General features: G+C 47.4%; 6 protein-coding genes, 1 long non-coding RNA gene and 1 pseudogene across 10 annotated transcripts in view; 5 read left to right on the top strand and 3 right to left on the bottom strand.

Moving 5' to 3' along the window:
- Positions 1-51,310: 51,310 nt before the first annotated feature.
- On the top strand, positions 51,311-53,332 carry LOC136548799 (uncharacterized). Its single transcript, XM_066540191.1, has 3 exons — positions 51,311-51,530; positions 52,083-52,118; positions 52,233-53,332. The coding sequence occupies exons 1-3, from the start codon at positions 51,311-51,313 to the stop codon at positions 53,330-53,332; spliced, it is 1,356 nt and encodes a 451-aa protein (XP_066396288.1).
- Positions 53,333-61,901: 8,569 nt separating this feature from the next.
- LOC136552076 (UDP-glucuronate 4-epimerase 6-like) lies at positions 61,902-63,878 on the top strand. The gene is given in 2 exon segments (XM_066543621.1): positions 61,902-62,602; positions 62,604-63,878. Coding segments are annotated over 2 exon segments (1,476 nt in total). The 5' UTR covers positions 61,902-62,032; the 3' UTR covers positions 63,510-63,878.
- Positions 63,879-70,040: 6,162 nt separating this feature from the next.
- LOC136548798 (uncharacterized) lies at positions 70,041-71,039 on the bottom strand (annotated as a pseudogene).
- Positions 71,040-73,343: 2,304 nt separating this feature from the next.
- On the bottom strand, positions 73,344-83,782 carry LOC136549973 (chloroplast envelope quinone oxidoreductase homolog). 2 transcript variants are annotated; one of them, XM_066541405.1, is made up of 5 exons: positions 82,546-83,782; positions 82,184-82,271; positions 81,948-82,089; positions 74,340-74,428; positions 73,344-74,238 (listed from the first exon to the last, which is right to left on the bottom strand). In XM_066541405.1, the coding sequence occupies exons 2-5, from the start codon at positions 82,253-82,255 to the stop codon at positions 73,516-73,518; spliced, it is 1,026 nt and encodes a 341-aa protein (XP_066397502.1). In that variant the 5' UTR covers positions 82,256-82,271; positions 82,546-83,782; the 3' UTR covers positions 73,344-73,515. The 2 variants fall into 2 exon arrangements, with proteins under 2 accessions (XP_066397502.1, XP_066397501.1); XM_066541404.1 differs by having other exon boundaries at positions 82,184-83,782.
- Positions 83,783-85,427: 1,645 nt separating this feature from the next.
- LOC136548797 (tetraspanin-8-like) lies at positions 85,428-85,871 on the top strand. The gene is made up of 2 exons (XM_066540190.1): positions 85,428-85,518; positions 85,603-85,871. The coding sequence occupies exons 1-2, from the start codon at positions 85,428-85,430 to the stop codon at positions 85,869-85,871; spliced, it is 360 nt and encodes a 119-aa protein (XP_066396287.1).
- Positions 85,872-99,108: 13,237 nt separating this feature from the next.
- On the bottom strand, positions 99,109-105,307 carry LOC136552075 (uncharacterized). 3 transcript variants are annotated; one of them, XR_010782743.1, is made up of 10 exons: positions 104,408-105,307; positions 103,064-103,147; positions 102,920-102,957; positions 102,720-102,790; positions 100,107-100,266; positions 99,848-99,970; positions 99,659-99,765; positions 99,517-99,592; positions 99,333-99,428; positions 99,109-99,232 (listed from the first exon to the last, which is right to left on the bottom strand). It is a non-coding gene; the product is annotated as an uncharacterized lncRNA (long non-coding RNA). The 3 variants fall into 3 exon arrangements; XR_010782744.1 differs by adding an exon at positions 103,430-103,481 and having other exon boundaries at positions 99,148-99,428; XR_010782742.1 differs by having other exon boundaries at positions 99,148-99,428.
- A 29,981-nt stretch (positions 105,308-135,288) lies between these two features.
- Positions 135,289-139,228, top strand: LOC136552074 (probable glucan endo-1,3-beta-glucosidase A6). Its single transcript, XM_066543619.1, has 3 exons — positions 135,289-135,442; positions 135,589-136,917; positions 138,957-139,228. Exons 1-3 carry the CDS (start codon positions 135,364-135,366, stop codon positions 138,995-138,997), a joined length of 1,449 nt encoding a protein of 482 aa, XP_066399716.1. The 5' UTR covers positions 135,289-135,363; the 3' UTR covers positions 138,998-139,228.
- A 3,066-nt stretch (positions 139,229-142,294) lies between these two features.
- LOC136552072 (probable GPI-anchored adhesin-like protein PGA55) overlaps positions 142,295-144,179 on the top strand; it is a 7,100-nt gene continuing 5,215 nt past the window's right edge. The window contains exons 1-2 of the mRNA XM_066543618.1: positions 142,295-142,588; positions 143,969-144,053. Coding sequence (XP_066399715.1) covers positions 142,412-142,588; positions 143,969-144,053 — 262 coding nt within the window. The 5' untranslated portion in view covers positions 142,295-142,411. The remainder of the gene's footprint in view (positions 142,589-143,968; positions 144,054-144,179) is intronic.

Genomic DNA, 144,179 nt, shown 5'->3' with positions numbered 1-144,179 from the left:
CCCTGCCAGCGCCTAGTGCTTTCAGACCCAGCGTCCGATCAGTTGACCGACGCCAGCGTCTTCGTGATCAATTCATTTTCACTTCTAACTTTTCCACCCTTGCTCCAATGTGCTAACCACAAGAATTTGCATCCGGCGCAATAGAAAAATAGGCATTCCATTTTCCTGAAAGCGCCGAATCCGGACCCATACCCATCTCAACCCTGCAAACACCACCTTCTTTGTAAATGTGCCAACACCACCAAGTGTACACCACCATGTGTATGTGTGTTAGCTTTTCACAATCATTTCCCAAAGGATGTTAGCCACTCAACTTGCCACGCCACTCGATCCTAGCGATGATGCAAAGTTAGATCACTCGAGTGGTACTAGATGACCGATATGCAAACAAGTTTATCTCTCTTGATAGTACAGCCATCTATCCTAAACCCAGTCATAAACTTCTCTACACACCTATGACCGGTGAAATGAAATGCCCTAGGTTATACCTTTGCCTTGCGCATTCCATTCCATCTCCTCCAAATGTCGATGCAACATATGTACCAACATGATCAACAATGATATGATCCACTTCGTATCATCACGTGATCATATTGGTTCATCGATCTTGACTTTACTTGCTCTTCACCATTGCCATCGTCCATCGGCGCCAAGTCTTGCTCAAGCTTCACCGCCACGTGGTCCATCACTCTAAAGCCTTCGACTTGCCCGTCACGCTTGCAACTAGTCCATCAAGCCAAGTCTTGTCTTGATCTTCTCCACCTTGATCACATGACTCAATGTCATGTCTCATGTGCATTTAAGCTCCTTCATCATCACATGTGTGAGTTTTGCAACATTTCCAAGACATTTTCACCTTCATGGCATATGTTGCTCACACACATGTACCTGTGGACTAATCACCTGTGTATCTCACATAAACATAATTAGTCCACCTAAGTTGTCACTCAATTACCAAAACAAAACAAGGACCTTTTAATCTCCTCCTTTTTGGTAATTGGTGACAACTCTACAAAGATATGGAAATTAAGCACTTTTGGATTCATGTTGCTTGCCCAAGCAATTTTACCATGTGAAAATGATTTTGGACAAGTACCACAAACCCGAAATGGTAGTATTAGCTCCCCCTACATATGTGCTAGAGTATTTAATTTGAAGCTTGCACATATGCATAGATTGAAATTGTGGGAGAGTAATTACTACCGAATGATGCTAAGGTGTATAGAATAAACCTTTGAAGTGTGATACCAATTGGAGTTGCACCTTTAACTTTATCCTTAGCACCATGGTTAGCTAGATGTCACTTGGAAATAAAATCACTAGATACCTTGTGAGATCAACATTAAAAACAAGGTACTAGCATTACTTTGAAAAACATACCAAGTGTCTAGCTATCATCCTATGCATGCTAGTTATCAAATCATCATTCAAGTTCTATAACTAGCATACACCACACAAACATGCATATTGAATTTGAAAACTTATGCAATGCAAGCAAGCACATGAATATGCACATATCAAATGCAATCAATCAAAGTTCATGAGCTTGCTCCCCCTACTTGTGTGCTTCTCTTGTCTAAGAATTTTGATCATTTTCTTTTCTTCAATGTTGCTCCCTCTTTGTCCATGTCCATGTCCTATCTCTTCCCTTTATACAATCTTCTCCCCCATATCTATCATATCTTTGTACAACTTCTCCCCCTTTGTCATCAATTTCCATAAAAGGTGTGCTTCTTATTGATGCAAAGGTATGCACTTTGGGGTAGATAGTTGAGACTTGCATTTTTGATGGACATTACTTGAATATTGGAATGACACCACATGTAGATACCATTTAGAATTTGCAACTTGTACTACTTGTATCTTATCATTCTTATGCATGGGTTATCCATTTTATACACTTAAGTTCTTGTAGGTGAGGGATGCATTCTTTATTTTATGATCACTTAAAGTTGATGATCACTTGTGGAACCATCGTGTTTTATGATTGATACCAATTGTAGGATACCAATTGAAGGTGTGATATCTTTTTAAAGAAATTTCTAGTATGGAACCACTTGTTGGATTTATCAAATTTTAATCATTTTCTTGAACATTTGTTATCTTTATGAGTACCACTTATAGGATATCACTAGTGGGTTGATCTAGACATTACTTATGAATTCTTGATGAAATACTTAAGTCTAGATACCACTTAAACCATACAAATTAGATATCCATTTGCATCGTTGTCTTGTGCTTGTACTCTTATCATTATCATGAGCTTTTTATGTGACTTGAACTAAATTGATTTGCTTAAGCTTTCAAGTCCGGTTTGAACCAATGACAAGCTTCTTCACACCTCTTGCAAGGGTTATCTTGCCAATGTTGTACTTGTCACTTGTTAGCAATCCAAATTGAGTCAAGTACTTGGGTTTGCTAGCTCATGAACAAATTCATATACTAACCACTAGATCAAGTAATCATTCAAATAATAGTAGTAGGCTATGAATTTAAACATTTCATTTGTTATGCATGATCTTATGAAGCATGTACTATATGCACTAACCGCATACTAGTAAGGGATGAAATGATCATGCACATTACAATGATACATTTGCTATGTTGGAGTAGAGGATAGTCATATAGATTCCAATTCGTTACTCCAATAGCAATGTGAAGTCCAATTATAAGCTTGGTGAAGACCAATAGATACCATATTGAATTTTATTCTTCACCCATATGAAATGAATACCACTTATGATCAAGTGCACTTTCTTGTTGTGGTTGACTTGCTTTATCTTTTGATCTTTGCTTGCATGAGAGTATTAACTTGAGAATACCACTTGAAATATTATGACTAGCTCTCTTTTGGGTGTTACTTGCTTTTCTTAATCAACCCTTTTGATTGCTTCAACTAAGCATCTCAAATGTTCCTCGGATCACTACTTCCATGTTAGCCTTCCAAGTACCATACTTGGTTCACCTACACATAGGTGGTAAGCCCCTACACTAGAGAGAAGTGACCTCTCTCCAAGAACCATTGTTGACACTCACTTGAAATAACTTAATTGATTGATCAATTGATGGACTTAACTTGATGAGTAACATTGATTCCTTCTTTAAGTCCTTTTCTTTCTTCTTGTTTAAATTCTTTTCTTTCTACCAAATGATTTCCATTCATATCTAGAACTTAAATTTCATCTTCAACTTGAGTTTGATCTTGATCTTCCAATTTGAGTACCAAATATGTGCAAAATACACTCCACAATCAAAATAGCCTTGTACTCATATCTTGTCATGCTTGGAGATCATCTCAAAACCAAACTTAGGTACCTCAAATACTTGTAAACATGTTTCTAACTTGAGGACCTTTCAATCAAAGTGACTCTTGATCAATCCAACATTTGTCACTTTTCTGACAGATTTTGTACCCTTCAAAGAAATGAGCATATTCTCCAAAGTACAAATCCAAATACCACGGAATGTGGTGGAGATGTTCTTTACTAAATTATCTAGCAGCTGTTAAAAATTTGAGCTTGATTTGACTTCTAGATTGCTGCCATATATCAATTCTTCCACCACTGCTACATGCTGAAAATTGCTGCACTATAGCTGACAAAACTACTCCAAAACCGAAGCTTTTCTTATCCATTTTTTATGAAATTTCTACAGCATCTTATACCATAAGTCTAGAGCATGTACACCAATTTTCATTACTCAAACATGGCTAAGATCACAGCTAGCTCAGATTCTCAATTATAGGACAGATTTCAACAATTGAGCTATACTTCATCATGTATGAATCAAACTTGAAACTAACTTGTTTGAATACTTTCATAATACATATATCCATTCAAATCACTTACTAAATGTCATCTTATGAATTCATCCAACACAAATCAATCCAAACTTGATTACTAAGCAATTATCCATTCAATCAACTTATAGCAAGCAACATTGCATATATTTATCCAATTCAATCAACTCATATGCACCCAAATGAAATGATACACAAAAGATATACCTTGGTTGGCTCGTGATCATCCAATTAGCAAGCTTTCAACTCAAATATTTGCAAGCCATCAAATAATCCAATAAATCACCACAACTTGAATATGACACTTGTATGTTGTAGCACTTGGACTTCATTCAACTTATCATGGCATTGGGTTAGGATATGCACTAGGCTTCTTATCTTCATTCAACATTTGATGATCAATATGAAAATAATTACATCAAGCCTCTAATGCCAATGGTACCTACACATATTCATCCACTTTTTGATGGTACCCAAACAATTTTGGGTCCTCTCAAGTTAGGAGCAACATACTTAGGCAACGCCTTAGTATGAGTAGCGTGATGTTTTGCAATAGCAACCATAGAGGTACTATTACCATCCTTTCTAAGCACATCATAATTATCAATTGAAATGGGCTTAGAAGTATTACCTAGGGAACATGAATGTGCCATGTGTCCCCTTTCCCGACATGAGTAGCACTTCCTTTTTGATTGAGCCTTTTCTTCCTTGCTCATGTTGTGCTTCTCATTTCCTTGCCTCTCATGGATTTCTTGAGCCTTCTTCTCAAGCTTGGTAGGACACTTAGAGGCAAAGTGTCCTATATTTCCACACTTGAAGCACTTGATGTGAGCATAGACTTTCTTCTCATCTTCATTCTTGCTCATCATCTTGGCATCTTGGTTTTGCATTTGATGCCTTGCTTTTCCACCCCTTCTTGTTTTCTTCCACTTCTTCATCAAGTCACCACCTTCATGGTTGATCTTGATTTATTCTTGAGGTGTCTTCTCTTGCTCAACTTGTGGCTTTGGTTGAGGCTTCACTTGTTGCTTCACTAATTGCTTGGTTGGGCACATTGAGGTAAGATGACCCCAAGTGCGGCACTTGAAGCACTTGACATGCTTAAGCCTTTCTTCTTCTTTTAGCTTCTTGAGCTTCTCGATGTTAGGACAACCATTTGCAAAGTGTCCCACTTCATAACACCAGTAGCATATGGTGTGAGAGAGCTTTCTTTGATGTAGCTTCTTCATCTTTCTTTCTCTCTTTCTTTCGCTCTTTGTCATCTTCTTTTCGAAGCCAAGGCCACACTTGTCACCATAGTTTCTTTGAGTTTTCAACATATGCTCAAAGGTGACTTTTGAGTTGTAGCACCTCTCTAACTTGTTGCTCAATTTCTTCACTTCATTTTTGAGCTCATTGTTCTCCTTCAAAAGGTTAGTCTCACAAGACATAGAAGTAGAACAAGCATCTATATGTGAAGAGCATGACATATCTAATAAATCATCACAAGAGGTGGATACATGCTTCTTGCCTACATCACAAGGGTTAGCAACAATTTGTGATTTATCATTTGACCCATATGATGAGCTCATTATTTTTGAGTTTCTTTGTAAACACTTTAATGAGAGAGGCATACTTTTCTAATAAATCATCATGAGATGCAAGTAGTGTCTCATGATTCTCATTTAGCTCATCAAGTGAAGATTTATACGCATTAAGTAGCTTCTTATGTTCTTCACAAGAGTTCTTTAGAAATGAGTTTTTATTTTCTAATTTCAATGTTTTATCTTTCTCATTTTCTAAAGACATGGTCATGCTAGCAAGTCTACTAACAAGCTCATCATATGAATCAACATGATCAACCACATTACCATTTGATACCTTAGTGTCACCTTGTGACATGAAGCAATGTGGTGTAGTAGATGGGCTTGTAGTAGCATTATCATCATGACTTGAGCATGAGCCATCATCACCATCAAGTGTGCATGGGGTAGCATCATTACTTGCAACACTTGTGGCGTCATCATCAACCTTGTCAAGTGAGCTTGTAGTGGATTGATCATCATCATCCTCACTTGACAACGAGGTGGAGCAATCTTCCACAATCACCAAATTGTTGTTATGCTCAACACACTCATGCACCTCCTTTTTGGGCTCATCCTCCTTCTTGAATTTTCCATCATCCCATGTGGAGGAATCACCGAAGGTGTGCTTGATGGAGTCCCATATCTCATGAGCGGTCCCCTTGTAGTTTACTTGCTTCATCAAATCAAAATGTAAAGCATCTAATAGAAAACAACAAGCATGTGTATCAAATTCATAGAGGACTCTTTGAGCTTTGGTTAGAGTTCTATGATCCAAGATATGGGTGAGACCACTAGTGACAACCCACCAAAATTTAGGTCCCTTTGCACGAAAATGATCAAGCATATGATTTTTCCAAAGTGCAAAGTTTGTGCCATAAAAAATGTGATTCTCACAAACATCTAGCCCATTAGACGCCATCCTCTCGGGTCGGTAAAGACCACAAATGAGAGATCGGGCTCTGATACCACTTGTAAGGTCAAGATGACGACTAGAGGGGGGGTGAATAGTCTTTTCTAAAACTTAATCACGTCGGCTAACCGATACAAGTGCGGAATTAAAACTATCGGTCTAGCCAAGACTATACCCTACTATATATGTTTAATAGCACCTTGCAAAGATAACAATTATGCAACAAAGGTGCCGAGCTTGTTAGAGCTCCTAAACAATTCTAGGAGCAAGGTTACACAAACCTATGCCACTAGTATTTTAAGCAATAAGAGAGCTCCTACACATGCTAGTAAGCAAAAGCACAAAGCTAACAAAGCTCACTAGCAATGCTCAATAATAAGGCAACCAATGCCTAATTAGAGAGCGCAAATACTTAGCTACACAAACTAAGCAATGTGACTAACAAGGTTACTAAAACCAAATTAGCCACGCAAGGGAGCTACTTCTATGCTACACAAGCAAGAAGATAATTAGCAAGCTACACAAGCTATCTAATTACAAGAGCAACTACACAAGCTTAATATGTATAAAAGTAATTGCAAGCTTGTGTAATGGGGATGCAAACTAACAGGAAGAACAAGGTTGACATGATGTTTTTTCTCCCGAGGTTCACGTGTTTGCCAACACGCTAGTCCCCATTGTGTCGACCGCTCACTTGGTGGTTCGACGGCTAATTAGCATCACCCGCTAAGCCCGCACGTCGGGCACCGCAAGAACCTACCCCTTGAGTGAGGGTAGCTCAATGACACGCTTTACTAGAGTTGCTCTTCGTGGCTCCCACGGGGCGAGCACAATGCCCTCATAAGCACTTCTCTGGAGCGCTGCACAAGCTTCTTGCGCGCTTCGACGGAGACCACCACCAAGCCATCTAGGAGGTGGCAACCTCCAAGAGTAACAAGCACCACTGGCTTACAACTCGATCACCTAGTGCCACTCGATGCAACCTCACGATGCAATCGCACTAGAATCGCTCACTCACATAATCGAATAATCACTAACAAGTATATGTGTGATGGAGGGCTCCCAAGCACTCACAAGCATGGACACTAAGTCCCCTTATGTGCTCCGCTCCAGCCAAGGCTGAAGGCCACTTCTATTTATAGCCCCAAGGGCTAAACTAGCCGTTACCCCTTCACTAGACAAAAATCGGGCCGACCGGACGCTCCGGTCGTGTTGACCGGACGCTGGACCGCAGCGTTTGGTCGCCCGCAGACGGCCACGTGTCCCAATTCCAACGGTCACTTGACCTGACCGAACGCAACAGCTTCAACTGACCGGACGCTGGAACCCAGCGTCCGGTCATTTCCAGTAAGGTACCAGACATGACCGGACGCGTCTGATCGCACGTGATCGGACGCAGCCAGCGTCCGGTCACACTCCAGCTTCTGCATCACCGTACGTCAGCCTGACCGAACGCACCCTGCCAGCGTCTGGTGCTTTTAGACCCAGCGTCCGGTCAATTGACCGACGCCAGCGTCTTCGCGATCAACTCATTTTCACTTCTAACTTTTTCACCCTTGCTCCAATGTGCTAACCACAAGAATTTGCATCCGGCGTAATAGAAAAATAGGCATTCCATTTTCCCAAAAGCGCTGAATCCGGACCCAAACCCATCTCAACCCTGCAAACACCACCTCCTTTGTAAATGTGCCAACACCACCAAGTGTACACCACCATGTGTATGTGTGTTAGCTTTTCACAATCATTTCCCAAAGGATGTTAGCCACTCAACTTGCCACGCCACTCGATCCTAGCGAAGATGCAAAGTTAGATCACTCGAGTGGCACTAGATGACCGATATGCAAACAAGTTTGCTCCTCTTGATAGTACGGCCATCTATCCTAAACCCGGTCATAAACTTCTCTACACACCTATGACCGGTGAAATGAAATGTCCTAGGTTATACCTTTGCCTTGCACATTCCATTCCATCTCCTCCAAATGTCGATGCAACACATGCACCAACATGATCAACAATGATATGATGCACCTCATATCATCACATGATCATATTGGTTCATCGATCTTGACTTTACTTGCTCTTCACCATTGCCATCGTCCATCGGCGCCAAATCTTGCTCAAGCTTCACTGCCACGCAGTCCATCACTCCAAAGCCTTTGACTTGCCCTTCACGCTTGCAACTAGTCCATCAAGCCAAGTCTTGTCTTGATCTTCTCCACCTTGATCACATGACTTAATGTCATGTCTCATGTGCATTTAAGCTCCTTCATCATCACATGTGTGAGTTTTGCAACATTTCCAAGCCATTTTCACCTTCATGGCATATGTTGCTCACACACATGTACCTGTGGACTAATCACCTGTGTATCTCACATAAACACAATTAGTCCACCTAAGTTGTCACTCAATTACCAAAACAAAACAAGGACCTTTCAATGCTTAATGAAGTGATTAAGCTAAATCAGGTGCAAACTGGATACTACTGATAAACTTAATGCGAAGCTAAAACATTGAAAGTAAGGATCCACTTATAGTAAACTTTTCTGTAAATGTTATTCTTGTTTCTACATCACCTTTAAGTCTGCATTCCCATTGAGTTTTTCTTTTAGTCGGGTAAGACTTATTGAGTACCCTCAAGTACTCAGGGTTTGTTAACTCCTCTTGCAGGTTCTAACTTGTGCTGCTAGCGGAAGTCATGTCAATAGGCTCGACATGATCTGGCCGTCTCTCCTACCTTAGATGCTTCATCTCAAATGCTTCTAAAGTTCTACTCATCTTTTGGAACTTAAGTTAAGTTTGACTTGAACATGCTTTGTAATCTAATATTGTAATTCCTCCCCGATATAAGTTATTTTTGCATCAAATGTTGTAATGTTGTGTCAACTCCATGTTGATCATGTATGAGTTGTAAAACATGGATGATTCGAGGTTCTTCGAGGACACCCAACAGACTACCAGAATTATCTAGCTCTCATGTGCAACAGTCAGAGGTCCTTAGGACAATGACAAGTACATGTGGGTCATATAATTTGGGTGGTTCTGCCACACTAGCGGCCCAGCCCAACAACCACAGCCTACAGGCCACTCAGCACTCCCACCCGCACGCCAAACCTATCCTGCGTAGCGCTGCAGCGGCGGTGGCGGCGCGCGAAACATCACGGCGAACGGTGAAGCGAGCAGGAGCATGGAGTGGCGCCCACAACCCTAGCTGTGCCCGACAGTGCGAGCACGAAGCAGAGCGCCACAGCGGCGGCCCGCTCGAGCGCGGTGGCAGTGGCACATGTGAGCGCGAGCAGGGAGTGCCAGCGGCCAGCGCGTGGGGCAGACGACAGATTCGGTTTTTTCGGTTTAAACCAAAAAAACAAAGTAAAAAATCGACACCGAAGTTGTCGGTTTCTAGTTTGAGGTAAACCGATCGGTTGCTGTCTCTTGGAAAACTGAATTTTTCAGAACGGAAAAACCGAACCGAACTCTCAGTTAAAACCGAATGCTCGGGCTGACCCCATGGCCGGTGTACGTGTACATATGGCATATCATTGCCGGTGTCGTACGCGCCTTCCTCGTGAATCTCTTTTGATACATGCACGGTGTCACTGCCACAAAGCCCCTTGTGTACTAGTGCCAGTAGGGCATAAATTATGGGTGCAGTAGCCCAATCATAGTGCGTTTGAAAAGGATCCGTCGTCGGATCGTATGTTGGTTGACAGTTTGACACTAGATCTGGGTATTCTTGCATTAGACCACCGTTGCACATTTATGCCCTATTCGTTTGGATTTGTTTGGCTGATAAGCCATGACTGAAAGTACTGTTAATTGATTTGGTATGAGAAAAAAATATTGTTCGTTGACTGAAAAAACATGGCTTATAAGCCAAACAAACCCAAATGAACGAGGCATTATAACACTGAAAATGGAGTCCAGTCGCTTGCGATTGCTGCGTTTCTTTTAGTTCAGTTTAGCGATAAAATAGTATAGTAATCTTGTTTTACCTTGCTTATTATTAATCGTGACCTGTTTTAACTACTCGTGCCTACTGTAGCATCACTTCTCTTCCTGGAAAGGCAGGCGTTAGGGCTGTGGCAACAGAACCAACCAATGTCAAGGAGCTGCAATAAGTAAAAAATCAGAGTTCTAAGTTCAATCTCATGATGGATGGGGCATGGCGGTTGTGAGGATCATCCATGTCGAAGGATGTTTGGCGGGTTTCTCATCGATTCTCACGGCTAACGATAGATAATTTGGTTATAAGAGGGCCATTTGGAGAGTTTGTGTCTTTGAACGGATTTGTCGGCGTTTCGGACCGGGGGTCCTCAACCGACTAGTGAATTTGTTCTGCGTGCTCCCGATTCCGGATGGTGATGCAAAGAGACACAAGGTTTATACTGGTTCAGGCAATCGGCGCCCTATGTCCAGTCTGAGGGATAGAACTTGTATTCCTTGCACCGAAGTGCTCGTAGTAGAGGGTTACAAGCTAAGGGAGAGAGGGAACTTGTCCCAGGTCTCGGCAGGGTGTCGTGGGGCCGTCTGAGACGTTGCTCTCAAGCGGCTAGAAGGTGTGTGTGTGTGTGTTCTCCGGGCCTCCCCTCTAAGTGGCCCAAGTCCTCTCCTTTTATAGTTGAAGGGGGGACAAGGGCAGTACATGTATTACTATGCGGCGTCGTGCCACCAGGGACGGCATGTCCAAGCCCTGTGGCCTGTTCCTATGGCGGCATGGTCGTCGGAGTGGCCCATCCTTGGAGTACTGGGATGGCGTGGTCGTCCCATCAGATCCTGTGCGTCGTGGGAGCCCCAGGAATGCCTCGGAGTGGACGTGGCGGCGACCATAAGCCGCTGGGGACGAACTATGCACGAGGCTGAAACTTGGTCGGGGCCGAGGCTGGTACTGCGGTGGGGGGTCTCGGTAGGCGCGGACCCCAATATTGCCGAGGCCCTGATGTACAGTGCTGAGGCCTTGGTGTACAACGCCGAGGCCTTGAGCGGGCGGCTGATCGTGGACACAGTGGTAGGACACAGTGGCCAGTAACCCCCGCCATATCCTGTCCCAGGCGCTGACGGCGGCTGATCGTGGTCACAGTGTTTGGACACAGTGGCCGGTAATCCCCGCCGTGCCCTGTCCTGGCCGGTATGGTGCTGATGCGACTTCGGGTCGCGTCGGTCTTTCTATGACGTTGAGCCGCTGTCCGGCTGAGATCACGGGGGTGGTTGAAAGCATTAATGGGATGTGACCGGCTGTCAGGAGGGTCGGCCGAGGCGGGGGCGATGGACCGTGGGCGAGCCGGCCTCGAGCGACACGGAGAATGGGGCCTCACGCGAGACGGGGATCAGGCTCCTTGCCGAGGCTTCGCACGAGAGGCCTCGCGCGATACAGAGAACACGCCTCCTGCCGAGGCCTTCTGTGGAGAGCCTCGGGCGAGGCGGAGACGGCGTTCCCTGCCGAAGCCTTCCCTGGGGAGCCTCGCTAGGATGTCGAGACCTCCTTCTCGGGGCTCGAGGCGAGGAGGAGGAGGACCTAGTGGGCCTGGTCGCGACGGGGAGGGGCCCACGACTTACCTTTTTGCTTTTATCATCGTTATTTTTTAGATGGGACTGGGGCAACCCATTTGATGTTTTGCTTGGGGTACCCCATTCTAAGGTACCCGACAGTAGCCCCTGAGCCTTGGGGGGAGTGCGCGCACTCCCCCTGAGAGTTTGCCGAGGCTTGGTTCATACCTGCCCTGTAGGAATTGGGGCTTGTTTTTTGAGGTTCTGGTGGGTGCGCGTGAGCGCACCCGCCGGGTATAGCCCCCGAGCCCCTAGGGGAGTGGAGTTACTCCTCTAGGGGCTTTCTTCATTTCCGTGTCTGAACGAGTAGTTCTTATTGCATTTGCCAAGCCCCCAAGCACAAGTTCGGGTTACGGGGGTCTCGGCAAGGCTGCAGGGAAAAAGGCCTCTAGCCTCTGCGTGGAGCAAGAGGTTCGTCAGGGGCCCCCTGACTTTGGGTATGATCCTCACGCTTCCTTTCGCTCGGAAGGAGGGGTGGAACGTGCCATGCTACCCTCGATGGGCACGAGCGTGGACACTTCCGGTGAGCTGTTAGCGGGTAGTCCGAGTGGAGGCCCGAGCCCCGTTCGCTGGGGGACGGCTAGTGGTCTAGGGACGCACTCCAAGAGTACCAGGGGGTTTCTCTAGTGGGTGCCAAGGCCGTTCGCGGGCCTCGGTGGCTCGGTGCCTCCCTACGGTGGGATCCCATTCGGATACTTCCTCGCCGGTCTCGGACACGACTTAGGACGCCCCGAGCGACCGTTCGCTCAGGTCTAGGCCATTCGTAGGCTCGCCCCGATGTCGTCCCTGACTCTGTTGCCCTAGGGCGGCTGTCGAAACCTTTTGGAGGCCCAGCCTTCGAACCCCTGGACCGTAATGGGCTCGGCGCCCTTTTATCGTGTTTGTAGCGAAACCTCTAGCGCGGTTTTGGACTGTTTGTCTTTGCCTTGGGTGTTCTGGCCCTTTTATCTGGTCTTCACATGTCCTTTTCATTTGGACGGAGGGTTAGTTTGCCGAGCCCATTCTAGTCTCGGCAAGGTTGCAGGAAGAGCCCCTAGCCTCTGCGTGGGAGGGCCGTCGGGAGTTCTCCTGACTTTTTATACGCCCCTCGCGCGTGAGGGTTTGTTTGCCGAGGCCCCTTTGGGCGTGAGCCCGGGTCGTGAGGTCTCGGCATATTTATAGGAGGAGCCCCCTAGCCTCCGCATAGGGCGAGAAGGCTGTCAGGGGTTTCCCTGACTTTTTATGCGACCCTCGTGCTTCCTTTTCGCTCGGAAGGAGGGGTGGAACATGCCTCGCTACCCTCGATGGGCACGAGCGGTGGCACTTCCGGTGAGCTGTTATCGGGTAGTCCGAGTGGAGGTCCGAACCCCGTTCGTTAGGGGACGGCTAGCGGTCCAGAGACACACTCCAAGAGTACCAGAGGATTTCTCTAGTGGGTGCCGAGGCCGTTCGTTGGGCCTCGGTGGCTCGGTGCCTCCCTACGGTGGGATCCCATTCGGATACTTTCCTGCTGGTCTCGGACACAATTTTGGGCGTCCCAGGCATTTCGCTCGCTTGGGTCTCAGCCCCGTATAGGCTCGCCCACAGTTGCCCCTGACTCTGTTATCCTGGGGCGGCTGTCGAAACCCTTTGGGGTCCAGCCTTCGAACCCTTGGATCGTAACGGGCTCAGAGCCCGATTCCTTCCTATGAAAGGAACAGGCCGCGGGATATGTCCTCCCTATTGGCTCGGCTGCAGGTGGCGCGCCTTTTGAGGCAGTTTCACGGGGATGTGAAACGACGCCCGCTGCCATAGTGGGCGAGCGCGACGTGATGGACAGGACGTAACTGTTCACGCATTTAACGCGGGAGACATGGGCGCATGGGCCGCCGAAATCGGCTCATGGTTAACCGCGCCGGACGGGGAAAACCTCCCTGATTTCATCGCCCGTTCGTTTCACCTCCTCCCTGCATAAATACCCGAAGAGTCTCGCCCCTCCTTATCTTACCTTGCCTACCACCTCCGTCGAGCCGTCGCCAGAGCAGCGGGTGCCGGGAAGAAGAAGAGAGAAGAGCGAGTCTAGGGAGAAAGCGAGAAAAAAGCGAGAGCGTGGAGGGGGAGAGAAAAACTCACCGCCGCGCCCGATTCCTCCATCGCATTCATGGCCGGCAACGTCGTCGTTGTCGAGGCGGACCCCTGGGATCCGTCAGATGTCACTGAGGAGATGCTCCAGTCGCTTGTCGACGGTGGACTCCTCCGCCCGATGACAGACCCTAGCAGGCCAGAGTGGATTGCTCCATATGGTGAGCTGGAGCCGAGGCCCCGCGATGGCTACGTCGTGAGCTTCGTCTCCTTCCACGAGTGCGGCCTCGGCATTCCGGCGGACCGGTTCATGCGGGCGCTCCCGCATTACTATGGAGTGGAGCTCCACAATTTTAATCCCAACTCCATCGCTCAGGCGGCTATCTTTGTGGCCGTCTGCGAGGGGTATTTGGGGATCGCTCCCCATTGGGATTTGTGGCTCCACCTGTTCCGGGCGGGGCATACTACCAAGCCGACGGGCATGTCGGGCAAGAGGAAGGCATCGAGGGCCGGAGGCTGCACTCTCCAAGTGCGTCAGGACCGCCTGCACCTCTACATCCCGGCCCAACTCGCGTCCTCCAACCGCCGGTGGTACACGAGTTGGTTCTACCTCCGCAACGATGACGGGGGACTTCCCCCTTATACTGGGTGGATTGTGGGGAGTTGCCCGGAGAAATGGAAATGGGGCGTCCCGAAGGTCGACCAGCCCAAGCTGGAGCCGCTCCTAGAGGGGCTGGTGAGGCTGCGGAACCATGGCCTCACTGTCGCTGTGGTCGTGGCCGCCTTCCACCGCCGGAGGGTGCTGCCGCTGATGGCTCGGCGGCGGCGGCTGTTCGAGATGAGGCCGGGTGAGCCCGTCGAAGGCACCCGGATGTCTTCCTCCGCCCTCTCCGACGAGGAAATTCACCGTCAGGTGGGGGAGACGGTAGATGTGAAGTTGAGGGGCGGCAACCTGACCCCCTTCGCGATGCGACCGTCGCGGGGGTTTCTTTCGCTGGTAAGTCGAGTGCCGCTGCAGCCTCTGAGCCTCCTCAATCTCCCTTTATCCCTTGTTTCCTTATGTGCGTTTGTGGTTTGTTCAGGGGATGAGGGACGTGCGCTCCTCCCCGCCGCCCGTTCCTGAGGACGCGGGGCAGCGGGCGATTAACCGCGCTCACGCCGACGCGTAGAAGAAGCGGAAGGATGCTAAGGCGGTGAAGCGCACGAAGCACATCCTTGCGCGTGAGGCGTTGGATAAGTGCCGCCGTCAGCAATGGAAGGAAGGTCTCCCGTTGGAGGAGTCCCCGTCGATGTTGTTGTCGATGGAGGCCTCGGACGGGAATGACAAGGGCGAGGTGGGGCGAGGCCCCCTAGACCACCTTCCGGACGTCGAGGAGGTGGCGCCCAGGGCGTCGGTAAGCAGCCCGGCACCCCCGAGAAGGGGAGAGGAAGCGGACTTGGGGCCGGCAGTGGCCCCCTCCAGGGCCGTGGCCGACACGCTCGAGGCGCGGGTGTTTGGCAAACGCGCCGTCAGCCCGGTAAGCTCGGCGGTCACGGCGGAGCCGGTGGCGGTGGAGGCGACGCCACCGGCCCTGCAGAGGATCGAAGGGGCGCCGGGGTCCGCCGAGGACCGACCAACGCCGGTGGATACGGATGCGACGCCACTGCCGCCGCCTCCACCGTTGCGGAGGAGGTTTGCTGTGGCAAAGCTGGGGCTGCCCCGTTCAAAGTAAGTGTGTTTTTGGCGGGGTTATGGTGTCTTCCATTCGCTTTTTTGGTCTCGTGCTGACCCTGTAGGTTGATTTTCTTTAGTCAGAAGCGGCCTGCGGACGACCTCCCCTTGGCGCCCCTTAAAGCGCTTAAGGCAAGCCCGGCTCCTCTGCCCACTGGGTGGCGGAGGCACAAGCCGCCATCCAGCGCGGTGCGGCGTCGGCGAGGGTCGACCCATAGGAACCGGCTGCCCAAGGAAGGGTTACCGAGGTGGCCCCTACACGGTCGGATGGGGCCGTTGTGTCCTTTGTTGCCGAGGCTCCCAGGGCCTCCGGGGCTTAGGCGATGGGGGCCCCGGCGCCCATGACCGCCGAGACCGCAGTGTCCGCGGCCGGCGCTTCTGCGTCTGCCGAGGCCATAATGACGGAGGCCGGAGCCCCCGAGGCCACCGAGGCCGTGACTGCAGAGGCCAGAGCCCCCGAGGTCACCACGGCCGTCGTGATGGCAGTGAGGCCGTCTGTGCAGGAGGTGGAGATGTCGGCGGCGGAGGCCTCGGCCGTGCCCTTGGCTCAGGGCCCGCCGTTGTTGCGGGAGAGTGCCCGGGAGACGGAGGTCTATCCGATCTCCTCCGACGATACCTCCCAGGCATGGGAGGTGGTTGGCGTCGAGGAGACCGACACCGTGGAGCAGCCAGCGCCGCTCTTAGACGAGGGAAGCTCGGCCCTTGTGCGGGTACGACCCGAGCCCCGCGGGTGGGATCACCCGTGGGTACTGTGGCAGAGCCGGGATGACCCTGAGGGGGAGCCTTTGTTCGCCCTCGAGGACACGGCCGAGGGCGGGTGCTAGAGTACCTTCGAGCAGTACCGTGAGCTGGCGGAATGGTCGCTACGGACGGTGCTGTCCGTGGTGGCCGACGAACTGCCCGGAGTCGCTCGGGTTCGTATTTTCCTTTCTCGCGCGACGTTGTTCTTTCCTTGGTTTTGTCGCAATCGACGACCTCTGCTCTGCCTCCTCAGGAGCTCGAGACCCGGTCCCTCGGGAAGTCGGTCTTCCTCCGGCAGGAGAGGGGAATCTAGGACCAGCTTCAGAGGCAGAGGGGCCTTCTTGCCGATGCTAACGAGCTTTTGTCGGCCTGAAGTGCAGAGGTGGAGGACCTCCGCCTTCGCTGTGCCGACGCGAAGGTCGAGGTGGCCATGGCCCAGACGTAGCTCGCCCCCTTGGCGGCGTGGATCAAGGAGCTGGAGGAGGAGCTTACCCACGTCGTCAGCGACCGGGATTCCTTCAGGTCCCGGGCTGAAGAAGCGATGACCTCGGGCAAGGCCCTCGCCGGGCAGCTGGGGGCAGAGGAGAGTGCGCACCGGCTGACCAAAGGCGCTCTGAACGAGGCCCTTGCTGCGGCTGAGGCCTCGCAAATCGAGGCTGTGGTTTTGAGGGGGACGGTCGAGGGTGAGTTCAAGTCCCCTTGTTTTGTTTTCTTCCCCTTATGTTCGCTTCCTAACTTCCTCGTATGACACAGAGCTGGGGAGTGAAGCCTCCAGGGTGGCCGAGGCCTCTCGAGTCGAGGCCCAGCGGTTGAAGGCGAAAGCCGAGGCCTGCCAGGCCGAGGCCTGACGCTGGGAGCTGAAGGCCAAGGGTGAGCTCCGTGGGCTCCCGTCCCTAACTTAGGTTGTTTTTTCTCTGGCTCGACCTTATTTCATTTTCCATGGTGCAGAGTCAGAGGCGGAGGTCGTTCGGGCCGCCGAGGCTTCCAGCGCGGTGCAGACGGTGCTCGAGACCGAGATCAGGGAGCACGAGGCGCTAAAGCATGCTGCCCTTTCCGCCTGCGAGGCCCTAGAAGTCGAGGGGGTTCAGTCGGGCAACTCCCTAGGGAGCCGCTTGATTGCGCTGAGCAGCCAGATGCGCGAGTGGCTCCGAGGGGCGCTGCACACGGGTGTCAAGCGGGCGATGGCCGTCATCTCCTCTCACTACCTTGGCGTCGACCTCCCAGCCATCAGTGATGGCTATGTTCTGCCTGATGATGACGAGGAGGCCCACGCGGTGGTCGCGAAGCTACTGGAGGCGGCGGAAGGCCCTGGCACGGTGCTGGCGACGCTCTTTGAAGATGAAGTGGTTCCTCCCCTACCCTCTGCTGGTGCTGGGGGCCCTGAGCCTTAATCTGGGCCCCGAGGGCTATGTAAAGATAGAATAGGGGTTATTTTTGTATCACAACGTTTGTGGCCGTTGAGGCTTTTATTTCTGACGTATCTGTGTTTCTTAGTTGTTTTTCTCATGTTTCCGAGCCTTTGCCCTCTGTTGCTCCTGATCCGATTTTGTTTGCGAAACACCCCTTTGGGGCCTAAGCTGTCCCTTGAGTGAGAGGTAGTGAGGGAGTGCCGTAGCCCAGAGGCGTTGGCCGTCTCGTGACTCAGCCGGCCTCTTGCTTAGGAAACAGACCTTGGTCCGAGGAGTCTTCACAAATGATTCGTCAGAGCCTGCTAGAGACTTGGCGTAGGAATTTTTTCGAAAAGCAACTAAAAAAATGGTGCGTGGGACCTAGGGGAAGTCCCCCATCTAGCCCCCGAGGGAGGCTTGGTTCTGCCAAGGCAGAGCCGAGTCTCCCTTATTGTGTTTATTGTACTGCCGAGACCTACTGTGGGCTCGGGGGGTTTCTCGAAAAGTAAAGACCAACTAAAGAGCGCTTTTTAATTGCATTTCGAGAAACGATATATACAATGCTTGGAAATTTAGGGATAAAAGCGACATAGATGTTCTATGTTCCAAGCGTTGGTGAAGATTTCGCCCTTCTCGTTGGCTAGCTTGTAGGTCCCGGGCTTCAGGACTTGGGCAATGATGTACGGTCCTTCCCATGGCGGGGTCAGCTTGTGGCGACCCTTGTTGCTCTGTGCTAGCCTCCGCACTAGGTCGCCTACCTTTAGGTCTCGGCCTCGGACGCGTCGGGCCTGATAGCGCCGCAGGCTCTGCTGATACTTGGCCGAGTGTAGTAGCGCGATGTCTCGGGCTTCCTCCAGCTGATCGAGGGCGTCCTCTCGGGTTGTGCGGTTGCTTTGTTCGTTATAGGCTTGCAGCCTCGGGGAACCATATTCTAGGTCGGTGGGGAGGATGGCCTCGGCCCCATAGACTAGGAAGAAAGGCGTGAACCCCGTGGCTCGGCTCGGAGTGTTCCTCAGGCTCCAGATGACCGATGGGAGCTCGGCGAGCCATTTCTTGCCATACTTTTTCAACCGGTTGTGGATTCTTGGCTTAAGGCCTTGTCGGATCATGCCGTTGGCACGCTCTACTTGGCCGTTGGTCCTTGGGTGTCCTACGGCCGACCAGGCCACACGGATGTGGTGGTCATCGCAAAACGTCAGAAACTTTTTGCCGGTGAACTATGTCCTGTTGTCGGTGATGATGGTGTTGAGGACCCCGAACCGGTGGATAATGTCAGTGAAGAACAGCACTGCCTGCTCGGATTTGATTCGATTGATCGGACGGGCCTCGATCCATTTGGAGAACTTGTCGATTGATACCAGTAGATGGGTGTAGCCCCCGGGGGCCTTTTGTAGAGGCCCGATCATGTCGAGCCCCCACACGGCGAACGACCATGTGATGGGGATGGTTTGCAAGGCTAGGGCCAGGAGATGTGTCTGCCGAGCGTAGTACTGGCATCCTTTGCAGGAGCGTATTAGCTTGGTAGCGTCGGCGACCGCCGTCGGCTAGTAGAACCCTTGGCGGAAAGCGTTCCCTACGAGCGTCCGAGGCGCCGCATGGTGCCCGCAGGCGCCTGCGTGTAAGTCCCAAAGCAGGGCTTGGCCCGCCTCGGAACTGATGCATCGTTGAAGGACGCCTGAGGGACTTCGCCTGTATAATTCGCCATTGTAGAGGACGTAGGTCTTGGCTCGGCGCGCAAGCCGTCGTGCTTCAGTTCGGTCGTCGAGAAGCTCCCCCCGGTCAAGCCAATCGAGGAACGGGACTCGCCAATCCGCATCCTGATCATTCTGTGGAGGCTCGGCGTTGACTTCCATGACCTCAGGCTTGGTCGAGGGGGTCTCAGCAGTAGAGGGGGTGTTTGGCTTTGCCATGGGTTCCCTAGGTGGGCCCTCCTCTGTTGTCGAGGTGTAGCCGATGGACGGTTTGTGGAGGTCTCTGGCGAAGACGTTCGGGGGGACCGGGGCCCGTGCTGAGGCCATCTTTGCCAGCTCGTCGGCGGTCTCGTTGTACTTTCGCATGACGTGATTTAGTTTGAGACCGTCGAACTTGTTTTCAAGGCGTCGCACCATCTTGTAGTAAGCCTCCATTTTAGGGTCGAGGCAGTTTGACTCCTTCATCACTTAGTCTATGACGAGCCGCGAGTCGCCTCGGACGTCGAGGCGCCGTGCCCCAAGCTCGATGGCGACTTGTAAGCCATTGATGAGGGCCTCGTATTCGGCCACGTTGTTGGAGGCGGCGAAGTGGAGCTGCACCATGTAGCGCATGTGCACTCCGAGGGGCGAAATGAAGAGTAGACCCGCGCCTGCCCCGGTCTTCATCAGGGATCCGTCGAAGTACAGGGTCCAGCACTCCATCTGAATCTGAGCAGGTGGCAACTGAGTATCTGTCCATTCAGCCATGAAATCGGCCAAGACCTGAGACTTGATCGCTTTTCGACGCGCAAAGGTCAAGGTTTCCCCCATAAGCTCGACAGCCCACTTGGCTATCCTGCCCGAGGCCTCCCGGTTATGAACTATCTCGCCCAGGGGGAAGGATGATACCACAGTCATTGGGTGCGACTCGAAGTAGTGGCACAGTTTGCGCCGGGCTAGGACCACGGCGTAGACTAGCTTCTGAATGTGGGGGTAGCGCGCTTTGGTCTCGGAGAGCACCTCGCTGATGAAATAGACCGGTCGCTGGGTAGGCAGAGTATGCCCTTCTTCCTGCCTCTCCACTACTACGGCGGCGCTGACCACTTGGGTTGTTGCGGCGACGTAGAGTAAGAGGGCCTCGTCCAAGGTCAGGGGTATCAGAACGGGAGGATTGGTGAGCAGCCTCTTGAGTCTGTCGAGGGCTTCCTCGGCCTTGGGGGTCTAGGAAAAACGCTCGGACTTTCTCAAGAGTCGGTACAGAGGCAAACCTTTTTCGCCGAGGCACGAGATGAAGCGGCTCAGGGCCGCAAGGCATCCCATGACCCTCTGTACTCCCTTGAGGTCTCTGATTGGTCCCATGCTGGTTATAGCCGAGACCTTCTTTGGGTTGGCCTCAATGCCGCGTTCCGAGACTATGAATCCCAAGAGCATGCCTCGGGGGACCCCGAACACACACTTCTCGGGGTTGAGCTTGATGCCCTTCTCTCTAAGGCATTTGAAGGTCACCCTCAAGTCATTCACAAGATTTTCAGCCATTCTGGTTTTGACCACGATGTCGTCTACGTAGGCCTCGACGGTCTGCTCGATGTTGTCGCCAAAGACCTAGGTCATGCACCGCTGGTACGTGGCACCTGCGTTTCTGAGGCCGAAGGGCATCGTGACGTAGCAGTACATGCCAAACGGTGTGATGAAAGAAGTCGCGAGCTGGTCAGACTCTTTCATCTTGATCTGATGGTAGCCAGAGTATGCATCGAGGAAAGACAGGGTCTCGCACCCTGCGGTGGAATCAACGATTTGATCGATTCGAGGTAATGGGAAGGGGACCTTTGGACATGCTTTATTCAGACCGGTGTAGTCTACACACATCCTCCATTTCCCGTTTTTCTTCTTGACTAAAACGGGGTTAGCCAACCACTCTGGGTGGGATACTTCCTTGATGAACCCGGCCGCCAAGAGTTTCTGTACCTCCTCTCCGATGGCCCTGCGCTTTTCTTCGTTGAAGCGGCGCAGGCGTTGCCTCGCCGGTCTAGATCCAGCCCGGATGTCTAGGGCGTGCTCGGCGACTTCCCTTGGTATGCCCGGCATGTCCGAGGGACTCCATGTGAATATGTCAGCGTTTGCACGGAGAAAGTCGATGAGCACGGCTTCCTATTTGGTGTCGAGGGTGGCGCTGATCCTCAACGCTCGGTCGTCGGGGCATGCGGGGTCGACCGGGATGAGTTTGATGGTTTCAGCGGGCTCGAACGCCCCCGCGCGACGCTTGGAGTCAGGCACCTCGCCACTGAGTTGGTCAAGGTGGGCGATGAGGGTCTCGGCCTCCACAAGAGCCTCGGCGTACTCGATGCACTCGACGTCGCAGTCGTATGCATGTTCGTACGTGGACTTGATTGTGATGACACCATTAGGGCCTGGCATCTTGAGCTTGAGGTAGGTATAGTTGGGCACTGCCATGAACTTGGCGTAGCACGGTCGCCCCAGAATGGCGTGGTAGGCTCCCCCAAACCCGACTACCTCGAAGGTGAGGACTTCCTTGCGGTAGTTGGAAGGGGTGCCGAAGCAGACAGGAAGGTCGATGCGCCCGAGGGGTCGCGTGCGCTTCCCTGGCATGATGCCGTGGAAGGGTGCGACGTCGCCTCGTAGCCTCGACCGGTCGATCTCCAAGAGCTCCAGGGTGTTGGCGTAGAGGATGTTGAGGCCGCTGCCTCCGTCCATCAACACCTTGGAGAGTCGGGTGTTGCCGATGATCGGGTCGACGACCAGTGGGTACTGCCCGGGATTCGGAATACGGTCGGGGTGGTCACCTCGATCGAAGGTGATCACCTCTCGAGACCAGTCGAGGTACTAGGGGGGTGGCCACCTTGATCGAGAAGACTTCTCGGCGTTCCCTCTTGCGCTGCCGCACCGTAAGACATGCCGAGGGCCCACCGAAGATCATGAAAGCGTTGCGTACCTCGGGGAACCCATCGTCCTTGTCTTCATCCCGACCGCCGATGCCTTTCTGCTTGGCATCGTCGTCAGGGAGCCCGAGCCTGGTGTAGTAGCACCGCAGCATGGTGCAATCCTCGAGAGCGTGCCTGACCGGGCCCTGGTGGTAAGGGCAGGGTTTCTTAAGCATGTCGTCGAAGGGCCTAGGGCCTTTGGGGCCTCAGGGATTCTTGCGCTCTGTGGTCGCGACCAGATCAGCCTCCAGGACCTCCTGCCTCCCCAGGCGCCCCTTTTTCATTTTCTTAGGGAGGTGGGAGGCTGAGGCCTCGGGGGCCTCTTCCCTCCGCTTACCCTTGGTATCGGCGTCGGGGAAGATGGCTCCGACAGCCTCTTCTCCCGAGGCAAAGCTAGTGGCGATGTCGAGGAGCGCGGCAGCAGAGCGCGGGACATTGCGACCTAACTCTCAGACCAAGTCCTGACAAGTGGTGCCGGAGAGGAAAGCCTGGACGATCTCCGAGTCGCCGACGCTGGGTAGCTCGGTGCATTGTTTGGAGAAGCGCCGAATGAAGTCTCGGAGAGACTCGTCCGGCTTCTGGCGACAGCTCTTAAGATCCCAGGAATTCCCAGGGCGCACGTACGTGCCCTGGAAGTTCCCGACGAAGATCCTAACCAAATCTCGCCAGTCGTGGAATTTACGAGGGAGGGAGATGCTCGAGCCAGGCTCGTGCCGAGTCCGACAAGAGCAAAGGGAGATTGCGGATGATGAGCAGGTCATCATCCGCGCCACCTAGCTGGCAGGCTAGGCGGTAATCAGTGAGCCAGAGCTCCAGGTTGGCCTCGCCGCTGTACTTCATGAGATTGGTCGGCTGTCGGAACCGGGCGGGGAAAGGAGCAGCACGGATGGCCCTGCTAAAGACCCGAGGGCCTGGCGGCTTAGGGGAAGGACTGCAGTCCCCACCGCTGTCGTAGCGACCGCCTCGGTGTGGGTGGTAGCCCCGAGCGGGCCCCTCATTGTCGTGGCGTCGTCGCCTGCTGACCACCTCATGGTCTCCCTCGCACCTCGCGTCGACTGCCGAGGCGGTCCAGAAGCATGGAGACCCTGTGGGCTATCGGCGCTCGGTCAGGGTCAGGACGAGCCGGGGCTTCCCTGTCCTACCGAGGCGGTGCCGTGAGAAGGTTCGAGGTGCCCCCGCGCCATCGGGAGGTGGAACTCTCGGCCTGCTGAACCGCAGTGGTCTCTAGGAGATCGCGGAGCTCGCCGCGGACCCGCCGCCCCTCTGTGGTAGAAGGCTCGGGCATTGCGTGAACCAGCATTGCTGTAGCCACAACATTCTGGCTGGTGCGATTGAAGACTGGGGGTTGCTCGCTCCCTTCGTCGTCATGGATGCGGTGATACACATCGTGAGCTCTTCGTCGGGCTCCCCCACCTTCGCTGCGGTCCTCGCTATTCCTGTTCGAGAGAGTCTCGAAGCTGCTGCAGAAGGAGTTGGTCTTGCTCGACCTTGGCCTGGAGCTCACGGAGTTGCTCTAGGTCTGGGCGCTGAGGTCGTGCAAGAGCAACGTTCTCATTTCATGCGGTCGGCAGGGCATTGCGTGGGGGCGTGACGGCGCCCACCCCTGGACGAAGTGGGGAGCGGCTACCTGCCCCCTCATCCTCTTCGCTTGCCCTCGGCATCCCGAGCCCGACGTGAAAACACTCACGAGTGGGGTCGTAAGTGCCTTCGTCGTCGGAGTCAGAGTAACCGAAGCAGTAGTCGCTTGCGGCCAAGAACTGGCGCAAAGTCCCAGGGTCATGGAGCCCAGAGAAATCCACTCTGGGCCATGCCTCGTCCTCATCCGAGGAGTCAGCGTGGGTGCTTAGGTCGAGACCGAAGCGCTGGTAGCGTTCTGAGGGACCCTCACGAGCAGCAGCGTATGCGTAGGTGTAAGAAGCGGCGGCATTTTTCAACCCAAAGGGGTATGGGGATGATGTCGTTGCCAGATTCTGCTCCACCGGGGTCGGTTCTTCAGGGAGTGGTGGAGCGGAGCTTGACGACTGGGCATCACCGCGAGCCACCGGCGATTTCCCTTTGTCCAAGCTCAGGCCAGACAGGTCCCCTAGCTAGGGACCCCGTACCAACAGCTGGTCGTAGGATATCGGCGGGGAGTGGCGTGCCGCCCCGGGTTCACGTAGCGTCGGGGTGGTCTTGCTCGTGTCGTGCCTGGCGAGCGTGGCGAGAGCGGCCGCCCGGGCGCCGCCTGCGCCTGGGTACTGCGGTGCGTAACTTCATCGTCGGGCGGTGGGGCTCGAGGAGCGAGGAGTACCATGTCGTACTCATGCCCTAGAGACATGAACTCTAGGCTCCCGAACCAAACTACGGTGCCAAGACGCAATGGTCGCACGAGGTCTGCCATCCGGAACCTGCTGGGATGACAAAACTGACACGCAGACCTCCCCTACCTGGCGCGCCAACTGTCGGCGTTTTGGACCGGGGGGTCCTCAACCGACTAGTGAATTTGTTCTGCGTGCTCCCGATTCCGGATGGTGATGCAAAGAGACACAAGGTTTATACTGGTTCAGGCAATCGGCGCCCTACATCCAGTCTGAGGGATAGAACTTGTATTCCTTGCACCGAAGTGCTCGTAGTAGGGGGTTACAAGCTAAGGGAGAGAGGGAACTTGTCCCAGGTCTCGGCAGGGTGTCGTGGGGCCGTCTGAGACGTTGCTCTCAAGCGGCTGGAAGGTGTGCGTGTGTGTGTGTGTTCTCCAGGCCTCCCCTCTAAGTGGCCCAAGTCCTCTCCTTTTATAGTTGAAGGGGGGACAAGGGCAGTACATGTATTACTATGCGGCGTCGTGCCGCCAGGGATGGCATGTCCAAGCCCTGTGGCCTGTTCCTGTGGCGGCGTGGTCGTCGGAGTGGCCCATCCTTGGAGTACTGGGACGGCGTGGTCGTCCCATCAGATCCTGTGCGTCGTGGGAGCCCCAGGAATGCCTCGGAGTGGACGTGGCGGCGACCATAAGCCGCTGGGGACGGACTATGCACGAGGCCAAAACTTGGTCGGGGCCGAGGCTGGTACTGCGGTGGGGGGTCTCGGCAGGCGCGGACCCCAATATTGCCGAGGCCCTGATGTACAGTGCCGAGGCCTTGGTGTACAGCGCCGAGGCCTTGAGCGGGCGGCTGATCGTGGACACAGTGGTAGGACACAGTGGCCAGTAACCCCCGCCATATCCTGTCCCAGGCGCTGACGGCGGCTGATCGTGGTCACAGTGTTTGGACACAGTGGCCGGTAATCCCCGCCGTGCCCTGTCCTGGCCGGTATGGTGCTGATGCGACTTCGGGTCGCGTCGGTCTTTCTGTGACGTTGAGCCGCTGTCCGGCTGAGATCACGGGGGTGGTTGAAAGCATTAATGGGACGTGACCGGCTGTCGGGAGGGTCGGCCGAGGCGGGGGGCGACGGACCGCGGGCGAGCCGGCCTCGAGCGACACGGAGAATGGGGCCTCGCGCGAGACGGGGATCAGGCTCCTTGCTGAGGCTTCGCGCGAGAGGCCTCGCGCGATACGGAGAACGCGCCTCCTGCCGAGGCCTTCTGTGGAGAGCCTCAGGCGAGGCGGAGGCGGCGTTCCCTGCCGAAGCCTTCCCTGGGGAGCCTCGCCAGGATGTCGAGACCTCCTTCTCGGGGCTTGAGGCGAGGAGGAGGAGGAGGACCCAGTGGGCCTGGTCGCGATGGGGAGGGGCCCACGACTTACCTTTTTGCTTTTATCATCGTTATTTTTTAGATGGGACTGGGGCAACCCATTTGATGTTTTGCTTGGGGTACCCCATTCTAAGGTACCCGACAGGATTATGTGAAACTCTACTAAATAGTTAGAACACAACTGGAACCATTATACCAGAGAATCAAGAAGTAGAGCTCTACCAAACCGGACTTAAGACCCCGTACATACCGAGTATAGTTCAAGTCTATTTAATTTGATCCCATGGGCTAACAGTTAGTAGTTACAGATTAGCACTAGTTCTTCCAAATAGGAAGGCTAATCTATATACTATTTTTTAGTCAAACCCTTGGCTAGTTGTTAATCCATTGTCAAGCACAATACGTTAACAAGGGCTAATAGTTCATTACTATGGATGTATACACCTATTAGCCAAGATCCAAACATACAGGGCTTAATAAAATATATTTTTGAAAAGTCAAACAGTTTGAACTTCGATTAAATATATATAAAAATATACTAACATTTATGATACAAAATAAGTACTACTAAATTTGTTATAGAATATATTTTCATAATAAATTTATTTGGAGATATAAATACTAATACTATTTATTATAAATCTAATCAAACATGAGCTAGTTTGACTAGTTTGATCAAACATGGATTCTAACCATCAATTAGCTCTTATTAGCCTAGTAGCCTATATTTAAGCTTTCTAATTGGTATTAAAAAACATAGGTTAATTATTAGCTCCCTAGTCCAAACACCCCCCTAAAGCGCATCATTGTTTCCGCAGTTGATGGTCTGATGGATGCTGTACAAATCCAGCTAGTATGTGACACGGGTGTGTGTACTGATTCGGCCCTGCCTCTCTTTTCGTATCGCCGCAGGATGAAGTATACAGTGCACATTAACTTTTGCGCCGATCGACAAGCTGCGACCAGAACCCACGCAACACAAACGGAATCGTTCTGGTCCTGCAGGGCGCGGATGCTTTGTAGCTTTTGGGCACAAAGGCTAGGATACTTTCAGTGTTACTCAACGGTCCCCTGCTGGCTCATGCTCCAGCAGCAAACGCCCATGCATGCTCGCTTCTGATCTTTTGTCATGTAATAAAGTGACATGCAGGCACAGGAGAAATGGAGAATAATGACATGCATGGAGATATTAGTTGATTTTTCGTTCAAGAAAGTTATATTGATTATTTGACGGTCATGACAAAGACATAAAAAGAACGGAGAGGCTCTATTGGTGTAGAAACATGTCAGTTTACACTCGAACTAGAGGGCCGGGCCACGAAATTGCACGGCAAGAATATATTTAAGCGTGCTATATATCATTGTATGGTTTTATCACTGTGATAAATTTCTTCAATGTACCATACCTTCACTCTATTTGTGTATTGAGCGTGTAGCTCAATTGGTTAGTATTCTTATGGTGAAACATATATATTCATTTGGATTTAAATCTTGACTTAGCTCGGATGCTCGTATTTTTAGGCAAAATTTGCTAGCGGATATTGAAAGTGGAGGTCGTTTCGTGGCGGACACCTAAAATGGAGCCATTTGCTGGAAGACACTACAGTTGCTGACAATTATGCTACCGGACACCGCGTCCTTTATTTTATTTATTTCCACCGGTTGAGAAGAGTGGAAGGTGGGCAAATGTCATTCTTACCCTGACTCTTTCTTCTCCCTTTTTTTTTTCCTGTGTGGCGTCGCGAGCAGGCAGGGTGGCTCCAGCAGACAGTTCTGGCCGCGTGGGGGCGTGCCGGCGGCGGGGCTTCTCCGGAGGGACACGCAGTGCTGGGCCCGGCCACACCAGAGGGACACGAGATGCTCAACATGTTCCGGATAGGAAATCACAGGGGTTCATGAATCATGATGTATCTGTGGACGAGAGGAATTGCAGGGAGATGGAGCAGGGTGGGAGAATTAATTTGGCCGGCGGCAGTGCTGTTGCATTCGATGGTAGAACACAGTAGGGGTCCATGGCGGCCACGTGTTCCATTCGTCGCGCGCTCGCCCGTGGCCACACCGCTGTCAGCCGCCTCGTCGTCGTCGTAAGCGGTGAAACCGCCTAATCTAATATTTCATAATAGTACTCTTCCTAAGTACTTAAGAGATGACACTAAACTACGCAATTTTGTCGAGCACACTCAAAGAGAGAATTCAAAAATTCATATTTTTCTATCAGGATCATAAATGAGAGAATAAAACTTACACCATTCTTAAGTCATTTCTTACGTCAATTTATTATAGTACAAAATATTACATCAATTTATTATAACAGCGGAATATAACAATGCCATCAGAGTTATAGAGGAAACAAAGATTAATTTAATAACATAGTGGAGCAATAACATAGTGGACATTTATATACGAGAGATGCTAACAGATTTTACGTTTTTTTTATAAAAACTTTTAGTAATGGTTATAATAAACACTATGGTTATAGCGTGAAAGGAATCATCTTTGAGCCCACCAGGAGGTTTCCACACATATGAGTCAGCTCTAAGTATTCTTCGATCACCTACAACAGGGGGAAGGCAAGACTTATTCGACATGAGAAAAATAAAAGACTTCAAGGATATACAAGGCTTATTTGACTTATGGGCTATTGCATCTGCGGAAGGATTACTAAATGTGCGTTCTTATATTAAATTTTATTAGCAGTCATCATTAGTTCATTAACTATCCAGTCTATGTAAGCTCCTATGCTACTCTCATGCAGGTGGTAAGCAATCAGAACTATTTTATCATCTTTCATATTCCAGTTCTTACTACGGTGCTAAACCATAGCCAAGTCGTACCGTCTCGCAGAAACGACGATTCATAAATCAATGTATCCTAGCTGGATACCCCAAAACACACGTCCTGTTTGTACCCTAGGCACAAACAAGACCAACCCATTCCACTCTTGTTAAGGGGTCCAGGTCCCCGTCAAACTTGGACTCCAAGCCCCCACACTTAAGATCCAGTCTCAGTATGGTGCTTAGACCTTCACATTTTCCCACCTCCAATCTGTTGGTCCAGAAAGAGCCAGAATCCACGATAAGAGCGTAACGAACCTTCTCGCTCCCATAAGCAAGTATGTGTTCAGGATAATAAGTCTGTGACTTGATTACCATCCACAGCAATAGACGGTTCTCAATCGATACAGGCGGAACAAGTGCAATCCGAGCCTCGCTCGAATTCCTAACCAAGTCCAGATCCAAAGTACCATTCCGCCCGGTCTCCAATTATCATTCATATATATTCCATGTGATAGTAATATAATAACAACAATAATATCTTTCCTAGCTCTCGCGAGTGGCGGGTAATCACTCGACTTTTACCAGATCCTATAGCATAGCAATCTACACGATCCTGACATACTAGTAGGACGCATAGGATATATATATATATATCTATATATATATATATATATCTATATATATATATATATATATATCCTATGCGTCCTACTAGTGTGTGTGTGTGTGTGTGTGTGTGTGTGCAAGTGGTTTCATTCAACTCCTTAAAACTTAATGCACAAGCATAAAATAACGTGCAGAATATTAGAGGTTATGCACCGGGGCTTGTCTGGGTAATATATAACTAAAAGTTAGCATTCTATCATAGCGACATGATCATCAAGGCACCATCTTTTCCGCTACTCCGATCATCTCCATGATCCATCGTTGTTCCTACTATGATATACGTGGATGCAACGCAGATACGTAAATAATCAACGGCAATCGAAACTCTTAGAAATACGATTACGCTCCACAAGCTAACAAGCTAGCTTTAATGACTAACGTACTAGTATATGTATCCACGTCGTCAAGTAAGGCTTCGCCTCTAGAAAAATATTTTAGTTCTAAAATTCCAAGGTGTTTCGATATTTTATCGATTAAACATATATTTTTGAACTAGGGCTCATTTAGCTACCCTAGCAAACTAATTATTATAGAGCTACAAAAATTATAGTAAGCACCTAACAATGTTAGGAATTTACTGTGAAAGTTTCAGAGCCAATACTATCACCAATTTATCACAACAATTCCTAACAACTTTATATCTTACAATATTAAGCATCTCAAATTAATTAGATAACTCCTGAAAATATTATAAATCTATGTGAAGAAAATATACTAGCAGATAGATCATGATTTTAGAAACCTAACAAAATTAGTTTCACAATTTTTGGTGAGCTACAAATTTTTATACTGAATTTACAAGTTTACCTTAGAAACTAAATTAAAAATGCATTAGAAAAAAAAAGGGCCGACAGCAACCCCCTCAGGCCTAGCAGCCCAGCGTGTCACGGTGGCCCAGCACGGCCCAAGGCTGGGGTGCCCGCACGTGACGGCGGCTTTGCAAAAAAGCCCCGTGCTTATAGATAATAACATGACTACTATGAGCACTATTCCTACCGTTAGTAATCTTGCAACTATGTCCTCAGATATTTTCATGTTTACCACAGGGAGGTCCCTAGGGATCCCCGCGCGTGCCGGCGCGGCGATCGACGGTATAAAGCGGTTACGTCGAGCAACCTAGGCGTGCTACAACGGGGGTAAGGGGCCGACCACTATCTACAGCTAAACGCGTAAGGGTGGGTGGCGGTTAGGGACTCGGAGGCGCACTGTCGCGGGCTATAACGGCGAGCGACTATTCACGGCGATAGCGCGACTGTTCCAACGAACCTACGTACGATCGTCAGAGTAGAAGTGGTGGATAAGCATCAATGACTCACTGTGGTGCACGCCCCACTAATAGTTGAAGCAGGGGAGCGCTATGGTGGTCTGGCCACGTGCACCCGCACCGTGCGGCGGCACTCCGAGCGTGGCACCGACGTGTCCACACTTCGGCAACGAGCACCCTAGCCAAAGTAGCACGAGCACCGGATGGAGGGAGTCAATGCAACCTTAGGGTTATGAGCAATCGAACTGCTACCACTCCTACATGCCTTACCTCCAACCTACCAATTCGGCGACGCCCATGACCAGCGATGAGCAAAATGCCAAATTGTTGGTTGGTAGTGATCGGACGAGCTTGAGGAAAATAGGGCACCTAGCTGACTACCTATGCCACCCACTGATGCGGGGAATTGCGCTGTGAAGCCTGAGTTGGTGGTTAGGAAGAGGAAGGAACGATGGCTCTACACATGGTGTGGCCGTGGGGAGGTCACACGAGTGAGCCCGAGCGGATTAAGATGAGGTGACCTCGATTGACAGCAGCAGTACGACCACGTGCGCACAAACGACAAGACCTAGAGGCTTGGTGCGAAGCGCTTGAATTAGAGCGGTCGGACCCAAGTAAGTTGCACCGGTGTCGGCTAGCGGGGACAAGCGCGACAGAGGGACATCACTGTCGCCCCTGTGATCGAGGGCATTGGCCTAGACGCGGCGGCCTTTGGCACCTGCCCAGAGCCATGACGCGGTAGGTGAAATGAGGGGTGAAGCGAGCGCCACGATGGCAAGGCGATGGTAGCCGTAGCCTTGTCTCATCCCCACGCATGGCTCGGCAACTAGAGGGTGGCACGCGCACACAGTGATAGCGGGGCCAAGCCATAGCCAGCCGGGACGGCCAACACGAGGCCAAGGGCGTCGCGTGGCACCGACCGAGCACACGAGCTAGCCAGTGGCAATAGCCTCACCATGGCCTGCGTTCGACACCAGCAGCGCATGCACACAGGTGACCATGCCCACGGGGCCAGTGGCCGAAATGGTGCCAAGCACGATTTTTAAAGCGAGCCAAAACTACTTAGCATCTCAACTACGACTCAACCAATTCCACTAACCTGTAGCTGGTGCTAACAGCTAACTAGAGAAACAATGCTTACGACCTGAGGATTGCCTAAGAGAAAGATGGAGAGACGCCAAGATAGGATCGTCGCGTTGAACGCCGGTTCGCGAACCGAGCGCCCACAACATGATTTCGCATGTTTTAACGACGTTTGAGCCATTTTTAAGAGGGCAATTTAACATCCAACACCACTATGACCTATACCAAGCTCAAGAGCTCACTTAGAGGCAATCAACAATACTAAAACATAAAGCTAGTGTTTAAATAATTCAATTAGGATTTGAATGCCAAAACGACATTGTCTTCTTCTATCTAGTCTTAGAAAGTAAAAAGTTCAGCTCAAACTAAACATCCATTAACACTTTTGCCATAATTTTTAAAATGTCTAAACCTTATTAACTTCAACCAACAAGTATTTCACACAATAGTCCATACCTTATACTAACCCATAGGAGCAAAACATGTAAGGACTCTTTAATTATTTCGCTCAATATAATTCGCCAAAAATGACACTTTAACTATAGTTTCGACTTCTTGCTGATTCAACGAAAAGTTCTATTTAAATTTCAAATTTAATTTTTTGAGCTCCCAAACACTAGTTAACAATATTTATGTTCCAAAAGTTAAAGTTGCATTTCCATCTACTAAACTTGTACTTCAATTTTTATTTAAGTGCTTAATACAAGTTATGTTTTATTTTTGATCGTAGAAATTGTTTTTTCTGTCGAACAATTAAAACGACTTATACCATGTTTCTCGTTAGGATTTTCATTAGCACTTTTATGCACCAAGTAAGTTAACTTGGATATTTATTTGAGTCCACAAAAGTGAGTCACATAGGATTCACTTATCATTTCACGTGCGGTATAACTTTAAAAACCCGAAAACTTGTTAGGCTAATCCCTCTTGGACCTAAATCTCAGTGCTAAGCAAGCTCGTAACACCAGGGGTGTTACACCCAAGGACGCCACCGCACACTCGCTCGAGGCCGCCGCCGTGCTCGCCTAGAGATGAAGGAGCGAAAAAAAGAAAGGAAGTGAGGAAGAAGAAAGAGGCAGGGAACGAATGACATTTCTCCACCTTCCTCTCTCCTCAACCAGTGGAAATGAATAAAATAAGAGGTGTAATGTCCATTAGCATAGTTGTCAGCAACGATAGTGTCTTCCAGCAAATGGCTCCATTTTAGGTGTCCGACAGCAAACGACCTCCACTTTCAGTGTTCATTAGGACATTTTGCCTATTTTTTTAGGATTAAGTCTACTTTTGGCCCTTCAACTATTGTGTTGGTCTAATTTTAACCCTCAGCTATAAAACCATCTAGTACCGGTACCCCAACTGTCAAAACCGTTCACTTTTAGCACCTGGACGGGGGCAAGGCTGTTTTGACCGACGTTGGGCAGTTTTGACCACGCCACACTGGCGTTGACCGCCCATGTAGGACGCTGGCCTGCATCTCAGCGACATGTGGGGCCCACGTGTCACCCACTCATTCCCTCCCTCTCCTTCCTCTGACTCCAGCAGCATTCAGACAGGCAAGCTTGGCCCCATTGTGGGCGCGGGAGGTCCGCCCTAGTGATAGACGAGGTGGCCGAAGCTAGGGGACGATGGCGGATGGGGTGATCAGGCCATCGGGGCCATAGGCATCGACAGGGATGAGATAGTGAGGCGCAGCTCCAGTCGTGCCATCATCGGGTTCCCACGTGCGCACTGCTCCACCACCGGACGAGCAGGCGGCTGCGCCATGGCCGGCGAGCATAGCTGCTGCACTGCTGTTAGGCGGGCGAGCATGCCCCCACTGCTTTGCGCTCACGCGGCTATCGCTTCTAGGCTCGCCGGCCCCCGACAACTCCTACGCCTCGATGCTCAGCGGTGAAGGCACCACGACCCCATCCGGCTCACGAGCGGGGGCCACCGGACGAGCAGGCGATCGTGCCATGGCCAGCGAGCGTGCGTGATTGAGACGCATGCTGCTATCAAGCAAGCACGAGCAAGGTGCTGCATCCATGGTGAACGAGCCTTGGGATAGGGATGGGGAGGCCCACCAGATGGCAAGGTTGGTGATGTAGACGACGGAGGGCGTGTTCTCCTATAAGAGGTGCATGGTGGCGAGCTCATCCGCTTGCAGCTTCCGGGGCATGGAGACCACGAACATGGATGCTGCGCCGACGTCGCCGAGGACCAGCGACGCGAAGGCGAGCACCACGATGAGGGAGCCCGCGGTCGACGATAGCAACCACCCCATGGCCTCGGTGGGGACTAGCTCGCGGTGCCACCGTAACCACGTCCACGACCACGGTGAGGGGAGGGCGAGCGAGGAGGTGGAGGCAGGCGTGGGCTTGGTGGCCGTGGCGCGCGCGAGGTCCCTGAGGAAATGATGTGGGCGGTGTGGCAGTGGGAGCGGGAAGAGGAAGCAAGCTATGGTGGAGGACGTGGCGGCGGTGGCCATCGGGGCTGCTGTTGCTTGTGTTGTGCGTGGGGGGGCAGGATAGTGGAGCGAGCGCAGCCGCCCGTGGCTGGGGGTGTTTGCATGATGAGTCGATGATGAGTGGATGTGCTGTGTTGCTGTTGCCTGGTGCAGTGGCACTGCTTGCCTAGCGTTTTCCTACTAGATGCTGGCTCATCAAAACCGCTCAACGTCGATTAAAACAGCCTTGCCCCGCCTAGGTGCTAAAAGTGAATGGTTTTGACAGTTGGGGTATCGATACTAGACGGTTTTATAATTGAGGGTTAAAATTAGACCAATACAATAGTTGAGGAGCCAAAAGTGGACTTAATCCATTTTTTTATATTCTAGTAAGTAATGTACCTGTAGATAGTGAGACGTCTGCAGTGATTTAATACCTTCACTCTTCTTCATGTCACTAATATACCTGCTTCTTAATGCATATAATTCAAATCTAAGCAAACTATAATGACCCATTTGTTTTGGCCTATGTCATCGGCACTTTGCATTACACCATTATTATATAAAGATTCCATGCCATATCCACTTATTCTATTTTCTCTATTCCAAATAATACCTTTTTGTTGAGGTTATTTAGGTTACCAAGTTCCATCAGCCTCCTAGCACAAAGAAGAAAAATCCATTACCTATGCCAAGCTGCATCTTTCATAGCTGTCTTCTATTGCAGAACCGACCAATTTATAAGAGTACAAGTACAATGGTAGCCTGCAAGCGGTCGCACTGTCATACTTGAACCCATATAAACCCGGTAGTCCGTCGAGTACCACGACGGGTCTCGATAAACGATTTACAACAACCAAGATCATACATGATTCAACATATATGCCATATATTACATAAAGTTCACAGATATATTTCATCATCAGAGTATGAATAAAAGTTATTACAAATCAAGTTTGATAGATAAAGTGGAAGCAATTAAGTTCGAAAATAAAGTTTCCAACATAGTTTGATACAGTGCCAAGTAGGATCACGGTCCACAAAAGCAAAGATAGGGGTTAATAAAGAAGCCTGCCCAAGGCTTACTCCTTATCCACAGCGGGATAGAAGCAACTCTTGCAATAACCATGATACACAGTGCCATCTACAACAATGGGAAATAAAACCCTGAGTACGAGAAGGTACTCAGCTAGACTTACCCGTCATGAACCAGAAATAAAATGACTCCAAGGATTATGCAAGGCTGTATAAGTGGACATAGCTTGACAACATTTTGCATAAAGGCAATTGACTTGATGGTATAATTACGATTCCTTTATCAATTTAATTATACTATCAATTTCTAGATTAGCAACTATCCTGTGCCAAACATGTGGTATATCAATTTAAAAGCATACAATAGTAACCATAGCAGGTATTGTACTTCCATATTCATTCAAACCATCATGTTCCATAACATAGTTACTACAATGTTGGAGCTAGTCAAGTTTCTCACTATCCAGGAGAGACGGCGATTCGAATCAATTTCAACCAGCTGGAAATTTATTCCGAACACAAACCCAGGTCCACCAGCTATGATAGCCTTAGGTCACCTTTGGTACAACTCAGGTATATATTTCGTGGGTTCGTACCGCGCCGCACAATTGAGGACACCAAATGCCAGGACATTCAGGCCTAGCCTGCCCTTGGGCTCAGTTTGATCGCCCCCGTAAGGAGCGCACAACAGAATTAGGCCCGACCTGACTTGAGCTACTTGGCTTTGTGGTCGGAACGAGTTATTCGGCCAGCTAAGTGATAGGCATGTGTTCAATCTTGTCAGAAGTTCCAACAATGGTATGGTCCTTGATCAACACAGAAGGGGATAGATCCACACCCAAGACCTCCATGCCTTGTTGCTTCTCTATCGATATCCCGCCCGGTCTCAATTTACTTTTACCCCATGGTTTTGTTCTACGATAGCAAATATAGCCAACCATGCTCTGGTATCCACCTATATCTCGTAGGTGACAGGACATCACCCGACTTCTACCGGTCTAAGCATGGCTAAGAATATATTCAATCCTGGACCTATACCGGTTAAAGGTGTAATATCTGGACAAGGAATGTATATGCATCCAGTGGTTCCATTCAACTCTTATAACCTAATGCATCAATCAGAAGTACTTAAGTAATCATTTGTAAAATACTAGGAGACTTAGAATGCTCTGAGGCTTGCCTTTCAGAAAAGAAGTAGGGCGGTGGTTAGGGCACTCCGGAAGCTCTTCGGGATTCTGCTCCATGCCTTCGGGAGCTGCGACTTGAGGATTCTCCAGCTGGTCCCCTTCCTCTGCTTCGTCGAATTCCAGCAACGTTATTTCTGCCTCCGATCCTAGATGCATGAATATAACATAAGATATCATGAATGCATATATGTTAACAAGTGCATCATGTTTATTGAGTAGGTGCATATCTCTTCTCGATTATCTAATTAACTACTTCCACAATGCATCTACTATATCACAAAACAGCAGCTACTTGTTTCACTCATAACTAGAGTTCTACTAATCCAAATGTAGTGATCCTAGACTTTCTAGAAAGCTTATCAAATTATCTACAACTTTGTTATTAACCATTTTTACAGCAAACATCATCCCTATTATGCAACTTATCAAACTACAGAATCTGTTCGGAATCCTTTTAAAATTGCATTTTAAAGTAACAATACTTCTACTTCATATAATCACTCAAAGTTTGACAACATAAAGCCTACCAACAGTTTAAGCATACCAAATACATTCAAGACAATATAATGGTGAAGCCCAAACTATTTATTTAAATGCCTTTATTATTTTATTTAGATATTTAGGTTAAATAATAAATATATAACAGATGTACTTCATAAATTCTAAAAAATTTACAGTGCTTTACTAAGGTTACTAAAAGACTACTGTAAAAGTTTCATGTCATTTTATATAGTAAAACATTCTATACAAAAATGACAAGACAGAAAGGCTTAAAGCAGCATAAATAGAAAACCCTAGTGAAAAGTGTCAAGCAATAGATTTCCTATTTTTCTTAGCATCCTTTTGGTACTGAGATTACCCCCAACAATTTTCATGAATTTTGGATTCATAAATAATTTACAAAAAATTCATACAAGGATTAACTATTTATAAAAGAAAAATCTATAACTATAAATCTAAACATGCACTAATCCTCAAATTTTTACCAGAGCTCATATATGTTAAGACTAGCTTACCACAAAAATTTCATAATATTTAGAGCACAGGAACTCTAGATATAAAATAAACAAGTTTGCATGCATTCAAAAACATATTTCAAACTTCCATTTAAATCTTTCAAAAATTCTACTGTAAGTGTCAAGAATATATTTTTCCTAAATACTACACTTCCTAAGGAACACTACACAATTTATTTCACAATTTTTGAAGCTACCAAACTAGAGATATAAAAATCACAAAACAATTCAAAATCTGGAATCAAATGAACTAGCTTTCAAATACAGAGTCGCTGACCGGTGGGACCCGTTGGTCAGAGGACCCCACATGTCATCGAGACAAGAACAGAGCAGGTGGCGCTACTCTACTGGCGTGGCCAGAGCTCACCGACGGTGAACCTGCCGGCGGTGACATCTTCACACGGTGATCTATGTGACCTAGCGCATCGATTGAGCTACGTGGGTGGCCTTCTCGTTGGAGCTAGTGGCTACAGTGATGTCAATGGCGAGGTAGAGGTGCGAGTTGACGGTGAGACGCCGGTGGAAGCTACGGCGACTCAATCAAACACTACACCGAGCATCTATGGGCTACGAAAAACCTAGCGCATCAACTAGCGTGGTGAGAGGTGGACGGTGGCGGTGTGGCCACGACGACGGGGTTGGCGGCGGAGCTCCGGCAAGGCTGTGCGTGGGGCTGGAGCTTACCGAGCTTGAACAGCAGGCACTGGCTGGCGCAGGGAGTCGCTGGGAAGGCAGTGATGTTGTTGCTATGATGGAGAAGCGGCTAGGCGCGGCTTGTGCCATCAACGACGACGGCGGCATTGCGGTGCCGAGGCTGCAGCTACTACGGGCGAGTGGACGGCGAAGGAGGAGCCGGGAATGCGAAACTGAGGGCGCGGCTGAGTGCGGGCGGGTGCTGGGGAGGTAATGCTGGGCTCAGGCGCGTCGTGGCCTACGCGATCAGGGCAACGGTGATGCGCGGCCAACGTGACCTCCACATGGCGGCTCAGTCCTGATGTCGGTCGGCCACTATGTCAATCGATTCAGTCAATTCAGAATCTGAAAGGGGCACCTGACACCCGGTTTTCTTGTTGATGTCACTGCTAAATTGTGGCTCCAAAGCGCAAACTATCTTAACAACAATGATAGCCCTATGTACCAGCTCCAACTCTCATTAAGGAATCATGTTCAAATTCACAACCGAATTCGAGTAAAATCACCCCCAATGTCGGCCTGTCAGTCGATATGACTTAGAAAAATTTTGTTAAGTCTTGAAATGTTGATTTTACTGATTCTTGTGAGACTAATTCAAGCATGTTAGAAGCTAAATTAGTCAATGACCCAAAAATAAAAGTTGTTCCTTATAGCAAATACTACAACTTTGCTTTAGTGATCTCCTCCATGCAAGGTCTCTAACACCTAGTTCAAATTTGGTCAAACATGTCACATTTAAATGATGATACACTTCAAATCATGGCTTAATGACCTAATTACCCCTAACCCTGAATATCAAAGTTGTTCAAAATGATACTCTAAACATGTTTAAGCAATTTGCAAAGTCATTCAATCATTTCATGTATTAGTCACTCATAGAGCTATTTAAAGTAATCACATGAAACATGACTTAAGGCTTGATCATGGGAAATGACATTCATGAACTATGTTCCATTTGCTAACCTAAGTATTGCCAATATATTTTTGTGACTCAAATCAACCATCTACATGTATACACTCATGATCATATGCATATACACATGGAGATATGAAATAATGAGAAAAGTTGCATATGTTCAAAGAAACATGCGATAACAAGCAAATGTTGCAGATGTTTCAATCCAATGTTTCAATTGTAAATGCTTGTTTATGAATGCTTGATGCTCATGCTCATGTTATGCAAGTCAAGTTATGCAAGGCTAACACCCGAGGTGTTACAGCCCCTCCCCCTTATAAAAATCTCGTCCTGAGATTTGCAAGACCTACCATTCTTAGAAAAAGGTGGGATAAACTTCTCGTAAATAATCTTCTCTTTCCCATGTAGCATCCTGTTCACTATGATTGTTCCACACCACCTTATAGAACTTAATAATCTTACTCCGGGTTACTCTCTCCATATCCTCTAATACTCGAATTGGCTTTTCCTCATAGGTCAAATCTGATTGAAGCTGCACGTTGGTGGGTGCAATAGCTTCTTCCGATACTCGAAGACATTTCTTCAACTGAGAAACATGGAATACATCAAATATTGCACTCATCTCTGGTGGAAGTTGTAATTTATACGCAACATTTCCTTTCCGTTCCAAAATCTTGTATGGCCCTACATATCTTGGTGAAAGCTTCTTTTTCATCCCAAATCTCTTCACACCTTTCATGGGTGATACTTTCAAGTATACATAGTCACCCACTTCAAAAGTCAGTGGTCTTCTTCTTCTGTCGGCATAACTCTTTTGTCTTGATTGAGCTGCCTTCATATGTTGTTGGATGATACGTACTTGCTCTCTGGCTTCATTGACAAAGTTAACACCAAAGTATCTCCTTTCACCAGGCTCAATCTAGTTCAATGGAGTTCTACATTTTCTGCCATATAATGCTTCAAATGGAGCCATTTTGATACTCGCTTGATAACTATTGTTATAGGAGAACTCAGCTAAAGGTAACCATTTCTCCCATGAACCTTTTGAAGATATAACACAAGCTCTAAGCAAATCTTCTAGGATTTGGTTTACTCTCTCCGTCTGTCTTGAAGTTTGTGGATGGTATGCCGAACTTTTGATCAATTTGGTTCCCAAAGCCTGGTGTAAGTGCTCCCAGAAATGAGCTATGAACTGTGGTCCTCGATCTAAGATTATAGTCTGGGGCACCCCATGTAGTCTCACGATATGAGAAACATACATCTCAGCGTACTTCCCCATGTGATATATTGTGTGAACTGGTACAAAATGTGCTGACTTGGTGAGACAATCTACAATGACCCATATTGAATCATGACCTTGTGGTGTCATTGGAAGGCCTGTGATAAAGTCCATACTGATTTCTTCCCATTTCCAACCTGGAATAGGTAATGGCTAAAGTAATCCGGCATATTTCATATGAACAGCTTTTACCCTGCTGCAGTGTCGCACCTAGCGACATAGGCTGCGATCTCTTTCTTCATCTTAGTCCACCAAAAATGGGTTTTCAAATCTTGGTACATCTTACTACTACCTAGATGGATAGACAATTTGGACGAGTGAGCTTCATCTAAAATTTGATTCCTTAGCTCACGGTCTTTTGGTACCACAAGTCGCTCCTCAAACCATAAAACACCTCTTTTGTCTAATCTGAAATGCTTGGTCTCTTGCTCTTGCATTTTTCTCTTGATGTGACTTATTCCTACATCCATCTGTTGTAGCTCTATGATTTTGCTCTCAAGTGAACAGTTGATTGTGATATTGTGTAGCACTGCAGGGTGTAACAAGTTGAATCCATCTTCTAATAATGCTTCTGTGGTGTTGCAATGAGACTTTCGACTAAGTGCATCTGCTACTACATTAGCTTTACCCGGATGGTAATGCACTTCTAAATTGTAGTCATTAATTAGCTCTAACCATCTTTGTTGTCTCATGTTCAGCTCTAGTTGGGTAAAGATATACTTGAGACTTTTGTGGTCAGTATAGATATGACATACATTGCCCAACAAGTAATGTCTCCATATCTTTAATGCATGAACAACTGCTGCAAGTTCCAAATCATGTGTAGGGTAGTTAACTTCATGCTTTCTCAATTGCCGAGAAGCATATGCAATAACTCTTCCTTCTTGCATAAGCACACACCCCAAACCTATTCCTGATGCATCACAAAATACATCAAAAGGCTTTTTAATGTCTGGTTGTGCGAGCACAGGTGCTGTAGTCAACAAAGTTCTGAGGGTGTGAAAAGCTACTTCACATTCTAGTGTCCATTTGTACTTCTCATCCTTCTGAAGTAGTCTGGTCATGGGCTTAGCTATCTTTGAGAAATCTGGAATGAAACGACGATAATATCCTGCTAACCCTAGAAAACTCTGAACTTCATGAACCGAAGTTGGGGCTTTCCAATCCATGACCTCTTGTACTTTTGATGGGTCTATAGAGATTCCATCCCTTGATAAGATGTGACCTAAGAAAGGTACTTTGCTCATCCAAAATTCACACTTGCTAAATTTCGCATATAGCTTATGCTCCCTTAATCTGGATAAAACAATCCTCAGATGCTCTTTATGATCTGGCTCATTTTCTGAATAAATCAATATATCACCGATAAACACGACCACGAACTTGTCAAGTTCGGGCATGAATGCCGAGTTCATCAGGTACATGAAGTAGGCTGGAGCATTTGTTAGTCCGAAAGACATAACCAAATACTCGTATAAGCCATACCTAGTAGAGAAAGTAGTTTTAGGTATGTCCTCTGGTCTGATCTTTATCTGATGGTAGCCCGATCTCAAGTCAAATTTGGAGAATACCTTTGCCTTCGCTAGCTGATCGAACAAGATGTCGATGCGAGGCAATGGATATTTGTTCTTAATGGTCACAACATTGAGTGGTCTGTAATCTACACACATTCTCAGTGACTTGTCCTTCTTTTTCACAAACAAGGCTGGACATCCCCACGGAGATGAGCTAGGTTGGATAAGACCCTTGTCCAATAGATCTTGTAATTAAACCTTAAGTTCCGCTAACTCATTGGGTGGCATTCTATAGGGCCTTCTTGATATGGGTGCCGTACCTAGCACTAACTCAATCTTAAATTCCACATCCCTATCCGGTGGTAGACCTGGTAATTCCTCTAGAAATATATCAAGAAACTCACAAACCACGGGGATATCACAAAGTGTGGTGGTTTGGATAGCACAAGCTAAATGTTGGAGTTCAAAATTGCAGGAGAGTGGTACTAGAAAAGCATTCCCTCCCGTGGGTTCTCTCAACATAATAGTATGGGTGCTAGTGTCAATAAGAATACCATGATCCCTCATCCAATTCATGCCTAATATTACACTTATCGATAACCCGAGCAATATTATCAAATCTGTCGTGTACTCCCTCCCTTGTATAGAGATGAGCACATTTTGACTATCTTTTTGGTAGTAACAGTACCCCCTGCTGAACTTATGTTATAACCCCCTTTGCTTACTTCAATTATTTCTTGATCATGTCTAGATGCAAATGCTTGACTCATAAATGAATGAGAAGCTCCCGAATCAAATAAAACAACAGCAGGATGCTTGTTGGCGAGAAACATACCAGCCGTGACAACTTCTCCAGCAGGCACTTCCTCAACAGCGGTATAATGCACGTATCCCGGACATGCCCTTGCGTTAGCCTACCTCTGATTGTTCTGATTTGGGTTGCCATTCTTCTTGGGATGGGGGCACTCTTTAGCCCAATGACCCATTTGGTTGCAGTTGAAACATGGTTGATTATCCCAGGGTCCTGTGGAGCTTCCTTGACTGCTAGTCCCTTTTGGTAAGGCAATAGTGAATGCCTTACGGAATGGTTTTTGAGGTCTGCCATTCTGAGCCTTAGGTGGTGGAGGCCTAAACTTGGGTGCAGGTGGACGAAATTGTGGCCTAGCTATGATAGGCGCTTTTGACTGGAAAAGACCCGGAGGCACCTGCCTCATATGCCCTCTTGCGACCCTTAGCAACTGCATGCATGTTATTGTGGTTTTCTTGGGTCAAGGCATCACTAATAAACTCTTTGTACGTGGCACACCTTGAATTGGCCATGGTCTTCATTAGTTTGGTACCCAGACCCCGTTTGAAGCTCTCTATCTTTTTCTCCTTGGTATCCACAAAACCTGGAGCATATCTAGACAGGTTGTTGAATGCGTGCATATATTCGACGAGGGTCTTTGTTACTTGAGTGAGCCTCATAAATTCAGCGGCTTTCATGCGCATTTGGCCCAAGGGAATATGATGTCCCCTAAAAGCTAGCTTAAACTATTCCCAGGTCACTCGTGCTTTAGCAGGCAAAGACAACAAGAAATGTGTCCACCAGATCCCTGCTGGTCCTTGCAGCTGATGAGAAGCATACTCAGCTTTTAGATGCTCTATGACCCTCAGCAGATGAAATTTCTGCTCAATGGTGTTGAGCCACTCGTCAGCCTACAGTGGTTCCTCAGCCACCTTGAAGATTGGAGGCTTCGTATCTAGAAATTCCTTGAATGTACTGTGCTGATTTGGCTCGGCCCCTGGTTGATGTGGGTGGCCACGGGCGGTGTTTTGCGTGATGAGGCGTAGAGCTTCTTCCATTGTCCTTTGGCTTCCCAACAACTGGATAAAGAACTCCTAAGCGGACGGCAGCGGTGGGGGTGGCAAGTCATCATTATTGCCATCCTAGCTACCACCTGCTCCAGCACGGGTGCGCGTCATCTGTGAAGTTGCAACAATAAGCGATTATTGGTTGATGCCACAAGATTGCAGATGAATCATAATCATGCCAAACTGAAATTACTGGAGAAAATTCTCAAATTCACAATAAAATAGAGGCATAACAATTCATTCTCGCAACATGACACCACCAATTTGACCACTTATCGTGCTCACATCACATGCAAATTTAAATCATGATCACCAATAAAGGACTGGAATTGCATTGATGTTTAACCAAATGTGCGATAGTCGTGCGATTAACAATATTACATGATAGTCAGATTACTAATACCAAATTCGAACTATAGGTCCATTACATGAATAAAGGTGATACATTAGTCCTTACACTAAGTACTAAGCGATCTAATCCTCATCATGATCACTATCGAGGTCAGAGATAGGATCCTCTCCTCCCTTAGGCTCCACTTCTTCTTCTTCCTCATCCTCCTCTAGATCCATCTCTGTGGCTCCAGGCGGAACATAAGGGTGGAGCTAGTTATTCAGCTGATGAACCTCCTCATGTAGGTTGTCGTTGTATTCTTCCGCATTGGCTAGCTGCTGCTCCAGCTCAAACTGTCGAACTCTTAGAACATCTTCTCTGGACCAGGCTGCATTCCTCTGGTGAGTTAACTGAGCCATCTCTACATTGAGCCTCTCAATCTCGGCGTCGTGCTCCCTCTGAAGCTAACGTCGGTCCTCGTGGGCATGACCAAGAGCACTAGACACACGTCTTAGGCTACCTTCTACTCCATCTAACACCTTCATCACTGTGAACATGGCGCTCATGGCAGGGTTATCACTGTTCTGCCCTTCTACTACACCAATCTCCAAGGGTCGTCCTCTTGCCTGCTGCCATGAGTCAGTGGAGGGGTTGCCCCTCGGAAAGACTCCAACCAAAGCGGTTGCCAGCTCCTAAGGAAAATGATCCATGATATCCCTCAATATCCCAAAGGCTGCCCTGTCAGCTGTTTCTTCAGCAGTCCTGCCAGTTGACTCATAACACCAGCCTATCCACTCAGAACCATCACCTCGGGGACTGAACAACGGCCTCCACAGTAACCAAGAGACCCTTCTCCAACTGCTCATTCGCCCAGAAGTAGCAGGGCTCCATTCCATCAGGATAACCTACATAGCTGAGCACTCTCCACAAGAGTGTAGGCATCCCAAACTCTCCAAGAAACATGTGGCATTGACGGGTACGTGGAGCAAGCTGACGGCGAGGAGCTCTGCCTCCGGTGGACTTGCGAGCGGTCTGCTTTGTGCGTGCCATCTGCACCATTAACATGTACCACTTGGTGAGAGACTAGGCTATAATGGAGAAGAGTTACATATCCAAGTAAGAAATTTATAAGGGAGGAACAATTTAATTATGTGAATGGTAATTATCATGATGCATGCTCATTCCGTACGTCCTCACAAACTTAGGAAAAATTTGTTTCTAACGGTAGACACGGTGGCATACATACGTTCTCTCATATATAGCGTAACTAGTCGAGCTACACGTTTCGTTGTTAGTGTACCTGCATAAGATTTCATTTCAGCCCTAAACCCATAATGAAATATGCAGAATGTAATTGTAAATACTTTCATATATGTATACCCATACATATACTTCCGTATCAATCTACCCGACAATAATTTAAACCCACAATTAAATATGTACCATATACACATGCAAGCATGCATACATAGCCATACCAAAGCTAACTCTCCCCGACCACACGCTCACATCTTGCGGTCATACACTCATCATCTTACCTTGGTGTAGAGGCATTTGATCCATACATTACCACTCAAGTGAATGGCATCCATACAATAACACGCCGTATGGACGACGAAGTAAAAACCCCCATGTTAGTACTTAAATAGCCACCTAATAGTCCTTAATTTGGGCATAAGGAAAGTGATCATTGGCACACTTTAGATTTCAAATACCTATTATATAACTATTAGTTGCTAGTGAAGGGTTTTTGAAAACAAAAACTTTTGTTTTAAATACACTTATGACAATTAACGTTGAATCTTGCTCTGATGCCAGCTGTCGTAGAACCGACCAATTTATAAGAGTACAAGTACAATGGCATCCCGCAAGCGGTCGCACTGTCATACTTGAACCCATATAAACCCGGTAGTCCGTCGAGTACCACGACGGGTCTCAATAAACGATTTACAACAACCAAGATCATACATGATTCAACATACATGCCACATATTACATAAGGTTCATAGATATATTTCATCATCAGAGTACGAATAAAAGTTATTAGAAACCGAGTTTGATAGATAAAGTGGAAGCAATTAAGTTCGAAAATAAAGTTTCCAACATAGTTTGATACAGTGCCAAGTAGGATCACGGTCCACAAAAACAAAGATAGGGGTTAATAAAGAAGCCTACCCAAGGCTTACTCCTCATCCATGGTGGGATAGAAGCAACTCTTGTAATAACCATGATACACAGTGCCATCTACAACAATGGGAAATAAAACCCTAAGGACGAGAAGGTACTCAGCTAGACTTACCCGTCATGAACCAGAAATAAAATGACTCCAAGGATTATGCAAGGCTGTATAAGTGGACATAGCTTAACAACATTTTGCATAAAGGCAATTGACTTGGTGGTATAATTACGATTCCTTTATCAATTTAATTATACTATCCATTTCTAGATTAGTAACTATCCTATGCCAAACATGTGGTATATCAATTTAAAAAGCATACAATAGTAACCATAGCAGGTATTGTACTTTCATATTCATTCGAACCATCATGTTCCATAACACAGTTACTACGATGTTGGAGCTAGTCAAGTTTCTCACTATCCGGGAGAGACGGCGATTCGAATCGATTTCTACCAGCTGGGAATTTATTCCTAACACAAACCCAGGTCTACCGGCCATGATAGCCTTAGGTCACCTTTGATACAACTCAGGTATACATTTCGCGGGTTCGTACCGCACCGCACAATCGAGGACACCAAATGCTAGGACGTTCAGGCCTAGCCTGCCCTTGGGCTCAGTTTGATCGCCCCCGCAAGGAGCGCACAACAGAATGAGGCCTGGCCTAAGTTGAGCTACTTGGCTTTATGGTTGGAACAAGTTATCTGGCCAGCTAAGTGATAGGCATGCGTTCAATCTTGTCAGAAGTTCCAACAATGGTACGGTCCTTGATCGACACAGATGGGGATAGATCCACACTCAAGACCTCCATACCTTGTTGCTTCTATATCGATATCCCACCCGGTCTTGATTTACTTTTACCCCATGGTTCTGTTCCACGATGACAAATATAGCCAACCGTGCTCTGGTATCCACCTATATCTCGCAGGTGACAGGACATCACCTGACTTCTACCGGTCTAAGCATGGCTAAGCATATATTCAATCCTGGACCTATATCAGTTAAAGGTGTAATATCTGGACAAGGAATGTATATGCATCAAGTGGTTTCATTCAACTCTTATAACCTAATGCATCAATCAGAAGTACTTAAGTAATCATTTGTAAAATACTGGGAGACTTAGAATGCTCCGGGACTTGCCTTTCAGAAAAGAAGTAGGGCAGTGGTCAGCGCACTCTAGAAGCTCTTCAGGATTCTGCTCCATGCCTTCGGGAGCTACGACTTGAGGATTCTCTGGCTGGTCCCCTTCCTCTGCTTCGTCGAATTCCAGCAACGTTATTTCTTCCTCCGATCCTAGATGCATGAATATGGCATAAGATATCATGAATGCATATATGTTAATAAGTGCATCATGTTTATTGAGTAGGTGCATATCTCTTCTCGATTATCTAATTAACTACTTCCACAATACATCTACTATATCACAAAACAGCAGCTACTTGTTTCACTCATAACTAGAGTTCTACTAATCCAAATGTAGTGATCCTAGACTTTCTAGAAAGCTTATCAAATTATCTACAACTTTGTTATTAACCATTTTTACAGCAAACATCATCCCTATTATACAACTTATCAAACTACAGAATCTGTCCGGAATCCTTTTAAAATTGCATTTTAAAGTAACAATACTTCTACTTCATGTAATCACTCAAAGTTTGACAACATAAAGTCTACCAACAGTTTAAGCATACCAAATACATTCAAGACAATATAATGGTGAAGCCCAAACTATTTATTTAAATGCCTTTATTATTTTATTTAGATATTTAGGTTAAATAATAAATATATACCAGATGTACTTCATAAATTCTCAAAAAATTACAGTGTTTTACTAAGGTTACTAAAAGACTACTGTAAAAGTTTCATGCCATTTTATATAGTAAAACATTCTACACAAAAATGACAAGACAGAAAGGCTTAAAGCAGCATAAATAGAAAACCCTAGTGAAAAGTGTCAAGCAATAGATTTCCTATTTTTCTTAGCATCCTTTTGGTACTGAGATTCCCCCAACAATTTTCATGAATTTTGGATTCATAAATAATTTACAAAAATTCATACAAGGATTAACTATTTATAAAAGAAAAATCTATAACTATAAATCTACACATACACTGATCCTCAAATTTTTACCAGAACTCATATATGTTAAGACTAGCTTACCACAAAAATTTCATAATATTTGGAGCACAGGAACTCTAGATATAAAATAAACAAGTTTGCATGCATTCAAAAACACATTTCAAGCTTTCATTTAAATCTTTCAAAAATTCTACTGTAAGTGTCAAGAATATATTTTTCCTAAATACTAAACTTCCTAAGGAACACTACACAATTTATTGCACAATTTTTGAAGCTACCAAACTGGAGATATAAAAATCACAAAACAATTCAAAATCTGGAATCAAATGAACTAGCTTTCAAATACAGAGTCGCTGACCGGTGGGACCCGTCGGTCAGAGGACCCCACATGTCATCGAGACAAGAACAGAGCAGGCGGCGCTACTCTACTGGCGTGGCCAGAGCTCACCGACGACGAACCTGCCGGCGATGACATCTTCACACGGTGATCTATGTGACCTGGCGCATCGATTGAGCTACGTGGGTGGCCTTCTCATTGGAGCTAGTGGCTACGACGACATCAATGGCGGGGTGGAGGTGCAGGTCGACGATGAGATGCCGGTGGAAGCTACGGCGACTCAATCAAACGCTACGCCAAGCATCTATGGTCTATGGGAAACCTAGCGCATCAACTAGCGTGGCGAAAGGTGGACGGTGGTGGCGTGGCCACGATGACGGGGTTGGCAGCGAAGCTCCGGCGAGGCTATGCGCGGGGCTAGAGCTTACCGAGCTTGAACAACGGGCACTGGCTGGTGTAGGGAGTCGCTGGGAAGGCGGTGATGCTATTGCTATGATGGAGAAGCGGCTAGGCGTGGCTTGTGCCGTCAACAACGACGGCGGCGTTGCGGTGCCGAGGCTACAGCTGCTGTGGGCGAGTGGACGGCGAAGGAGGAACCAGGAATGCGAAACTGAGGGCGCGGCTGAGTGCGGGTGGGTGCTGGGGAGGTAATGCCGGGCTCAGGCGTGTCGTGGCCTACACGGTCAGGGCAACGGCGACGCACGGCCAACGTGACCTCCACGCGGTGGCTCAGTCCTGATGCTGGTCGGCCACTGTGTCGATCAATTCAGTCGATTCAGAAACTAAAAGGGGCGCCTGACAGCCAGTTTTCATGTTGATGTCACTGCTAAACCGTGGCTCCAAAGCGCAAACTATCTTAACAACAATGATAGCCCTATGTACCAGCTCCAACTCTCGTTAAGGAATCATGTTCAAATTCGCAACCGAATTCGAGTAAAATCACCCCCAATGTCGGCCTGTCAGTCTGTCAGTCGATATGACTTAGGAAAATTTTGTTGTCTTGAAATGTTGATTTTACTGATTCTTGTGAGACCAATTCAAGCATGTTAGAAGCTAAATCAGTCAATGACCCAAAAATAAAAGTTGTTCCTTATAGCAAATACTACAACTATGCTTTAGTGATCTCCTCCATTCAAGGTCTCTAACACCTAGTTCAAATTTGGTCAAACATGTCACATTTAAATGATGATACACTTCAAATCATGGCTTAATGACCTAATTACCCCTAACCCTGAATATCAAAGTTGTTCAAAATGATACTCTAAACATGTTTAAGCAATTTGCATAGTCATTCAATCATTTCATGTATTAGTCACTCATAGAGCTATTTAAAGTAATCACATGAAACATGACTTAAGGCTTGATCATGGGAAATGACATTCATGAACTATGTTCCATTTGCTAACCTAAGTATTGCCAATATATTTTTGTGACTCAAATCAACCATCTACATGTATACACTCATGATCATATGCATATACACATGGAGATATGAAATAATGAGAAAAGTTGCATATGTTCAAAGAAACATGCGATAACAAGCAAATGTTGCAGATGTTTCAATCCAATGTTTCAATTGTAAATGCTTGTTTATGAATGCTTGATGCTCATGCTCATGTTATGCAAGTCAAGTTATGCAAGGCTAATAGCCGAGGTGTTACATCTTCCTAGCTGATGCCACACCTTTTGGTATATGCAACAAGTTGTGTGCAAATTTTATGAAGTCACCTAGCTAAGTTTCTACTTTTTATTACTCCCTCCGTCCAAAAGAGAAAGTGCAATTCTAGGTATGAATCTAATCAATTAGTTGTTCAGATTCATAACTAGATTTGGATTTTTTTATGATGGAGGGAGTATAATTTTGTATGAAATCAGTGGCGGAGGCACAGGGTATGCCAGGTATGCACTGGCATACCCTGCGGCACGAACGAATATACTATTATATATTGTATATGTATTTGTATTTGTATTTATGTAAAAGAAAAAAGAAAAAAACTTACCGAATGCGTCACGCCAGTACGCCACGCACCACGAAAAAGCCCACTTGAGGCACCCACGCGGCCCATGCAGTAAAGAAGCTAACAAGACGTTCACATTAGTGCACGTCGTGTCCAAGTCCACAGGTTGGTCTGCCGCATCCGCATGAACACGTCCTCGGTGGCGGCGCACAGGCTGCGGAAGTGCGGATCTCACCCTCTCCTAGGCCCAGCTGCGCCTGCTTGTTCGGTTGTTCCCCGCCGGGCGGCTACGCCGCGTCTCCTGGAGGCTGGAGCAGGAGGCAGCGGATGATGTCATCCACAGTAGCACGGCTCATCTCCATCCTCGGTTGTCGTACGTAGGACGGTGGACGGACGATCCTACTGCTGCTTCTCCTTCACTCTCCTACTCGATCTAATAGTCTACACCATGACGAGGCGGCGTCTTGGCGAATTTGTGATCACAATTGTTTTGGTGAGATTCAATCTTTGTTCGTCGGCTTTTAAAAAAAATCATGTGTACTTTAATTGCTAATTGCTTAGCGCTAAAATTATAGAATCATCTATCACGCGGTGAGGTGGAGGATTTTTCTCAACATCAGAGTCGATCTTGATTGATCTTTTGTCCAGTACTCATATCATGTGAGTGATCCATAATCGCATCTGAGAGTTCAATCGTGCAAGCGGAATTTATTTAATTATTTGGCATTGTGTTCTTTGTAATATTTATGCAGTTATGAAGAGAAACGGGGACATTGCATCTCTTTTTCAGAAGCATGAAGCAAAGAAGAAGGCTGCGGTAGCTACTGCTACTTCTAATCCTGATCCGATTGAACCTGTGGTGGAAGAGCAGATTCATGAGAGAGTAGTTGAGGAAATTGTAAATCCTATGCCACCTCCACAACCGTCTTCACTGCCACGAGTTTATGACACCAATCGTCTTCTACATGATCCAGGTGAAAGACATCCTATTCTAAAAAATATCCTGTTAATGATCAAGATGCAATTCGAAGAGCATATATTATTAAAGGTCCATTCAAACCTTTTGCACATGATTTTCCAAAAAGAAAGATTTCAGACAGGGATCGGGGATTCAACTATTGTTGGATGTATAATAATGATTGGCTTGAGTATAGTATTAAGAAGGATGCTATGTTTTGCTTCATATGCTATTTGTTCAAGAAGGGTACTAGGTCAGACACATTTACTGTTGATGGCTGGAAGAATTGGAATATAGGAGAGAAAGCACTTCGCAAACATATGGGTTCTAAGGCATATATTACAGCTCAAGAGAGATACATTGGCTTTACAAATCCCAAGGTTGTAATTGATTATAATATTGAGAAGTGGAGTGATGAGGATCTTCATCTTTATAAGAAAAGGTTGACTTATTCACTGAGGTGTATCAAGTTTCTTTTGCATCAAGGGTTGGCGTTTTGTGGACATGATGAAAATGAAGAATCTAGCAACAGAGGGAACTTCATTGAACTTTTGAAATTTCTTGCCAGAAATAGTGAAGAAGTATGTTTTGGACAATGCTCCAGGTAACTGTACCTTAACTAGCCCAGACATACAAAAGCAAATTATTCACTATTGTGCCCTAGAAACTAGAAAAAAAATAATTGAAGAACTTGGTGATGAGCCCTATGCAATTTTAGCTGATGAGTCTAGTGATATATCACATAAAGAACAACTAGCTCTTTGCTTGCGTTATGTTGATAAATTGGGAAGGCCATGTGAGCATTTTATTGGAGTTGTTCATGTAGATGATACTACCTCTTTATCACTTAAGGATGTAATTGAAGCTTTACTTGTTAGTCATGGCTTGACTATGACTCAAATCCGTGGTCAAGGATATGATGGGGCTAGCAACATGAAAGGAGATATTAAAGGGTTGAAAACATTGATCATGCAAGAATCATCTTCTGCTTATTATATTTATTGTTTTGCTCATCAACTCCAATTGGTTCTTGTTGCTGTTGCCAAGGGAAATACTGATTGCAAAACTTTTTTTGATCAAATATCTATCTTGTTGAATATTGTTGGAGTTTCCTGTAAGCGTCATGACATGCTTAGAAATGCTAGGCTTGAGAATGTCAAGAAAGCACTTGACTGTGGTGAAATTGAATCTAGAACTGGATTACATCAAGAGATGGGTTTGCCTAGGCCTAGAGATACTCGATGGGGATCTCATTACAAAACTGTATGCAACATCATTACTATGTATGAAGCAATCCATGATGTACTAGTTGATCTTGGGGATGATCCTGCATATAAGGATGATTGGACCAAAATACATTTTGTGACCGGAGCATTTGAGAACTTTGAGTTTGTTTTCTTTGCATACTTAATGTATATTATTCTTGGATATACAAATGAGTTATCTGAGTGTTTGCAAAGAAGGGACCAAGATATTCTTAATGCAATATCACTTGTTAATGTGGCAAAGAAAAGAATGCAAAAATTGAGGTCTGATGGTTGGGATAATTTTCTTGAGAAGGTCACTTCATTTTGCGATAAACATGGTGTTGAAGTTCCTGCTATGGATGGTGATTATGTTCCTTATGGAAAATCAGCAAGGAAAGCTTGTGCCCAAAAGCAAACCAATGATGACCACTTTAGAAGAGAAGTATATATTGGTGTCATTGATCAAATAAGTCAAGAACTTGATAATCGGTTTGATGAGATTAATATAGAGTTGTTGTCTTGTATGCCGGCCTTCAGTCCTTCCAAGTCATTTGCTTCTTTTGATGCATAGACTAGCTGAGTTCTACCCAAAGGAGTTCTCAAATAATAATTTGCTCAAACTTGAGTTGCAGCTAGATAATTATATTGATGACATGAGACATGATGATAGCCTCAAAGGTCTAGACAATATTGTTGATCTCTCAGTTAAGCTTGTTGAAACAAAGAGACACAAAGTGTACGATATGGTTTATGAGCTCCTCAAATTGGTATTGCTTCTACCTGTGGCAACGGCAAGTGTTGAAAGGGTATTTTCTGCAATGGTTTTTGTGAAAACAAAGTTAAGAAATAAGATGGGAGATAGTCTTCTAGATGACTGTCTAGTCACTTTCATTGAGCGGGATATTTTCTTTGAAGTTGATGAAGATGATATAATCAATACATTTATATCCCTTCGAAAGCGTCGAATAAAATAGTCACAAAAATAACATTGTAAGTCTCTGGTTCTCTTTTATGCCTTATTTCAATTATTGATATGACGTTTGAACTATTTATACTATACTTAGTGGATGGTTTGAACTTGATCCATGAATTTAAGCCTTATTGTGTTATTTAGTGCATATATACCGAATCATGTTGTCAATTTTATAATTATTACCGAATTGCTGAAATGGATTTACCGAATTATTTATGAATTTTTTTTGTGGCATACCCTGAGACAAAATCCTAGATTCACCACTGTATGAAATGACCAATGTAAATGGTAGTTTTGATCTCTTAAGTGCATATCGTGTGCAAGTGCAACGAACATATACATGAAGCAAATTGTGTTGGTTGGCTTCACTTTCAATGATTGTAGAGTTTGTCAGAGAAGCATGCATGTACAAGTGTGTTTTGTTGTTGCTTTTTTTCAAATGGCAGTGGTGGATAATTTATAAGTACATACATATATATTCCCTCGTTTCTACAATGTTTGTTCATTTGAGGGTTGTCACATATGTAAGTACTTTGAAAAAGAAGAGAAGCAGTTGTGTCGTATTACTAGTACCGTTCCAAAAAAACTTGTCATTCTAAAAAGTTCAGATAGATTAGTGTAGAACTCAATTGACCATGGCATCCCTATTTATTATTAGGCATTTCCTACTGAAAGATTGTTGTTGTCATTGTCACATAGGTAATTGGCTCATTTATCATCGTGATGCCGCTATAATTTAGGAGGCTGTGTACAGCCATGCGGATAAAGGACTCCGTATACAAACCCAGAATTCTGAAGAGTACATGCATAGGTATAGGACTATTTTAAGTTAATTTTCTACAACACAATAGTGGTGTTACAATCATTTTTTTTTACTTTGGAATGAACGTGGAGATTTCTTTTGCCGGCTAAATTCTACTAAGACGATAAATTGCCACGTGACACCAAAGTGATCAGGTACCATCACCATTTATGCGTGTATATAGACCTGAACAGTAGAGCTGTACCAGATACAGTTACCGTATATGCGTCCAATTGACAGCCCGGCGTCGACAACAACCGACCGAATGCGGAGCCTGAGGGGTCGACTCGAATCAACAATGGAGCACCCGTGCAAATCGCTTGCGCTCGATCCCACCCTTAGCAGCCTGAGAACGAACAGGAACATGGCCACGTTTCATGTTTCGATGCTCACGTTCCGAAAATAAGAACGTTCATGTTTCCACGTTATAAAATAACATCCTAAGTTTTTATTTTGGTCCTATCTTCCCGTTCTGTCATGGGAAGAGGTCCCACTCGTGCCGTTAGGAGAGCTAATTAGGTGTTCGGCCTATTATTTCTGCGGCTGATAAATCAATTGATGCTGATTTGTTGAACGAGAAAAATACAGTAATATGACTGATAAGTCACGCTCATAAGTTCGAGACAACAGGGCGACGTGTCAACCAACCGATCGAAGCGGGCGACGGAGAGAAGCGCGTTGCTGTCAGGCGGCTCTGTGCGCCACGCTGTCATGTTCCTGGAGCCGCCCTGCCCACTGGCCAATGGCAACGCCTGCATGCATCATGCTGCATGCCTCTGCGTCGGCTTGGCTGGGCGTCGCTCTCGGCCACCGACACCCCCCGCCGGCCGTACTACTACAGACACCGAGCCATGCTCGGAACGATCGGGATGCGCATGCAGGCCCGGCTGGAGACCTGGCCTTCACTGACAGGTAGGGCCCACCATTAATGGTGGCCGTCGTTATATCGGGTTTGGACTTTTGTGTGAGCGAAATATCTTTCTTTCCCTGAGGGCGCCTGAGCAACAATTTTGATGCGTTGGCGTTGGAGTAGAACTACCGGGCGCGCGACTCTTTGCATTGCTTCAGTTGTTCCTTGCCTCGGAGCTTCCGGTTGGACGGTTGGTTCGTTGAGGTCATCACGTCAGCTCCTCCTTTCTCCCATGCTGCAACGCAATGGCGATGCCCGTGCGTGCGTGATTCCGGTGAGGCGGGCATCAAGCCGCTGGCGCCATGGCCATGCCCATGCCCATCATCGATCAGCCCATGCTAGGTTGCCAAGTTGCGCGTGCCCTCACGTGGTGGTGCACTGGTCACTGGTGCGTGTGGCTTCGCACGGCGCGGCGCGGCGCCATCACATCTACGCCGCTCGCGCTCGCATTGCATGCGACGCGAACGCGAGGCAGCCCCCCCGCGGCGCCGGCGCGCGGAATTTATTGGGTGCGTGCATCCGAGCGGCGCCGAATCGCCCCGCTTCTCGCTGTACGCCAGGCATGATCGGTGATCCGGGGATTGGTTGACTTTCTGCTGCTGTCCGGGGCCAGGGGACGGTCCAGGGATCGGATCGTGCCGGGCTGCCAGTAGAACAAAATCGCAGCGGTTCCCTTGTTCGTGTACGTGTACGTTTTGCGTGTCGCTTTCTTCTTCCAAACGTGTAGTACACACGCTGCCGCACCGTACGTCCTCTGTTTCGGCCCGATCGATTGGCCGCCGCATTCGGGATACGCACAGCGCCACCACCGCCGTACCGTCGGGGAGCACACGCCGTACCCGCACGTGCGCCGGTGGTCATCAGTCAAACGGGAGAGAGCCGGCCGGCCGGCCGAAGCATGCACCGGCCCCGACCCGGCCGCACCGCGAACGGACCGCGCGCCGGACCATATACGGCGCGCGGGGCACGCACGCACGACCAGAGGAGTCGAGGGACCAAACCAAGCCAGGCAGCGGCAGCGGCAGCGGCCTGGCCGTTTCCTGCGCGCCAGTACCGACGAATCCCAGCGCGCGGCGGCTGACTACCGTGGCCTTTTGGTCGCCGCGCACTCGCGCGCCGCACAGGCACCGCCGCCGTGCTGGGGCTGGGCGGATCACACACACATCGTCATCGTCCCTCCGCCTCCGCGGCTGTTTTCGTCGTCCTCTACGGTCACTCCGCGGACACAACAACGAGTACAGGTGAGGGGTCGGGGGCGAGGCAAAATCTTACCAAGCCTAGCCAAAGGACAAAGACAAAGCCAAGCAAGATCGTCACCGTGCTATGGCTTTCGTCTACACGCTCGCTCCCTCCATTTCCAAACCAGACTATTACGATTCACCGGCCAGTAGAAAAAAAAAGCATCAATGCGCCCTGGCGGCTGGCCCCATGCGCGCGCCCATAGACCATAATGTGCCAGGCGACCGAGAGCACGTCACATGCTTTATGACAACGATCTTCCAAGCCCGGTTGGACATTAGGATTTAGGGCAAATGTATCAACATAGTCTCTGGCTCTCTGCGATTTCATATATATAGTGCCATGTGATCTCAAGATAGCTTAACAGACAATTTGTACAATATTTCGTTTAACTTGTTTCGTAGCATATAATAAACGGGTGTTGTGAATTATATTATATAGCAACAACTCTGCAGTGATGAAATAATTGTTTCATAGTTCTAAAATCCACGGAGCAATGGTATTTTTCTCTCACCTATTTCTCTTCCGTGTTAAAAAACCATAAATGTATGAGATGATAATTAATATCGCCGACGTGTAGCAATGGCCCCATTCGTTTCGCTGAAAAAACAAGCCAAAACACTGTTCCGGCTGATTTGTTGTGGGAGAAAAATACTGTTCCGGCTAAAAAAACAAGCTGAAAAAGACATATTATAAGAGAAGCGAACATGACCAATGTACTTGCCAACTGTTTTTAGCAAAACACATGCATTCGGGTGCAAATTAAATGGCGTATGCCAATGCACGTTGTTGTGAACGTTCTATGGACCAAATGAGGCCGTGTTCTTACTATGGGAGGTCTATGTCTACCTGTCCATCCCACTGTCCAAATGTTCACACAGATTTGCACAAGTGCGGCGCTCAATGCTAAAGTAGTAGTACAAGTAGTAAAGTCTCTGGCGAATCCGCCGGTCAGCCATTGACTCGTCCACAGCAGAAGGTCCGCGCGCACGTTTCACTGCCACAGCGTGGCCTGGCCTGCCATGGCCGATTGCCGATTTTTTTTAAAAGGGGTAAGAGATTTACCGGATTTTTATTAGACAAGTAAAAGAGAACAAGAAAAAAGAATTACAACAAACAACAGAAGATCAAGCTCACCGTCACCATGGCACACCGGCCGACAACCCAACCAGATGCCCACCTGGACGACAACTTAAAGTCTCGAAAAACACCCTGAAGCCGAAAAAAAATCACAAAACCAGACCAACCGAACAGTGACCAACAAATGCTAGAACTACTCCTGTTGTGGTCTAGCATGAAATCTTGTTGCCAACTGGTATTGCTCTATATTGACTAGGCTGCAGCGACTTGTTCTGAAATGTTCTTCAATTCCTTTCCTTCTATAAATTCCACCAAAAATAGATCATAATGCCATCAAACGCCTTTCTCTGATCTTTGTCTGTCTTAATTCTGCACTTTCGCCAGTAGTTGTGTAGGCATCTTGTCATTCCGACAGTATCAATCACCGATAGGCTGAACCATCGCTTGATGAAGGACCAAACTTGCCTTGAGAAAGTGCAGTCCTTGCAAAGATGTACCGGTGTTTCTGGGTCAATACCACAAAGCCTACATACTGGATCATTTGGTCGATTTCTTTTAATTAAATTATTTCCCGTTAGGATTTTTTTATGCAGCAAAGTCCAAGTAAAAAAATCTACATTTGGGTTCCACCTTTGCTTTCCAAATCGGTTGAAGTTTCAATTTGTTGAATATGTCCTGGAATTGAAAGCAGTAGGCGCTTTTGGCTGTGTATTCTCCATCCACCGTCCAACACCAACGGATGTTGTCCTCTATATTCTCGACTAGCTGGATTTGGCTCACCTCTTCCCAAAGGGTTACATATTCTCTTATTTCCTGTGCAGTGCCTAATGGAATGACATGCTGATATCCACGTGGTTATCTTCCAAGGCCTTTTGCACCGTCGAGATTTTTCCTTTTTGATTTCTTGAACAATGTTGGTGCAATCACTTTCGGTGTTCACCCACCGACCCAAGACGACGTCTAGAACCTGGCCAACTTGCCATCACCTACTGTCACCACTGTCGAAGCCGCAAATAACTCCTTGTCCCGACCATCTACTAGAAGGTCAAGCTTGTTCCAAGCTCTATCTCAGTGCTTCCTTTGATACCATAACCATCGTAGTCTCAATGCTCTTGCGAAACGTTCAAGGTCCAGAACCCCTAAACCACCTTTCGCTTTGGGTCTACATGTTGTTGGCCAGTCGATAATGTTATGCCCACCATATACCTTGTCTGGCGTTTCTCCCCTCCATAGGAAACTCCTTCTCAAGCGATCGATCTTTCTGATTAACCATTTTTGTTCTGGGAATGCGGTCATATGATAAATTGGTTGAGATGATAGAACCGTTTTTACTAGAGTCTCTCTCCTCACTGAGGACAAGAACTTGCCCTTCCAACCTGGCAGTCTTGCTCCTATTTTGTCTATCAAAGGTTGTACCTCTACCCTGTGTAGTTTTCGGACGTGTAGAGGAAGTCCTAGATATCTCCCAGGGAAACTACAAATCTTGTCGGGGAAATTTTGAAGTAATTGAGAGACCACTGTGTTGTCCATTCTTATAGGGAAAGTTTCTGTCTTGGAGATGTTGATTTTTAGCCCTGAGCATTCTCCAAAGAAGTTTAGTATCTTGAGTAGATGATCCAACTCTGTATTTGCAGGGTATGCGAAAATCGCTACATCGTCAGCATATAGGGAGCACCTCAAATTAGCCGCCTTCGGCAGCACCGGTTTAAGGATCCCTCTTTGTGCTGCCGCTTCAATTATGCGTTGTAGTGGGTCGATGGCTAGAATGAATAAAAGGGGGGATAGAGGATCCCCTTGCCTTAACTCCCGTGCGTGTCTGATACCCTAGGTCGGCTCCCCATTGATCAATACTTTTGATGTTGTTGTTCCAAGTAGGGCCGCTATCCAATCCCTCCATTTTGTGGTAAAGCCCAAAGCCTGTAGCACCTCTAGCAGAAAAGCTCCAACCTATGGAGTCGAAAGCTCTAGAAATGTCCAATCTGATGAACAACTCCGACCTTCTCTTTTTATGCAACAGTTGAATCACTCTCTACGCGTAAGTGAAATTGTCATGGATACATCTCTTCTTGATAAAGGCGTTTTGAGCATGTGACACTAAAGAGTTCAAGTGTGGTGCCAATCTATTTGCTAGGATTTTCGTGATGATTTTGACAACACTGTTGATCAGACTAATGGGCATGTAATCTGATAGAGATGCTGCATCTTGTATTTTAGGCAACAGGACGATATTTGCTTCGTTAATTAAGTTTAATCTCACAGTCCAATGACTGTAAAAACTCATGACCGCCTAGACCAAGTCCTTTTTTATAATTGACCAGCATTTTTTGTAGAACACGCCGATGAAGCCGTCCGAACCCGGTGCCTTTTCAGAAGGCATGTCTTTCACTACAGCCTCTATCTCTTGTTCTGTGAAGGGCGTGTCTAAATCCTCTAGATTATGGTGTTCATATCCCAACTTGCTCCAATTAATAGCTCTTATTCTTGTGGTTGTTGTCCCCAACAGGTTTGAGAAATGTGTATGTGCGAGCATGGATTTATTCTCTTGCGAGACCACCAGGCTCGTATCTCCCTTCAGTGCACCAATAAATGTTTTCTTTCTCCTTATGTTGGCATGCAATTGGAAGAAACGCATGTTCGTGTCACCTTTGCGAATCCAAGTAAGCCTCGGGTGTTGTCGATAAGCCTCGGGTGTTGTCGAGCTCTCGCCTTTTGTATCGTTGCAATCCCTAATGCCTTTGTCTTGAGGTATTTCTTGAATTCTAACTCCTCTGGTGTCAGAATTCTAGACTCTCTAGCCCTCTCGAGATTGGGCATTGTTATGTTGAGAATTGCCCAAGTAATCTTGTACCCGCCCAGAGATTTCCTCCTCCAGTTCTTGAGCGCTTTTGCTGTACGTATTAGTTTGACATGAATGCGCAAGATGTCATCCTGTGTATTTACCGCTCTATTCCATGCTTCCTGTATCGTTTCAGTGAAACCTGGCATATGTGCCCAATGCACCTCAAATCTGAAACCCCTATAGAAATCCAAAATAACACCCCCTTGAAGAAAGAGTGGGTAGTGATCGGAGCCCAGCGAAGCTAATGCTTGAAGGTCGACTCTTGGGAAGATCTCCAACCATTCTGTTGAAGCGAACATGTGATCTATTTTGGTCATTGTGGGTGTCTGCTGATCGTTACACCAAGTGAATCTTTTGCCTTGTAGGTCAATCGGTGCAAGCCCTAGATTATCAATGGTGTACTTGAAGTTATTGAGCATTGACAAATTGATGCATATATTGTTTTGGTCTTGTGCTTGGTAAATTAAGTTAAAATCCCCTAGCGGTAGCCATGCTGGAAGGACATCCTGCCGCAGGTCCAAGATTTCTTGCATAAAAGTGATTTTATCTGCATCGGCCTGGGGGCCATAGACTCCGGTAATGGACCAGGATGTATTCTATGCGAGCATGGTGTTTGGCGTTAAGCTTGTTTGCTGAATCCTGAAGAAGCGCTTTGACGCCGCGATCAGGATACCGCTGGAAGCCCCTATTGATGGAAGACAGACATCGTTGTTTGCCATATCTGCTCTGTCTCTGTCAAAAGAGTTTGGTTCCAAGCGGTGATTTTTGTTTCTTGTAGGCATACAAGCGTCGCACCTGTGCATAAGATCTGATTACGTACTGTCGCTCGTTTTGCTCCATCGTTCAACCCCTCACATTCCAGCAGATGATGTTACAATTTTTGGCTGACATAATTAACCGAAACAACAACTGACATTGATAATCAGCTTGTCCATATGAAGGAAGACATCCAAGCAACCCGGAGATGGCCGAAGGCAACAGAGCCAGCAGGCCAGAGTCCTTCCCCAAGTTCTCAGTCTTGTGCTTACTAATCCAAGGCTGAAGGCGCAGAAGGCTCCATGGTCAGCGGGCGTACGAGCACAGAAGTCTCAAAGGTGCACCGAGCAACCAAATTAGGCAGGGAGGTGAGGATCCCAAAATCACAAGCACGCACCCGACTCGAGCCACCCAGAGTGGCCTCCAACCGAAACCAAAAACCACCCGCCGCGTGGGCCCAACTCCCCGGCCCCCTTCTCCTTCTGGGCTTCTTCTATGCTCCCCTCCGCTTCACTCTCCCCCTTTATATCCCCACGCTTGCTCTCTCACTCCCTCCTCAGCTAGCCTGCTTGCTTCGAGCCTAGCTGTCTGCCTGTATAGCTACCTGTCCAACTCTCCCTCGTGGTCAGGAATCCGGAACGCGAGGAGGACGAAGAACAGAGCACAACCACAATGCCGTCGGGGGGGATCATTGCGGTGGACGCGGCCGCCAAGGGGATGAAGCTGGAGCGGTACGCCAGCGGGGGCGCGCTGCTGCTGCGTCGGGCGACCAGCGCCAAGCTCGTGTCCGCGTCGTCGAACCTGCTCTTCCGCGCCACCGTGCTCGCCACGCTCGCGCTCGTCTTCCTCTTCACGCTGCACTACCCGTCCCTCCTCTCGCGGTCCTTCCACCTCTCCGCCGGCGGCGGCGACGGCTCAGCAGGCGGCGCGCACTCCTCCTCCGCCTCGCACCGCAGCCTGCTCATGTCGTCCTCGGCGTCGGCGTCGTACGGGGGCGCCGCGTGGGAGAAGGAGGTACGGCGGAGCGCCAGGCCGAGCCGGGACGGGGGCATCTCCGTGCTGGTCACCGGCGCGGCGGGCTTCGTGGGCACGCACTGCTCGCTCGCGCTCAAGGCCCGCGGCAACGGCGTGCTCGGCCTCGACAACTTCAACTCCTACTACGACCCGTCGCTGAAGCGCGCGCGGCAGGCGCTCCTGGCCAGCCGGGGCGTCGTCGTGCTCGACGCCGACATCAACGACGGCCCTGCTGTTGGAGAAGCTGTTCGACGTCGCGGCGTTCACGCACGTGCTGCACCTGGCCGCGCAGGCCGGGGTGCGGTACGCCATGGAGGCGCCGCAGACGTACGTGGCGTCCAACGTGGCCGGGCTCGTCAGCGTCTTCGAGGTGGCGGCCAAGCACGCCGACCCGCAGCCGGCCATCGTCTGGGCCTCCTCCTCGTCGGTGTACGGGCTCAACACCGACGCGCCCTTCTCCGAGGACCACCGTACCGACCGCCCGGCGTCGCTGTACGCGGCGACCAAGAAGGCCGGCGAGGCCATCGCGCACACCTACAACCACATCTACGGGCTGTCCATCACCGGACTTCGCTTCTTCACCGTCTACGGTCCCTGGGGACGCCCCGACATGGCCTACTTCTTCTTTGCCCGCAGTATCGTCGCCGGCGAGCCCATCACGCTGTTCCGCGCCGCCGACGGCTCCGACGCGCGCCGCGACTTCACGTACATTGACGACGTCGTCAAGGGCTGCCTCGGCGCGCTCGACACCGCCGGCAAGAGCACCGGCTCCAGGTCCGGCAAGAAGAGCGGGCCCGCGCCGCTCCGCGTCTACAACCTCGGCAACACCTCCCCCGTGCCCGTCACCCGGATGGTCGCCATCCTCGAGAAGCTGCTCGGCAAGAAGGCCAACAAGCGCATCGTCACCATGCCCAGCAACGGCGACGTGCCCTTCACCCACGCCAACGTCAGCCACGCCGCGCACGACTTCGGCTACCGCCCCACCACCTCCCTCGAGGCCGGCCTCCGGCACTTCGTCGACTGGTTCGTCAACTACTACAAGCTCGACACCAAGATCGCCAAGGGCGCCCGCAGCGCCGCCGCCAACAAGCCCGCGAAGAAGAAGGCCGCGGCGGCCATGTCGGCGTCGTCGTGATCGATCAAGCACAGTACAGCACACAGAAACAGAGCACCACCACCGCCAAGCACAGTCACAAAGTGTGTATTCTCTAGCTAGTTCTCGGAGGCTTTCCAGCGTGGTTTGTGGGGCCGATAAGTTCGGCCGTTACTAACACCGTTGAGCGATTGATAAGTCCGGGCTAAAATGAACATGTATTGTTCAAGCCCTTGCTACTTGCTGCTGCTCCTTCTAATCCTCCTTATGCTGATAGTGCTTAGTAGGAATAATGATGCAAATAACTGTTGCATCCATATTGGTAGATAAAAAGATTGGGAGGGGTATAGATGATGGTAAGATCAAACAGAGGAGCCCTATCCCAATCAATGAAATTGTTCTCTTGCACAATGTCTCTTGTTTTGTTTTGGCCTCGTTCGTTTCGCTAAAAAAATAAGTTAAAATACTATTTCGACTGATTTATTATGAGAGAAAAACATTAACACAACCGAAAAAATAAACTGAAAAGTATGGATTATAAGAAAAACGAACCGAGCCCTCCACCATCTCGTGATCAGAAACCACGTACGTCAAGATTCTATGCTAAGAATGGGTGGACGCAAAAGCAAAATCATGCACCACAACTCCACAAGCTACGATACTTTCAGCTCTACTTGTACGCTGCATTTCTGGATTCGGAATCCTTCCCATCCAAAGCCAATATCCAAACAAACTTGCACGTATTCGGGCCCTGCCGCTACATTTCGGTCCGGTTCTTCGACAGGGGACCCTTGCTCCTTCTGCACTCACAAATCACAACGCAGCGAGTGTTCATGTGGCTGTGCTTCGAGCAGCGCTGCACCGGGTCTGTCCGTGTGAAGTAATGAAGCTGGTTGGTGAAGGGTTCAGAGCATGGTCCAATCCACTGCTCGGCATGAGCGCATAAGGTACAAGCCGCTGTGCGCTGGCTGTGCCGGTCGTTTCAGAAGGTTGGAGTAGCATATCCTGCTGGCCACTGCCAGTCCAGTCCGCTGCTTCGAGACTTTCACGAGCATGCTAGTTGGCATGCTACGGGTGCTGATAGGAGCGTATATCGTAGATTATTATTATTGATTAGTTTGATGTGGGAGGAAAATACTGTTCTAACTCAAAATTTTCGATCAGCTAACAAGCTGCTAGTATTTTAGGCACTCTGAAATGGCAATCGTTTTCTTCTCTTTCCCCCTCATAGTGAGTGGAAATCATACATGATGATGACAGTGGAGAATTGATTGTGACACAGCAAAAGTGTGCAATTGTGCATTTCTGCAGTAGTAGACTAAAACTCCCTCCATTCATAAAAAAAAATGCAATTCTCGCTTCCCGAAAAATTAATCAGTTTAAACTTTAACCAAAATTATATAAAAAATACTAACATTTCTGATGCAAAATTAGCATCATTAGATTAGTTATAGAATATATTTTTCATAATAAATTTATTTAGAGACATAAATATTAATACTGTTTGTTATAAACTTGATCAAACTTGAGCTATTTTGACCGGCATAGATCCCATAATTACATTATTTCCTGGACAGGGGAGTTTCATCTGTCATAAAATAGAAGTCATTCTCGCTTCCCGATAAATCAATTTTTTTTAACTTTGACCAATTATATATAAAAGAATATTAATATTTATAATATATAATTAGTATAATTAGATAGATCGATGAATGTACTTTCATAATAAACTTTTTTGAGATAAAATGTTGTATGTATTTTCTACAAATCTAATTAAAGTTGAGAAAATTTGACTTGCATGTATCCCATATCGTTCTTCTTTTTGGGACGGAGGGAGCAGTAGTGATCTAAAAACATTGGATCCCTTGTAAGCCAATTTAGTGTGTGTTTGGATCCGGTGACTAAAATTTAGGAGGTATCACGTGAGAGTGTCGTATGAGGTGTTCAGATACTAATAAAAAAATAAATTACAGAATCCGGTACTCCACGAGATGAATTTATTAAGCCTAATTAATCTGTCATTAGCATATGTTTACTATAGCACTACATTGTCAAATCATGGATTAATTAGGCTTAAAAGATTCGTCTCGTAAATTAGTCATAAACTATGCAATTAGTTTCGTAATTAATTTATATTTAATACTTTATACATATGTCAAACATCCTTTGAGACAGTGACCCAAGTTTAGTAGCCAAACACCCCCTTATTTGCCGCTGCTAACATATCTGTCTGTCCATGCTGGCACCCCCTTATGATCCATCCATCCATCATGCATCCAGGACGGTTTGTCCACAACTGCCTTCATACATCCGTCAGATTCCAGTGAAGCAGTATTGTCTACAGGACTCAAAAGGAGAAAGAAACACTTCGTACTGTACTCTGTCAAAATTGCTTCTGCTGCAGGAAAAAATCTGGCCTTGTCAATATTTGTCCATGAATCCTAACTGGGTTGTAGGCTTGTAGCTATGCATGGTGGTCTGGAATATATTGTTCGCAAATTGGACGGTCACTTCTGATTGGCATTTTCAGACTACTTTTTTGTTTTGGAAAAAAAAACGCGGCATTTTCAGTGCACACCATGGAACCAAAACCATGGACCAAATATTTTAATAATAAAAAAAACATGGACCAAATATATATGAGGGGAAATAAATTCGTTGTCGGTATCTAGACGGTTATTGCAATCGAACAGACGAACAGGGCTCGTAGGACCAGAGAGAATCTGAGAAATTATGCAGAAAGCAACAAATATGCTTTAGGAATTAGAGACGGCATGTACTGGTACAGTACCTAAAAGCTAAAATGCTGCGTAGTGCGGTGATAAACGAGGTCTGTCTGCACAACAGCCTGACAGATCTTGTTCAGCATAACAGAATCTTTTGTGGGCACAAAGGCACATTGGATCTCAGGTTAGGATCTTGGAAACGGCGCGGTGCATTTGTGGGCACAAAGGCACGAGGGTAGTTTTAGTCCGTTCGCGTGCCCTTAAATTCAGTTTGATCCATTTTTTTTTATCTAAAACAATGTTTTTCTCTCACAAATTCTTCCAGCATTCCTCTAAACTATTCAAATTCCTCGAGAATTGCTCTACGCTCCCCTTTCTTGAGGTTGCTGCACACACTTCAGGTCACTAGATTAGTTGGAGTTGCTAAAGGTAGTTAAGCTCTGCCATTTTTCACAACCACTAGTATAATCATATGGTTAAGAAATATGCTTTGCACAGTTGTACTTGAGAACTCGTATGATGCCTTGAAGCAAGTGCTACAGGTACTCTCTCTGTCTAGATGTCATTCTCGTTTCCTACTGGTATGGAGAAAGTACTGTTCATAGAGGAATTTTACTATTCATGAATGGTTTCTCTCACAGATTCATCTAGATTTCTCTAGGTGAACGGGACCTTAACTTTGACCAAATATATAAAAAAATATTAATATTTATAACACATAATTAATATCATTAGGTAGATCGTTGAATATATTTTTATAATAAACTTATTTGAAGATATAAATGTTGCACGTATTTTTTTATAAATTTAGTTAAAGTTGAGAAAGTTTGACCTACACGTATCCCATAACGACTTCTATTTTGAGACCGAGGGAGTATAGTATTAGTGCTAGAGTAGAGACAAGTCTAGTCCCCAACAACCTCTGTCTTGCCTTGGAACGGCGCTAGACCAGAAACTTTAACCTAATCTTGATATGGTCTGCGAGTTCATCATCACTTGCGAAAAAGTGGGTCTCTCACTCAGTCACTCTCTCATATGCTCTAGGTAGTTGTATACTAGTGTTTAGTGTATACTGATCCAACTGCATGGCTTGGTGGTCACCGTAAACATGGCTGTTCCTATTATTCTGGCTCGCCTCCATTACGCTTACGCGCTACTCGTCCCGGCGTTGTGCGGGCCTGCGAGAGCCCGGCGTGCCTGCACATCCAGCAGCAGGAATTCAGTTGGGGATGGCGAGATGTTGCTGACTGCCAGACCCACTAACCAAAGCAAAGCATGTTGGCAACTTAAATCTGACGACGTGAGCTCACCTGGTCGAGGAATCAAGCAGACAGATGATGCTGATTTATCCGATACAGTATATCCCAGGTCTCTAATATCAACGACAGGTCGCCACCTTGCATAGGCAGAATTGCAAGCGTAACGGCCGAAATGTCAAAGAAATAAGATTTTGTATTTGCACAAGTGGCAGTGGTTGGAACTTGGAAGCATTTGGTGCTTACTTTATGCAGCATGTCAACGTACTCCTTTTCTTTTTATATTGCCTCTCATTTGGTTTTTGCGCCAATAAGTTTTGCGTCACTGGGCAACGGGTTCAGCTCTTACTACTTTCCATGGTTTTAGAAAATGAAATCCCCTTTCTTAAAGGGGCTTGTATATGGATATGTAGAGGCACAGTGGTTAAGTCAAAACTATGTCGGACTTCGAATTTCAACGTCGAATGACAAACAGACGATTTCTCTCTTTCTCTAACAGTTATAATTGGATGGCTTAACTTTACTTTTTGAGGGTGGATTGGAAAAATTAGGGGAGCAAAAAAAAAAAAGAAAGAAAAGAAGAATATTTGGTACCTGAAGAACGCTGATGACTGTTTGTCAAGGAACAGAGGCAGGTCAGGTCTAGGCGTCTAGCGGCAAGGTCGCCGGTGGACTACTGCGAGCGCGCTGGTCATCATCGCCGTCAGTTATCGAGGCCATGCCGGCGGCCATCGCGGACAGGTGGGCGGCCGAGGGCCTGGTCCCCTGCTCTTGCTGCCCGGAGGCAGAGTTTCATGGGGCATTGGTCGGCCGCCTAGCCGCGCCGGAATCGAGTCTCTGTTCCACAACTCCACCGCCCAGCCCATGCCTTCGTTTTCTCCTTTTTCTCCCCGCGCCGGCTTTCAGATCCGGCATCTCCTCGCCGCCGCCGTGCTATACTATCACATAAGATATGGGACTAAGGTTGTTCTGTTTCATGGGCGGATTTAAGGATATTCCCTGTATTCCTGGAATACCTAACTTTTTTTTACACCTTTATGTATATATGTATATATACTTGTATATATATGTGTATAATACTATATTCTGTGATATTGTCGCAACATTTGAGCCCAAAACAGAAAAACAAACGGCCTTTAGGCCTGGCTTCGAACACCTCCCCTTCCCAGGCCGGCCCAGTCGGCAGGCCCATTCAGCCGTTCCACCTCAATTCCCCCGAGTCCGCACCCCTTCGGCCTCCTCGGCTCCTCACGGTCACGCACGCGGTCGTCTCGACACGGACGCGGTCACACGGCGCGGGCGTGCTGCAAACCTTAGGCGGCGGCCGGCGGCGCTCGCCACGCGCGGCCAGCACAAGCCGCAAGGCAGCAGCTGAGCAGAGCGGCAGCGCCGCAGCGGCTGAGCGGCGTCGAGCACAGGGGCGCTGGGGCGGCCGGCAACACCACACCAGGTTCTATTCTTGATACTCCAGTTCTTGGTTCTTGAATTCTTGGTTGTAAATATTGGTTTAGAGACATAGAGTTTAGTAGTTTACTGATTTGCAGTGATATTGTCTATTGCAGTAATAGTATTGCTATTGGTTTGCAAAATGGAGAACAAATCGAAATCGGTTGATTTGAGGACTTTGTGGGATAGAGCAGCAAAAATAAGGAAGGTGGAGTTAGCATCTACCACAACCAGTTACAGTGGGGAGTAATGCTCAGCCTCAGGATATTGTTGAATCTGTTGTGCCGGTAACTAATGAGAGTCAAGTTCATAATCAAACCAATCCATCTGTTCAGCAAGTGTTGAATCTGGTTTGGAAGACATGCACTTGTTTACAGGCTTCTAAAATTGGTGCCATTGCTTCCAGTGGCAACTGCAAATGTTGAATATGTGAAAAGAACAAATTGAGAAATAAGATTTGGGATCAATACTTGAATGATTGCTTGGTTACATTTATTGGGCGAGGGTTCTTTCTATAAGTTAAGGACAAAGACATCATCAACAGCTTCCAAACCATGAAGAATCGCAGGATCAAAGCAACATTATAATATTTTGTAAGTTCTCTTTATTAATTATTAGTTTGTTTCATGCATATTTTAGAGCCGATTAGCTGAATAGTTTGTTATTAGACTATTTTTGTGACTTTAATTATCGGTAACGTACTACTATAATTATATTTGAAACCTATGGTTCTGTTTCCGTGAACACAAAGAACTCTATAGGTTTTTTTTTTTTCTTCTTCCAAAGTTCCTTCCTCCCGGTGTGTCTAGTCCATTTTGCACAAAAACTTGAGAACGAACCGATGAAATCTCCACGCATCTATCAGGGTGGACGTTCGGTTTTAAACGACGTTTCGGTTTGGTTTTTCGGTTTCTAAAAAGTTCGGTTTTCTAGGAAGCAGCGGCCAATCAGTTTTGAGAGAATTCTGTATTTGGCACTGAAACAAATCACTCTTCCGTATTTAGCACTAGAAATTTTGAACTTTCTTATCTAGCATCAACTTGAAAATTTCTTTCGTATATGGCACTTCCGTCCATTTTAGCCATCCATCCGTTTGTTGACTTCATCGACCATGTCAGTTTTTGTTGATAAGTACCAAAATGCTGTCACTCTCCCACCCCCACCCCCTCGCGTCCACCATCGCGCAGCGCACGCCCCGCGCCGTTGCCACTGCTCCTGCCGCCTTTCCTCACAAAGCTCAGCAGCTTCTTGAGCCCCTTGGACAGGTCCCTGTGCGAGTCGGAGAACATCGCCGTTGGCCTCTCCGGGCTGCCCCACCGCTACCTCACCCGCGCCTGCGGCGAGGCCAGCGCCGCCGTCTCGAACGGCAGCTCCGACACGGACCGGACGTGGCGTGGCGCCTGGGTGTGCGCGTGGGCGTGGCCGAGCTCCTCCTCCTGCTGCTGCTGGGGCAGCAGCCTCGGGGTGATGGCCACGTCGAGGGTTGGCAGGTTGTGCACCCGCGTCGTCCGCAGCCTGGCCGGCGCGGCCGCGCCGCTGGTGCCCATGCCACGTTTCAGGAACGGCCTCGGCGTGGTGCACTCGGCGAGCACGCCGAGGCTGTTCCGCCTCTGGTGGTGCGACGACGGCCTCGCCGGGCTCCCTATCGCGCCGCCGCCGCCTCTCACCGTCGTGCTCCTCGGCAGCGCCGCGCCGGCGACTTCCTTTCTCGGGGTGCTCGGGATGGACGACACGGCCGACGTCCTCTTCGCCGGGGCAATGACCAGCCGCGGCGTGGCGCCCGCCTCCTGCGTGTCGCGAGCCACGCACCGGAGCGCACTACGCGGGCTCATCGGCGTGGTGCGTCCCGCCCCCGCGGCGTGCACGCCCCGAGGTTGTTGAGCCTTATTATTCGCCGGTTGCTGCTGTTGCTCGGCCGAAGCGGCCACGCGCCTGGCGTCGCGCCGGCGCATGTAGGCGTCGTACTGCCTGCCGCGGCAGGTGCTGCCGCCCCCCAGCGTCTCGGCCCCGTCCGCGAAAGCGAAACCCGCGTCATCCCTGTCCCCGCGCGCAGCACGCAGAAGCTTGTACGCCACGAGCTGCAGCTCCAGCTCGTGCAGCTTCGCCCACAACGCGTCGTGGTGGGTCGCCATCATCACCACACCACGTGAACAAGAGAGAGCAACTCCAGCCCGTGCCTGCCAACTCTAGCACTCGCCGAACTCGGTGAGCACGCCGAGGCTGTTCCGCCTCTGGTGGTGCGACGACAGCCTCACCGGGCTCACTGTCGCGTCGCCGCCGCCTCTCACCGTCCTGCTCCTCGGCAGCCGGGGAGGTGGAGGGGGAGGAGGAGGACCCTACCGCCTTGCGGCCCGACATCACGGTGGTGCAGCTCCAGTACGCCGTGATGCAGGTGGTGGAGACCGAGTCCGGCAGGGCGCGCGTGGAGCTCGAGCTGGAGCGCGCCAGGAAGAAGGTGGCCGGGGAGGTGGAGGGGGAGGAGGAGGACCCTGCCGCCTCACGGCCCGGCGTCATGGTGGTGCGGCTCCAATACGGCGAGGTCGCCGAGGCGACCACCGTCTTCATGCTGCCGGTGCTCAGGGAGACGGACGGCGTCGCGGCCATGGAGTCGGCGCCCAGGCGGACCAAGACGGACGTGGACCTTGGCATTGTGGAGGTAGACAAGGCGTGGGCGCGGTGGGCTGTGGTGCCCGGATGGGGCCCCGTGGCCGAGGCAGCGGACGACGCCGTTCGTCATCGAGCTGGCCGACGGCCGGAGGCTGCCGTGGCAGACGGATGAGTGCTGGTCATTGCCAACACGTTGCTGGTAAGGGTATATATGTCATTTTAGGCGGCACTTGACACCGTTACTCCATCAAATGGACGGAAGTGCCATATACGGAAGGAATTTTCAAGTTGATGCTAGATAAGAAAGTTCAAAATTTCCGAAAGAGTGATTTGTTTCGGTGCCAAATACATAATTCTCTCATCAGTTTTTCCTAGAACAAAAAACCGACAACTTCGGTGTCGGTTTTTTACCTCGGTTTTTCAGTTTAAACCAAAAAACCGAACCTACTGCAATCCTGCTCTAGCGCCGGCAGCCACGCCCTAGCGCTCGCGCCACCGGCTGCCACGCCCTGCCCGCCGCTCCCTGCTGGCACCCTGCTTGCGCTCGCGCTCGTACCGCCGCCGCGCCCTGCTCACGATCGCGCCGCCGGCCTGCTCCACGCTCGCGTTGCGCTGCCGCCACCATTGGACGCAGGTAGCTAGGGCCTAGGGTTGGGGATTGGGGGTGCAGGTAGCTAGGGTTCGGAATTGGGGGCGCAGGCGCAGAGACACAGAGTGGAGGATGAGGAGGTGGCGGCGGGGTAGGATGTAGGAGGAGGTGGGCCGAGATGGGTGTTGCGCGCGCCTCTTCATGGGGAGCACCAAAGGCCTAAGTGGGCAATGGAAGGCTGCTGGATGGCTGGCGGCATCTGTTTTCTAGTTCGGTTGGATCGGTTGATCAGTTGTGTTTGACGTAGGAACTGCACACCGAACCAACAGCCGAAATTCCCAGGATTATTTACATATTTACCATCGTTATGATATGAGTGGTATAAAAAGTATCATGTCAGTGACTCATATGTCAGTGACACAGTTTAAGATGTCATCCGTAATAATGATAAATATGTAAATGCCCCTTCCCAGGAGTATATGGAAGATACGTAACGCATTGTGCTTTCAAGGGATCAAGCTGGAATGGGCTTTGGGCCAGTTTGGTTGCCGAAATTTTTGGCAAAACGACGCTGTAGCGTTTTCGTTGTTATTTGGCAATTAGTGTCCAATCATAGTTTAATTAGGCTTAAAAGATTCGTCTCGTGGATTTCGTCTAAACCGTGTAATTAGTTTTATTTTTTATTTATATTTAATGCTTCATACATGCGTCCAAAGATTCGATGCGAAAAACATGGCCTTGAAGGTGATAAAATCGTTATGTTCGGTACAACTAAAGTTGTTGCATCCCTCTCATCCTCCTAAATACCATAAGTGAAGCGAATATGCAGCGCCACTGTCCGAGTCAGGTCGTCTCCAACGCTCCATGCTGTATATATATGCTTGGTCAGGACATATAGGCTCGGACAAAAAAAGGTATGGAGTTGATATCCTCGCAAACCATCAGTGTAGTTTGCAGAGGAACCAATGGCCCCAACTAACACAATGCAGAAGCACAGTGCGTTGTGGTGAAAAGCAGAGTTCCTAGAGCACACTTTCAGCTGACAAAGCTGAAGGATGAAAGCAAAAAGCATATGGACTCTATGAAGAGAGAGAAATACAGGACCATGGAAAAGCAAACTTGGCTGGTATAACCTGCGGTGGAGAGATAGTGGTTCCTGTACTCTGTGCCAACGTGTTAACATACTCCACTTTTTTCCTCGAGCTAACATTCATATACGCCCGCTGCTGGTGCCCTCAGATAGTCAGATGGCTTATGAATGGCTGTCGCGATGATCGAACGGGGAACGAATCCATGTGCTCGTACAGGCATGTCATTCCTGAGCACAGTTTATTCCTTCTTATTACCACTTTACCACATAGTCAGACACAAGAGATCCAATCGAACCAACCATCACAATGTTCTCATCATGCACGCACGCCGGTTCACTCTGCACCGCCCATTTCCACAACGATCTTGCCGGTGGCATGCCCTTCCATGCTCTTCGCCCACGCCTCCTGCGCTCTGCTCAACGGGTACCTGGAGTCGATCACCGTCTTGAGCTTCCCTTGCCTCGTCATGTCCACCAGCCACTCCATCTCCTCCTTCTTGGGGATCAGGACCAGCGGCACCAGCCTCTTCTTGGCGAAGGTCACCTTCTGCAGGAACGACTTGGCCGCCGCGGCGATCCCCGGGGTGACGTCGACGACCGTGGCCCTATCGGCCAGAACCGGCGCGAACACCGACCACGGGGTGCCCGTCGCGCAGTGCACCACCGCGTCGTACTTGGTGCCGGACGGGCTCCGCAGCGTGGCGCCCTCGGGGGTCTTGTAGTCCAGCACCTCGTCGGCGCCAAGGCCCGCGACGAAGCCCAGGTTGTGCGCGCCGCAGGTGGCCGTGACGTGGAGCCCCGCCAGTTTGGCCAGCTGCACGGCGTAGTGGCCGACGCCGCCGGAGGCCGCGGTGACCAGCACGTTCTTGGGGCCGTTATTGTCGGCAACGGAGCCGGAGCCGCCGTCGAAGCTGCTGACCCCCGCGGCCTTGAGCTGCTGGAGCGCGGTGGACGCCGCCGTGGGCAGAGAGGCGCCTTCCGCCGCGGACACCTCCGGTGGCCGTGCCACTGTAAGCGACGCCGGCGCCACCGCGTACTCAGCTAGCCCGCCTCCAGTCTTCCACCATAGATGGTAAGTTTGTTACGTACTGCTCGACGGCGTATATCGCAGCATCGCTGCAATGAAGTAGTAAATGGAATTGGAAGCGAGAATGTTACCGCGAAGCTGATGGAGATGACCTTGTCACCTGGTTTGAAGTTGGTCACACCGCTGCCTAGCTCTACGACTTCGCCGGACATGTCTCCAACTGTTTTTGCCACGGCAACAAGATCGAGGTTCAAAAGCTAAGGGTAAGTGGATGAGTTGGAACTGAAAAGTGCAGAACTGCAGTAGAAACTGTATCGATCATAAAACTTGTAGGTGCAAAAGCATTTGAAGTCTTGAACATTGTCCACGATTGGTATGACCAACACGTTCTAGTGATGTTCGTAGATATCCATGAAGATATGGGTTCCGCAAAGGGCCAAATAGGGAAAAGTTATCTTTTCGTGCTGAAGCAAAAGCTAAGGGTAAGTGGATGAGTTGGAACTGAAAAGTATTGGAAAGCAGGGTGAGACAATGGCCTTCCCATGTCTTATAGCTCATGGCTAATCGTCACCATCACATTTTGTTTTTCAGGATCGGCATCAGTCACCAACTAGCGTCGCTGAACCACGGCACCAAGTGTTTTAGGAATCTTGAGCAATAGCCAGTAGCAATGCTGTTACAATTACAACAGAGCACTGAATTGTGTTAGATTGATCTCCTGACCAATAAGCCCAACGGTCTATTGGGCCTTGGTCTCGCGCCCTGATCGGGGGCGCCCAACCCTACATGGTTGGTGGGCCCCCGTCGCACTGCGCTATATATAAAGAGGTGGGGGCCGGTGGCTCAACACACGAGGTTGGCCGTGAGCCGCAAACCCCACCGAAAAACCCTAATTTCGATCTCGAAGAGGGCGCGCAGCCAGCGACGGGAAGCCGCCACCGTCATCACCGTCATCCCATCGTCACTGCACTGCTACGCCCCGTCTACTCTGCATCGACGTCCGTGCAACCTCTACTCCAACCATCGCTGCCCGTGAGCAGACTTCACCGACGAAGCAGATGGAGGCCTCTGGATCCACTCCCTCTGGGATCTCAAGTTCGACACCTTCTCCTTCCTCTAGATAGCCTCCTAGGTCTACATCGTTACCGTTGTCTACTGCCCTTTATCTCTACCCTCTAGACCGACTGCTAGACGATTCAAAGGTTCTTAACAATGGCATCAGAGCCTACTAGCACGTAGATCTAGATAGGGGTAGAGAAAGAATGAGATCACGATCTCGGATCGGATCTGATGAAACCCTAACCCTAGATCGGGTTTTAGGGAAGGAAAAGTATGAAGAGGGGAACCTACCCGGTCCTCCCGACACCGCCGCCGCGCGGAAAAGCTATCACCGCCGCCATGGTTGGCGCGCGAACAGAGGCCCGGCTCGGCCGTGGCTCAGGGAAAACAGTGCCGTCTCCAGCCCATACCCTAACCCGCTCGGTGATTGACTGAGAAGGGGAAAAGAACCGATTTCAAATCGGTAAAGCAAACCCTAACCCTAATCGGAAAATCGGGCCAAATCCGAATCAAAGAAACCGAAAGGGGAAAGAAAAGGAAGAGGGTGGCTCGGCTCGGCTCACCTCACCGTCGTGCACGCCGCCGCGTGGGGAAAAGAAAGGGCCAGCCGGGGGTGATCTGCTCGCCGGAACGGCCACTAGGGCGCCGCGACCAGGCTGCTCGACGGCGGCGCGTTCACCCGCTGGGGAGCGCGCACGCCGGCGAGGGGGCCGGAGACGGCGCCGGGGCTTGCTGAGCTCTCTCTTGCCGTCGAAGCTCCTCGCTCGGTGTCTGCTGCGGCGGGACTGAGTGGAGAGGAGAGAGCAGTGAGGGGCGAAGAGAGAGAGAGAGCGAAGCCGAATGATGCTAGGTCAAGGGCGCCGCGCCGGTCGCTGGGGTTTTGATCTCGCGACGCGCGCGGGCAGCCGTCGGATGGAGATGGACGGCCACGAGCGACTGGGCCAGCGCCGCAGCCCAGGCGGGAAAGGGCGCGAGGCCGAAATCCCGGCCCTGGCCCAGGTTGCGGCCTGGGCGCGGGGAGAGAGCGCCGCGCGGCTGGGCGCCGGGTGCGCTGGAGCGCGCGGATGGGCCGCGGCAGCTGGGCCGAATGCGCAGGCGAGCGCGCGCGTGGGCAGGCCGTGGGCCGCGCGTGTGCTGGCTGGGCCGAAATGGTCAAATGAACAGAAAAGTCACAGTTTTTGTTTTTCTTATTTTCCAGAAAACAGTTTGATCAATTTGAATTGATTTTTATGATAATTTTCTGTACAAAATTTATCCAACGATATTTTTTGTTCAGTAAATAGTAAATTTGCTTCTGGAAAATAGGAAAAAGATTATTAAATGTTAAAGTTTCCGCTGCGTATTTAAAGATGTAATTTTCATTATTAAATTCGAACCAACGGGAGAATTTAATTTTGAAAATGGATATGTTTTAAATTGATTATAATATTGTTGTTATTCTGACCAACGTTGATTAATGGCAATATTATAATGTTTTTGTTATACATTAATTCTATTTCTGCCCAACGGTGATGTAGAATTAGTGTAGAAAATAATTGTATGTTTTAATTTTGACCAACGTTAAATTAAGGCATGCAATTATTGTTGTTATTTCTGTTCTCACCCTATTTGAATTATGTTTTTAGGAGGATACAACTTGATGAGTTGTATCAAAGAGATCCCCACTCTAAAAGATGATAACTATATTGAGTGAAAGAAAAAGATAGACCTGGCCTTTATCCTCGCTGAGGTGGACTGGGTTGTCACCACACCGTGCCCCAAAGAACCTGTGGCACTGGTGAGGGAGACAGATAAGACTGATACTGCATGGCAGAACAGAGAGCGGGATTTTGCTCCCGTAAAGATGTCCTATGACCTTGAGCATAGAAAATGGGTCACTGCCAACAAGAAGTGTTTGGCAGTGATAAAGAACACGATTGAGCCTGCCATTGTGGGCTCAATTCCAGACTGTGACACGGTCATAGAGTACTTAGATAGAATAAAGAGTCAGTTCACTGGCTCTTCAAAGACATATGCAACCCAGCTGATCAAGTAGCTGGTTACAGAAAGGTACTCTGGTGGCGGCAGTGGCATTAGAGAGCACATACTGAGAATGAGCAATCTGGCATCTAAGCTCAAACCAATGGATTTGGCACTCAAGGATGAGTTCCTTATTCATTTGATTTTTGCTTCTTTGCCTAAAGAATTTGACACATTTGTTGTTAATTACAACATACAGCCTGAAAAATGAGATTTAGAAAAGCTCATTGCCATGTGTGTGCAGGAGGAGGAAAGAATAAAAGTTTCACAAGGTGGTTCTGTCAACTACCTAAAAGATAAGAAAAAGAACTATAATAACAGCTCTTCCTCTAAATCATCTGGAAAAGGTCCCATGCAACAGTCTTAGAACCAGCCATTCCCAGTGGCTAAAGACCAGTGTCTCCACTGCAAGAAGACGGGGCATTATAAAAAGAATTGTCCTGATTTCTTAAAGATGATAATGAAGAATAAACGTGAGAATATTATTACGTTCGTAAATGAATCCTTGTATGTAAAGTTTTCAAAATCTACTTGGTGGATTGATTCAGGTGCAACTATTCATGTTGCTAATTCATTACAGGGATTCCGTTCGATGAGAACTTTGCAAAGAAGCGAAAGTTTCATTAAAGTCGCAAATGGAGAACAAGCAGATGTTGAGGCCGTTGGTGATCTTCCGTTAGAGCTTGCTGATGGCTTCATAATTATTCTTAGAGATGTTCTTTATGTACCTTCTTTGCAAAGAAATTTGATTAGTGTATCAAAGTTGGACCATGATGGTTATGATTGCCATTTTGGAAATGGAAAATGTCAGATATTGTTTAATAATAAATGTATTGGTCTTGCCTTCCGACAAGACGAGCTTTATTTGTTATCACTTCGTGAAAATGTGAATTCCGTATGTGATGTGAATGAAAATGTATCCTCATCGAACAATGGAAATAGAAAACGAAAGAGAGCTCAAGATGCGTTGTCGAAATTATGGCACTGTCGTTTAGGCCATATTTCGAGGGGGAGAATAGAAAGACTAGTTAAGAATGATATTCTTCCTCCATTAGAGCTCTCAGAGTTAGAACAATGTAGAGATTGCATAAAAGGAAAGTATGTAAAGAAAATTAAGAAAGATGCCAAACGAAGCGCAGGAATTCTACAGATTATTCACACAGACATATGTGGTCCTTTTTCTATGAAAAGTGTGGATGGTTATGATTCATTCATAACATTCACAGACGATTACTCTCGGTTTGACTACATTTATCCAATTAAAGAAAGAACAGAAGCGTTGGATAAATTTAAAATATTTAAAGCAGAAGTTGTAAATCAGCATGATTTAAAGATTAAGATAGTCAGGTCTGACCGTGGAGGAGAGTACTACGGTCGGCATACCCCATATGGACAAGTTCCTGGACCTTTTGCAAGGTTCTTACAGGAGAATGGTATAGTCGCCCAGTATTCAACACCGGGCGAACCTCAGCAGAATGGAGTAGCTGAAAGACGTAACCGTACCCTGATGGACATGGTGCGTAGTATGATAAGTTACTCCACTTTACCCACGAGTCTGTGGATAGAGGCGTTAAAAACCGCCATTCATATTCTCAATAGAGTACCAAGTAAGTCGGTGCCCAAAACACCGTATGAGTTGTGGACAGGAAGAGTACCCTCACTTAACCACTTGCGTGTGTGGGGGAGCCCTGCTGAGGCTAAAGTTTTTAACCCAAACATTGGAAAGCTAGATCCCAAAACAGTGAGTTGCCATTTCATTGGCTACCTAGAAAAGTCAAAAGGTTTTCGTTTCTACTGTCCTAACAGACATACGAAGTTTGTGGAAACGAGACACGCTGTCTTCCTAGAGGATAAAATGATAAGGGGGAGCATGGTAGCTCGAGAAATTGACCTTGAAGAGAAGCGGGTGTATGCACCCACTCCGATCATTCATGAGCCATTTTTCTCACTACCTACTGTTGCTGCACCTACAGTACAAGACACTGTGGTGCCAGCACCTGTTGTTATCCCGCCTGTGGCAACAATGAATGATGATGAGGAACCTGTGCCTCAGGATCCTATAGAACCTATTGCCACACATGAGGGGGAGCAACAACAGCCTCAAACAGAAAATGTGCCAATTGAGGAGGCCCCTAGAAGGTCTCAAAGAGTTAGAAAATCAGCTATTCCTACTGATTATGAAGTGTACAACACTGAAGAATTTCAAATGGAGGATGATCCCACCTCATTTGAAGAAGCAATGAAAAGTGATCATTCATCAAAGTGGCTTGAGGCCATGGAAGATGAGATGAGATCAATGAATGCAAATAAAGTTTGAGATTTGGAGATAATTCCTAAAGGAGCCAAAACAGTAGGCTGTAAATGGGTCTACAAAATAAAACTTGACTCTCAAGGGAATATAGAGAGATATAAAGCCCGACTTGTGGCAAAAGGTTTTACACAAAGAGAAGGGATTGATTACAATGAGACATTTTCTCCAGTCTCATGTAAGGATTCCTTCAGAATCATAATGGCATTAGTGGCACATTACGATTTGGAATTACATCAGATGGATGTAAAGACGGCATTTCTCAACGGAGACTTAGAGGAAAATGTTTACATGGCACAACCGAAAGGTTTTTGTCATGGAAGGAAAAGAACGTTTGGGATGCCGCCTAAAGAAATCTATTTATGGATTAAAACAAGCTTCAAGACAGTGGTACTTGAAGTTTGATCAGATAATAAAGAATTTTGGGTTTAAAGATAATATTGAGGACAATTGTGTCTACGCAAAGTTTAAGAATGGGAAGTTTATCTTCCTTATCCTGTATGTGGATGATATCTTACTCGCTAGTAGTGATGTCAGTCTACTACTGGAAACAAAGAAGTTTTTGTCCTCAAAGTTTGATATGAAAGATCTTGGTGAAGCTTCGTTCGTTCTAGGGATCGAGATTCACCGAGATAGAAGTAAAGGGGTATTAGGACTGTCACAAAAGGCATACATAGAAAAAGTCTTAAAGAAATTCAGTATGCACAAATGTAGTCCCTCACCTGTTCCTATAGTCAAGGGCGACAGATATGGGGATTTTCAATGCCCTAGAAACCAATATGAGATCGATCAAATGAAAGTGGTTCCATATGCTTCAGCTGTCGCAAGCTTGCAATATGCTCAAGTGTGTACGCGCCCTGACTTGGCATTTGTTACCGGGTTACTTGGCAGATTCCAGAGCAATCCTGGAATAGAACACTGGAAATTGGTAAAGAAAGTCTTGCGCTATTTGCAAGGAACGAAATGCCTCACGATGACATATAGAAGATCTGATTCACTCAATATAGTGGGATATTCAGATTCTGATTATGCGGGAGATAATAGAAAATCCACGTCTAGATATGTGTTTACTCTCGCAGGGGGAGCTATTTCATGGAAAAGCTCAAAACAAACCGTCACTACATCGTCTACAATGTATGCCGAGTTTGTAGCGTGTTATGAGGCAACGGGGCAGGTGAACTGGCTAAAGAAGTTCATACCCGGTTTGAAGGTGGTTGACGACATCAATAGACCACTGAAGTTATACTGCGATAATAATCCAGCAGTACAGTATGCTCACAACAATAGGTCAAGTGGTGCTGCCAAACACATTGACATAAAGTATTATGTTGTGAAGGATAAAGTTCGGGATCAAATGATAAGTCTTGAGCATATAAGTACCGAAAAGATGCTCGCGGATCCGCTTACAAAAGGCTTACCACCCAACGTGTTCAGAGAACATGTAGCCGGCATGGGTTTAAGGGAAAGCCTATGATTCCTGGACTATAAAGGGCCCAAAAGTCAAAGTAACTATTTCAGATCAGAGACGTGCATTGTAGATGTTAAATCTATCGGCGATTGACCGTGACGATGAGACATGCTCTATGCATCATCTGTGAAGAAATGAGTAAGGATAAAAGGATTGAAGTTTAAAGTTTAAAGATAAAAGTAATAGTGAGATCAAGGGGGAGAATGTTAGATTGATCTCCTGACCAATAAGCCCAACGGCCTATTGGGCCTTGGTCTCGCGCCCTGATCGGGGACGCCCAACCCTACATGGTTGGTGGGCCCCCGTCGCACTGCGCTATATATGAAGAGGTGGGGGCCGGCGGCTCAACACACGAGGTTGGCCGTGAGCCGCAAACCCCACCGAAAAACCCTAATTCCGATCTCGAAGAGGGCGCGCAGCCAGCGACGGGAAGCCGCCACCGTCATCACCGTCATCCCATCGTCACTGCACTGCTACGCCCCGTCTACTCTGCATCGACGTCCGTGCAACCTCTACTCCAACCATCGCTGCCCGTGAGCAGACTTCACCGACGAAGCAGATGGAGGCCTCTGGATCCACTCCCTCTGGGATCTCAGGTTCGACACCTTCTCCTTCCTCTAGATAGCCTCCTAGGTCTACATCGTTACCGTTGTCTACTACCCTTTATCTCTACCCTCTAGACCGACTGATAGACAATTCAAAGGTTCTTAACAAATTGATCTAAGATTGTTTTTTTTTTGCGACTAATCTAAGATTGTTTAGCCAGTGTTCAGTTGCTATTTGTGCACTGCAAAAAAAAAAGTGTAGGTTCTTTGCACTTGTATGTGATGTGGGTACTGAGGCAATATGAGGCTACATAATGTGCCGTTAAGACACGTAGCGTACCTGGTATGAACGGGAACTTCCTAGGCAGGAAGGGGCGGACCATGCCCTTCTGAATTTTCCAGTCGATGGGGTTGATGCTAGCCGCCTCCAGCTTGAGCAGCACCTCCCCCTTGTTTGGGGATGGGACCGGCACATCCACATGCTGAAATCAGGCAGCAAAGCATCAAGAAAATTAGCTCTTCTTGGCCATGGACGACAGGAACAGCAGGTGGTTGGGTGGTGCCAGTGTAGTGTACCTTTAGACCTTCTGCTCCTCCACCATACTTGTCGTACTGCAGAGCTCTCATCGTCTTCTTGGGAGCAGCCATGGCTTGGTGCTTGCTTCTATGCGCGTGGAGAGAGAGAGAGAGAGAGGTGGCTCCGCGGGTACGCTGATGCTGATATGGTTGGTCAGTCTCAGGCGGTGTTGTGGACAGAAATGAGCCGGCTGCTTGTACTTCAAATATCAGGGGCCCATGAGAAGTGGCCACGATATAAGTATAGAGGGTCCTCGTTCCGATAGCACGATAGCACAGCTGATGTTCCCCTCGGCTATCTGATCCGTCTGTCTTCTTTAAAGATAAATAATCTTGAGCCATAGATAGAATAAAAGCTTTACCGGACTCAAGAAATTGGATCCCAATCGCCAATGCCAAATCTGAGGACATGCTTCAACTCATGTTGGCGGTCTAACTCAAACATCAATGGCTGTGTTACCACTTCCATGCCCAAAAAAGACCGCTTTGCTGAAAAGGCAGTCTAAAAATTACAGTTCAATGATTTATTATGAGAGAAAAATATTATACCATAATCAATAAGCCTGCCTATAAGTTCATATGAACAGAGCCTAAAAAGCAGAAGAAAAAGGTCCAGAAAAATGCTCTGCAGCCATAATATGGCAACAAAAACGGAAGAGACAGAGAATCCGGGCGTCTCCGTCTGGAGAAGCACGTGTTGCCCCGTGTGGTCACCGAAGAGGACATGCAGCACTCCTTTACACGTTTCCTTTGCGAGCCCCAAGGTGGGCCCCACCACTGAGCACAGGAGCACTAGCACGGAGGGAATCGGACGCATCGTCGCGGCGTGCCCGCAGTCGCCGGAGTCGCCGTGACCTTGGTCATGGGACCGCCGCCACCGTCACAAACGGCGGACGCAGCAACCCCATCGCTGAATCTCCTCCAAGCAGGCCGAAACCATCGCACGGCGCTAGAAGACGCGCGCAGGTAAGCAGAGGCCAGATCCGGACGCCTCGCCTCAGATCCGGTGGCCGTCGGCGCAGGATCGCCCACCACCTTGCACCATCCGCCGCGTACGCGATGTGGACCGGCAAGCACACCCGGGCCAGGAACCCAAGCACGACAGGGACCGGTCCTCCAGGGAACTCCCAAGCTGGTCCGCCTCCGGTTGAAGTTGTCATGGACCGCACCTCCGCCTCGACTTGATCTGGATGGGAGCGGCACCATGCCGCCCAGACGGCCATGGAGCAAAGGAGGAAGAAGCACGGGAGAATAGGAGGGCTTTATTGAAGAGCTCACCTCGTTGGATTGGAAGAGACCCCCGCCGGCCACCATGGCCGCGAGCAGTCCGCCCACCTCCAAAACGACAGAGATGAGGAGGATAGAGGTCCTTAGAATACCCATGGAGGGGCCTTATTCCACTAGGAACTTTACAAGGAGAGAAAAGGGGAAGGGGGGACCGGCCCACCTACCCTGTCGCCGGCAAGCTCGCCGGAGAAGAGGGCAGGGGGCCGGCGGCGGAACTTACTCGGAGTCTCTCTCACTCAGGAACTCGGGCCTAGTACAGTACTGGGCTGGACTTCAGCTTAAAAAAATATTGCGAGAAATTGACAAGGCAAGTTTTCATTAAAAAACATTTTAGGTAAGAATAGATAAATCGAAATGGGTACATTCCTCTTTCTCTTTGCTGGCCAAACTAAAAACAGAAGAAGAAGTTTTCTTCTGGAACCTTTCGGGTGCATGGCTGTTAGCTTGAGGCTCGCTGGTGAACCAGCTTTTTCTCTTACAACAAATCAACACCAACCAAATTTATCAGTTTAGAAATCAATCAGCCAACATGCTGAATAAAAACGTCGTTGTAAGATTAGTTTCACGTTTCTAGCACAAGGGATGATACTTTTAAATTAAAATTGAAAAAATAACAGCATTATCCGTGCAAATAGCGCGGATGCTAACTTTTTAATATGATATTCATATATTTTTTTATTGGAATTTTTTATTTTTAGGGTAATTATTTTCTCTCCATGTGTTCTCGGTATATCAATGGACACTATCTTTTTGTAGCTATTGCTACTTAAATCTATCTCTCATTTATTTTCCCACTTTTTGTAGCTATTGCTAACCAATTTCTTGACTTAAATCTATCTCTCATTTATTTTCCCACTCTTATCCCGTGGGTGTGCAATTTTTACCGACATCAAATCAACCTCTCATTTATTTTCTCAAGTCAGTTCTATTTTTTTTATAAAACTATTGTTCAAACATTTCATAGACTATTCTATTCCCTGACCCTTTTGTAAAACATTTTCTAGATCACATACTTTCCTTTTTGTCTAAAACATTTTCGGATTCATCACAATGCTGTACACAGGCTTGCCAAAGTTGTTGGTTGGCCCCATCAACGCGCCAACATCAATCAGCACATCAAGCTTACTCAGCCTGTTCGGGAGGCCGTATCATATCATGGATTATTTACTGCTGGCTGATTTGGTGTGAGAGAAAAACACTGTTCTCGGCTGGAAATTTACGATCGTTTACGAGCAAGCGAACAGGCTGACTAATTGTGGAACCTGTCTCACTCGCACAATAAAGTTGCTGATTCTTAGGACTGTTAGCTATACCACTCTACACACCATATATCGGCCATGCTGTGACTATGGCCCGTTTGGCTTGCTGAAACTTGGCTGAAAAACGCTGTTCTGGCTGAATTATTGTGAGAGAAAAATATTGTTCCGGCTGAAAAAAAAGCCGAACAGGCCGGCTTCTGGGCAAGCCAAACGGGGCCTATATTAGTTTAAGAGAATTTTTATAATGGGTGTCGAAAAATGGACGGTTTACGAGGGCCGACCCGACAGCTAAAAAGGCAGAGAAACCAAAAGGAACCAATTAGAGAGGCATAGTGGGATCATGCGCACCAAGTGCATACTAAAATTGGTGGGATGAGTCCTTAAAAAAGATGGAATAATTCTATTTTTGAAATTGTTTTATGTAATTAAGGATAGAATAGTAAATTCATAATAGTAAAATAATGTTTCAGTAGTATAGGAATGATTGAATTGAAGTAGTATAGTTTGTCACATGTTTATTTCTCAAATTCAACCTTAGCCACTCTCTCGTCTGTCTTTCTTCCTTCTCACCAAGTGTGTGTGCTGCGGCGGCGCCGGCTACTAGGGCGAGGGCAAGGCAGGGCTGCGGCGGTGCCGGCTACAAGGGCGAGGGTGAGGGCCGCAAGAGCAAACGATAGCTTCTCACCAGTCCCCGGCGAATGGCGGCACTGCGTAGATCCGGCGGCGGTGGCCGTCCCAGCTATCGAGAGGGTGCGGGTGACGTGGTGCGCACGTCCGCGACGGTCCAAGGTCGCTCAAATCGGCCGCCACGAAGACGGTGGAGGAGGTGAGATCTAGGATCAGCGGCGTCCACGCCCCCGTTCGTCGCGCTAGGGGTCCAGGCCTGGCTCAGCCACCGCACGTCGACCACCGACTACGAGCGGTTCCTGGAGCGGCCAGTGATCGCGTTGAGGGTGCTCCTCCTCATTCTCTCCCTCGCGGGCCTCGCGGGGGCGCTCTGCCACGCCTCGTGCCTCCTCATCCTGCTCCTTTTCGCCTTCACCGTCTTCACCTTCGTCGACACCAACCGCGGCGCCGGGTGGGTCATCTCCGGCAGGGGGTACAAGGAGTACCGCCTCAGGGACTACTCCACCTGGCTGTAGAGGAGGGTCGAGGACTCGTAGAACTAGGCCAAGATCCATAGCTGCCTCTAGGACGGTGAGGTCTGCTAGAAGCTCGCGGCCAGGAAGGAGACGGTCGCCCAGTTCATCAACAACAACCTCTCCCCGATCTAGGTACATACACTGATTCCCTAGTTCTCCAGTTCTCCACGTTCTAAGTATTCCTGTATTGTTGAATTTGTATAGAATTGCTGATTTTGTTCTGCATTTCACTTCATGAGCCAAATGTTCACTAAATATAGGAGTTTTGTCAGTTTTGTCTAGCAATCACTATATTAAACCTGCAATTTCTTATTGATCTGAACCTGCCATTTCTTATTGATATGAGCTTGATTGGCTTGGTCATCTCGAAGTGATGTTAGCTTGTGATGAGTCGAGCCCACTTAGTACTTTGAACCGTTTCACTGGGCTACTATATATGTTTGATAAGCACTGTCAGTCTGCTATCATGTTTGGTTTTGTAATTATTAGCCTTGTCGATTATCAAATAGCCAAATTAGTAATGGTACTTACCCATATTTATAGTGAACTTACCCATACTGCATTATCAGCTTGTGTACTTTTAGTTATGTCCAATGTTACTGATGATGATTTGGTGGATCATCAGTAAAAATAAAGTGATTGCACTATTTTTTTCAGGCTATTGAATTAGAGGCTGAAGCTTACCCATTACAAGATGAGCTGATAGTAAAAATTATTTCCATCAACATGGAACGAGTCCGATGCTGATAATTTGGCAAGCTAGTTGCATTGACAAGAAGAGTCCAGAAGGTAAAAGTATGGTCATAATGTTGCTTTTGCTTGCTGCGATCCTTTTAAAACTTTTTTTTCAATATTCCAATCCATATTTTCACTTAAGGTTAGAGATGAGATAGAGCAGTTGATGGATGACGATGGTGATATGGCTGAAATATATCTCACTGAGAAGATTAAATGTTGCCTTTTGTTTTTTGATAGCATGATAAGTTAGCATGGTTATGTTAGGTGCATGACTTAGTGAGGTTGAATGCTCCTTTTTGTTTGAGAATGACACATTAAGTTGGCTTGGAAATGTTAGGCACACTACTTAGTGAGGCTGAATGCTCCTTTGGATTTGTGAGTATAGCATGGCAAGTTTCGGTCATATGATGTGACAATGAGCCTAAACTAGTGCCAGTAGCATGAGCCTCAGTTGAGCTGCAGCATTGTGCAAACGAGTTTAATGTTGGCACATACAAAGGCTTTAGGCAAACTCTAGTTGGCTTTGCATATAAGATGTCTGCAGGTGGGTGCTTACCTTCAACTTCAAATACCTTCCATGTTGCTGTAATCATAAGGATTTTCAGATTTCTGTGTGGGAAAAATATTTCCTTTGAACCACTGGATGGAGTGCAGTTGTCATGTGTGTGGTCCTTGATTTATGATGAATCTGCATCTGAATGTGATGTGGGCCAGCCCCGTAGGCACCTTTTAAGCACTGGATGGAGTGCATTTGTCAACAAGAAGAAGCTTCTCTCAAGGGACATCAGATGCATATCTTTAGAGTACCCAAAGAAATGATAATTTATGGAATGACTGAAACTTGTATATTATATATTTAGAGTACCTAGAGAAATAACAAGTTCGCCAATTTGGATCAACTGGAGCACTTATCTCGGGAGTTGAAGCAAAAAGTGATGATGTAGAAGACTATATGGCATTTGCTAATTTAGTACTTTATTTAGAAGACTAGTTTTACTATGAAGCCTAGCTGCTGTTATTTCCCTGTTAGTAGTATTGCATGCTTGTATGAGGGACACATTCCATACTTTCAGTTAGACATGTATCATATGGATGTTTGTATGAGGGACACGTTTCGTGTTTAGTTTTTTTTTCAGAAAGAAACATGAGATGATTAGTTTCTTCTTTAATTGTGCATGTTTGGTTAATGTCTCGGTGATTGTTTTCCTTAATAATATCAGTAAAATTCATAGAAAATGCTATCTTTTTTATTTGTTAGAGGTGACATCCAAATTGTTTCATGTCCACATGTCCATCAGATTTGGGAAGCTTCAGGGTATCCAAACTAGCATGTTATTTTATTAGACAACTACTGGAGAGAAAAAAAATTATCAAACAACTAAACACAATGAAAGTTTGAACTCTTTACTCGCTAGTAGTTTCACACAGGAATTGCTGAAGGAAATGTTTGACTAAGTATTTGCGCCTGAACACACATGAATTTAGTTCAGCACATCGTTTATGTCTGAACACACATCGTTCTAGCCATATGGACAAACTAAAGATCAAATATAGCTTACTAAATAGATAGCATATTAGTTCTAAAAAAGGCCTAAAAGTGCTGGTCTGCTGTTTCCCTAGATGCTTGGCCCTTTGAACTTGTTTAGCGATAGATTCGCTACTAAATTCATCTGCGATAGTAGGAGGAGTATTGACAACTAATTTTGTTGGCGGTCGTCCTCTTTTCCTATTTTGAGCTCCTATTCCTTTTTCAGATCTAGTTCCTTTCGTTCCTTTCCCTCCTTTCATTCATTTCCCTTCTTTCATGCTGGCTGTAACACCCTAGGTGTTAGGCTTGCATAATTTGACTTGCATTGCTTGAGCATGAGCATTAAGCATTCATATATAAGCTTTTGCATTTGAAACATATGACTGAAACATATGAAACATGCTTGTTATTTCATGTTCCCTTGGTATATGCTTATGATCATGAGTGAATATATGTAAATGGTTGATGTTAGTCACTAAAACATCTTAGCTAAACTTAGGATGCTATGCATGTTGACCTAGAAAGTGAAATGTGTAACCAATGTATGAAATGTTTGTGTGGCCTTATGAATAGCTTAAACATGTTTAGAATGTCATTATGAACAACTTTGGTATTCATGATTAAGGCTAATTTGGTCACTAAGTCATAGTTCAAGTGTTAGTCATCATTTGAATGTAGTAGGTTTGACCTAGTTTGAACTATATGATAGAGACTTTGCATGGATGTGGTCACTAAAGAAAAGTTGTAGTATTTCATTAGAGGAACAACTTCTATTTTTGGGTCATAGGCTAGTTCAGCTCCTAACATGCTTGAAATTGGCTCAGAAAAATCAGCTTTGCACTATTTTCAGCACTTAAGAAATTTTTTCTAAGTCTTATACACTGACAGTTCGACAGCCTCAACTTGGTGATGATTTTACTCACTAACCATTGTGATTTGGACTTTGTTTTCTTAAGATAATTTGTAGATAGTATATAGGGATACAAGTTTGGTTAAGAAAGATTTCGCTTATGAGCCACATATTAGGAGTGACGGAGGGAGAAAGTTTGGGTTTCAGGCGCATTTTCATAGTATTAGCAGTTCCTTCAGTTTTTTGAATCGGACGGAGTGGTCGACCGGCTCAGCTTGCGTGCGCCGCGTGGAAGCAATGCACCGGCGCTGCCCCCACACACCGCGATGGGTCGCAGTGAATAACTGAACGCCGCGCCTGCTGTCTTCCTCTCCATTCACTTACTTGCTTCTCCTTGCCTGTTCTTCTTTCTCCGCCTTGAACGGTTGCTGAACAGAGCAGCGCCGCCACCATGAAATCCATTGCCTCAGCAACGCCTCCATCTTTCTCCCCCCACCAACAGCACCACCACGGCCTCGCTGATTTCACTACCTAGCGGCACCTTCCCTCGATAGTAGGTAAGCCGAGCGAGTTTGTAGCTCCACCGCAAACGCCACTGTTGCCACCATGTGCGAGCTCGTACACGGCCATACTTCCTTGAGCTCTAACCGCTCTTCCTCTCCATCGCTCTGTGTTCGACTCGAGCCTTAGATGCTCCCACGGTGGGCCATTAGGGCCGAGCCACCGTCATTTTGCCAGAACCGATGAGCTCACTGCCGCTGACCATACAGCCACACCGCCGAGCCACTCCCTCCACCGCCATGTGCATAGAAGTTGCGAAAATCGATTGCTAACCTATCCCAGAAGATGCGTCTCGACGAGAGGAGTCCGTTAGTGCTGGTCGCGTCGACGGAAAGTTCACCATCGGCGAGCTACGGTTGGTCAAAGCGCAGCCCCTGCTTCTATCCTTATGACATGTGGGGTCAGGTTGACCCAGGGGCCCAGCCGTCAGCCCCCTCGGGTGCAGTAGGCTGTGTACGCGTAGCATATGTTAGGGTTTGGTCGTTTTCGTTTTAATCTTTTTCCAGATTTTGTGAGGATCTTGTAAATTCAATATCTAGAGCTACAGAGGTCCAATTTGAGTGATTCCAATTTTGTTAGCTTCCTCATGAAGTGTAGTGTTTTATAAAAATATGATATGTACAATTTATGATGTTTTTATTAAGGATTAAAATGCATTTAGATAAATGCTTTTTGTATGTTTACAATTTTGTAAATTAGATATCTTGAGCTAGAAAACTCCTAAAATTGTGATTCCAATTTTGTGGGTTCTGTATTGACATGATCTAGCTAGAAAAAATAATAAGCTTGCTATAAACTTGATTTAAATAAGGTCTTTCTATTTATTTATTAATAAATGGCATTTTCTAAGGAAATTTGTAGGGATAAAAATATGTAATATATTGCTATGAAAATTTTTGTACAGTCTTATGGCACTAATATGAAGCTAGGAAAATATATAATCTGTTTCTTGACACTTTTCTATAGGGTTTACTATTTTCACTAAATTTACCCTTGCTAGCTTATTATTTTTGCATAGGATGTTATACATGTGCAAATGGTATGAAATTTTCACAGTAGCCTATTGTGAGCATTAGGAGTCTACTGTAATTTTATGAGAATTTATTATGCTGCTTTGATGTATGTTTATTATTTACCCTAATTATTTAATTAAATTAATAAAGGCATTTAAGTAATTAAATTGAGGTTCACCATAATGTTTTCTATGATGCTTGTGATGCATAGTAACTGTTGATGTTCATAGTAAGGTTTAGAATCCATTTGTTATATGCAGTTATTTAATTGTTACTTTGTAATTCAAATAGATGGTTGCATGTATAGTTTTGATTGTGTGGATGATTTTATGTGGATAATGATCTTTGCTGTAAAACTTGTTAATAACAAAGTTGTAGATAACTTACTATTATACCTTGTGTTAAATTTTCATAGTCATAGGCCTTAAGGTTTAGAGTGTTAGCTGTTACAAATTTGCTATCCAAAAGGTTTACTTGCTGGACAGATTTGATTCAATGATTTGTTTGCCCTATATAACTATTGAATCATAGTAAGAGTATTAAAAGAAAGTTGTAGACAATTTCTTAAGCTTTCTAGAATGTCAACATTCATATGATTTCAATATATATAACTCCAGTTATGGTTAAAACAAGTAGCTGCTGTTTTGTAGTTTGGTAAATGAGTCACATGAGTGTTTGCTTAAGTAATAGAGAAGAGATATGCACCTACTCAGTAAAATATGATGCACTTGTTATTACTTTCACACCATGCTATTGAAATTACTTACAAGGATGCATTCAACATGTTTTATCATACTATACTTATCGACATCTATGCATTCGCAATATCTTATGTTATATTCATGCATATAGGATCGACAGACGAGGTAACGTTGCTAGAATTCAACGAAGAAGAGGAAGGGGACCAGTAGGAGATTCCTCAAGCCACCGCTCTAGAAGAAGAGGAGTAGACTCTAGAAGAGCTCCCGGAGTGCCCTAATCATCGTCCCACTTCTTTTCTGAAAGGCAAGTCCTAGAGCATTCTAAGTCTCCCAGTGTTTTACAAAATAATACTTGAATCCTTTATGATTGATGCATTAGGTTATAGGAGTTGTCTGGAAACACTTGATGCATGGAACTACCTTGTCTAGATATATACACCTTTAACCCTGTGTAGGTCCAGGATCGAACATATGCTTAGCCATGCTTAGACCGATAGAAGTCGGGTGATTTCCTATCACCTATGAGATATAGGTGGATACCGAAGCATGGTTGGCTATATTTTCTATCGTGGAAAAGAACCATAGGGTAATGTAAATCGAGGCCAGGTGGAGTCTATGGTAAGTTGACTCATGTGATTTCATCTATGCCGATTAAGGACCGTACCGTTATTGGCCCTTTTGACAAGATTGAACGCATGCCTATCACTTAGCTGGCCGGATAACTCGTTCCAACCGTGAAGCCAAGTAGCTCAACTCAGGTCAGGCCTTGTTCTGTTGTGTGCCCTCTACGAGGAGTGGATCAATAGACCATGGGCAAGCATGACCTGAGCGACTTGGTCTAGGACCGTGGGCAGGCATGGCTTGAGCGACCTGGCTATCATCAGTCCCTATTTGTGCAGCGCTATATGAACCCGCGAAATGTATACCTGAGTTATACCAAAGGTGACCTAGGGCTGCCTTCATGCGGTATGCCTAGGTTTGTGTTAGGAATAAATTCCCAGCTAGTTGAAATTGATTCGAATCACCATCTCTCCCGGATAGTGAGAAACTTGGCTAGCACCAATATCGTAGTAATTGTATTATGGAAGTTGATGGTTCGGATAAATAGGGAATTACTACACCTGCTATGGTTACTATTGTATGCTCTAAAATGATATACCACATGTTTAGCACATGATAGTTGCTAATCTAGAGATGAATAGCTATAATTAACTTGATGACTGAAGTATAATTGTATAATTGAGTTAATCGCTTTTTATGCAAAATATTGTCAAGCTACCTCCACCTATAAAGCCTTGCATACTCCTTAGTGTCACTTTATTTCTAGTTTATGACGGGTAAGTCTAGCTGAGTATATTCGAGTACTCAGAGTTTATCCCACCATGTTGCAGGTGAGGTTTTGGCCTACTGAAGATGGTGGCTAACCGCCGGTGGGCTCGGTGACTCTATGTTATCTCTCATCTATATGCTTTTATCTAAGGATGTCACTTATGCTAGCAATATATTTATAACTTATATTAATATAATCATTTGAAAGCTATGTTGTTTTCACTAATCGGTTTTGAAACTCAAACTTGTACTATTATTTGTGAACCAATTTGCAATATTATTTCCGCTGCAACTCTGTGTATGTGATGTGTATTTGCTTAATCACATGATCTTGGTTATGATGTTGATTTACCGAGGTCTTTCGAGACACTTGGTAGACTACCGGGTTTATATAAGTGAAAGTATGTGCTTGTCAACGTGTTAGCGGGGACAGCCGTACTTGATGTTGTATAAATTGGGCGGTTCTATCACAGCTGGCATCAGAGCAAGATTCAACGTTAATTGTCACATGTGTATTTAAAACAAAGGTTTTTGTTTTCTAAAACGCTTTTCTAGCAACTAAAAGCTATATAAATAGGTATTTAAAACCTAGAGTTGAAATCTAAAATGTGCCAGTGATCACTTTCCTTATGCCCAAATTAAGGACTCTTAGGTGGCTATTTAAGTACTAACTTGGGGGTTTTCATTTTCGTCGTCCATACAGTGTGCTACTGTATGGATGCCATTCACTTGAATGATAATGTATGGATCGAATGCCTCTATGCCAAGGTAAGAAGGTAAGTTGATGAGTGGCATGACCACAAGATGTGAGCATGCGGTCGGGGAGAGCTAGCTTTGGTACGACTATGTATGCATGCTTGCATGTGTGTATGGTGCGTATTTAATTGTGGGTATAAACTGTCATCGAGTAGCTTTGATACAGAAGTAGATGTATGGGTATACATATATGGAAGTATTTAGATTTACATTCTACATATATAATTGTGGGGTTTGGGATGAAATGAAACTCTTATGCAGGTACACTAACAACAAAACGTGTAGCTCAACTAGTAACGCTATATATGAGAGAATGTATGTTTGCCACCGTGTATGTCGTTAGAAATAATTTGTCCAAAATTTGTGAGGATGTACGGAACGTGCATGCATCATGATAATAATTAATCAATACTACATTGTTCCTCCCCTTATAAATTTCTTACTCGGTTATGTAACTCTTATCCATTATGACCTTGTCTTGTGAGAGTTACACATGTTGTTGGTACTGATGGCAGCATCGACTGGAAGTGAGAATTTCCTGATGATGTTTGGGACTCCTACTTTGCTTTGGAGAGTCTTACATGTTGAAGGGTATTATGAACCACCCTCTATCGCTGGAATGAAATATACCTAGAGGGACTTGTGCCAGCAGCTTGTATAGGCCCAGCGTGTAGTGATGGATCTTCAACATGAGGTGCATTATCTAAACAACCAACTGCATCTGATCCTTGATGAGGAAGACAAAGATCCAAAAATGTTAGTAGAAGATGACAGCTGGGATGAGGATGAAGTGGAGCTAGAGAATGAGGATGACCTTATCTCTGACCTCGACAATGATTATAATGAAGAGATGTCTTTGTGTGCCTGAGGAAGCTATTGCACCCACCAACATTAAGCTTCAATCAGATTTGACCTATGTGGAGAAACCAATCCGAGTGTTGGAAGAGATGGAAAGAGTAGCATAGAGTAAGGCCATTAAGTTCTATAAGGTGGTGTGGAATAATCACAGTGAACAAGATGCCACGTGGGAACTTTTCAAATAATGGTAGGTCTTTCAAATCTTGCGATAAGATTTTTATAAGGGGGAGGGGCTGTAACACCCTAGGTGTTAGGCTTGCATAATTTGACTTGCATTGCATGAGCATGAGCATCAAGCATTCATATATAAGCTTTTGCATTTGAAACATATGACTGAAACATATGAAACATGCTTGTTATTTCATGTTCCCTTGGTATATGCTTATGATCATGAGTGAATATATGTAAATGGTTGATGTTAGTCACTAAAACATCTTAGCTACACTTAGGATGACTAATGGAACATTATTCATGAAGATCACTTTGTCTAATTAAGCTTCTAAGTGATGCTATGCATGTTGACCTAGAAAGTGAAATATGTAACCAATGTATGAAATGTTTGTGTGACCTTATGAATAGCTTAAACATGTTTAGAATGTCATTATGAATAGCTTTGATATTCATGATTAAGGCTAATTTGGTCACTAAGTCATAGTTCAAGTGTTAGTCATCATTTGAATGTAGTAGGTTTGACCTAGTTTGAACTATATGATAGAGACTTTGCATAGATGTGGTCACTAAAGAAAAGTTGTAGTATTTCATTAGAGGAACAACTTCTATTTTTGGGTCATAGGCTAGTTCAGCTCCTAACATGCTTGAAATTGGCTTAGAAAAATCAGCTTTGCACTGTTTTCAGCACTTAAGAAATTTTTTCTAAGTCTTATACACTGACAGTTCGACAGCCTCAACTTGGTGATGATTTTACTCACTAACCGTTGTGATTTGGACTTTGTTTTCTTAAGATAATTTGTAGATAGTATATAGGGATACAAGTTTGGTTAAGAAAGATTTCGCTTATGAGCCACATATTAGGAGTGATGGAGGGAGAAAGTTTGGGTTGCAGGCGCATTTTCATAGTATTAGCAGTTCCTTCAGTTTTTTGAATCGGACGGAGTGGCCGATCGGCTCAGGTTGCGCGCGCCACGTGGAAGCAATGCACCGGCGCTGCCCCCACACGCCGCGGCGGGTCGCAGTGAATAACTGAGCGCCGCGCCTGCTGTCTTCCTCTCCATTCACTTGCTTGCTTCTCCTTGCCTGTTCTTCTTTCTCCGCCTTGAACGGCTGCTGAACAGAGCAGCGCCGCCGCCGTGAAATCCATCGCCACAGCAGTGCCTCCATCTTTCTCCCCCACCAACAGCACCACCATGGCCTCGCTGATTTCACGACCTAGCGGCACCTTCCCTCGACAGTAGGTAAGCCGAGCGAGTCCGCAGCTCCGCCGCATCCGCCATGTGTGAGCTCGTACACGGCCATACTTCACTGTGCTCTAACCGCTCTTCCTCTCCAACGCTCTGTGTCTGACTCGAGCCTTAGATGCTCCCATGGTGGGCCATTAGGGCCGAGCCACCGTCATTTCACCGGAACCGACGAGCTCACTACCGCTTACCGTACAGCCACACCGCCGAGCCACTCCCTCCGCCACCGTGTGCGTAGAAGTTGCGAAAATCGATTGCTAACCTATCCCGGTAGATGCGTCTCGACGAGAGGAGTCCGTTAGTGGTGGTCGCGTCGCCGGAAAGTTCGCCGCCGGTGAGCTACGGCCGGTCAAAGCGCAACCCCTGCTTCTATCCTTATGACATGTGGGGTCAGGTTGACCCAGGGGCCCAGACGTCAGCACCCTCGGGTGCAGTAGGCTGTGTACGCATAGCATATGTTAGGGTTTGGTCGTTTTTGTTTTAATCTTTTTCCAGATTTTGTGAGGATCTTGTAAATTCAATATCTAGAGCTACAGAGGTCCGATTTGAGTGATTCCAATTTTGTTAGCTTTCTCATGAAGTGTAGTGTTTTATAAAAATATGATAGGTACAATTTATGATGTTTTTATTAAGGATTAAAATGCATTTAGATAAATGCTTTTTATATGTTTACAATTTTATAAATTAGATATCTTGTGCTAGAAAACTCCTAAAATTGTGATTCCTATTTTGTGGGTTCTATATTGACATGATCTAGCTAGGAAAAATAATAAGCTTGCTGTAAACTTGATTTAAATATGGTATTTCTATTTATTTATTAATAAATGGCATTTTCTAAGGAAATTTGTAGGGATAAAAATATGCAATATATTGCTATGAAAATTTTTGTACAGTTTTATGGCACTAATATAAAGCTAGAAAAAATATATAATCTGTTTCTTAAAACTTTTCTATAGGGTTTACTATTTTCACTAAATTAACCCTTGCTAGCTTATCATTTTTGCATAAGATGTTATACATATGCAAATGGTATCAAATTTTCACAGTAGCCTATTGTGAGCACTAGGAGTCTACTATAATTTTATGAGAATTTATTGTGCAGCTTTGATGTATGTTTATTATTTACCCTAATTATTTAATTAAATTAATAAAGGCATTTAAGTAATTAAATTGAGGTTCACCATAATGTTTTCTATGATGCTTGTGATGCATAGTAACTGTTGATGTTCATAGTAAGGTTTAGAATCCATTTGTTGTATGCAGTTATTTAATTGTTACTTTGTAATTGAAATAGATGGTTGCATGTATAGTTTTGATTGCTTGGATGATTTCATGTGGATAGCGATCTTTGCTGTAAAACTTGTTAATAACAAAGTTGTAGATAAATTACTATTCTACCTTATGTTAAATTTTCATAGTCATAGGCCTTAAGGTTTAAGAGTGGTAGCTGTTACAAATTTGCTGTCCGAAAGGTTTACTTGCTGGACAGATTTGATTCAATGATTTGTTTGCCCTATATAACTATTGAATCATAGTAAGAGTATTAAAAGAAAGTTGTAGATAATTTCTTAAGCTTTCTATAATGTCAATATTCATATGATTTCGATATATATAACTCCAGTTATGGTTAAAACAAGTAGCTGCTGTTTTATAGTTCGGTAAATGAGTCGCATGAGTGTTTGCTTAAGTAATAGAGAAGAGATATGCACCTACTCAGTAAAATATGATGCACTTATTATTACTTTCACACCATGCTATTGAAATTACTTACAAGGATGCATTCAATATGTTTTATCATACTATACTTGCCGACATCTATGCATTCGCAATATCTTATGTCATATTCATGCATATAGGATCGATAGAGGAGGTAACGTTGCTAGAATTCAATGAAGAAGAGGAAGGGGACCAGTAGGAAATTCCTCAAGCCGCCGCTCTAGAAGAAGAGCAGACTCCAGAAGAGCTCCTGGAGTGCCCTAATCACCGTCCCACCTCTTTTCTGAAAGGGAAGCCCCGGAGCATTCTAAGTCTCCCAGTGTTTTATAAAATAATACTTGAATCCTTTATGATTGATGCATTAGATTATAGGAGTTGTCTGGAAACACTTGATACATGAAACTACCTTGTCCCGATATATACACCTTTAATCCTATGTAGGTCCAGGATCAAACATATGCTTAGCCATGCTTAGACCAGTAGAAGTCAGGTGATTTCCTGTCACCTGCGAGATATAGGTGGATACCGAAGCACGGTTGGCTATATTTTCTATCGTGGAAAAGAACCATGGGGTAATGTAAATTGAGGCCGGGTGGAGTCTATGGTAGGTTGACTCATGTGATTCTGCCTATGCCGATTAAGGACCATACCATTGTTGGCCCTTTTGATAAGATTAAACGCATGCCTATCACTTAGCTAGCCGGATAACTCGTTCCGACCGCGAAGCCGAGTAGCTCAACTCAGGCCAGGCCTTGTTCTGTTATGTGCCCTCTGCGGGGAGCGGATCAATAGACCATGGGCAAGCATGACCTAAGCGACCTGGTCCGGGACCGTGGGCAGGCATGGCTTGAGCGACCTGGCTACCATCAGTCCCTGATTGTGCAGTGCTATACGAACCCATGAAATGTGTACCTAAGTTATACCAAATGTGACCTATGGCTGCATTCATGCGGTATGCCTGGGTTTGTGTTAGGAATAAATTCCCAGCTGGTTGAAATCAATTCGAATCGCCGTCTCTCCCGGATAGTAAGAAAGTTGGCTAGCACCAACATCGTAGTAATTGTATTATGGAAGTTGATGGTTCGGATAAATAGGGAATTACTACACCTGCTATGGTTACTATTGTATGCTCTAAAATGATATACCACATGTTTAGCACCGAATAGTTGCTAATCTAGAGATAAATAGCTATAATTAACTTGATGACCGAAGTATAATTGTATAATTGAGTTAATCGCTTTTTATGCAAAATGTTGTCAAGCTACCTCCATCTATAAAGCCTTGCATACTCCTTGGTGTCACTTTATTTCTGGTTTATGATGGGTAAGTCTAGCTGAGTATATTAGAGTACTCAGGGTTTATCCCACCATGTTGCAGGTGAGGTTTTGGCCTACTGAAGATGGTGGCTAACCGCCGGTGGGCTCGGTGACTTTATGTTATCTCTCATTTATATGCTTTTATCTGAGGATATCACTTATGCTAGCAATATATTTGTAACTTATATTAATATAATCATTTGAAAGCTATGTTGTTTTCACTAATCGGTTTTGAAACCCAAACTTGTACTATTATTTGTGAACCAATTTGCAATATTATTTCCACTGTAACTCTATGTATGTGATGTGTATTTGCTTAATCACGCGATCTTGGTTGTGATGTTGATTTACTGAGGTCTTACGGGACACTTGGCGGACTATCGATTTTATATAAGTGAAAGTATGCGCGTATCAACATGTTAGCGGGGACAGTCGTACTTGATGTTGTATAAATTGGGCGGTTCGGTCACACTGGCCTTAGGGTTTGGAGTTTTAGTCTCTATTATTTGAACATCGCTTGCATTTCAGCATGTTTGTGCTGGCGTTGTTCATCCGGATTGTTCGCATAGTACTCTTCCTCCTAAGAATCATCAAGAAAAATGTTAGACCTAACATATTTTGTACAGTTTGGTATAAGTTGTTGCAACTAGATCATTTTAATATGAATTAAAAGTTCAAACCATGATAGGATTTTGGTATGATTGTTGCCGTCTCATATTGCGATCAGAAAGGAGCAACCTCGTGCATATTCTCCGTTTAAATTCTTGCATTTGTGTCTATACAAGTGAAAATAGTGCACTGTCATATAACAATTATTGAATGAGTCTATAGATATTTGGAATTAACAAGGATTATAAGACTCACGTTTGTGAAATAACTGGCCATTTCTTCTCCATCCCATGCTAGCATATAAAATATTATGAACGCCCCACATGAATGACTGCAGTGAACATAAGAATTAGTAATTGAAGTAGAACATTAATATAGAAAAGGGAAAAATGAGTACCCATCTTTTTGTTGCAGTATGTTCTGATAAGGAATTCTTTTCCAGACGCGCAAGTTAACCAAGCCATCGTTGCCCGAAGAATCAATGCATTCATGTATGCTTTCCACCTAGTGGATGGTGAGATAGATGTTAAATTTGATCGAACTGTAATTGTAGTTGAATAGGTGGTACGTGTTACGTTGTACTTACCAATGCCTTCTCTTGGTTTTCATCTCAGGTTGAGGCTAAGGAGTTAAGTAGCTGTACCTCTTTCTTTATAAAATTTAGCACCAGGAGAGCTCAGTGGTTGTTAATATGCATAGGCACAAAAACCTGAAAACAATAATTGCAATATATATTACCAGAAATATAGTAAACCGTCCTAATTGACAAAACTTTAAAAAATAAATACAAAATTTATCCTGAATGCAAATGTCAAGTAAAAGTGTCCAAACAAAATCAGTATTACATGCCAAATGCCTTCGAACACATTTATCGACAATTAACTTCTTAAATGTCAGACGTTGGTCACCCAGATTATTTGTAGCAAACTTCTAGGCTTGGAAAGTTGTTATGAATGAGGCCTCTTCAGTCTCCATGTTGTTGAAATCAACATAGGCATTTATGACCTGCAAAGGGTGGAGTTATTAGTACATAGTAGGTGTTTGCATGTTATTATGGACAAAAAGGATCTGAAATCAGTTTACCTCATCTAATATAAAGCCATCTGTGAAATTAGGACGTAGTTGTTTGGCTATAAGAACATGGTCACCTATTTGTACAACCTTAGCATGGTCGTAACTCATTACTACAAAGGATCCGGCTTCTGTGTCTATTGGACTCACTTTGTAATCGTTATCAACAATTGGCTTCCTTGGTGTGATGTGTGTAGAGACGTCGCCTTAGTGATGTGCGCGTGGCCTCTCCATCTCCGCGCCCATGCCTGTGCCTCCACCGCCACGCCCACGCCTACGCCTCCATCGTCGTGCCCGCGCCCGCACCTGCCTCGCCGTGCACATGCCCGCGCCTGCCTCGCCGTGCCCGTACCCATGCCTGCACCTACCTTGCCATGTCCATGCCCTCGCCTGCATCGCACCACCACATCCCCACTATCGCACAGCTCACGCATCTTGTGCACCTGTGCTTCCTACGTCGCATCACCGAGCCACCACACGTGTCTCGCCCGCGCCGATGATTTCTTAGCGCCGTGTTACCTCAGCCGCCGTACTGCTTCGTGTCGCCAAACCCTAACCCTAGGCGTATCCTTGCCGATCCCGAGTTGTGCCTCATGACCCTCTCATTTGCTTGTCGGTTGCCAGATCGTCGGATTTCATCAGGTAGCAAGCTATCAATTTCAATTTCTCATCTACTGCTTGCTTCTTAGGGTTTCTCCCCTCTAGATGAATATAGTCGGTGCTCTTGTGGTTGATTTGATAGTGGTAGCCGCCGTAGAGTGTATAGAGAGAGGTGGATCTGGGGGTGGCATTCGCCTAGGCGATCAGTTGTCACCAGCCTAGAGGGCTACTGTCGAGAGGATTGAGACTAGTCTTGGTAGTCCACCCGCGACTTTCATGCTTGGAGGATAGCGTGTCTCTTTAGAGGATGCTCCAGAGGTCTCTCGTCTAGACGAGAGTCAGACTTAGGGGTGACTGAGCAGCAGACATAGCTGGCAGAGCAGACAGAGGACACCCAACAGAGAGAGCAGGTTGAGGAGGCAGAGCAGGCAGCACAGCCACAACTTCGATGCTCTAGTTGCACATGCACTTAGGTGTCACCGAGGCCTCAGACATAAAGGCGGGGTACTCGTCCACCTCCCAGACCACAGGGTCCGCCTTCCATGGTACACCTTAACTTGAGGGCAGCCACAGCCAGACAGGTGCAACAGCTATGGTTCATACAATTTGAGGATTGGTTTCCACCGAGACAAGATGAGCATGCCTCAGAGCACTTCTACACTGTATTGTAGGAGGACTTCTATATTACATATCTCAATAGCGGTGTTGCTTTCAGATCTCAGCAGGTCTTCTCCATGGAGTCTCTTATGGTAGCTATAGGTGAGCAGATATGTCCTCACCTTTCTTATCTGCTAGGCTTGACAAATCTTCTTGGATGGACTGGTCGCTATGTTCCATCATGGGTTCATGAGTTCTACTCCTCTCTATGGATTGATCCGAGGCATAGGTTTATTCATTTTGCTTTCAGAGGCCGTGACTACAGGCTCTAGAGCTCGAGGGTCAGAGAAATACTAAGGATTCTAGAGTCACCTATTCGCCTTCACGAGGTATGCTATAGACAGACAGAGCCTCCGAGATGTCCTCACGGTGGACTTGTGCCACCTACAGATCTAGTCAGACCATGCTTCACAGAGTTGTTTAGCGAGGGGTCGAGCAGGACACCACGTGACCTTACACCTACAGCTCGGCTCCTTGATGCTACTAGTATAATACCCGTGCTAATGCTACGGCATCACATAACCTTGACAAATCAAATAACTAAAAGGCATACTCCTTCCAATCTTCGAATAACTCACAATTTGATGTTGTCCTAAATCAAATGTTGTAAACTTAGAGTATATCTTAATTTGTACTCCCTTTGTTCCAAATTACAAGTCGTTTGACTTTTTTTAGTACATTCATTTTGCTATGTATCTAGATATAATAATATGTCTTGATACATAGCAAAATGGATGAACAAAAAAAGTCAAAGCGACTTATAATTTAGAACGGATGGAGGATATGTTAAGTTTGGAAATGTGAAAAATGTACGAATAGATTTGACTTAACATGTGGTTCCACTTAATCTGAGATGAGATTATTTGTTTCTTAACTGATTTCAACTAATTTTAACAAACAAAAGTGACTAAATTTTGCTAGCAGGAAAACACAAATACATTGATCAAGGTAGCAAAAATGAATAAAAAAGTAGTGGCTACTCAGTTTAGGAATTCCAAACCACAATCCACAGTATAATATTATCCACAAAGATTAATATCAAGTCCAAATTCTTACCGCCAAATGGGATGTTCTGTAACAAACAAATTTTTTCTAGTTTGATATCTAAATTTATTACAAAACAACACTACCTGACATAAGCTAGAACCTCTCCCAGGTTTCCAGAGAATTGTCCATCAATGTACTCCTCGGTGTTGGCAAGCTGCACGCAGTAGAAGGCAGCAATGGATTTTGTATGTCATTCAGTACCCAATAGATGATTAGCTATTCATTTAAAGTATCTAATAGACGACCACTCTAATAGTACGACAGCCAAACTGCCAATTAGTACCTGGAGATTCATATAGGAGTCCACACAAGGTTTATAACCTGGGAATGTATAATAAAAGTTTCTTAGTTTGATTAAGAGCAGGTGCAATATCTAGAAAACAAAATGTTCCTATTCAAACTGAATAAAAAACAGGAGATAAATTACCTATGTACTCCATACCCTACTTGAGTTTGACAACTACAGGTTTCCCTGTCAGGTTGTTCAAGAAAGGTTTTGGGTTAACACAGTCTGCACAAAACGAGAGTTGATTAGTAAGTACGTGTACCATAAGGTCTTCCTTTATTATAGCTAGCAAACATAAATAACAAAACTTATTTCATTCTTTGGATTTCCGTGTTCATTGCTACCGAAGTAATAACGTCTCCCTGTAACCTCTGAACTTATGATACTTATATACTGATGCGCCTTCAACATTACTCTGACACAATTTCCCCTCTCCCTAATTGCACAGCTGATTATAGTGTAGATGAAAAGATACATGTTCTCTTTCTAGGAAAAACGAGTTCAGACCTTCAAGAGATTTCTGTCTGATCTCAAGAGATAAGCAATAATGATGGAAGCACTACAGTAAATTTGAAATAAACGATGATTAAATAAATATACAAAAGATGCAAAAGGGAGAGAACAATTACAAGTGAACAGTCCTGTGCTAACCAATTTATTAAATAGAGACGCTACGTGGGTAAAGGCAAATTGTCAAGCAGGCAGCAGACCAGCAGCATACACCAAGTGGTTTGTGTCACAAACATTCAGTTTCATCGCACTACCAATTGGTTTGGTCAAATTTCACACCTACAAATCAAATTGGTACTGCTATGCTGTTACTACCACGCTGAACCTAATTCCGTAACAACATGTCAGTTTCTATCCCATTTCTAACGGATTCAAACAACAAAAGGGAATTGGGTTAAGGTGCCTAAGCCTGATGTGTATTCGGTTTTTTCAGATCTAATAAAAATATGAATAGATGTAATGTACATCAAATTAACACTAAACATACTATACTCTGTATCTGTACATCAAGGCTTACATATAAAGTTATAAACTGGCAATACGAACTTGGCCTATGTAAATTTACAGATCAAAAGTGACAGTGCATTTAAAAGATTTCAGGGCACTCTGATCTAACACACGTATAGGCAAAAATCAACAATTACGCTAGATAGCTACTAAATTCACTGGATCATGGAAAACTATATACGCTTTTGGCTAATCCCTAATCAAATTTGCATCAAAATTCAGGTTAAAAACAATCCAACCTCGATCAGAAACCATTTCACCAGATCTATAGATCAGACCTAGCAAATGTGGATGTGAGCAGCTAGCATCACAAACAGCCAGATTCGTACAGATCTAACTACTTGAAATGTCATTTCCTCCACCGATTGAATCCCACCAAATCCAGCACATCAACGATGAAATTCCCATACCAATTATAGATCTACCTCAACAGCTTGAGAAAGGAAGAGGAATTGGACGGATCGTTACCTGAATACTATGCTCGAGGTAGTAGAGCTCCCAGCATGCGTTTTCGACCTAGATACCGGCCTGGCCGATGTGAATCGAGATGCACTCCCTCATGGTGTCGCTAGGGCTCCAGGCGGTCAGGCAGGTCCTCCTCCTCGGTGTCCCACAGCGGCACGGCCATGTGCTTGACCCGCAGCCCGTGCTCGGCGCACTAAACTGCCCACATCAGCGTCAGGGGGGACTACGGCGGTCGTGGATTGGCGGCCGGCGGTGCGGCGACACAGGGATCGGGCAGGCCCTGAGGTGCTTATGGTGGAGCAGTCAGCTGGAGGAGTCTCATGTGGTTTGCGCCTTGGCCAGCATGGCGGCGGATCGGACACGAGGGCCTTGATCCTATTGGGATCGGCGGTGGCGCGGTGTTGGGGATTGTGAGGTGCAGTGGATTTCTGGGCTTGCTGCGGGAGTGGGGGAGAGGCCGCAGCCTCTTGTACTATCGACCAATAGCAGCAGCGTCGGCGGTGATCTTGGTAGTTAGGGTTGCAGTACCATCTCCAGATTGAAACCCACGCCGCCGCCATGACCCATGGCCTCCTGAGCCTGAGCGTTCGCCACCACCGATGGCGGTGCCTACGCATGGTGGCAGGGACACGGGGGGAGTGCGGACGGCTGGCTGTGGCCACGCTGAGCTGTGTCGTTGGTGGTCGAGGTGATGACGGGGACCACGGGGTCCTTGGGCGGCGCCTGCAACTTGCTCAGAGGTTGGAGATGAAGCGACATGCGTCGCGTCCACCTCGTGCGATCAGGGTTCAGATCAGGCACGGCGGTGGTCGGGAAACCTAGCCACGTCGGGAAGCAAGAGGCGATGGTGGAAGTCGCTTTTTTTCTTTCTGCAAAGCGACGGTGTGTGCGTGTGGAGTGTTTGAAGCCATGTGCGTGGGTGGAGGGCGCATGGGGTGAGAAGCCTGGCATCACACTTCCAACATCGGTCATTGGATTGGGTGTGGGTGTTTTTAACCCTTGATTTTAATAAATACGATTCATTGTGTGCATTTTTGTGGGTGTACAATGGTTTGAGGCTCTCAGCGAGGAATATTTTTCTGGGGAGACCTAGTATAATTTTGATTGGTCCATTATAGTAGAGATTATGAGGAGGACTCTGCTCCTAAGGATGGGCTACCGTGAGGGCCTGACTCGTATTCAGCTGTGGCTAGTGTATCACCTGATGTCTCAGACTGTCTTTGATATTTGGGATGTGATGCTTTTAGAGATGGAGGACACACTATCAGAGGGCTTCAGAGGTCATCGTCAGTTGTCTTATGCTCATTGGATCACTTTCCTACTCTGAAAGATAGTTACACACAAGTCTCCAAAGACAATGGCAAAGTGGATAGGTGCTACCACTAAGTTTCCATAGTATGACGTGAGCCAGATGCTACGTCATAGCCATGTGAGGACACCTTGCTAGCTGAGCCATTGCCTAGAGGTACTAGAGACAGCAGCTCAGCAGGATGAGATCATTAGGGGCATTGCAGCGATAGAGAAGGAGTAGCTTGATGCACAGTAGGAGGATGAGGTCGAGAGTGACCTGAGTGATAGCTCAGATGATGCCTATCAGCTGATTCCATAGATGGCTCATCAACCACATGATAGAGAGGCCAGTGGCTTCAGCTTAGCTCCACCACAGCCATCATAGACTGACCGAGCACTTCTAGCTATACTTGAGCAAATGAGACAGGACCAGGCACACCAGGCACAGAAGACCGTAGCTGCACTTGGTCAGGTTCAGGCACAATAGGATGAGTTTCAGCGACAGCAGCAAGCCATGCAGTAGCTACTGCTTATGATTCAACAACAGTTACTCGGTGTCAAGCAGCATGTATTCACTGCTATTGGGGTTGCTCCTCAATAGTCTACACCTTAGATAGGTCAGCCTGCCACCACCACTCTAGTGACTCTAGCTATACAACCTAGTGGGCTTCTAAGTCAGAGACATCTAGCTCCTTAGTTTGCCTCACCTATAGAGCAGGTGTCTCAATGGTTTGCTTCACCAAGGACAGCTCAGGGTCCTCACTTTGGTCCTATTGTTATGGGCTTCACTCTGACCTAGTGTTCTTCGGCATTAGTGATGGACACCCCAGTCTCTAGGAGTCTCAGCGCTACTTTTAGTGAGCTTACAGGGCAGCCTACACCTCCAGTGTTCCGAGTTCCTATCTCTACCATAGCTGCTCCTATTACCGGTACTACCAAGATGATTTTGTCGCTTGTTGCATCGTCCGAGCCACCTCAAACAGTCACTCCTACACTTGAGGCTTCAGCGACAGTGACAGAGGCAGATGTGGCTCCACTTCCTATAGTGACATCTCTAGAGTCATAGGCCATGCTAGTTACTGAGCAGACCCCGATCGCTTCACCTTCACTTCTAGCTATAGAGGGTCAGACTCCTCAGAGTTTAGGGTCAGAGGATGATGTAGCTCAGTTCTAGGTCTCTCACCGCACCTCAGCACCTGACTCATCTGCTCCTGTCCCACTGTTCGACCCTTAGGTTTTGGTGCTTGACGCCAAAGGGGGAGAGGGAGCGAGTATGTTAGATCTAGGGGGAGCATGTGAGATGGTCTCAATTTATTTCTTTTGGTCTTTTATGTGTGATACTTCATGCATTCATGTTTACTTTCATGCATTGTATTATATACATGTGATGGTGAGACTTATGTGACATGTGTGCTCTCTATATTGATATATATATGTCATGTCACTTGGCTATGCTCATTTGCTTTGCTTCCATGTTTTTACTCCGATTCAAATGAGCTTTACTTCATGTACTCATGCTTAATTCATATCTTTTGAGTACACCATGTTGGCTTGGGTCATATAAGCATATTTAACCCCTTTGTTCTTATTGTTAAAAGCTTATATGAACCAAGCATGTTGAAAACCTCACTCATGTCTTTTACATACTCGAGGTTGTGTTGTCATTAATCACCAAAAAGGAGGAGATTGAAAGTATCTAGGCCCCTAGTTGGGTTTCGATGATTAATGATGACATGAGATTACTATGACTATCGGTGCAGAAAGTGACCAACATATAAATATTTATAGTTTTGCCATACATTGTGATCAGAGGTGGCCTAGCACTCAATGACACAGAATTTATACTGGTTTAGGAAACATGCCCTACGTCCAGTTTTAGTCGGTCGGTGACTTTATTCCTAAGCCTAGGTGCTCAAAGTTTGCAGTGGGGTTACAAACAAGAAGGAGAAAGATGGGGTACAAGAGGTTCGGTCGGACTCTAGTTAGAGGGGCTGAGAGTGACAGGAACTCTGTTATGTGCTATGTGTTCGAGCGTGTGCTCAAGGTTCAAACCTGGTGGTTCTGTTGTTGTGTACTAGTAAACTTGATTGATCTGAATCAACCTAACTGTTGGAAGAGAGCGCATCCCCTTTTATAGATGAAGAGGATGGCCTTACAAGTGTGAGAGAGAGAGTATATTTGCTGCTAAGTCTTGCTACCCACGCCGATGGGTACAAGATGATTGTAGGCGCCCACAATACTGTTGAATGTCATATGCATGTGAGAGGTTGTGTCGTCTTCTTCAGGTATGGCAGATGTTGGTACCTGCTATACTGTTTGTTGTCGAGAGGCATGCAGGGGGTTTTACCATGTTTGCCTAGCATAATAAATGTCGGCGCCCACAACACTATCGATGCCTCAGAGGCACATGGGGGGAGCCTTACCATATTTGTATGGTATGGGAGTTGATGGCGCCCACAACACTGTAGGGAAAATGTCAGCGCCTACAACACTATTTACGTTCTGTCATGTCAGAGGGGTCGTAGGGTACTGTCTTGCAGGTGTATAGGGTACAATCCTTGGTATTGTGGTTGACTTGAGTGCATTGCCTTACTTTCTCCATATGTTTCCTAGTCCTTAACGAGCAAGCATCCTCAGTCGGTTGGTCATAGTCTGCTCTGATTGCGCCAGTTGGAGAGGAGCCATAGGCAGGGGTCCAACGCATTCTCGATCGAAGAAGCGGACTAGAGTCGGAAGTGGTATTTTGGCCAGGCCTTCTGGTCGAAGAGATCGTCCGGAGGTGGGCTGGAGACAGAGGCGAGCGCTCCGGTCGGAGAGGTGGGCTGAAGTCAGAAGCGTGCGCCATTCCTCCTCGGCCAGGCCTTCTGGTCGGAGATTGGGTCATCCGTCTGGCCTACTGTCTAGGTATTTGGGCCGTCCCATGAGTTGTGCATTGCTTGCAATGTTGTCTATTAGGCCAAGCCTTTGTTGGGAAGCTGGTCCATGAGGGACCCTGGGTTTATGAACCTGACAGGAGCCCCCAAGCCCCGGGCGATTTGGGTAGAATTGTTTGGGGGATTTTTGTTTTGACGACGGGTGCACACGAGCGCACCCGTGGGTGTAGCCCCCGAGCCCCCAGGCGATTCAATCAGAATTGTCTTGGGGGGTTTTTATGTTGCCAGCGGGGGAGGTTTTGTTTTTTTAGGGGGTGCGTACGAGTGCACCTGTGGGTGTAGCTCTCGAGCCCTCAGGTGATTTGGGCAGGATCACCTAGGGGGTTTTGTCAGTGGGCGTGTGTGTATTTTAGTCGAGTCACTTTAGTTTTTAGGGATCGGGCGAGACAGATCTCATGGATCCTTGCGTCGGTGTGCGCCGGGGGATCGGGCGAGTCAGAGTTGTGGATCCTAACGTCGGTGTGCATCATGGGATCAGGTGAGTTGGAGTCGTGGATCCTGGCGTCGATGTGTGCCGAGGGATCAGGCAAGTCGGAGTCGTGGATCCTGGCATTAGTGTGTGCCATGGGATCGGTTGAGTCAGAGTTGTGGATCCTAGTGTCGGTGTGCATCGGGGGATCGGGCGAGTCGGTGTCATGGATCCTAGCATCGATGCACGTCATGGGATTAGGCAAGTCAGAGTCATGGATCCTGGCGTTGGTGCAGCCCACGCAACCGAGGCAGTTAGTTTTAGGGATTGGGCGAGATGGGGCTCATGGATCTTGGCCTCGGTGTAGCCCGCGTAGCCGAGGTAGTTAGTTTAGGGATCGGGCGAGACGGAGCTCGCATATCCTGGCCTTGGTGCAGCCCACGTAGGCAAGGCGGTTGGTCAGTTAGTTTAGGGATCAGGTGAGACAAAGCTCATGGATCCTAGTCTTGGTGTAGCCCATGTAGCCAAGGCAGTTAGTCAGTTAGTTTAGAGATCGGGCGAGATGGAGCTCGCGGATCCTGGCCTTGGTGCAGCCCACGTAGCCGAGGCAGTTAGTTTAGGGATCTTGAGCCCCTGAGCCCCATTGGGCTTGGTAGGGGTCGGTTTGAGTTTTGTGCATTAACCCGTCCTTGATTTCTCACAACCAGAGGGCCTTAGCTTTGTCGCTTGCCTTGATCGCTCGGGCTCGAGTGACGCACTCAGCGAGGTCGCTAATGGGTATGATCGAGTGGAATCTAGGTATGTCGTTCATGATGGGGTTGGCATAGCCCTCTTGTGACATTCGACCGCTCCTTTACCTGCAACCCGGCAGATGCCTAGGTCATTCCAAAGACCGACCCAGGTGGCCCTCTGGCATCCCCTTGATGGAGATTCTATGGGTTTGGTGGGAGGTTTAGGATCAAACGAGAAGGTTGAGATGACCCTATCCGCTTCAGGGAAGACTGGGTGAGGGCCGCACGAGGCTCATCTACGTTTTCTCTCCTGGCTCTATTTGATGCGAGGTGGCCTTGAGCCCTTCGTGGGCTAGCCTTCGAGCCTCGGTCGGTCGTTGCTCAAGTTGAATGAGGCAACTGCCGCTTCATGATGCAACACAGAGCATTGTGATGCATTTTAGCTGCATGTGCGATGCCTCAGTTCCTGAGCCCCCAGGCAATTTAGGGCCTAAATCGTCTAGAGGGCATGGACATATGGAATGAATGCGTTTATGAATGTATGAATGATTATATAAAGAAATAGCGGGGATCAGTAGTGTTACCTTGATGACTCGAGTGACGGGGTTTGAAGAGCTCCAATCGGAAATGTCTGACCGGGACCCATGATCATCATTCATGACAAAGTCGACATGGCCTACATGGGACATCCCTTTGCTCCTTACCTATCTCTCAATGTTTTCCTAGGCCGTTCGATTGACTTAGGAAGCCCGATGGTCTCTCCTGGCGGAGATCCCGTTGTTTGGGTTTTTCCAAGTCCCGCATGGGGAGGCGGAGAGCCACCTGCGCGTGGTGATGCTTTAGTTTTTGTGTTTGAAGTGCGGTAGTGGTGGGCCATACCTAGGCCATGCCCCGTCTGTCCTAGAGTCGTTCCATCGGTCAGTGTGCATCCCATTGATCAAGGTGCGTCCCGTCGTTTCCCATCCGCATTTAATGGGGGAAGGGTAGTGTTATCCTAAACGCTAAACGGTAAATAGTCAGTCACCTACTGTTTAGCCCATTATTTAGGCAAAACAGGTGTTTAAATGGGAAAACGGCTGTTTAAACGGTCAAAACAACCGATTAAATGGAAACGGTATACCACCGTGTAGCATTTAAATGGTGTGTAAACGGGCTAAATGGCCGTTTAGGTGAACAGTGGGGAAGGGAGAGAGTTTTTTGCTCTGATCCTTTGCCCTTCTTTAGTTGTCATGTTTCCTCCTTAAATAGGTGGAGGGAGAGGGCTTCTCATCGTAGTCCTTTGCCTATCCTCTAACTATTTCCTCTCCTCCTTCCTCCTCACCGAGAGTGCCTGTATGCCGCGGCAGTTCCTACGTGAGAGAGAGGGTAAGCGAGAGGGAGGACCCATAGATCCTTTCATGAATTCGGACTGTGATGTCAAGCTAGAGGCTGCTTGAGGCGGTGCTAGTCGTCTTTGCCTTAGAAGGGGTGGCTTCCACCAAAGGAGGTGGCGCGCTAGATTTATCTGCGAGGCCTTTTCGGGGTGGAGCCATGTGCGGATTCTTTCTGGTGGATCTTCACCGGGCGAGCCTTGTCAGAGGGGAAGTTGCCTAGGATCGTGCTGGTGGAGGGTTATGTGCCTGCAGCTACTTGGGTTGGCCAGTTCATAAAGTTTGATGAGATCTGTTCAAGCCGTGGTGGCCATACCATGATGGTAGCGTCCCTGCCTAGGAGCTGCCTTGACTGCATGAGAAGGTCAGGAGCTCCATGCTCTTCTACTAAGCATCTATGGGTGCGACACTTTTGAGGTACCCATTGCGCTCGCCGAAGTCGAGGGAGCGGAACCAGGCATGTCCCTTGAGGTACCTATTGCACTCGCCGAAGTCGAGGGAGCAGAACCGGGTAGGGCCCCTGTGGTGGTGGTTATGTCCACCAACGTGTGTTATGGCCTGTCCTTTGACGTCAGGCGATGTTGTCAAGCTGCCATAGTAGTATTTGGAGTAGAAGTAGTTAGAAAAATGTAATTGTTGAGTTCATGGGTGAGCCCCTGTGTGAGCAGTTTTTGTATCAACGAATACATCAGTTCTATTTTGGTGATAGAATCACTATCTGTTCTTTGTTTTTATCCTAGCATAGCTTTTGTTTTTTCCTTTCTTTTTCACAAATGCCTATTAGTTCCATAGGCTGCAGCTTTTAAGAACCTGGGCACGGCCCGTGGGGCTCGGCTACTCGTATCCGTAGGTCGTGGCGAGGTGCGTTCGGTTAGGAGTAAGAACAAAGTCACGTAGGGCAATCAACTTAATGGAATGCGCTTCCGTTCGGGGACAAGGTTGTTACCATGTGATAGTAAAAAAGAGAGATAGTATTTAGTATTGTACCCTCATGGAGCCCCCGAGCGACCCGGGCTGAATGTGTTCAGGCTAGGGTGCTTTACAGGAGCAAGTGTTTGACTAAAAAGCGGTAAGACCAAATTTGGGGGAAAACAACATAGTTGTTCAATGTTCTAAGTGTTGGTGAGAACATTGCCGTTGTCTTCCTCTAGTCAGTAGGCGCCTGGTCAGATTACTTCGGTTACCGTATAGGATCCTTCCCATGGTGGAGAGAGTTTGTGTTTTTCCTTCGTCGATTGGGTCCTTCGGAGCACAAGATCATCAACTTCGAGGATCCTCCCCCTGATCTTCCTTTTGTGTTACCTGAGTTTGTTAGTAGTGAGCAGAGTAGATGATGATCATCTCGTGGGCCTCCTCGAGTAGGTCGATTGCGTCTTGCTGAGCCTCCGCGACTTGGTCGCAGTTGAAAGCCTTCACTCTTGGGGCGCCATGGTCGAGGTCGGAGGGCAGCACTGCTTTAGCTCTGTAGGCTAGAAAGAAGGGTGTGAACCCTATGGATCGGTTTGGGGTCATTCTCAGGCTCTAGAGGATCGCTGGGACCTCTACAACCCATCACCCGATGTACTTGTTGAGCAGTCAAAGATGCTTGGCTTAAGTCCTTGGAGGACCATGCCATTGGCACACTCGACCTGACCGTTAGTATGTGGGTGTCCGACCAAGGCCTAGTCGATCCTGATGCTGTATCCATCACTAAAGTCTAGGAACTTCTTTTCGGTGAAGTTAGTCCCGTGGTCAGTGATGATACAGTTAGGAACACTAAACCAGTAGATGATGTCAAGGAAGAATTTGACCGCCTCTTTTGAGTGGATGTTGGTGATGGGCTTGGCCTCTATCCACTTGGTGAACTTGTCGAATGCTATGAGTTGGTGTGTGAAGCTGCCTGGGCCCTTTTTGAGGGGTCCTACCATGTTGAGGCCCTAGACCACGAATGGCCAAGTGATGGGGATGGTTTGAAGTTCCTGTACCGACAAATGAGTTTGCTGAGCATAGAATTTGCATCCCTCACACCTATGGATGACCTCATCTGCATCTCGTAGTGCGGTGGGCTAGTGAAAACCTTAGCGAAAGGCTTTTCTAACTAGTGACCTCAGGGTCGTGTGATGTTCGTAGATCCCGACATGGACCTCGAGGAGCAGCTGCTTCCCCTAGTTGGTGGGGATGCACTTCATGAGCACCCCTGACGGACTCTATTTGTAGAGTTCATCATCGAGCATGACGAAGGTCTTGGTGCGTTGAGCAATCCATCGGGTTCAGTCCTTTTGGGTAGGAGAACCTCCTCAAGATGGTAGGCGAGTAGTGGCACTCGCCAGTTAGTTTGATCGAGTGCCAATATGGCAACATCAGCTGGTGACGTCATCATAGAGGCATTGGGGTTAGAGCCCCCAAGCGCCAGCTTGGCGTTGAGGTCAGAGCCCTCGAGCATTGGCTTGGCATTGGGGTGTGTTTGGATCAGACCTTCTAGGATGCGGACAGATGGCTCGTGGAGATCATTGATTAAGATCCCGCTCAAAGACGGATCCCGCCTGGTAGTCAATTTTGCGAGAAAATCGGCGGCATCGTTGTCCTTTCAGGGGATGTGATGCATCTTGATTCCCTAGAATTTGTCCTTGAGCTTGCGCACCTCTTGGTAGTATGCTACCATGAGGGGGCTTTTGTAGGAGGACTCCTTCATGACCTGATCGACAACCAGCTCCGAGTCACCACGAACGTAGAGTCACGTAGCACCAAGTTCGATGGCGATGCGTAGTCCATTGATGAGGGCCTCATACTCCACAGCGTTGTTTGAGGCTAAAAAGTGGAGGCGGATGGTGTAGCAGAGCCTACTCCTGTCTAGGGAGATTAGAACCACTCCAGCCTCTGACCTAGGCGCCATGACGGACCCGTCGAAGTACATTGTCCAGTACTTATGGGTGACATCTGGGGTCGATAGCTGGACCTCCGTCCATTCAGTAACAAAATCTACAGGAGCTTGAGACTTAATGGCGGTACAGGGGATATACCTGATGTCGTGGCCCATGAGTTTGAGTGCCCATTTGGAGATCCATCCTGTGGCATCACGGTTGTGGATGATATCTCCGAGTGGGTGAAGTAGTGCAGGAGCTTTTAGGTCACCATCAGCACGGTGTATAGGAGCTTCTGCACCTAGGGGTACTAGACCTTGGTGTCAGTGAGTACCTCCCCGACAAAGTATATGGGCCGCTGGACCTTAAGGTGGTGTCCTAGTTCCTCCCTATTGACGAACAGAGCAGTGCTTACTACATGGTTGCTAGCCGCGACATAGAGGAGGAGGGGTTCTCCCTATTCAGGAGCGACGAGGATTGGGGCCGACGTTAGGGACGCTTTGAGGCTCTCTAGAGCCTACTGAGCTTCCTCAGTCCAGATGAAGGCTTCTGTCTTCTTGAGGAGCTTATAAAGTGGCATCCCTTGTTTGCTGAGCTGAGAGATGAACCGACTCAGAGCGGCTAGATAGCCGGTGAGCCATTGCACGCTCTTGACATTGCGTATGGGGCCCATGTTGGAAATGGCCATGATTTTTTGGGGTTGGCCTCGATGTCGTGCTCAGACACAATGTATCCTAGCAGCTTCCCCTTTGGAACCCCAAAAACACATTTCTCGGGATTCAATATGATGTTGATCCTTCGGAGGTTCATGAACGTTGTGGCCAAATTTGCGATCAGGTCACAAGCTTGAGCCATTTTGACCACTATATCATCAACATAGATGGCGATTGTTGGTCTCAATCGCTCGGTTTGATCAGGCTGATCAAACGGGTCGATTTGGTCGGTGAAGTATTGCTGCATGCACCTTTGGTAGGTGGCGCCGGCATTCTTCAGGCCGAAAGGCATGGTTATATAGCAGTACAAACCATATGGGGTGATGAACTAGGTTGCGAGCTGATCGAACTCTTTCATCGTGATCTGGTGATAGCCCGAGTAGGCATCCAGAAAGGAGAGGATCTCGCAACCCGAGGTGAAGTCGACTATCTGGTCTATGCATGGCAAAGGAAAGTGATCCTTTGGACATGCTTTGTTGAGGCTAGTATAATCAATGCACATTCTCTATTTCCTGGTCTTCTTTTTAATAAGAATAGGATTGGCAAGCCAGTCAGAGTGGAATACCTCTTTGATAAATCCAGCTACTAGGAGTTTGGTGATCTCTTCGCCTATGGCTCTGCGCCTCTCATCATTGAAATAGTGTATTCATTGCTTAGCGGGCTTTGAGCCCAGGATGAGGCGTAGTGCGTGCTTGATGACATCCCGCGGTATGCCCGACATGTCAGATGGCTTCCATGTGAAGACATCACGATTGGCGTGCAGGAAGTCGACGAGCTTGCATTCCTATTTGGCTAGGAGCTGGGTCCTGATCCGCACCATCTTAGTTGGGTCAGTGGGGTCGATTCCCACCGCTCTAGTTTCCTCGAGCGAGCGGAAGGCCATCGAGGAGTTTGGTTTGTTGCATTTTGGGACTACTGGGGTTGGTGACTCCTCGAGTCGTGGAAGCTCGGATGAGTTGATGGCCATGGTGGCAAGCTCATGCTCATGGTCGCACGTGAAGGCGTGTGAGAAGGCACTGCTCACAGTGATGACATCATTCGGTCTTGGCATCATCAGCTTGAGGTAGGTGTAGTTGGGAATTGCCATGAATCTGGCATAGCATGGCCACCCCAAGATGGTGTGGTAGAACCCTAGAAAGTCCACCACTTCAAAGGTGAGGACCTCCGAGCAGAAGTTGGCTCGGTCGCCAAATATGACGGGTAGGTCAATCTGCCCGAGTGGGTATGTTTGTGCTCCTAGGACCACCCCATGGAAGGGAGAGCCCACTAGGCAGAGTTTTGATCAGGGGATGCGCATGGCATCGAGGGTGTTGATGTAGAGGATGTTGAGGTCGCTGCCTCCATCCATCAGCACCTTAGTGAGGTGCCTCTTGCAGAGGATGGGGTCGATGATGAGTGGGTAACGTCTCGGTCTCACGATGTGGGAGGGATGGTCCCTCTGATCGAAGGTGATCAGAGATTCCAACCAGCCAAGGAAGGAGGGGACAGCCATCTCAGCGGTGCATGCCTCCCTATAGCGTACCTTGTGCTGGCGCTTGGACCAGATGGCGTCAGATCCGCTGAAGATCATGATGCATTCCTCAGGGTCAGGGAAATTGTCTCTGTCCTTGCCCGTCGTGCCTCCTTTCTTAGTTGTCGCCTCTTTGCCATCTCCTTCTTTTAGACAGTCCTTGTAGAGGTGTTTAAGGAGCTCATAGTCCTTGTAGAGGTGTTTGACGGGGTAGGCGTTGTTGGTGCATGGGCTGTCCATGAGCTTGTTGAAGTGGTCAGGCAGTCCCTATTGGGGCTGCTTGCCCGTGCAATCAGCCACGGCGACCAACACGGTGTTGTCAGGTGGGCACCGATTCTTTTTGTTCTTCTAGCCCCTCTATGTGGAGGGGCCCTCGTCTTGGTCCATGCGCTTGGCCTTGCCTATGTCTCGGCCTCCATTGAAGACCGCTCTGATCGCCTCCTCGCCGAAGGCGTGGTTAGTGGCAATGTTTAGCAGGTCGCTGGTGGTATAGGGCTGCAGGCAGCCAAGCTTGTGGATTAGGGACATCCTCGTCGACGACATCAGGGAGGGAGTTGCATCATTGGGAGAACCTATAGATGTAATCCCGTAGGGACTCGCTGGACTCCTGCTGGCAGCTCTTGAGATCCTAGGAGTTACCAGGGCAGACATACATCCCCTAGAAATTTTTGACGAAGACCCTCTTGAGGTCCACCCAGTCACGGATGCTGCCATGCTCGAACATGTTCCCCCACGTAGATGGGGAGATACTAAATGATGAAATAGTCATCATCCACCCCTCTGGCTCGGTAGGCGAGCCTGAAATCTTTGAGCCAAATACCAGGGTTTGTCTCCCAAGTGTACTTGGTGATGTTGGTTGGTGGTCGGAAGCACTATGGGAATGGTGCTCTCCGATATCCCTAGATCCCCGTGTGGTTTAGTATTCGAAGTCCTATAATATTCGTGTAATCCCTGATCTATGGAATGTAATCGCATTTCCCCTCTTCTGGTTCTAGATTCAAATCTTGGGACGAGATTCTTTTTAAGGGGGGTTGGTTGTAACACCATGGTGTTACGAGCTCATTTAGCCCCACGATTTAGGCCTAAGAAAAATTTCTGAAATGAGTTTCTCGGATTTTTATTTAAAACGTACTTGATGTGATAAGTGAATCCGGTGTGACTTAGTTTCGCGGGCTCAAACCAACGCCCAAGTTAAATTACTCAGTGCGTAAAGATATTTAGGAATGTCAAACGACGATCCTAGTGAATGGTTTGTTCTATTAGATTAAGCATGAAAAATAACTTTTATAAATAAAATAAAATCCATTAATAAATAGAATGATATATATACTCACGCGTTTATTTTGAAAAGCACGCTCAGTTAAAAAGCCTTTGTTTAGTTATTGACTAGCGAGCGAACGGATCCACAGCGATGACGGGACATCTTCCTGCCCTGCTCCGTCGCTGGTCGTCGATAGTGTGTTCCCCATGTTCAAAATCAATCAACTCTAGTTTATTAGCGTCGTGCCATGTTGTCAAGTTCTGTCGTCGTGCCATTGCCTCTGTTGTCCCGTCGAACTGATAACCTTGTTGTGCTGCCTCTACTGCCTCTGTCGCCTACCTCGGTCTTATCTGTCTTTACGTTGCGTGTCCTTGCTTGCCTTTGTGTGCTTGTTTCTCTGCTTGGTACTGCTGCTACTGTACTGGACGTGCAGTTGGCCACACGAGCTTGCTTCCATGTTGGCCCCGCTCTTGTCCTTCTCTCTCTTGCGTCGCATCCAAAAATTTAAGGTGAGCACCATACCTTGCTGCATCATCATGTGTCCATGCAACAACATACCCCTTTTTATTTCCCTCGCCTACCACCACGCTGGATGCAGCCCCACGTCCTCTACTCGTCCTTGTTTGTCTTAACTACTCTGCCACTGGCCAACGTACTCCGCTCGTACCTCGTGGCTCTAATTCAATGCATCATGCAAGTCCTTCTCTGTTCGCACTAGGCCACGTGCTTGTCGCCACTGTTGGTCGGACCACTCAGTATTAGCCTAGTGAGCTCAATCAATCCTCCTTGTTTTTTTCTCTCACGTCTGCTTTCCCTATCTTCGAGCGCCCTCCCTATTTGCTAGCTCTCTCGGTCTCTCTCTGCTTGCTTCTTGCGCCGGTGCTCCCTGCTCCCTGCGATTGTGCCGCTGCCTGGCTACCGCTCGCGTAGGCGCTTGAGTGCGTGCATGGCTCCACCTCGCCATGCTCACCCCAGTAGTACCCTGCCCAAACTAGCAGCTCAACCACGTGCTAGTAGAGACCGACCGACAGGAGCAAGCCTCGCTTGCTCGCTCGTGTTGGCATCCATCCTCATGCGGATGGCGATCCTCCTGGACATCATCGCCATCGGCCTAGGCGTGACCACCGAGTAGCGCCAGAGCTGGACCACTGTCACCCCGGACACCACTAAGGAATACGACTACCACGTCTATGACTCCGACATTGCCACGGGCTACAATGTCGGCACACTGCTCCTCCTCGATGCCGCACAAGTCCTGCTCATGGTCGCCAGCTGCTGCTTCAGCTGCATCCACGGGTTCGAGCCGGGAGGCACCTGTGCCTACGCCCTAATCCTCTTCCTATTCACATGGTTCGCCGGAGATGCGTTGGAGTGCTGGGAGACACCAATGCCGCCGAGCCATCCGTAGTCTCGTCGGGACATGCCACGCCTTGCACGTGACCCACGGCATCGGTCCCTACCTGCACTAGGCGCTCTGCCATCTCCAAGCCGCTAGCAAGCCGCCCCTTCAGCCGATGCACTGCCTCCCATGCGCCCGTGCCCGTGTTGCCACGCGCCGCCGATGCCGCCGTGGGGCTCTGCCTTTAGTGCTTGGTCTGCCCAATGCTAAAGGGCTGCCCTCGCCAGCTACCACACCGCACTTCCTGTCCGCTGTTGTATTGTTGAGCCAACAGCCACTGAGCCAGCACCTCCACCAGCACCGCCATTGCCACCTCCCTTGCCACGGCCGTGCGGGTTCCCGTGCAGCTCTCCGGTGGGTTGTCTACCGCCATCGTGCCTTCCTGGCCCCACCGTGTCGTTGCCAGCACCGCCGGTCGGCGCCTCTATGCCGTGCTATGCTTTTGTGGATGAAGTGAAGGGTATGAATCCAAGCCAAAATTTTGTACAGGGTTCTTATCGCAAAATACATGACCCACGTGAATAGCGCCGATGTACTGCAGGGTGATTTGTTAGAAGCTCAGGGGCCTCTTCAAAAATATGCCATCACCGGACCGCATGGGCCGGATTGCTAGGCTACAGCCTGCCTCTCGCTTGGGCCGTCCAGGCGTTGCTGCTTGCCGCCTAGGCCGCTGGTCGGTAGCACAAGAGGGTCGTCCGCCTACCGCCTGGGCCACGAGCTCGCTTGGGGCTGCTGGGCCACCGCGCCCTTACCATGCCGTTGGGCTGCGCCTGGTTGGCAGGCCGCGTGCACGGCTGCTGGCCCAGTTTGTTGCAGCCGGCCCTCTTTCATTTTTGAGGTATTTCCTAATTGAATGTTGAAGCAGATTTGTAAAATCAATATAAGATGGTATAGGAATCCAAAAATTATGAAACCAATTTTATTAGTCTTATAAAATCATGATCTACCTGTTAGTGTATTTTGTTCACATGATTTGATAATATTCTTAGAAGCCATATAATTAATTTAAGGTACTTAATATTGTAAAAAGATAACTTATAGGAATTATTGTGATAAATTGGTAATAGTGTTGGATCTGAAATTTTTACAGTAGGCTCCTAGCAATATTAGGTACTCACTATAATTTTTGTAGCTTCGGAATAATTAGTTTGCTAAATAGATAATGATGCCCTATTTTGAATAATGATTAAATTGATAGAATGAAACAAAGAAACAACTTGGGTTTATATATCTAAAATAATTGTTGGGAAATAATGTCTTATTCGACAACATGGATACGTAGACCAGCGTTAGAGCTATCTCGTTAGCTTGTGAGGTGTGATCAGATTTTTAAGCATTTCGGTCATCGTTGATTATTTACATCTATGTATTTGCATCAATGCATATCATATAGGTACAATGATGGGTCAACGGATCAATTGAAGGATGATTGGGAATCCAAAGATGGTGTAATGGTATTCTCTCCAGGAGATGATGCAATGGGCTTTCTATTCAGATGATGTGAATGATCTGAAGATGCAGATACTAACTTTTTAATATATATATCTTGCCCAGGCAAGCCCCGGTGCATAACCCCTACTTTTTTGTAGTTTAAATTATATTTGTGCATTAAGTTTTAAAGAGTTGAATGAAACCCACTTGCATATATATCTTTATCCTATGAGTCTTACTAGTATGACAGGATCATGTAGATTGCTATGCTACAGGACTCTGGTAGAAGTCGAGTGATTGCATGTCACTCACGAGATATAGGAAATATGTTACTATATCATTATCACTTGGAAAATATAAATGGTGGAAATGAAAAATGGTGACCGAACATGGATATGGTTTGGGTATTGGTGGGTGTAAGAGGTTGTGTCACCGTGGACACGGGGCTTGGCTTGGTTACACTGCTTTTCCTGTCCGTGTCGGTTAAGGACCGGCCGTTGCATAAGGCTCTAGGCTAGTCACAGACTTATTATCTCGAGCACATACTTGGGTATGGGTGCTTGGAAGACTTGTTACTCTCTTGTCATGGGTTTCGGCTCTTTCCAAACCGACTATCAGGGTTTCTTTTTGGTGGAGGAGGTTCTCGCACCGCACTGAGTCTGGGACTCAGGGGCAGGGGCTTAGAGTTCTAGTTTGGATAGGGACCTAGGACCCTAGAATAGGAGGGTGATGGGTTGGTCCTGCTTGTGCCTTAGGTACAAGCGGGGCGTGTGTTTTTAGGGTACCCAGTTGGGGGGATTGATTCACGAATCGTCGAGCGATCCGGTACGGCTTGTCTACGGTTTAGCATCGTAGTAAGAACTGAAAGATGAAAGATGAAAGATGGAAAAAGGAAATCTGGTTGCTTACCACCTACTTGAAAGTAGCATAGGTGCTTACATAGAATGGTTAGTTAATGAACCAATGCGGCTATTAATAAAAATCAAATATAAGGATACACGCTTAGTAATGCTTCCCACAGATGCAATGAACACACAAGCCAGATAGCCTTGCATATCCTTGGAGTCTTTTCTTTTCTCATGTCAGATAAGTCTTGCTGAGTATAATTGAGTACTCAGGGTTTTATTCCTCTTGTTGTAGGTGATAGGTGGATGCTAGAGCTGACCCTTGTGTGTGGATACCTCCTGGTAGGCTCAGCAAGGATTCATTTACGTTGCGATCATAGTTGTTATTTATAACTCTCATCAAATGCTTTTATAAATGAAAGTTTTATAATCTATTATCCTAGTTTATTTATCAATGCTTCATCATGTCATGATTAGATAATTATTTCTGTTGTAATTCTGATCACATGTTTATATTCCGTAGTTAAATTAAATTATTCATAACTCTGATAATATGATTACATTATGCTATTATAATAATAAATATTATACTCTAATGTTTTATCAAAGTGATGTAAGAAATGGTTAAGGATGTTGTAAGCTTTATTCTCTCATTTGTGATTCAGATGGCAAAAAGGTGGATTTTCGGGTTCTCCCCTGGGGTGTGCCCGACGGAACCAAGTAATTTAGTGTTCTCCCCTAAGTGCTTAGTGTCTAATAGAAGACAAGCACTCCTAGGAGGTATTAGATTAGGCGGTTCTACCATAGCCAAGACCGCACTTTGGGCACTTCAAGAACCTACCCCGAAAGTGAGGGTAGCTCAATGACACGCTGAACTAGAGTTGCTCTTCACGATCCCCACGTGCTAAGCACAATCCCCTCATAAATCCTCCTCTAGAGCACCACACAATCTTCTCATGTGCTTTAATGGAGTCACAAGCCACAAAGCTGGCTAGGAGGTGGCAACCTCCAAGAGTAACAAGCACCACTATCGGGTATCATTATTAGGGATACCCAAAGCAAGGAGGTTAACGCTCACGCTGACTCCCCTAGATAGCTCAAGATGTATTAAAAGGTCACAAGCGACCCCAAGGCCATGGGATCCATCTCACCCAAGGTCACGAGTTCTGTCTCACCTGACCCCTCAGGTGCGGGCTTTGTCTCGCCTAACCCCAAATCTATGGGCTCCATCTCGCCTGACCCTAAGGACATGGGTTTTGTCTCACCCGACCCCTCGGGTGTGGGCTCTGTCTCCCTGACCCCAAGGCCATGGGCTCCATCTTGCCCGACCCCTTGTGTTCGTGCTCTATTTTGCCCAACCCCAAGGACACAGGATCTATCTCATCTGATGGGGACCCATACCGTCGCTAGCCACTCTAGGTCAAAGCGTATGGGCCTAGGTCAAAACTCTAACACCAGGAAAGAGGCTAGCATGCCTCGATGTAACCTATGGCCATCATGAGCCTTACCTGGTGATTGACATCAGGAACAGTGTCGGGCGTGCCAGTACTATTCTGCCTAATCCTCATACAGATGCTGATAGGTGCGTCAGTTCCCCATGACATCCGCCAGGATAGAGTAAAACACCACGACCAGCAGATCACGCCTACGCATGGTGCCAGTGATGAATAGGGCCACAACACGGAGCTACCACTATTGACATCTATAGGATTGGCGAGACCCGCATGAAGGAGAAGAAGGACCCAACAATTCTGGAAGCCTTCTTCTCTCTCCCTTCTCTCTCTCTCGTTCTTCTCCTTTTCCTCCACTGTAACCCATGCTTTCTCTTCACCTATAAAAGGGGAAGCAGGGTGCCCCATGAAAGGGGCTAGACCATGAGATAAAAACATAAGAGCGTAGCACGAGCACATAGCTGAGTGACAATCAAGATCTCAACACCCGTTCACTCCTTCCACTAGAGACTTGGGATCCTTTCCCTCTCTTACCTGTTTGTAACCCCTATTGTAAACCAAGTGCCGGTAACACGAGCAGTAGTGAATTGGACATAGGGATGTTTTGCTCAAACCAGTATAAACCCTTGTGTCCTCTAAGCACACTATTCGAGCCAGATGCACAAATACAAATTTACTCATCGGTGGTCCAAAAACACTAACAGTTGGCGTGCTAGGTAGGGCTTTTTGCACATCTTGATGTCCACATCTGGCCTCGGATGGCTAGTTGTGGTGTCAGTTGGGTCCTAGGCACACATGTAAGCTTCAGGAACCTAGACTTCATCATTACGATGGAGGGAGAGTTGGCATAGGTTCCTACCGACGTCCAACCTCTCCACTCTGCTAGCCTCGACATGATCACTGAGGCACTTGAGGAGCTACAGCTGCACATACCAAAGGCCCATGCCCCCAGGAGCGACCAGCTCCTCGGCCTCGATTAAGGGAGGCTAGAGCGCTAGCTCGGCGCCTTCCTAAGACCCTGACCGTCCTAGGAGGGACTGGGCTACCTCACCTTCTTGTTTGCCAACGTCATGACATAGCTTGCTAGAGGAGAGCCACTCTTCCCAGAATACCTCATTCGGAGTGCCCCGACGGTGCCCTCATTCGATCTACGCAACATCGTAGAGACCGTTAGCCACCTTGTGGTGCAATGCACGCCCCCAGCCCCTATGAATGATGGGTTCATGGGGATGACCGAATATGTCATGGAATCTTTCCACGACCTTCTTGTAGGAGAATTGGAGTCGCTCTTTGACTCTGACTCCAGCAGGGGGAGCCATCACCCCTCATGAGAATGTTTCAAGGCGGGTACCCCAAGGAATACATTGAAAGCATCCATGAGGGAGGGGCTACCCCAATAGATGACCTCGACGACAAGGTCAAGGGGGATGCAGGGGCCCCACCTTGTGTGCGGGTAGAGCAGCTGAGGGCACGGCACCAAGAGCTCAAAGAAGCATGACTCTAGCTCGAGTAGGAACACACGAAGATCGAGCGAGAGATCAAGCACCATGAAGACGGTGGGCGTGCGTGGGCTGTGGCCCATGATGTGAACCGGAGGATCATCAAGGACAACGAAGCCCTCCCACATTTCACTCAAGCGAGCTAGAACATCAATGCCACAGTGGCATTGATCCGGGGGCTTCTAGAGCCCACAACACCGGAGGATCATCGGGTCCATCGCAAGATTCACACGCTACTCGATCATACAGTAGCGCAGAAGGCCAAAAGCTCATTGTCCCAATGACATGAGCTCTACGCTAGCCAGCGCACGCCCTTAGAGCAACCCGACAGGGATGTATTAGTCCACCAGGCGCAGCAAGGCGATGGGCCATGCACTGCGGTCCTGGTGCATGAGCATCTTAGCCTCCACCATGACATGCACAACACCCTGGATGCCCATCGACATGCCTATAGTGATGCGAGGGAGGAGGCTAACCATGGCTACCACCCTCATCATGGTGGACGCTGTGACAGTAGTGAGGATAGAAGTTCAAGCCCCGACTTGCTGGGGCCTCAGACCTTTGGCCGACACATCCTTGATGTCATCTTCCCACCGTGGTACCAACCGCCGACCAACATCCCAAAATACTCTGGGGAAACAAACCACGGACTCTGGATCAAGGATTATTGGCTTGCTTACCAAGCCAGTGGAGCAGATAGTGATAATTTCATTATTCGCAACCTTCCATTGTTCCTGGCTGATTCGGCGCGAGCGTGGTTGGAACACTTTCCGTCTAATCAAATCCAAAGTTGGGTGGACCTAAAAGAGATCTTTGTGAAAAACTTCTAGGGCACATACGCGCATCCTAGGAACCCATGGGATCTCAAAAACTGCTAATAGAAGTTTGGGGAAACTCTTCATGGGTACATCCGGTGCTTCTCCCAACAGTGCAACGAGCTGCCCAACATCGTCGACATCGACGTCAAAGGAGCTTTCCTATCTACGACCACCTGTGGGTCCCTGGCTCACAAGCTAGGATGTAAGGGCCCGTGAACCACCAAGGAGCTCCTCGACATCACCACTAGCCATGCCTCGAGCGAGGAGGCGGTTAGGACAATTTTTGACCGCCTCAAAGGCAAGGCAAAGTGGAAAGAGGACACCGACGAAGGCGCCTCCAACTGTCCCAAGAAGAAGAAGAACAAGCAACGATGCAAGGGCTCATTCGTGGCCACCGCCGACTGCAAGGGGGGTCGCAAGCCCACCGAGGGTACCCCAGACCACTTCAAGAAGCTACTCGAAGGGTCGTGCCTGAACCATGCTTTCCCCATCAAGCACCTATACAAGGATTATGTCCTCATGAAGCGGTTCGTGTATGGAGGCTCCAACAAGGGGGGCATAGGAAGGAGCCCAAGCTAGCCACAGACGACACTAAGGGGAAGGACGATTGATTTTTGACACTAGATGGCTGCCTCGTGATCCTCGAAGGGTCGGTGGCCTATGACTCCAAGCATTGCCAGAAGCTTTTGCGCCATGAGGTCTATACAACCGAGCTGGCCACACCGACCTTCCTCTGATGGTCGGAGTCTGCCATAACCTTTGATCGGACCAACCACTCAGAAAGCATCCCATGGCTAGGAAGATATCCACTTGTGGTTGACCCGATCATCGGCACAAAGAGGCTCACCAAGGTGCTGATGCATGGAGGCAGCGACCTCAACATCATTGACACAAAAATGCTCGACGCCATGGGCATCGATCGAGCGCGCATCCAGTCGACCAGGGCACCTTACCAAGGCATCATGCTAGGAAAGCAGGTCGTGCCACTTGGGTAGCTCAATCTGCCCATCATCTTCAGGGATCCGACCAATTATAGGACAGAGACCCTTACCTTCGAGGTGGTCGGGTTCCACAGAACCTACGATGCCATTCTGGTACGTCCATGCTATGTGAAGTTCATGGCCATTGCTAACTACACCTATCTAAAGTTGAAGATGCTAGGTCCATGTGGGGTCATCACCATCGACACCTCCTTCCAGCGTGCCTACGAGTGTGAGGTCAAGTGCTATGAACATGTCATGACAATTGTTGCCTTCAAAGAGCTTGCGGCCCTCACGGAGGAGGTCATCGAAGAAGTGCCTAACCCTAAGAGGTTGGTCGGGTCTTTTGAGCCTATAGAGGGCACCAAGGAGATCCTCATAGACCCCAGCGGCTCCAAGGGCAAAGTGGTGTGCATCGGCACCACGCTTTCCTCCAAATAGGAAAGCACGCTCACTGACTTCCTTCGCACCAATAGAGACATCTTTGTGTGGAGACCCTCAGACATGCCAGGCACTCTGAGAGAAGTAACTGAGCATGTCTTGAAGATCAGGCCAGGCTCCAAGCTAGTGAAGCAGCGCCTATGTCGCTTCGATGAGGAGAAACATAGGGCCATCGGTGAGGAGTGAAAGGATCAAGATGCCCAAGAGGGGGGTGAATTAGGCTAATTCCAAAATTCTTTGCAATAATTAAACCCTATACTTAGCCCACTTCACCCCTTGTGCCTAGAAAGTGTTTCTAATGTTCTACCGCACAAAAGTTTTGCACCCTAAGTTCCAATCCTACTCTAGCATGACAATTTTATGAATGTAAAGACAAGAATTGAATTGCTCAAAGTAAATGCTCAAAGTAAAGAGAGAAGGAGAAACATCACGATGTTTTGCCAAGGTATCAAAGAGTCACCACTCTCCACTAGTCCTCGTTGGAGCACCCATGCAAGGGTGTAGCTCCCTCTTGATCCACGCAAGGATCAAGTGCTCTCTACGAGTTGATTCTTCGACACTCTGTTGTGGTGAATCACCCACAACCGCTCACAACTTGAGTTGGATCATCCATAAGCTCTGTCGGATGATCACCAAACTCCCAATCACCACCCAGCCATCTAGGTGATGGCGATCACCAAGAGTAACAAGCTAAGAACTCTCACTTGACCACAACAAGCCTAATGAGAAGGGTGGATGCACACTTGCTACTCTCTTTTTGCTAATGAGGCCTTAATCTTGGATTCTCAAATCTCAATCACCTCACTAGGCTCTTGCTCTCCTTAGCACTCTCAAGGGTGTTTCTCAACTGTTGAAATGGGCAAGAGTGCTCCCTTGAGTGAATAGAGGAAGTATTTATAACCCCTCATTCAAAATGAACTGTTATGTGCTCTAGTCAGTTCTCCCCGCCACTAAGCCATTAAGTTGTGACCGGACTCTGACCTGCATCCGGTCAGCACTGACCGGACGTGTCCGGTCATGAAAACTGCTCTCTAGAACCTTTCTGATGTTGACCGGACTCTGGCACCCAACGTCCGGTCACTTTGCTACTTAGCGTCCTGTCAGTAGTCGGAACCTGACCAGTGTCCGGTCAGCACTGACTGGACGAGTCTGATCAGGATTCTCCCTCTTTGGAACCTTACTGGAGTTGATTGGACTCTAGCACCCAGCGTCCGGTTACATTTCTCTTTGTGTCCAGTCGCAACCAGACAACTTCACCTTGATCAAATGAACTGACTGGACTCTGCGCTAGCGTTCGGTCACACCAGAACCAGTGTCCAATCAACATTTGACCCTACATTCACTTCCAACTCGCAATCATATGTGAATGAAGTTTGCTTCAATTGATCTTAGGGCTACTTAGGAGCTACCTAGTGCTAGATTTGACAAGTGTGCACCACACCTAACCCACTAGACTCACCTAGGTCAAGCTACTAGTTTATACCCCCTTAATTATATGGCCAAAGGAAAAACAAAGATCAAAACTACTCAAAGTGTCTCTTCAACACCAGACAACACTTAGAACTAGTCCATCCTTAACCTTGTCATCCATCCTTTGAAAGCCAAAATGATTTCCATCATAGGGGCATGATAACCATGATTGCCCAATCAATTGCCATTACCATGACCTAACTTAATTGCATTTGCAAAACACACATTAGGCACAGTAATCTTGTATTGTCATTAATCATCGAAACCCAATTAGGGGCCTAGATGCTTTCAATCTTCCCATTTTTGGTGATTGATGACAATACAACCTCGAGTATGTAAAAGAGATGAGGTTTTCAACATGCTTGGTTCATATAAGCTTTTGACAATAAGAACAAAAGAGTTAGGCAAGCTTATATGACCTAAGCCAACATGATGTACTCAATAGATATGAAATAAGCACGAGTACAAGAAATAAAGCTCATTTGCATTGAAGTAAAGCGTGGAAGCAAAGCAAATCAGCATAACCAAGTGACATGGCATATATAAAGATCAAAGTAGAGAGCACACATGTCACATATCACATAGATATCACATTAGTATCACTATCACATAAGTATCACGATCACACATATGTAGTTCAATGCATGAAAGTAAACATGAATGCATAATAATGTATCACACATAAAAAGCCAAATATAATAGATAAGCTCCCCCTAGATATATCGCTCTCCCCTAAGTCTATCATACTCGATCCCTCTCCCCCTTTGGCGTCAAGCACCAAAACCTAAGGGTCTATCGGTGGGGCTACAGTGAACAAGTCGGGCGCTGAGGTGCGATGAGCGATCTAGAACTATGTAGCATCATCATCTAATTCTAAGCTCTAAGCTATATGACCCTCTATCGCTGGAAGTGAAGCTAAAGCAATCTAGGTCGGATCTGGGACTAGTGCGGCCTATGACTCTATAGGTATCACTGAAGTAGGCAGCTCTGATGATGCAATAGATGAAGGGAGCGTCCTGTAGTACTAGTAATAGGAGCAACTGTGGAAGGACTAGGGACATGTAGATCTAGCGGTGTAGGCTGCCCTATCAACTCACTGAAGGTAGCACCAAGGCTCCTAGAAACTGGGGTGTCTGTCACAAGAAATGATGAAGTCTGAGCCGGTGTGAAACCCGTATGTAGAGGTGTGAACTATAGACCCTAGGCTATCACTAGCGAAGCAAACCACTAGGACACCTACTCTGTAGGTGAAGCAAACTGTGTCACTAGATGTCCCTGACTCTGAAGCCCACTGGGCTGTACAGCTGGAGTCTGTGAAGTGGTGGCAGGTTGGCCGAGCTGAGGTGTAAGCTATGGCGGTGGAGCCCCAATAGTAGTACCAACATGCTACATGAAACCTAGTAACTACTGTTGCATGAGGAGCTACTACTGCTGCATGGCCTACTGTTGTGGCTGGATAGCCTGCTACTATCGTTGGAACTCGTCTTGTCTAGCCTAAACCTATGCTAGAGCAACTGCTGTCTCCTAGGCCTAGCGAGCCTGATCCTGCTTTATCTGCTCAAAAATAGCAAAGAGAGCAGGGTCTGTCTATAGTGTAGGTGGAGCTAAGATGGAGCCACTAGCCTCACCGTCATGTCATCGAGGAGGCATCTGAGGGATATCCTGGTAGTCATCATCTGAGCTATTACTAGGATCACTCTCAACCATACCCTCCTACTGTGTATCTAGCTCCTCCTCTGTCACTACAATGCCCCTGATAATCTCATCCTGTTGGGCTATAGTCTCTAGCACCTCTAGGTTATGACGTGGCTGGCTCGGTGTGCTCACATCACTATGGCGAAGCATCTGAGTCATGTTATATGCTGGAAACTCTATAGTAGCACCAGAATACTCTGCCAACATCTTAGGAGGCCTCACTGTGACTGTCCTATGAATCAGAAAAGTAATCCAGTGAGCATATAGTAGCTGCCTATGACCTCTGAATCCCTCTGCTAGTGTATCCTCCATCTCAGAAAGAATGAGATCCCATATATCAAATATAATCTGCCAGATCAGGGAGTTTAGTAGCCACAACTGAATGCGAGTCAATCCCTTGCGATATCCCATCCTTGGTAGTAGGGTCCTCCTCATGATAGCATCAAGCAATCTAGCTATAGGAGTAAGATCCTTAGGTGTCCTGCTTGACCCCTTGCCGAATGGCTCTATGAAGCAAGGTCGGATGAGATCAATGGGAGGCACGACACCACTGTGAGGGCGTCTAGGAGGCTCTATATGACCATAGCAAATCTCATGTAGTTGGATAGGTGACTCCTAAAGCCTAAGTATCTCTCTGACCCTGAAGCTCATTAGCCTATAGTCACGGCCTCTGAAAGCAAAGTGAATGAATCTGTGCCTCGGGTCAATCCAAAATGTAGCATAGAACTCATAGACCCATGATGGTACATATCTGCCTATCCACCCAAGTAGGTCTATCAACCTAGGCAGGTAAGAAATGTGAGGATGGATCTGGTCTCCTACAACTGCTATAATAGCCTCAATAGAGGATACTCTCTGAGATCTGAAGACAACCCCACTATTAAGATATGCATTATAGAAATCCTCCTATAGTGGTATATAGAAACCCTCTGAAGCACGCTTGTCCCTCCTCGGCGGGAACTAGTCCTCGAACTGAACAAATCTAAGCTGCTACACCTGCTTGGTTGTAGCAGCCCTCAAATCTAGATAAGTCATTGGAGGCGGACCCTGTGGTCTAGGAGGCGGACGAAAACCCCTCCTCTATGTCTCTGGCCTCGATGTCACCTAGGTACAGGTATGACTAGAGTGGCGAAGCTATGTCTGAGATGCCTGCTCTGTCTCCTCTAGCTACTTTCCCTCCTAAGTCTACTCAGCACCCTCTAACTGCACTGGTGGCTGTGTCTACTGCTGTAGCTCCCCCTGAGGCTGAGTCTCCTCCAAAACAACACGCCATCCCTCAAGCATGACAGTCCTAGCTAGACTACCATGACGATGCTCAACCTGCTCAATGACTGCCCTCTGTGCTGGTGAAAGCTAATCTACAATCTGGACTCCACTTCGAGCACCTCCTCTCTCTGCACGCTCAATGGCGGCTGCCATTGCTGCTGCTCTCGCTGTATTAGCATCTACATACTTCCGCTTCTTTGACGTAATCTTCTTTGTTGCCTTGCCTTTCACCTCAGCAGGCAAGCGAGGCGGAGGACTTGGATCTTCATCACCTGGACCACCTCAGGCATTCTTGACATGAGCCATTGCTGAAGCTAAAATAAACTGCAATCATGGACAAGAAACAACTGTCACTGACACTTCCGAGGCTTGGCCTCGATCTATACTTGTGAGCTTGGCCCCGAGTTAACTAACAACTACCAAAGTCACCTGAACAACACCAACTCACTACACGATAGAATAGATCAGATATATGAATAATTTCAATATACATCTAGAGATACGAAACCCAAAGAAGAAAGCATTAGATATGAAATTAGAATCGAGGGTATGCTACCTGATGAAATGGCAAACCAAAGAGCCAGGAATGGATGCGGGGAACCACCGGGAATCACCTAGGGTTAGGGTTGCGAGGTGATGCTGCGTTGGATGGGCCGTGGAGATGCAATGAAGGAATTAGAGGCACTGGTGAAGGCAGCAGGGACTCCGATGTGGATCAGGCGGCGGCGCTAGGGCAAGGGCTTGCGGTGAATGCGGGCACAGCGACGCTATGGCACGATTGCGGGTGTAGGTGAGGTCAGCGTAGCACAGTGGCGCAGGCATAGATGGTGTGGGCACAGGCAGTGCAGTAGGCGACGCGGTGTGGATGCGGCAGGCACGGACGCGCGGCGCTGGTGAGACGGTGCGGTGGCTCGGGAGTGGCACGGGAGCGTGCAGCGGTGCGGGAGTGTGGGGGATATACCCTCGAGTACCACAAGATGGTACATGAGCCGCACCATCCGAGGTGGCCCGGCCCGTAAGATCAAGGAGTGCACATCAAGATTACAAGTTGTACTAGATATTGTAATAGTACCAAATTGGATACTTTACTTGTAACCTTGTCTCTTCGGAGTATATAAGGAGAGACAAGGGTCCCCTAGAGGACAGGTTAATCTGTATACATCTCAATATAATACGCCAAAGACACAGGACGTAGGGTATTACGTCGACCAGACGGCCTGAACCTGTCTAAATCGCTGTCTCTGCGCCTTGTGTCACCATCTGGTTCCTAATTACACGCACCGTCTACCGACAATCTACCACCACGGGCACCCCCCTCGGTGGACTGCCGACCATATTTCGTCGACAGGGAGCGATGGTGATGTCGGCGCGGGTGGTTGCGGGTGCGGATTAGGTCAAATCACGATGATGTTATATGGTGGTCCCCCAGAGTTGGATTAGGAAAGGAGAAAGAGTCCGTGATCCAAACATTTTCTACTGACCGAACGCTCCGGTGGCAACGACCGGACGCTGCCACCCAGAGTTCGGTCGACTCCAGAGAGGTCCAAAACCTCTCGAGTCATGACCGTACGCGTCCGATCACCACTGGCTGGACGCAGCTAGAGTTTGGTCGATCCTTAGATCTTCTTCTTCGCTTGACCGGACGTAGGGATGTCATCTGACCAGATGTTGGGAAAGAACTGTTTCAGCGTCCGGTCACTCCTTCGCAGTAATGGTTCACCTCCTGTGAACTGACCGAACACTGGACTTCAGAGTCCGGTGCAGTGTCTGGTCACTCTTTTTTAGTAGATCTTAAAGTTTTTGAGCTTTTGGATCATATATATACAAAATGATAATATACTACACACTACAGGACTGTTTGGCCGGGCTCCAGTAGCAACACTGTTCATGCAGCCGTTTTTCTTCCTTCTCCTTTCCTCTCTCACTGACACGCCGGAGAAGCTCGATTTTCTGGCTCCCGCAGCTTTGGCTATAGTGCCGCTACAGTATAGGAGCCGGAGCCACGGGAGCCCAGCCAAACGGGCCCTACATATACGAGGGGCACCTTTGTCTTGGGAACTAGCTAGAGCGGCCGCCCTGTGGACCTCCTTCCCCTGTATTATCTTAGTATTGTACCATTTCATAAACTTGTGCAAACTTCCTAAGGCCTGTTTGGATGCTTCATATCCACCACAATCCATAGGTATTGAAGTAGATTATGATGAAACTTAGCTTAATTCTCGCCATAATCCACCCAACACATACGGCGTCTAACCAATGCTTAAGAGTATCTCTAAGCAAGTCCAGATTGTGCGTCTCCCCGCAATTCGGATCTACACAACTAAATCGACCTGTGGATTTGTGAGCTAGCACACTTGTATTTCCTGAACGTGATGTGCGCACAAGAGGCGTGCTAACTGACGAGTGACGTGGATGGGAGAAAACGAGCCTAAAGTCCTAAACATATCTTTTCCTGAGATCATACGTAGCGCTACGTAATATTCTTATAACACATAAAGCCAAAGGGAGGGAATCAATAAAAGCAAAAGGGCGATGGAAACTTCATGGGAAAAATACCGAGCATAAAGACTGCTCGCACACATTGCCGCCGCCTGCGTCAGTACAGTAGCCGTTCTGTGTTGACGAAAGCCCGGAGAATCTGACTTATATGTGTTGACGCGTACTCAAGAAAAAAGAATAATGTATATCTCATTTCTAAAGAGTCAAAGTTTCTTAGGTTTAACTAGATCATAAAAAATAATAAGAGTATTAAAATTTGTATTTTATATATTGTATTATTAATCTAAAGATATTTATTATATATTATGAATATTTTTAATTCTTTATATATATATATATATATGGGGTTAAATTTTAGAAAGTTGACTCCTTGAAAAATAAGATTTGCATTTTTTTTAAGAGCAAGCTTCTGTCACGGTGCTGACCACGCATGAGTAGTGGGTACGATGTCTCGCTCATCCGTGGTTAGTCTAGTACCACTATGGAGACGTAGTCTGTGCGGCATAGCTGGTGTTTTAGATCTATTAGTATAGTAGTTATTAAAAGCTTTCAATTAAAATTAGCTGGCTAATTATTACTTGCAGATTGTTTAAAATCCATTATCCTATAGGTCGTTGAAATGTTGTTTTACCAAATGTATCTCTGCCCCTTACTATACCTTTAGTTAAAATTAGTTGGTTAACTATTAGCTGTGAGGTGTTTGAAATCCACTAGTTTATAGGTTGTTAAAGCGTTATTTTACCAAAATAGTTGTGACTCGTACTGTAGCCAAACTAATAGTTAGTTGCTAATACTTAGTGTCTATTTGGATCCTCAAAGTTAATAGTTAGGCAACCTCACTGTCTTGTGAATCCAAACGGGTACAACTAATAGTCTAGCTAATTGTTAGTTGAATGCTAAGTTACTAACTAACAACTATCTTATTAGTTGGGCCAAACTAACTAATAATTAGGCTAATATTAGTTATGAACTATTAGCTAGCTAGTTATTAACAGCTAATGGATCTAAACATAACCTTATCAATTGATGAGAAGATATTCAATCATTGACGACCAATTAATTGGGTTTACCAAACCAATGAGATAGTTATTAGCTGACACCTAGCTGATACTAGCTAATCTATTAGCTCGATCTGCTTGGATCCGCCCAACTAATTTTTAGTATTTGTTATTTTATATGGCTAGATACAAACTTAGCAAAATCATTGTGAAAGATAACTATTTTGCACAAGTTGCACCGGTGTTGGGATGTACTCCCTCCGTCTAAAAAAGATGCAATTATAAGATTTATGTAAGTCAAATTAGCTTAATTTTAATCAAGGTTTATAGTGAATACATAGTAATAATATTTATGTCTCCGACTACGTTTACTAACAAAAGTATATTATATAATTAACCCTACTGTTCTTTTTAATTATAAATGTTAGATTTTTTATAAAATTTTGGTTAAACTTGAAATCGTTTGATCCTCAAAAAGTGAAAAAAAATACATCCCTACGGGCAGCTTCCCAGGTCGTTTAACAGAATGAGGAAAGGAAAGCGCTCTTTCCATTGACGACGAAATTTACCGTGTAGCTTTTGACCTCGCGTGTCACAATTGACAAACTTCCAAAACCTTGAAGAACAGAAAGAAAAACAAACTTGCAAAGCCAGCTTCCCAAAGCTCCCTCCCCAAGCAGAGGATCCAATGCGCAAGACGTGCAGCAAGGGTAGTGATGGGCACTGACCCAGCCCAACGCTGCAAGCCTGCAATGCATACTTGCACCATTGCAGTTGCACAGCACCTCCTCTCTTTTTCTTGTGATTCTCACCTAGCCTTTCTCCAAAGCATCATTTTTTTTTTCACCACAGCTTTACCTCATTATTTTTTTTTGTTTTTGCTTTATTGAATTATTTTTAAATTTCCCTCTCAAAAGCCTTTGTGCACTGGCCAATGGCTAGTGAAAAGTACTATACCGTTGCCAAACTTTAATTTAATTTAAAAAAGGAGCCCCTAGTTTAACACAATCCGCTCTCCTACGAGAAGAGGAGGGGACGCGGCTTCCCATCCATCCTAGACGGCAACCCCGAGGTCTGAGAACGCCCAGGCAGAGCAGAGGAGCCCGAGCCATGGCAGTATCCATGGCCGCTTCGCCGCTCTTGACCCTCCCCTTCCTCTTCCTTGTCTGCGCCACCGTCGCCTGCCGCGGTAAGCTTGCGCAAGCCTCCCCCTCTGCCGTCCACCACGCCGTCTCGCTGGCGGGCCGAAGGATGGAGCTATTGCAAACCAAGCTGAGCTGAGGCCTGAGCTTTGTGAGCTTAAAGGCGGTGTCTTTCTTGGCTTTATCTTTGCAGGGGCGTATGGGGCAAGCGGCGGCTACGGGCTCGGCGTCAACTACGGGCGGGTGGCGGACGACATCCCCTCGCCGCGGCGGTCCGTGGAGCTGCTCCGCGCGGCGGGGGCCGGGTCGGTCAAGATCTACGACGCCAACCCGGGCGTGCTCCGCGCGCTGGCGGGGACGCGCTGGCCCGTCTCCATCATGGTGCCCAACGAGATCATCCCGGACCTCGCCGCCTCAGCGGCCGCGGCGGACCGGTGGGTCGCCGAGAACCTGGTCCCCTACTACCCGGCGACGCGGGTCAAGTTCCTTCTCGTGGGGAACGAGATCCTCTCCGACCACTCCATCGCCAACTCCACCTGGCCGCGCCTCGTCCCGGCGATGGAGAACATCCACCGGAGCCTCCGCAAGAGGGGCATCAGCAGCGTTAAGATTGGCACCACGCTCGCCATGGACGCGCTCGCCGACGGCGCCTTCCCGCGCCCACCGTCGGCCGCCGAGTTCCGCGCCGACATTGCCGAGGCAGTCGTGCGCCCGCTGCTGCACTTCCTGAACGGGACCAACTCATACTACTTCGTCGACGCGTACCCCTACTTCGTCTGGGCCGACAACAACCTCACCGTCTCGCTCGACTACGCGCTCTTCCAGGGCGGACGCCTCCGCTACGTCGACCCGGGCACCGGGCTCGCATACACCAACCTGCTCGACGAAATGCTCGACGCGGTGGTCATCGCGATGGCGAAGCTCGGGTACGGGCACGTGAAGCTGGCCATCGCGGAGACCGGGTGGCCCAACGGCTGCGACTACGACCAGATTGGCGGCAACGTCCACAACGCCGCCATCTACAACAGGAACCTCGCGGTGCGGATGGTCAAGAACCCGGGCACGCCGGTGAGGCCGGGCGCGAAGATGCCTGTGTTCGTGTTCTCGCTCTACAACGAGGACCTCAAGCCAGGGCCGGGCACCGAGCGACATTGGGGGCTGTACTACGCCAACGGCACGGCAGTCTACGAGATCGACCTCACCGGACGGCGGCCACTGTGGTCGTACCCGCCCCTGCCGGCGCCGGAGAACAACACACCGTACAAGGGGCCGATATGGTGCGTGCTCTCGGCCGCGGCCAGCAACAAGCTGAACGAGACGGCAGTGGGGAACGCGCTGTCGTACGCGTGCGGGCAGGGAAACGGGACCTGCGACGCCATTCAGCCCGGGAAAATGTGTTACATGCCGAACACGACAGTGGCGCACGCCAGCTACGCGTTCAATTCGTACTGGCAGCAGTTCAGGAAGAATGGAGCGACGTGCTACTTCAACAACCTCGCAGAGCAGACTATCAAAGACCCAAGTAAGTGTTTACACACATTCTACATTCTGAAATTATGGTCCATTTAGTGCTTGTTTTGAATGATTAGTTCTTGATTGATTAATGCAGTTTCAATCTGTAATTCAATTGACTAGGATGATCTAGAAAGTAAAAAAAAAAAAGAGAAGCAAATTACACTATCAACAGATGGTACATTTCACCAAATGACTAGAGTGACGACTTTAGCTGTCAGAGGTGATGAATAATTGAATGTTGTGAAAGCATATTGCAGTTCTGGAAACGGTACAGTACCAGGTCAACACTGTCTTCCACGTAGTATATATTTAACAAACCCTCCAGGCTCTAGGTGTCTCTTCTCTGAACTCTGATGATTGGGGTCATCAGACCAGATAGTCTTGCGTGTCCCCGGGGATTATTTAATCACCAGTCAAGTGACCATGTCTGGAGCAATCCATTTGTCAACTATGATATGTAAGAAATATTAAAAAACTGCTATTTTTTTGTGATTTGTTGTCCATCCAGTGAAGTATTCTTGTTAAGATCAATCTAAAATAATTGTTGTCGAGATCGTGGGACGTGCCTAGTTCATGTGCTTGTGCCTAGTGGGTACGGTTCCCAAGAAGAGAAGGTTCCAACTTCGTATTGCTCATGTAGATCGATTCTATTATATTAGTATAGTATAGGAATATAGCTGGAAATGTTCTCTTCATCTGTCAAGTGAGTTGGTTCCCACCACTTTGGGCTTTGGGGATCAGGAATCGTAAGCAACATATATCAATCTTCATAAAGTGTTGCCATTAGCCTAGCCTAAAGATTTTATAATTTTCTATACAGTAAAAGACTCCTCTCATAGGTTTCTACATAGAGATTCCTACAGTGACACTGTCTACATTTAGGTTTGGTTTGTTGCTGGGCTTGCTGCCAAATATGCCCCAAAATGTTCAGGTTGCAGGCTTGCATATACTTGCATGTGCACACTTGTTTTAAAAAACTTATGCATATATAGCTGTGTTAGCTGCCATCAGCCCATCAGTCCATAGGAATAGTGCTTTTCAGTGCTTTGGTAGCAGATGACTAGTTCATTGTGGCCCATTTATGACTGGGCCAAAGCCCAACCAGTTCATGATCTTTGACTGTTGTAGTAAGGTCAGTAGAAGCATGCGAGCCTGCAATTTCGTGTATGAGTTTCTATGTGATAATTGATGCATCTGAACAGTTGGTATGGTAGTAGGACAAATGAAGAAACATACCTTTGTCGTGTGTGTTAGCTTCTGCAGGTTCAGTGTAACTGAGCACAGGGTCTTTAAAAAAGATAAAATCTGGGAACAATCTGCTTACTTTGAAAAGAAGAAAAATAATTGCTTCAGTTAAGCAGTGTTTAGACTGGTTGCTACGTGCTCAGTGCTTGCACGTCCTAGCTGTGCTTCCTTGTAACAACTAACAACCATTTTATGTGGCTGAAGTTTATCGCTGATACTCTTGTATTTGCACCAGCATTCTCTACATAGACACTAAAGCGTACTCTTTGTGACATTTGTAACTTTTAAGTGAGAGATCTGTGAAGGTTCCGTATCTGAGTTGATCAGTTCTACAGACACATCCTTGAACAAACACCTTTCTTGTTTGCCTGTGCAGCTCCTACTTGTTCAGTTCTTTGGTTTCTCACGTGCTTTGCCTGCTTGAGTTAATAAACGTTATGTTGGTCAACGTTGTTTTGATCTCAAAAGCAAATTCTTTCTGTTATTAGTGAGAGAAAATGATGCCAAACTGCATTCACATAAAGTGTCAGTCATGTAATCATTCCGGTGCTCTTACATCGCGGTCTCTGAACAGTATGGCATTGATAAGATGATGATAGTACATTAGTACCTTAAGCTTACCTTTAATGACACTCTTTATTTTTCTGCTGTCCTAAGCAATTGACCATTTTGTTATATGTCGTTCCCATGTATCTTCTTCAAGTAGCTCAAGCAATTGACCATCTTGTTTCTATCGTGCATCTTGATCTGTTAACACGTTGTGCTGATGGATCCTTTTGTTTACTCCTTTTTTCCCTTCAGGCCATGGATCCTGCAAGTTCCCTAGCTCGTTGGACTCTTGACTGACTGCCTCGGAGGACAGAGGGGGCAAGAAGACGGCATTCGAGTCTTGATTTTGTGTAACCTGCAGGCTAGACGACTTGGGAGCTAGGGAAGTGGTTTGGGCAACGTACGTAGATGTTCTAACATACTCCTGCTTCTTACCCAGTTACCCAGACTTGTGTTATGACAGTGAAGGCTTGTTCAGTTGCTCCTGCTCGCTTGAAAATCAGAAATGGAAGGTGGAAAAGGTAGTTTGTTTCAGTTTTCAGTACTACGTGTGAGTTGGGCTGCACGAGCGAGCTGTAAGCCTCTCGGACGGCCCACAGTGGCGGAGCCAGGGATTCTAAACTTGGGTATTTCTACTTCCACATTAAAAAATGCTTTCTAGAATCTATATTTTTGGTTGAAAATTGCAGCTGCATAAACAAAAAGGTGAACAACATGGAGCCTTGACAAGTGGAGAATGGTCAGTGGAGACTGCGGAAGCCAGGTTGAAAGGTCGTTTTTTCAGCTGTTTTGGGCTAGAATGAGCAAAAGTATTATAGAATATTGCATTATACATATGTATATACAAGTATATACATACATATATACATAAAGGTGTACCAAAATAGTTGGGTATTCCCAGGAATACTGGGGAATACCCTTGGATCCGCCCATGACGGCCCAAAACATCACTGAACCCTCGTGTCAGTTTGCCACGATAAAGACGCCTCAAATAGTCATATCCTATCCTTCGCGTTGGCGACACCAGGTCCCAAGGAAAATAAACTCCGGCCGTGCGCACGATCGATCAGTCACTGTGTGCCCAAATACGACTCGTCCGCCACCGCCGCCCACGCACGCACGCAGGTCCGGCGGTATTGGCGTCACCTGACAACCACTCCCGGACTCCCCTCGCGATAAAGTTCGATCATTGCACTTGCACGGGACTACGGGAGGGAGCCATAACTGACGGTAAAGGACGGCGACGACGAGGGTCGGACGTCGGAGCAACAGTGCCCGGAGGCCGGAGCCTCTTTTCGGGGTAATGTGGCTTTGCTTGGCGTGGGCGCTACGGAGGGGCCAACAAGATTCCTCCGGCCCGGCCAAGTGGTCGGCATCATGGCTCGATCGAGAACGGTTAACCACTTCACGTTCGCCACCACCTAGTAGTACCCATATATTACCATGATAACAATATCATAATATCCAACGGCTAACACGCGCACACAGGATCGGAGAAATGAATCAAATGATCATGAGGCGGCGATGACTGGCGAGCGAGATGAAACGTACGTTTCGATTCGAGCAGCTAACCACCCCCACTCCAACCGTCTAGGCACAATCTTTAACCACCTCGTTTATCCCCACCGAGAAATCACTTCCGGTGCAAGTAAAACGATCGCTCTCAACTCCTACTAGGAGCCACGGGAAGGAAAACAAAGAGAAAAGTTCATGACAGCTTGTATTACTTCTCACTCGTTCTTAACGACTGCGACTTGCTATCAACAGCGGTTTGATGATACTAAAATTGAAGCGCGTGTATTGGAATCGGTTAGTTTATTTATGATTCTATTGCCGCCCAGCTGCCACTGCTAGCCACCTGTTCTGCATATGTCACACTTGCAGACTTGCTGCAAATGATGTTCGGGTAATTCCTGCTGCGTAGCCTACCCATCTTCAACCACCCCCTGCGACAAAATCACTTCCAATCCAAGTAAACCAATCACTCACGGATCATGAGCTTTTTCATCAGCTAGATCACTAGGTGCCAACACTACTGAACTCACTGATCAGCGTGATGGCGCATGATGACTATCATGCATACAGTACATAGCAACACTTTTCTCTCCTGTTCCTTTTTTTTTGTGCACGTGCCCGGTCACCCTAGCTGATTATGCTCTGAAGAAAAGAAGCCATACCTGGCGAGCCATTGCTCGATCTGTCATCTGACTGACCCAAATGATGATCGGATCAGACGGCAATCGGACCGACAATTTTCCAGCAAGAACATGAAGTACAGCTAGCCGTGCAGACAACGAGGAAATCGCGGAGCAGGCTAGCCTATCGCAGTCCTCCCCATCAGTCAGTCTAGCAGCGATACAGGAACGATGCGTCCGGCGGAGGAAGACGGGACGGGAGCGCCGTGCGCTGGCTGGCTCATGATGGCTGGGTTACTTCACCAGCAGGGGCCAGGCGTGGCCGCGTGGGAGGCGATGATAGCCAGACCAGATGGACACGTCTCATCCTGGACGGCCCAGTACCAGGATGCCGGATGGATCGTCAAACGCCGCGTTAAAAGCTGGCTGTTGAGACGTTCTCGTCGCCGTAGCCCGTAGGATAGGATCACGCAGTACAGTAACCGTTTTCCCGTGGACCTTCAGCTATGCCTGTAATGCAAGAGTGCACGTTCAGTGGAATCCACGGTCCTGGCGTTCGAATTTCAGTTACAAGCCACAGTAAAATTATCTGTCCACAGCGCATGATCACAGGACCAAAGCTCAGGTTTTTACCGAGCCTCCGTCTAGGTCTAGGGAACACGATGAAGCAGAAGACCAGAAGCAGGCCCACCGGCCCACGCCCACGCCCAGGGGCCGGAAAGGCACAAAGCAGGTCCCAAAGAAAGACTCGCCCTCACGTTGTTCGTCTCCACGGGCTCGCGCAGCGGTCCATCACGCACGCAACGGCCAGATCTAGCGCAGTTCCGTACCACCCCGGCATGACTTCGCTTCCAGGTAGGACTACACCTGCCCTCCCTTTCCTTAAGGTGTAGACTTATCGTATACGAATGGATATAATTGATATTATATTTGTTTTTATTTTTTTATATTCGGATACAGATAGATCAGATATGGATGGATATCGTCGATATTATATTTGTTTTTATATTTCTATTTGAATACGGATAGCGTCTATATCGAATAGGATACGAATAGATATGAACTTTATAAATATACGATTTGAGTATTCGGATTACCAGAGGTTAAATATTCAAACTCGAATACAAATATATCTGAACTCCCCTAAACAAATTCGAAATCGAATAATCCCTAACATTTGCACCCCATACTTCCCTCTCCAACAAACCTTTTTTTTCCCCCTCCACCACCACTACCACGGGAGCGACTGAGCGAGTGCCTAGAAGAAACCGGCCAAGGGAATTTCCTCCCCGCCCCGCCGCGCACATGGCCCGCATTGATGGATCTACTTGGGCGTCCCATACTCACCGACGTCCGGGCCCCACGTATCGCGGCTCCACCCGTCATACTCCCGCGCACGTCGCTCGTTAAAGCCAAGCCCTTCCTCCCCCACGCCGCCCGCAACACCCTCCCAAACCCAAACAAACCCCCCCGTTCAAAACGGAGCAGCGGTAGCCTTCCTTTATCAAAGCCGATCGCCGTTCCGTCATCGCCGCCGCGGCTGCCATCCACTAGCGCAGCGGACCCCGGGCCATGGAGACCGACGAGAAGCGGCACGGCGGGAAGGAGGCGGCGGCGCTCAGCGGGGGCCACCTTTGCCACGTCTGCGGGTACCAGTACCCAAACCCGCACCCCAGCGCCAAGCTCCGCCGCTCCCACCGCAAGCACTGCGGCAAGGCGCTGCCGCCGACGGCCGAGGCGGTGGCGGAGGTTGAGGAAGCCGTTGCGGGCGAGAGGGAGGAGGGCGCCGGCGACCGCAATGCGGCCGGGCGGATGGTGCTCGGTAGACGTTCTCGTCGCCGTAGCCCGTAGGATAGGATCACGCAGTACAGTAACCGTTTTCCCGTGGACCTTCAGCTATGCCTGTAATGCAAGAGTGCACGTTCAGTGGAATCCACGGTCCTGGCGTTCGAATTTCAGTTACAAGCCACAGTAAAATTATCTGTCCACAGCGCATGATCACAGGACCAAAGCTCAGGTTTTTACCGAGCCTCCGTCTAGGTCTAGGGAACACGATGAAGCAGAAGACCAGAAGCAGGCCCACCGGCCCACGCCCACGCCCAGGGGCCGGAAAGGCACAAAGCAGGTCCCAAAGAAAGACTCGCCCTCACGTTGTTCGTCTCCACGGGCTCGCGCAGCGGTCCATCACGCACGCAACGGCCAGATCTAGCGCAGTTCCGTACCACCCCGGCATGACTTCGCTTCCAGGTAGGACTACACCTGCCCTCCCTTTCCTTAAGGTGTAGACTTATCGTATACGAATGGATATAATTGATATTATATTTGTTTTTATTTTTTTATATTCGGATACAGATAGATCAGATATGGATGGATATCGTCGATATTATATTTGTTTTTATATTTCTATTTGAATACGGATAGCGTCTATATCGAATAGGATACGAATAGATATGAACTTTATAAATATACGATTTGAGTATTCGGATTACCAGAGGTTAAATATTCAAACTCGAATACAAATATATCTGAACTCCCCTAAACAAATTCGAAATCGAATAATCCCTAACATTTGCACCCCATACTTCCCTCTCCAACAAACCTTTTTTTTCCCCCTCCACCACCACTACCACGGGAGCGACTGAGCGAGTGCCTAGAAGAAACCGGCCAAGGGAATTTCCTCCCCGCCCCGCCGCGCACATGGCCCGCATTGATGGATCTACTTGGGCGTCCCATACTCACCGACGTCCGGGCCCCACGTATCGCGGCTCCACCCGTCATACTCCCGCGCACGTCGCTCGTTAAAGCCAAGCCCTTCCTCCCCCACGCCGCCCGCAACACCCTCCCAAACCCAAACAAACCCCCCCGTTCAAAACGGAGCAGCGGTAGCCTTCCTTTATCAAAGCCGATCGCCGTTCCGTCATCGCCGCCGCGGCTGCCATCCACTAGCGCAGCGGACCCCGGGCCATGGAGACCGACGAGAAGCGGCACGGCGGGAAGGAGGCGGCGGCGCTCAGCGGGGGCCACCTTTGCCACGTCTGCGGGTACCAGTACCCAAACCCGCACCCCAGCGCCAAGCTCCGCCGCTCCCACCGCAAGCACTGCGGCAAGGCGCTGCCGCCGACGGCCGAGGCGGTGGCGGAGGTTGAGGAAGCCGTTGCGGGCGAGAGGGAGGAGGGCGCCGGCGACCGCAATGCGGCCGGGCGGATGGTGCTCGGTACGTCCGGGGGGGGGGGGGGGGGGGGGGGGGGGGGGGTGGGTTTAGCTAGCGCCTCGCTTCGTTTTATCTGGATTCGATGGGTTTACTTTTCCGTTCGTTGGTTCTGATGGCCGTGCCCGTTCG

The sequence above is a fragment of the Miscanthus floridulus genome, chromosome 4, assembly GCF_019320115.1.
Source record: "Miscanthus floridulus cultivar M001 chromosome 4, ASM1932011v1, whole genome shotgun sequence".
Taxonomy (NCBI): Eukaryota; Viridiplantae; Streptophyta; class Magnoliopsida; order Poales; family Poaceae; genus Miscanthus; species Miscanthus floridulus.
Note: the sequence above shows the minus strand (reverse complement) of the source record. Positions and strands in the feature narration are given on the sequence as shown.

Coding starts and splice junctions, on each gene's coding strand:
- LOC136549973 (XM_066541404.1), bottom strand. CDS start 82,594: ATGTCCTCAGATTTGGCATTGGCGATTGGGATCCAATTTCTTGAGTCC. Junction 74,429..81,947: donor GAAGTTCCCGTTCATACCAG/GTACGCTACGTG, acceptor TGGCAAAAACAG/TTGGAGACATGTCCGGCGAA. Junction 74,239..74,339: donor TCATCTCCATCAGCTTCGCG/GTAACATTCTCG, acceptor CTATGGTGGAAG/ACTGGAGGCGGGCTAGCTGA.
- LOC136552074 (XM_066543619.1), top strand. CDS start 135,364: ATGGCAGTATCCATGGCCGCTTCGCCGCTCTTGACCCTCCCCTTCCTC. Junction 135,443..135,588: donor CGCCACCGTCGCCTGCCGCG/GTAAGCTTGCGC, acceptor TTATCTTTGCAG/GGGCGTATGGGGCAAGCGGC. Junction 136,918..138,956: donor GCAGACTATCAAAGACCCAA/GTAAGTGTTTAC, acceptor TTTTCCCTTCAG/GCCATGGATCCTGCAAGTTC.
- LOC136548797 (XM_066540190.1), top strand. CDS start 85,428: ATGGCGGCACTGCGTAGATCCGGCGGCGGTGGCCGTCCCAGCTATCGA. Junction 85,519..85,602: donor CACGTCCGCGACGGTCCAAG/GTCGCTCAAATC, acceptor TCGTCGCGCTAG/GGGTCCAGGCCTGGCTCAGC.
- LOC136548799 (XM_066540191.1), top strand. CDS start 51,311: ATGAAGAGAAACGGGGACATTGCATCTCTTTTTCAGAAGCATGAAGCA. Junction 51,531..52,082: donor TCGTCTTCTACATGATCCAG/GTGAAAGACATC, acceptor ATTTCTTGCCAG/AAATAGTGAAGAAGTATGTT. Junction 52,119..52,232: donor TGTTTTGGACAATGCTCCAG/GTAACTGTACCT, acceptor ATGCAATTTTAG/CTGATGAGTCTAGTGATATA.